At 36.5% G+C, this 121,896-nt stretch overlaps 1 protein-coding gene and 1 long non-coding RNA gene across 2 annotated transcripts; one reads left to right on the top strand and one right to left on the bottom strand.

Annotated features, from left to right (window-relative positions):
• Positions 1-3,010: 3,010 nt before the first annotated feature.
• Positions 3,011-69,978, bottom strand: SRFBP1 (serum response factor binding protein 1). Its single transcript, XM_045486820.1, has 8 exons — positions 69,804-69,978; positions 59,232-59,320; positions 58,126-58,198; positions 20,635-20,706; positions 10,424-10,505; positions 8,922-9,630; positions 7,198-7,226; positions 3,011-3,578 (listed from the first exon to the last, which is right to left on the bottom strand). The coding sequence occupies exons 1-8, from the start codon at positions 69,837-69,839 to the stop codon at positions 3,394-3,396; spliced, it is 1,275 nt and encodes a 424-aa protein (XP_045342776.1). The 5' UTR covers positions 69,840-69,978; the 3' UTR covers positions 3,011-3,393.
• Positions 69,979-70,049: 71 nt separating this feature from the next.
• LOC123602315 lies at positions 70,050-77,580 on the top strand. The gene is made up of 3 exons (XR_006714446.1): positions 70,050-70,237; positions 70,768-70,891; positions 76,635-77,580. It is a non-coding gene; the product is annotated as an uncharacterized LOC123602315 (long non-coding RNA).
• The last annotated feature ends 44,316 nt before the right edge of the window (positions 77,581-121,896 follow it).

Below are 121,896 nucleotides of genomic sequence, written 5' to 3'. Positions count from 1 at the left end.
CTCCTAGTGGATAACCACACTGGTCAAATAATGACAGTTCTCAGTGAATGTATCTTTGAAGCAGGTCCAACCCTGTTCTTCTTCCTCCAGTGGCTGCCAGGGTGCTGGTTTTCACTATGATTGTGAGCTGCTGGTTCTCAAAACTATCAAGGATCTGAGGAGTGAGAAGTTGAAAATAGGGCAAGTTAAAATGTCACAAAGATCACTGTTCCTATCAAGATGCATCCTTTCCTGAAAAATACTCCCTGGATTGCAGTCAACCTGTGGCTAACTCCATAGTTCAGAACAGGTTGATTCTGACAATATAGTTTTCTCACTGCTTTTTAGGGAGAGAATTTCGGTATGTCTTTACTCCACCATTTTTACTGACATCATTTCGGGTAACTTTCAAACTTCGTTTTGAGACCATTTGTCCTTGAGCTAAAGAAAAAAGAACTCTAAAACTATACTGAACTTTGGCTAGTAGACTTGTATTTTGCAGAGGCATCAGTTAGCAATTTTGAAACTAACTTCTGTGTATTCTAGGGTTGAGAAAATAAGTAAATATACTGTGGATAAGGAGAACCATCTTTCTCACTGTTAGATAGCAAAAGGACACAAGACAGCCTGAGTAGGCTCCGAATGACCAAATTAAGGACAATTTGAGCATCAAAATAAACAATGGATTTCTAATGCTGACCATTATATAGTATTAGGAATCAGACTGGCCATTCTACATTAAATGACTAGAAGACTGGATAAAATATATAAAACTTAGGTTTTCAGACAATGGACAAAAGGCAGTACAATATAGTAATAACTCAGAGAAAGAAAACAAACCAGTTGAGCGCTTTAGCTCATTGCATGGAGTTTCAAACTACACTGCTGAGGGAAGGAACCCTAGAATAGCCCGGTGGTCTTACTGAAGAGACAGAGTTCGGAGTTAAGCAAAATACTAGAGAAGAAGGAGATGAACAGAAAACAAGTGCTCTGGAGATCTTTGGCAGGACCCTGTCAAGCCTATGGCTTAAGACTGATCTGTGCAATGTATGAGGAATCTGCCAAGGCCAGGAAAAAATTTACCAGAAAGGAGTTTGTGAAACAACCTACAAAGGGCCAGGTGTAGTTTGTGTTCTCATCTCACCAGATATAACAAAAGGACTTGCTAAATAAAAGACAAAGCATCAGGCAGGATGCTCAGAATGGGAATGCCTCTGGAGTGGAGCCAAATGAACCCTAGGCCAAGGTTTCTCAATCTTGGCACTGCTGACATTTTGGGATGGATAATTTCTTGCTGTATACAAAGTAGAATGTTCACTAGCATCCCCGGCCTATATTCACTAGATGTAACACAAAATATCTGCAGATGTTGCGAAATGTTCCCTAAGGGTAAAACTCCCCAAAACTGAGAGCCACTGCAGACAAGATCATTAAAACAGCTATTAACGTCCCATGTGTTCAAGGAAGTAGAGAAAAACCTGAACATGATAAGAAGACAAATGAAATATTATAACAAAAACAATGGCAAAGAGAGGGGGGGAGAAGAGGAGGAAGAGGAGGAGGAGGAGGAGAGCCACGGATAAAGCAAATGTGGTAATGTTACTGTTTGGAGAACCTGGGTGAAGAATATTGTGCAGTAAAGAATTTGGCTTTGCCCAAAGACAGAATTGCCTTTGCCACTGGCTTCTTGGAGGTAATCTGAGGAATACCTGATAGAAGTCTCTTTGTTTAGGGCAGCAGCTAGCTACAATCATTTGGGCAATCAACTGATCATGCTTACATATTGCAGCCACCACAAAAATTCTGGACACCAAAACTTGAGTGAGCTTCTAACACTGGCCAAACTCTAAGCATACTGATGCCAGGATGGTAAAGTGTCCTGAGGACAACAGAAGCTTTGTGTTAGTTAGAACCCTCACAGACATGGTCCTATGCATCTCTTCCTTTGAGAGGTTCTAATTTGTACCCTTTCCCTGTAATAAACAGTAACTCTGAATAGGTTTCAGTGTGTGTGTGTGTGTGTAGGTTTCAGTTAGTTCTGGGAGTTTTGTAGCAAATTTTTGAACCTAAGGGTGTTTGGGGAACCCTTCCCCCACAACCCCCACCTCCAAACCTGCAGAAGTATCAGAAGTATTAGAAGTGACAGTGGTCTTGTGTCTTGTGTGGGCTCTTCCCTCTAACCCTGTAGCTGGGCCCTAATTCCTTGCAGTAGGATAAGAAGTCTAGGACAGACTTGGTGGTCTGGAGGACAGTACTCTCCAAGTCACAATTTGGCTAAACCTGGGTAGGCATGGACACATTTTTCTTTCACCTTTCCTGTAAGAATTTTTCATAATTTTCAATGGAAATTAATTTTAATTTTATATCATTGACATGTCAAAATAAAATTTTTAAAGCAGGGAAAGTAAATTTTGCATTCAACAGCAAAAAACAATTTTCTTCCTGTATACTCTCTTGAATTCCATTGCTTTAGTTATCTAAATTCTTAAGCTCTTGAAAATGACAGAAATGACTCTCCAGAGCTTATGAATTTCTGCTAACCAGAGGCCTTTTCCTGCCATTAACAGCAGCATGGAATTTCCTTATCTTTAGTTAGTTAACCAAGAACCTTTAATTTCTTCCAGAGAAGCCAAAGTGAAACATTTGAAAGGAGTTTCAAAATCCTGTCTTCCTTTGAAATAACAGTACTGTATAGTGAGAATAGTCCCTTCCCCTGTGAGGCATCTCATAACCTCATTCAGTTCTCTGGAAATGCTCCTTCAATCATACCTCCTTCGGGATATGTCCTTATAAATAAATTCCCATCCATGATTCCACAAAAAAAAAAAAAAATGTTTCTATAAAAGCACATTAAAGTAACTACATGTTATACATTCTTTATATAAACAAGTATTTCTATGCAGTAACATATATAACCAATTTTTTGGTCGTGTTGCTACACTTAAACACATATGTTTCCTAAAAACTAGAGATAAAATTCAGAAATCAAAAAATGGGAGCTTATTTTAAAAGTCAAAGAGATCACAAATCATTAAAAGTATAATAAAAATTAACATTTATTTTTATAATTTATTGTCTTCATACCCATAATAAAAGTTAACTTAGTTTTGCTAAGAATAACTCTTAGGAAAGATGATCTATTTTAAATAACTATAATTTCCTCATATTTTCCACTGTAAAATATGTCTCCTAAACATTCATTTTCAAGGCAAGAAACAAGAGCTACACTTGTCATATTCACTTCATGATAAGTGCACATGACCAAGACCAAGAGAGTTGTGATCTCAGAATTCTTGCACAGAGGGAAGAGTGCGGGTATATTATTAAGAAACAACTTAAGTATGTACTTGATTTGTGCACGGCTTATGTAAACATAACTTTAATAACAGGCTGGTTCACAGAAAGAAGTCCTAATCAATCATCAAATGTAATTTTTTTCCCCTGAAACACAGCAATTTTAGATTGCTGTTCTTTCCGCCTCCTGCTTGCTTCCCATGAAGGATGAAGAGGCAGCTGTGACTGCTGTTTTGTATTTTCAAGTCCTCTCTGTGCACTCTTATTAAACGGATTCTTGAGCTGAAGTTCATTTTGCCGAAAACCTGGGAGGAGAAAGCAAAAATAGTGAAAACTAAATGCCTAAAGACCATACAAGAGAAAGACATTTCATTTTCTCACATCAGCGTTTAAAGAAGGAATTTAATTTTACTTCAATGGAATATATCACAATTTAAAATCTAAGTCTAACAGGAATAGTTTGAAACTGTAATATACATATGAATAGGCAATTTCGGGACACATGCCTTCTAATATTTTAAACAGATGTTTATTGTGTATCTCCTCATGTATGTTGTGCTGTCTTATTTGCATTGAGGAAACAGTTTAAGAAAGGAAACAATGCAGACAACATGGAAGGCCAAGAAAAAAAAAAGAAAAAGAAAAAAAAAAGAAAAGAGCATCTTATATTTTCAAAGGAACATCATTAGTTTAGGATATCTGTGTATGATGTAGCCAGAAAATTCACATGTATTTACTAAAATACTCGATCTGACCATGGTGATGAGAGGAGAGATGAATTTTTAAAGGGCTACTGATTGATTCCACTGCCTTGTTATTGAACATAAAATTATTATGAGATAAGTTACTAAATTCACTCCAATTTAAGACAAAGCTCTTTTTCAATCATAAAATTATCCACCAGATACAAGGGTGGCAAGTTGCTTCTAGTCCTTACATCCTCTTAAATTATAAGATACTTAAAACTACGTTATTTTGAACAAGAAAGTAGCGTTTGTGAGAAACACATCAACCAGAAAAGACATGAATTAATGCATGTTTATAGAATGAGGGTGGGGGAAAGGGAGACAAAAATGTAACAGAGATTTTAAGTAGTACATGGGAAGTGTAATTTCTCCACTGCAACTTAGACATCATTCACTGTCAAAAGCATTCTCAAGATCTCCTTAAAAAGAAAATGTCGTAACATTACACAAACAAACACACACAGTTTGGGACAACATTTCCAAAACATTTATTGTACACAGAATTCAAAACGTCCTGCATGCTACACAAATCACATGTGGTCTAGAAATCTGATATAACACTCAGAGTGGCTCTAGTGATGAAGAACAAAGAGTTTAAATGTTAAAAGAAACTGCTTCATAAAAAATGAGATTTAAATAAGGCAGTCTTCTAAACTAATATATATTTTAGATAATTAGGTAACGTATATTTGTAGGTGTAAACACATTATAAATTAAATTCTATAAATATATAAGCTAAGCGAAAAAACAAAAGCCCTTCCACTTGGGTCTCCTCACTGGGAAAATATGGGGGGTGCCTGCAGTTTACAGTTACTCTGTGTCTGAATATAAGGGGAATGAGGCAGATGCCAAGTTGTCTGCCAGACCTACTTTTCTTTTTCTCCTGGGTGCACAGCCAGGATACATTCCCCATCCTGACCACAGCTAGATGAGGCCATGAAGCTGAGTTATAGCCAAAGACATGTGAACAAAAGGTCTGATCAGAAAAACCTCACATTCGATCCTTTAATCTCTCTCTCTCTCTCTGCTCCCGGAGAGCACAGAGAAATCCCAGAGGCACGAGATGGAAGGAGGCTGCAAAGAGCACACAGCCTGTGACGAATGAGAATTCAATCACCACGATTTGGTGGCTGCTTCTACAGCAGGCAGTCTACTACGAATAAGAGCAAAGTGCCACTCGGAAGGAGGATGCAGCCATCACAACAACATGTACATTTGGCAGTGGCTCGGCCGTTCAGTGGTAGGTGGTAAGGAAATGGATACCCGAGGCTGAAAAGTGGGCACATCTCCCATGCCAATGAAATGGGCAGAACTGTGGCCATTCTCACTGTTGCCAAGTGAGAACCTGGGAGGCAGCCTGTATGCCTATGGAGTTCTCAACACCAGGGTAGGTGGTGGGAAAGAATAAAAGAATTAGTGTACTGATGGCTCTTTGGCAACAGACTACAAAAAACAGCAGCGTCCAGGAAAGAACTGGCCAGCTCACAGACAGAAACTGAAAGCAACAGAGAATCCAGATATCTGGGAACTAACTTAAGGTTAAGAAAAGCCTTTGGACTTTGAAAGTAAGACGGGAGACTAAGATTTTAAGCAGTAAAGGCCTCTGGAGATTCAGCCCCAGAGCAAAGTTAAGAGTAGAGTATGGCCTTCTCAACCAAACCTGAGAGTCTCAACACAGCAGACACATGGAATGATGCTTGGGGTGGGGAAAAAATACCCTCAAACATAAAGAAAGCACGTTTGACAACTTGCTCTAGGAAAAAATTGGTGGTGTGGTGACTAGCTCATGGATGGACTAACGGGAAATGAAGAAGTCAGAAATCCACTAAGTTTTGGAGGGACCTGTGTTGTGAGAGAAACCCTAAGTCTGGGCTGAAAAAACTCTCTTGAATGTTAAAGACTCTGAATGGTCTCCAGGACCATATGTTTTTACCAGTCACTTGGTGCAGCCCCCAAGGAAATTATACCAAATGTCTGCTTCAGGTGTGGCCATAGAACAAAAACCTCCCAAGAAGACAGTCAGAAGCCAGGAAGAACAATGGACAAGGAAGTTCCTCCAGCTCCTTTACAATTTTTGCTCAGTAGTGGTAGACATGTTATGTGCCTCCCAATTCTCTCTTAACTGACTGGAAGTTTATATTGTGGTTACCTTGTCCCTGATCTGCCACTAAATATTTGGTTATGAGCTGGGGATGGGCAGTCTGTGTTTAAGTGGCCAGGCCACCAAACTTGGGGCAGTCCCATCCAGGAAACCGGATGGAAAGTACCGCGTCATCCAGGGGATGGATGATGCTGGGCTGGGACTCTGAGGTGGATTCCCTGGGAAGGAGAGAAGTGTGCTCTGTTTGGGGGAGGGGCAGTGAAATGGAATCTCTCACATCTGGTGAGGGAAGGATGGTCAGTGGCAGACAGTTACGTGTTTAAGAAATTCCACTTTCTTTTTTCCTCCTAACCACACAATTAGACAACGTTTCTTAGCTCCCCTGTGGGTAAATGGCACCATATAATTGAATTCTGGCTAATGAATTATGAGTGTAACTGATTCCTGCCACTTTCTGGCCTGGCCCATGAAAACCTCCTGCACAATTCTCCATGTACTTCTTCCCTTCTGCTGGCCAAACGGAAACTGCAGGAGAAAGGAGCTACAAGATGAAAGGAGCCTGATCCTTGAATTACTCCATGAAACTGTCAATTCACAGTGGACTGTGATGTGAGTGAAAAATAGATTTTCATTATTTTAAGCCAGTGAGAGTCGGGGATTATGTATAGAAGTGAGACTACCCAAATATATTTAATTTGACTTGTTATGAATTAATGTGAAAATACTTTGATTTTACTCTTAACCCAGAAAGTAACATACTTGTTACTGAATATTTAATAGTATGGTGCTAAGACATAACGTATATGATAACTCAGTTCAAGAGAAATCAAATAGAGCCAATATGTCCTGGTAAGTTTTATTTACACCTTTCCTCCTGGCACAGATAGGTAATAACAACAACAACAAAAAAACCAACTACAATTTAAAAATCACACTGATAATTAGAAAATGTTCTGTTCCCCTTTCTGTGGGTACATAATTCATTCAGACTATTAAGCAACCCGGAGTTTTTATCCTTCCATTCTGGAAAAGCATCAGTTAACTATATAGAAAGGGCAGGAAGCCAGTAATACATACCTGGGGTTTTGCTTTTTGGAGCCTGTTCTCTGTAATTTCCAAAAGAAGAAAAGACCATTAGGACTTTAAAAAGATAAATAACTTTACAAAGATAAAATAAAATAAACTAGGGATAAAACTCAAAGGACTATCGCACGCCCTCATCCCCCCAACAATCGATAAAAAAATGATAACCGCCCCCCCAAGTTTTAGCTTTATCAAAGTTTAATTTTAAATCAGTATTTACAACCAATATTACAACAGAAACGTGTGAATTTCCTTCTCACCCCACTTCCTTACAGGGACTTCTGGTCATAAAATATCCTATCTTGGTTACATATGTACTGTCTCCACTCTTGAAGACCATCCAGACAAAAAATTTCGAAAGTCTTCATAAAGCAGGAAAGAGTCACATGTAACAAAAATTAAGATTTACATTTTGTAAGAGATGGAAGGGATAACGGTATGTTATTCTCAAGTGAGAAAAGAAATGGAGCCTTGTGAGGCAGGTTTGGGACACATAAAAACGATTTTAATTAATTTTAAGATTCCAAATATGGTTGTGTGTCTTTCTACACTTACTTCCCTGGAAAATGTTAACATCACAAGTTTCTGTTCTATTAAAAATTATCCTTGACTTTACAAAAACAATTTTCTGAAGAAAACAGCTATTACTGAACAAATAAGCTAACCATGTGAAGCTATCTCCTACCAGATTAGAATTACAAATGAAATTAAACTTACTGACTTATCACAGGAGAGCTGTGGAAAGTGGTGGTGAATAGCAGGGACAGAGGCAGCAACATTACCAAATACACAGGAGTCCAGAGAAGCTCAGTGAGAGCAAGTATTTCATAAGAAAAAGACTGATGTTTAAAATAATGATGGCTCTGGGTTGTCAAAAACATAGCCCACTGTTTTTTTTTTTTTAATTTTTTTTTTTTAATGTTTATTTATTTTTGAGACAGAGACAGAGCGTGAAAGGGGAGGGGCAGAGAGAGAGGTAGACACAGAATTGGAAACAGCCTCCAGGCTCTGAGCTGTCAGCCCAGAGCCCGACACGGGGCTCGACCCACAAACTGTGAGATCGTGACCTGAGCCAAAGTCGGATGCTTAACTGACTGAGCCACCCAGGCGCCCCAAAGCCCACTGTTCTTTCCAGAAAGTTCTATTTAAAGAGTAAGATATGTGAGATGTTTTCAAAAGGTTTTCATCAAAAGCAAATTCAAAGTTTGAAGACTTTGGTCATCTAAGGGATAAACTTAAATTAGCTGGACAAATTACCTGGCTACAGGATAAATGTGGCACTGCCATTTAGGTATTTTAAAAAATTTTTATTTTAAGATGTCCCCTTTTTTTTTAAAGCTTATTTATTTATTTTGAGAGAGAGAGGACAAGCAGGGCAGAGAGAGGCAAAGAGACAGAGAATCTCAAGCAGGCTCCAACAGTCAGCACAGAGCCCAACGTGGGGCTTGAACCCAGAACCATGCGTGAGATCATGACCTGAGTTGAAATTGAGTCAGATGCTCAGCCAACTGAGTCACCCAGGCACCCTCCCATATGTGTATTTGTAAATATGATCCGAATATAACATTCAAAAGGGCCAAGTCTAAACAAAGGATGTGTTGTATAAACTACATGTATGTATGGGAGAGATTCTGTCGTAGTTAGGATGTGCAGATATTTCTTATCTTTAAAAAAATTAAGAACTAATAATTATTTTAGGATAGAAAAAATACTCTTACCTTCTGGAGATTTTAGATCCAGATAAAGAATGGAAAAACACTGACTCAAACTTCCTTGATTCTGTACTTGGCGGGTTTTTGTCTTTTCTTATATTCTGATGGGTTTCAAGTAGATCTTCTTCAGGTAACACTTTTTTGGGGGGGTTTTGTTCCTTAACTGAAGAATGGCAACTACTTTCCTTCTTTCGTGTCCGTCTGACTTTCCCAATGAAGAAGTCATCACCACTGTCACTATCCTCAGACATTGAAGACTGTTTGTAAAACCTTTCTTCTGTGCTATCATCAAAATACTCCTTTTCTTCTTCCTGTAATTCTTCTCCATCACTGTTATCACCAAGGGAGCTATTGGACCCTTTCCTTTTTTTAGTTTTACTTATTGTTTTCATTTTTGGGTCAGCAGGTGTCTTCCGCGGTTCAGACGGAACTACAGAATCCCTTTCAGAAGGCTTTGATGGAGAATCTGGAATGTCTACAGCATTGGGTCCATGTTCCATCTTGGTTATTTTTTCTTTTGAATTTCTTGGTTTCTTTGCCAATATTTTGGCTTCTTTCTCTTTTTGCTCACTGACAATAGTTCCTTCATGCTGTAACTTACTGGCATCATCATTTGAACACAAAGTGTCCTTGGAATGATTTTCTACTGAAGCATTCTTTGATGAGTTAATTTCAACAACATTTTGTCTTGCATCTTTAAAAGCTTTGACAGCAGCTGCAAAAGAAATAGCACATGACTTGTTTCAGCATTAAAACAGATAATAAAACATAACTGTTTCAGTACAGTATTTCTTCAACTATTTGGATATACTTAAGAGGACAATTGCAATTATATATGCAAATATATATATGCAAATATATATGATACATCTGAACCCACAGAAGAACTCTAGTGACTTTAAAAACCAAACTGAGAAATGCTCAGAGGTATTCAATTTAAAACTCTAAAATTAACCATCCTTTCAGGCCTTGGAATTATGAAAAATAGTGGAAACTTCAGTGAATACAAATAAGAAAAATAAAATGGCCACTTCAATTTCTTTAGCAAAATTGTGTTGATATGGTTGTGGCACATTATAAATTGTGTTTTCAGACATAAAAATAAATACCTTCTAATCTGTGACAACATTTAATTCTTTCAATGCATTTTATAATAATGAAAATTATGTGAGTAAGTGGCCACATCAAAAGTAATATTATGAATTACATTAATATTTAGCAAACCAGTTGTATTAAAATTTACCATGAATATATGTTATATATATAAATACATACATATTTATATATTAGAATTTAGGAAAAAATACAGATTTAATTTTTCATTAGACATCAGATAACTTCCATATCAGGCACCTTACCACATTTAAAAATATTTGAAGGAGATATTTATAAAAGGTCCTCAAAATGAAAAACAAAAAACATAGAATAAATAAATCAATAGCCATTTATTCAGAATCATATACCCAAGTGCATTTAGGTACATGGCTTAAAAGTCATTTAATTCATACCTTTTAGCACATCTATTTTTTTCTTCAGAAGAGGATGCACTGCTAGTCTAGCAATTGCTCTTTCAGTTGCAGTAGAATCAGGCTGCAAATTGAAATAATAAACATGGGAATAAAAGCCAGATAGTACTATTAAGAAGTGAGTAAAAGAAAATCTATCGTAATTTTTTTATTTTTTTATTTTTTTCAATATATGAAATTTATTGTCAAATTGGTTTCCATACATCACCCAGTGCTCATCCCAAAAGTATCATAATTTTTTTAAAACGAAGAGCTAGGTAACAGGAATTTGTCAGTATTCCCATTAGATAAATCACTTGTATAATCCATGATGAAGAAAAAATAAAGCTCATGGTGACAAAAATAATACTGCCCTGAACAATTAAATCATCTAATCAGGAACACCTCGGTGGCTCAGCTGGTTAAGCAGCAGACTCTTGCTTTTGGCTCAGGTCATGATCTCATGGTCTGTGAGATCGAGCCCAGGGTTAGGCTCTGTGTTGCCAGTGCAGAGCCTGTTTGGGATTCTTTCTCTCTCTGCCCCTCCTCCACTCATACTCTCTTTCTCAAAACAAATAAACTTAAAAAAATTATCATGTCATCCATTAACAAATATTCTTTGTGGTCTTAGTATATTTCCAGAACTGTGGTAGGCATCCTGTGTGATTGGGGGCGGGGGGGGGGGGGGGGGGGGGAAGCTCCTGCTTTCAAAGAGCTTAAAAAATCTAGTTAAAAATAGACTAAATAAATATGAAAGAACCAAATAACATATTAGTACTAAGCTGGGTGATTCAAAATATTGTAATGTTTGAAATTCCAGTTAACAGAGATATAGAAATTATCTGATGTTAAATATCTGTATTTTGAATGTCTCAATATCTCTACTGTACTCTCAGAATGTTCTACCAGTGCTTGGCTGATAGCCAACACTTCATAAACTTGATGATGCCTGAATGGAAGCTGATTATATATAATAGTTAATATATTTATGAATTTAGAAAAACCAATGATTTGGGATAATTTCTTTGAAAATCATCTGTAGGCTGACAACTTCCAAATTTCTAACTGCTACTCTAACTTGAGATTGAGGCTCCTGTATGAACCTCCTGCTTGACATATTAAAAGAGAATTCTTTGATATCCTTCCCAAACCTACTTCTTCAGTCTTTCCTATCTTATTATATGTAATTGCAATTTTGCTGGTTGTTCAGAACTAAAACTTTAAGAATTCTTCTATCACATTTCTCCTTCCTTCAGAGCTCACAATTATTCCTTTAGCAAATCCTATAGTTCCAAATGCAAAATAGATTCAGGGCCAGTCACTTCTCACCACTTCTGCTGTTAAGACTTGACCAATTCACCAACACCTCTCACCTGCAGCACCAATGAAATATCCTCAAACCCGGTCACCTGCTCCCCTACACCTGATTTTCCATATAGCATCACAGTGAGTTTTTAAAAGGTAACCAGATCATGGTATGTCCTTATCTCTTCTTCTTCAAGCTTTACTGCCTTCTGATGCTTAGGCTATTCCACTATAAGCTCTTCTCTACCTGGAATGGTATACTCCCAAATATATACATGGCTGATCATCTCCTATTATTCATGTATCTGCTCAAATGTTATCTGAACTAACACAACACTTGCCATAATTCTTTATTTACTTCACGTCACTTAGCACCCCATGCCAGTGCAGGTATTTTCCTATCTGTGAGGCAGGGGCTTTGTTTTCCTCATTGCTACAGACATAGTGCTTGAATCGGTAACCGGTAACGGGCTGGATTCGATAAACATCTCATAAAACAAGTGAATACATTTCACTAGTGTGTCACGTAGAGTTGTCAGTCTTAAATGGCTTTATTTTAAATTTACTCTTCATTGTTAATGGACCAATATAAAGCTTTTTTTCCCTTAGTAATACAAACTTATGAGTACATTAGTAAGTGCAAGATGATGGCAGTTTGAAGTCTACTGTGTTTGAAGGACTTATCCAGGCAATGTACAAGAATCAGTTGCATTTCTATGAAATAGCTAAAAGGAAAATAAAGAAAACAATCCTATTTACAGTATCATAAAAAATGATAAAATACTTAGGAATAAATACAACAAAGGAAGTGAAAGATCTTTACACTTAAAACTCGATAAGACTTTAATAACAAATCAAAGAGGTTGCAAATAATTGTAAAGGTATCTGTAATTATAGATTGGAAAAATTAGTATTGTTAAAATATCCACAGTTCCAAAACTACCTATAAATTCAATGCAATCCCTATAAAAATGCCAATGGCATTTGTCATAGAAATAAAAAAAAATCCTACAATTTGTATGAAACCACAAAAGACCCTGAATAGCCAGAGCAATCTTGAGAAAGAAGAACAAAGCTGGAGGCATTATGCTTCCTAATCTCAGACTATAGTACCAACTTTTAGTAATAAAATAGTATGGTATTAAAATAAAAACAGACCCATAGACTAATGGAATAGAAAGGAGAACCCAGAAATAAACATTTGCATGTACAGTAAATTGCTATTTGATGAGGGAGTCAAGAATACATGACAGGAGAAAAGACAGTCTTTTAAATAAATGGTATTAGAAAAACTGGATATTCATATGCCAAAGAATGAAACGAGACCCATATCTTACCACTCACAAAAATTAACTTAAACTGGACTAAGAAGACTGAAATGTGAGAAGTGAAACTGTAAAACTCCTAGAAGAACACGTAGGGAAAAAAATTCCATGACAGTGGTTGTCGCAATAACTTTTTTTGGATGTGATACCAACGGCACAAGCACCAAAAGCAAAAATAAACTAGTGGGGTAAGATAAAACTACAAACTTGCTGCGAAACATAAGAAACAGTCAACCAAGTGAAAAGGCAATCTACAGAATGGGAGAAAATATTTGCAAACCATATCTCAGACGAGGAGCTAAAATCCAAAATATGGAAGGAACTTATACAACTCAACAGCAAATAAATAAAACCAAATAAAACTAAAATCTGATTAAAAAATGGGCAGAGGACTTGAACAGATACTTTTCCAAGTAAGAAATGGCCAACAGGTACATGAGAGGAAGCTCAACATTACTAATCTCTGGGGAAATGCAAATCACCCAAAACCCTGATGAGAGATCATCTCATACCTGTCAGAATGGCTAGTATCAAAAAAACAAGAGCTAACAAGTGTTGGTGAGCATGAGGAGAAAAGGGAACCCTGGCACACTGCTGGTGAGAATAAAACTAGTACAGACACTAGGGAAAACAGAGGAGGCTCCTAAACAAATTAAAAATAGAAGCAAATGAAGTCAGTTATCTCAGAGAGATGCTGTTTTCACTGAAGTATTATTCATGATAGACAAGACATGGGAACAACCAGGAGTCCACTGATAAATGGAGTGAATAAAGAAAACGTGGTGTCTATATACATATATATGTAAGTATATACATATATATACACAACGGAATATTATTTAGCCATGAGAAAGAAGAAAGTTCTTCCATTTGCAACAATGTGGATGAACCTGGTAGGCATTACAATGAGTGAAATAAATCAGACAGAGAAAGACAAATACTGCATAGTAGGACTTGGAATTTAAAAATACCCAAACTCACAGAGACAAGACCAGATTGTTGGTTGCCAGAGACTGGTGTTAGTGGTGCAGGAAAAGTTGGTGGAGGGGGAGACTTCGGTCAAAGGGTACAAACCTCCAGTAAAAAGATGAATAACATCTAGAGATCTAATACTCACCAGGTGATTATACATAACTATATTATATACTTGCAAGTTTCTGAAAGAGTAAATCTTAAATGTTTTCACCACACAAAAAAATTTTAATTATATAAGGTGACAGATGTGTTAATTAATTAACCTTATTATGGTGATCTTTCACAATACATATGTGTATCAAACCATCAAGTTGTAGAACTTAAACTTACACAATGTTTGCTACATGTCAATTATATCTCAATAAAACTAGAAACAAAAAATAAAAAAAAAATTACCCAAATACTTAAAGTTACTATATCAGCATCTGTAGGCAAAAAGAAAAGAAATAGTTTCTCAAATTCTCATTCATTTAGCTGGAAATCTATTTAACAATAACACTGTCTTGTAGTTAATGCGACAAACCTACTTTGTGCACTATGATATCTGCAAATATACATTTCAACATGTCCTTATTACTTCTAATTTTTATAAATTGGAAATTTTGATAAGGTCAGCTACTTAACACCACCGCCAAATATCTTAGAGAACAAAGTACTCCTGTTATAATGAAATCTGAAAAAATGTCAAAGCTATTTAAGAATACTTTAACATCAAGCAAGAGATAATACAGTGTAGAAATTTCATGAAAATCTTGGTGAGTATGTGAAGGTGCACAAAACATTTCATTTTTCTGGCAAAATGAAATCGAACACTGAGAGGATCAGCCCCGTCATTTTTAGATCTGACACAAAAAGGACTTTGGAGGGGGTTGAAAATGCATTACCAGAATGTTTGATCTGGAAGAGTTTATTAGAGAAATGAAAAAACACAACAAACAAACACAAACAAAACAAAACAAAACAAAACAAAACAAAACAAAACAAAAGCAGAGCCAGAGATAGTCAGTGCCCTGTCTAAAGCCATGAAACTAATGGCAAATCAACAGTAGCCAGAATGCAGAAACTCCTAGAAATTTAAACTTCTTCCCTTTGCTGACCAGCAATCTTTGTAAAAAGAATGCATTGTACAGAACTCCTTAAGGTACATCTAGTCCTTCAAACTTCCTTACATTTAGTGGCCAGTTGTTTTTAATTAATTTAGATCTGTTCTTGATGGTCTGTTACTAATTTGCAAATCTGAGTAGCTTATGATTTGGGGAGTAGAATTCTAACTGGGAAAAAGGGCAAACCGAAAAACTGTTAATGGCATATACATACTTACATGCTTTATCAATACTAAGGATTTCAGTTAGACCAATAAAAAATGTGACACATGTATTTCTTAAAATATTTGATTTTAAAAAAGTCTTAGTTAAAAATATCACATTTTATAAGCGAAAACAACCATTTAAATAAACTTTATTTCTCCTAAGGAAACAATGCCAAATTAACACTTTAAACTTCTTTTGAAGTTTATTTTTAATACAGCAATTTGAATTCATTCAATGCATTTTTTGAATTCAAATTTTAACAAGAGGTAAAGAGAATACAGACCAATGATTTTACCCAATAATTAGACTAAACAGTCCTGACTTGATTTCAAGATTACCCAGCAAGTTGGGAAGAAGCTAAACTCACAGTCCAGTTTCTGAACTCAGTCTAGTATTCTCTATCAGTTTTCTTCTAAAGTATGTGAGATGACTTTTCTCTCATTCTGTGACTCCCCTCCAAGCCCCCTCCAAGCTTTCTGGAAAGGAATCAAACATAATTATGAACAAAGAGGCTTGTGAACTGAGTGGGTGCAGGTTCGTGGCGCTGGCAGTGCCCTGTGTATCCGCTGCAAGCCGCCAGGTCTCCATTCTGCTGGGGACACTGGGCGAGGTGTAAGAGCTCACAAGAACAAGCAGGGCAGAAGCTGTCATGAGACCCTTCAAATCCTTTACCCCTCCTTATTCTGTTACTGGTCACCGTTCTGCCTCACTTACGTTTTCCCTCTTTATATTTACTGTTACTTACATTTATATAAACATGCCTCAATATGTGAAAGCACGGACTTACACATTAAGGACACAAACATCCTCTTCCAAGGCTCACAATCTTGCCCTAATTTCAAAGGTTAAGACAATAATGTACAAAATAAGTGAATGTGATAAACCTCCTTGGAGAGATGAAAAATGTTATGGTGGTTTATAGAAGAAATTCAGTCATATACCTTAAATTTAAATGAACTTATTTATTGTGAAGCTTAAAATGCTAAGTATTCTCTATGAACAGATTTTACACCTGCATGAAAAAAGCCTTCACAATATTAGAGGATGTGTGAAGGAACCACAGCTTTCCTTATTTAACACTGACACAACATTTGCCATGGAAAATTCTCAGGAAACTGTGGTTTTCACACACCTCCAGTTTCTTCCATTTCAAATAAATTACATAAAAAAAGGGAAAACACCTCATCTTTTTATGGAAAAATTTTATTTTGGCATCTGGGTATTTATTATGAACACAAGCATTTGGTGTTCAATTCTGAAAGGAATTTTGAGAATGTACATGTGAATATAAACAACAGTCTAAAAATGAAAAAGCTCTCTTACATGCACTGTTCCTTCCTGTGAAATGCTGCCTAGAACAAAGGGACTCTTAACGCAGTGGTAGAAGTAGAATGCTGGTATGTTTCTGACATTAATTAGACTTAATTTCAATTCTAGGTTTTACCTAAAGATATGTGAATGTTTGTATTTATTAAAAATATCTAGGGAGGTAATATGAACCAGTCCTTTCAGCTGATTCAGAAGAACTGTGGCAACCTAAGGCTCTGAGTCCACACTTAAGGCAACGGGAGACCTTTCTAGATTTGTTCAGGTTGTACAAAACCTAGGACACCATGTTTCCAAAATGTAGTCTGACCGACAGGGGACCCATTGCAGCATTTTCTCCTAAACTTCTATTTTTTGGGCAGGACCAGGGTTTAGACCTTGGACCTGCCATCTTCTAATGACTGACTAGAGGTGTATTTTTTACCTTTCTGGGCCCCTGTGTCTCATTTGTTAAATGGAATTATTATCATCTTCCCAGAGAAAGCTAATGTATAAAAAGCATCTAATGAGTCAGGCAACTAGTAGATGTTAACAGATATTAATTTGCTTCCCCTTATCCTGTAGTTGTTTACTATAACTGTCTTTTACTCCCCAGAAGATGACATATTCCTCTAGAAAATACTCTGTGTCTCCTATTCCCTTCCTATATTCCACACTGCCCGGCTGATGGCTTTGCAAGCAACAGATGTTTTTAATTGAGAAGCTCCTGAAATTCTGGCACCAGCTGTCTGGAAATGTCAGAATTATCATCCTTCAACTCTCTAGCTTCAAAATTTCATCATATACATATTAACTGCCTACTTAACCTTTCCACCCCTTTTCTGCATTTCACTATTACGACTACACACACACACACACGCAAACCCATGTGTGTGCACATATACACACCTGAATGCTTTCCACATGAGATCACTGTTGTAAGATCAACTGAGATAAGACTGTATATGGAAGAACTGTGCAAGTTGTAAGATATTACACACATTAGTTTGCTCTGCTCTGCTCATCAGACAGCCTCAAATGTGCAGAGCTCTATGTGACAGACTTCATTTCTGTGAGGTTATCTTCCACTGAGCAGGTTTTCTATGACACACTGAAGAACAATCGGTCCTCCTCCACAACACTGCTATCTGCCTCATTTTATAGAAAATTAGCAAATTTTCATACACAAGAACCAAATCCAGTGGAAGAACATCACAAATGAAATAAAATACTAACAGAACAGGTGAAATCAAATAGCTTGGGAGGAATCTGAAATGGTTTCTTAAGCAGGGCAGTCTCCCTTGGCTTTAAATCCCTGCAGGATTCCATCAAGAACTTTGATGAAATAAAACAATTTTTCCTCCCTTCCTCTCTACCTTCCCTTCTTCCCTTCCTTTGTTTGGAGGAAGGTACTAACAGGGAAAAAATAAAACCAGGTTTCACTTGACACTTCACAGTGAGATCCTAAACTTTTTATCTGAACGGCTATTAAAAATCTCATGACTACAAATATGGTCCTATGCAAATGATTTTACTTATACAAAGTAACAATGATAAGTGAACACAGACATTTGTTTCCCCATTTTTTGGACAAAAGACATTTCACACAATGGAAAAGCTGAACAAAGGGTTGTACGTAGAAGATACTCTAAAAAACTGATGTGCTTTAAAAAAAATGTTTATTTTTTTGAGAAAACGCGCACGTGCATGAGCAGGGGTAGGCAGAGAGAGAGAGAGAGAGAGAGAGAGAGAGAGAGAGAATCTCAAGCAGGCACCGTGCTGTCAGTGCAGAGCCCGATATGGGGCTTGATCCATCAAACTATGAGATCATGACCTAGCAGAAACAAAAAATTGGACGCTTAACTTACTGAGCCACCCAGGCACTCCTAAAAAATGTACATGACACATGTACTAATATCAACTTTCCAAAGTGAAAACAATCAGGCTAGGAAGATTTAAAAAAAAAAAAAATACAAACATTGGGTTTTTTTATCGTGGGTATTTTCAAATACTGCCAAGTTTTACTGTTAAGAGTTTAAATGGAAACTTATTATTATTAGGATACTACATTGCTTTTTAGTCTCACCGTAAGTGAAACATTAATGAAATACTTCTAGAATTTAAATTTAGCATCCAGAAAGTTCGAAAAATTTATTTCAGTAAAATCTTAAAAGATTATTTTTTTAAACTCTCAAAACAAAAATACATTCTATGATATTTTTACAGTTACCACTATTCTATTTAACATGTATGTCACCATTATGCCTGAGATACAGACCAAACTACAGTTTAAAACCTTAATAGGATCATATTTTTTCCTTCTCTTCATGAATAAAATCCTATGAAAAATTACTGTAAAATTATGCTGCTACAAAATAGAGAGGCTGTTGTGAAACCACATTCAAGACTTAAGTGGTTTTTTTTTTTTTTTTTTTTGGTTAATGTTGGACAATGACAACAACAACAAACTCTCCCTCCCTTCAAACAAACAAAACTCTTTTATGTTCTTACCATCTTAAAATGCTTTAAAATTCAGGGATGCCTGGGTGGCTCAGTCCAGCTCTTGATTTTGGCTTAGGTCATGATCTCATGGTCATGGGATCAAGCCCTGTGTAGTGCTCTGTGCTGAGCATGGAGCCTGCTTGGGATTCCCTCTCCCTCTCTCTCTGTCTCTCTCTCTCTGTCCCTACCCCATCTGTGTGTGCACTCTCTCTCTCTCAAAATAAATAGACATTTTTTAAAAAAATGTTTTAAAATTTGACATGTCTCATACCAATTGTAGAGAAGTCAGTGGGCAAACTGACATTCATAGTTGGAGATTCCAACACGTGTCTCTTGGTACTCAATAAAACAAGTAGGCAGAAAATCAGTAAAGAAAGAAATCACCTGAACAACACCAACAACTAATGTGACCTACCTGACATTTTTAGGACACTGATCCCAAGAGAAAACATATCGTTTTCAAGTGCACAGGAAATATTCACCAAGATAAGCCACGTTCTGAACCATAACACAAATAAAAATCAGAGAAAATGTGCTCATGGATCATAAAGGGAACAGTAATGAAAAGATACCTAGAAGATCCCCTAATTGCTCAGAAACTAAACAATACACTTAGAATTAAACCACAGGTCAAAAATGAAGTTTCAAAGGAAAATTAAGTTCTTTGAAAAATTGAGTTCTTTGAACTCAAAGAAGACGAGAATACAACATACCAAATTTAAGGGTGCAGGTAGAGGAGTGCTTACAGGTAACTTTATAGCACTACGTGCTTCTGTTACAGAAGAGGAAAGGTCTAAAATCAGGGCCTGAAGTTTCCACATTAAGAAACTAGAAAAAGAGCAAAATGAACACAAATGCACGAAACAAGAAGCAATACGGGTTAGAACAAATGCCAATGAAAGTGAAAATAGAAAAACACAAAAACATCAATTAATCCAAAATCTGTTTTCAGGTTGGAACTCTTATATGTAGACACTACAGAGTGAGTGGAAATGAAAAAGGGGAAACAGGAAGGGAAAGAGAAAGGGGTGGGGGAATAGTACGGAGCAGAACTGGTTTGCAGTCCTAACTGTGCCACGTAACAGTAGTCTCCTTGACTCAGCTCACTTTCTGATCTTCCATTTCCTCATTTGTAAAAACAGGGGTAAAAATAATCTTTCAAAGAGCAGTAAATATGTTGAGTAAATAAATTAGTAACAAAAATTACTTGGAAAAAAATAAAAATACTCTTTGTACTCATTAGCAAGAATAAGAGACTAATTGTTGTCTCACATAAATGCCACATTTTAAGTTCAACATACCTTTGAGGACTTTGAAGGTGTGATGTTACAAGCAAAGCAGTATTCATAAATTACCATAAAATATTTTTTTAGTGGCAATATTGGAGCTCAAGTGGGGAAAAATCATCATACATTAATAGTAACTGACTGGTTGGTAAGTTTTCAAGGAAAAGGGTGACAAGAAAAAGAAAGTCAACCAATTATAGATATACCTTTTTGCAGATTTTTTCGAAGTTGATATCATCACCGAGAGCAGATTTAGTTACTATATCAGGTTTCAATTCCTATAAAAAAAATAAAGTAATTTTAGTTATGAGTCTAATTTTAAAGCATCATTCATTACTAATTATTATGAGGTACATTCCTTCCCATGTTTTGCTTTTAAGAAATTTGATATTAAATAAGTTCTTAGTTTTTAGACGAGAATAACTCCTATCATAGTAATAAATTATCATACTCTGAAAAACCACAGAAAAAGGAATTTAAGAGCTAATCCTCCTAAGATAATTACACTCAGATTCCAAGGAAGCCAGAAAATTCAGTGTGCCAAGAAATCTCTACCATAATAAAAACTCTTTAACTGAAATAAGATTAAAATAATTCAAAATGTTAATTTAAGATTTCAAGATCCAAAGAAATTACTTATTTCAATGACATTTCAGGACATTGGCAATTACATCATTTTATATCAAAATGTAAATCTTTATAGAGAAATACTTAATTTTAATTATTTATTAAAAAATCTAACCTACACAATACTTTTATATTATGCAAAGAGTTTATTTTAGAAAATTGAAAAACATAAAAGCAGAGAAAAAATAAGTAAAATTACTAGCACTGTTTATTTACATGGTTACAATTCTATTACACACTCTTCTACATGCTTCTTTAAGAGAATTTAAGTTTGATATACATTTCACTAAGTAACAAAGGGTGACTTTAGACCATACAAAAATGCAGTTTCTCTTAACAGCTTTCAAGTTATTCTATTGTGCAGGAAAAAATACAGTGAACATTTGCATATTTTTTTTTCATAATATTGTTGAGAAGACAGCTAAATAAAAAATTAGCTAGTTGGTTTTAAAACAACATTGACTGACAATGAGGTAGATGTGTGTGATATGGTAAAAATTGTGTAGGTACTATTACACGAAAATGATTTAAATTATATTTTAAATAAAAATAGAACCATAGCATTTTGTGAGCTAGCTTTATCATCTAATGACAGGGCAAATGTTTATCCTTTTTTTTTTTTCCCATTCTCTTACATCACTGTCCTTATTTGTTTAACCAAACTTTTATTATTGGACGTATTTTCTGATTTTTATCTTTTAATAAATAGGAGCAGAATGATATCCTTGTACGTACTGACTTGTGTATCTCCTGAAAAATGTCCACATATTCTATATTAAAGAGCTGTGTAAAACTATGTTTTTGGAAAGAGGAGAATGGAAAAAAAAATTAAATATTGATAATTATGATCCAATGTCATAAAGATCAGAAAGCACGGTTTCTGAGAATATTCATTCTTATTGTATATACACTAATATGACTGTACACTAATATAAATATTAAAAAAATCTATATAAACAGTATAAAAAGAAAAGACTCTTACTTTTAAGTGTGTGTGTGTGTGTGTGTGTGTGTGTGTGTGTATGTATACATAATACGTCTTTAGGAACTGATGAGTTAATATGAAAGATTAGCTTCCCCGAGGTAGTTTAAAGTCAGTAAAATTATTTACAGTACAGCTAAAAAAAAAAAAAAAAACCAAATCTTAAGATTTGCCCTGCTTTTGTCAATGGCTGGCTGTAAGTACTTTTTTCTACTCTGTAAGTGAAAAAGTCATTCTAAAGAGTGAATCAGTTAAATTTTATTGCAAATATGAACATAATGCTTCCAGAAGGGAATGATGTTGCCTAAATCTCAAACCATCCACATACTCCCTCCTAAAGAATAAATTCAACAAGGACTACAAGAACCATGCCTTCTTCATTATTAGGAGATACAGGATAACGGAAACTTCAAAACATCAAGTTGAGAAACTTAACACCAAATTCAACAGAGCACTCACTGCATCAGAATCTTGTGCACACAAAAAGCCAGGGAATACAAGATTAAGAAGACACTGGGAGAAAAAAAATGTGAGTGAAGGACATACATGAATGACGGACAAAAAGCACCACTAGAAAACAAAAACTACTACAGAGAGTCAAAATGGATACAAGACTGAGACTTGGTAATTCATAGCAATGGCTACAAGGGAGGACTTGAAATCAAGTGGTTCTGAAGGCAGGGGCCTCAAGAAGCAGGCACAGAATCAGATAAATAGGGGCTTTGTTCCTCCTTTCAGATATAATGATGAAGGTAAAGGAAGAAAGAGAGAAATTAAGGGCCCTTTGAAGACAAAAGAAAAGACAGGTAAACTAATTCCTCCTTATCAACATTCATTAAAAAAATGATATATGGTGGATCCAGATGGCTAGGATTTCAAAAAAAATTAAATTCATATAAAATTAAGGAAAGAAGAAAACAGAAAATGTAATAAAAACACTTTATTTCATAGATTCTCTCCTAAAATTATGAAACAAACAAAAACTGTAAACACCCTCCAAACTGTATTAGGGAGTCTCAAACAAGCATTTGGATTTATACAAAAAATATGCAAAATTAGAAATTAAGACACTAAGAACAGAAACAGGTAGAACAAAGAAATATATGAACAGCTGATAAAGTTTAGGAAATAAAATGAAAGAAAAGAAAACTAAAACATCTCAGAGATGGAGAACAGATTCAAAGAAAAATTCAATAAAGCATCTTGAAGAAAATCAACTGGGGCAGTTAGGTGGTGCAGCTGGTTGAGTGTCATCCAACCCTTGATTTCAGCTCAGGTCATAATCTCACAGTTTCAATGAGTTCGGGCCTCATGCTGGCTGTGAGCTGATAGCATAGTGCCTGCTTCCCCCCTCCCTCTGCGCTTTCCCTGCTTGCATGCTCTCTGTCTCTGTCAAAATAAATAAATAAACTTAAAAGCAAAAACAAAAACCAAAACCTGGGAGGCTCAGTTGGTTGAGTGCCTGACTTCAACTCAAGTCGTGATCTCACAGTTCGTAAGTTCAAGGCCTTCATCGGGCTTTCTGCTGTCTGTGCACAGTTCCCTTCGGAGCCTCTGCCCCCTCTCTCTGTGCCCCGCTCCTTCTCATGCTCTGTCTCAAAAATAAATAAACATTAAAAAAAGAAAAATAATTTTTGAAGAAAGTCAAGAAAACTACCAAGAAAATGAAAATGAGATATAGAAAATAGCAAAGGAGGATCCCACATATCTATAATTGATATCTCTGAAGATGAAAAACAAAACAATGAAAGAAACCAATACTTAAAACTGTGATTCTAAAAATCTGGGAAAACAAACAATAGAAAACTTAAAAAACAGAAAAGCTAAAATGAGTTGCAATGATCAATAATGCAACCTATCTTTGTAAAGCCATTAGACATTAAAAACAAAGAAAAAATCTTCAGAGACTGGAGGCAAAAATAACAATTTAGTTTAAGAGTAAGAAAATAAAGGTTGTTATCAAGAATAATATTCAAAGCGAGTTCAGAGAAGCATTTTCAAGGTAAGCAGGTTCAAGTCAAGGATTTTATACCTAGTCAAGCTGCTCTACAAGTATCAAGTCTACAGGAAAAAGTTTTGAACCTGCAAAAATTCAGAGAATGTTGCACACATCTGCCTCTCCAGAGGAATCTTCAAGAGGAAAAGCTTTGGCCAACAAGAGATAACTTTGGTAAAAGGACTGATGATGAGTATCTATTTGCCGAGCTATAATGAAAACAAATATGGGGGCACAGGATAAAGAATTGAAGGTAAACTTGACATAATCTAAGTAAAATGAAAATGCAGTTGAAAAAATAGGAGAGAAAGGGAGAGTAGAATAAGATCACTCATTGACTACTGTTTAGGTAATATGCAGGAGTCAAAGGACAGGGTTTAAAATGGACTGGAAAGTAAAATATTACATAAGAAAATGGGAAAGTAAGGGCATTATATAAAATATGTAAATACAAAGATAAATAAACCATGGAACAAAAATATGTATCTTTCTAAATACCACAAACTTCTTAAACATTGCAAAAAGAGACATCTAGACAAATACAACATAGAATACCCAATAATTAGAATGTACAATATTATATGACAGAGTTGAGAACACAAGGAGTATATTTTAATGTGAATTAGTTTAATGTACCTACTAGAAGGAAAAGATGTCCAGACTAGATCAAAAAGCAAAACCTATATGAGACACACAAAAATGTTATTCAAAAACGCTAAAAATAAAGGAATTTGCAAAGATACATGAGGCAAATAGAAACAATTAGAAAACAAGAGTTGAGATCATGTATCAGATAAAAAATAATTTAGATAAAGACAAAAAATGCTGGGGCGCCTGGGTAGCTCAGTCGGTTAAGTGCCTAACTTTGGCTCAGGTCATGATCTCGCGGTCCATGAGTTCGAGCCCCGCGTCGGGCTCTGTGCTGACAGCTCAGAGCCTGGAGCCTGTTTCAGATTCTGTGTCTTCCTCTCTCTCTGACCCTCATCCGTTCATGCTCTGTCTCTCTCTGTCTCAAAAATAAATAAACGTTAAAAAAAAAAATTAAAAAAAAAAATTAAAAAAAAAAAAAGAAAAAATGAAACAAGACAAACAGAAAACTACAATACATTACTAACAGAAGACTTTCACCCAACACTCTCCATTCAACAGATCTCAAAATAAGAGGAAAAAGGCATTAGAAAGTCTTAACCTAATAAGGTATATCTATCTGTCTTATGGATTTGTTATGAACATTATGCTCTTATAATACAAATTATACCTTCTCAAGCATACATGGACCATTAAACGATTGATCAAATATTAAGTCAAAGTAAAGTAAGTATTATCAAGCAAAGTATGAACAATACTCCCTGATCACAATGAAAAAGTAGGAATTAAAGAAAATCAACCTATAAACAAAAAAGCTCTCCTACCAGGAATTTTTTAAAAAACAACAAAATCCTCAAACAACTCTTGAGAAAGGGAAAATATAAACAGAAATTTCAGGGTTTCTGAAAATTAATAAGGAAACACTATATTTTGGAATTTATGGGAAGTAGTTTTTATTCTTTTTTTTTTTTAATGAAATGAGGATTCCTGAATCTTTTAAAAATTTATTTAGTTTTGAGAGAGGGCATGAGTGAAAGAGTAATAAGCAAAGGGCAAAGAGAGAGAGGGAGAGAGACAGAGAATCCCATGCAGGTTCCATTTTGTCAGCGCAGAACCTGAAGTGGGGCTCGAGTTCACTCGAAGCGAGCCTTGAAATGATGAACCGTGAGACTATGACCTGAGCCGAAGTCAGACGCTTAACCAAATGAGCCACACAGGCACTCCTAAAGTGGTTTTTATTGTTAAAACAACTATATAAATAAAAATAAGGCATGAAAATAAATGAACAAATGCTAAACTAAAAGGAACCCAAATTATCTTTGTTCAATTCTTTATCAAATGGAAAAGAAGACCCAATTAAATCATGTGATTTGTCCAAGGTCCTATAGTTTGTGGTAAGACCAATTAATTAGTGCTTCTACTAGATCACTACTTATTTTATTGCTTCTATGATGTAATCCAAAAGATCTTCACCATATTTAAAAGCATTCATGTGAAAACTAACACAAAAGTAAACCGTATTTCATGGTTTCCAATGTCATATGACCATTTGAACATCATCAGAACCTTCTACTGTGTAAGAACCTTCTAGTTTTAAATGAAGCAGTAATGATTTCTATAAGCTGTGTTTAATGTACTTTTCAACACAAAAAAATAAGTATGTTTTTTTTTTTTTTTTTTTTCAACGTTTATTTATTTTTGGGACAGAGAGAGACAGAGCATGAACGGGGGAGGGGCAGAGAGAGAGGGAGACACAGAATCGGAAACAGGCTCCAGGCTCTGAGCCATCAGCCCAGAGCCTGATGCGGGGCTCAAACCCGCAGACCGCGAGATCGTGACCTGGCTGAAGTCGGACGCTTAACCGACTGCGCCACCCAGGCGCCCCTAAGTATGTTTTTTAATAAATGTGAGGTGCTGAGCAATCCCAGTAGGTAATTTTGGCAACTTCTGTGGTCTTTCAGAACTACTACAGGGAAAATGTTATGAAGGTTCAAAATAAACACAATACACTTAAAAGAGAAGTACTGACTGAAGCTGATCTGAATTTAACAATGTTGAATATATTTAAAGAAATGTTGCCACTAAAAAAGACTGGGCATTTTTTGGGCTAATTATAAACAACAGCCATTATCAAGATCTGTGAAGGGTCTGAGAATTTACCCTCCTTGAAAGTTAACAGGTTAGCCTGGCATAGTCTGATGGATGACAGCAGTAGACACAAAACTCCTGGGCCAGAAACAAAGGACAGTTTATTACTCAAACAGCAAGAACCAGAGTACCTGCTTTTTATCTTATCCATTGTTTTGCAAAATATCAAAGGCCCCAGACACATAGTAGACAATAAACTTAACAAATGCTGCAATCAAAACTAAGGGAGATTTTTAGGAATATAACACCTTTGAAAATTGGCTATTAAGTACGGAGCATATTCTCAGAATGAAGAAGGACAACTGTTTACATTTGTATCTTTGATAGTACAACCCGCAAACACAAATTAGGGTTATAATAAACCCCTAGTTTTACAACATAAGCACCTATTATTTACACATTCTGTACTAGGTTGAATGGCTTCCCAAACATGCCTTGAAGATGGAGGAAGGGGCCATGAGGGCAGGAAGGCAAGTGGCTTGTAAAAGCTGAAGACGGCAGCAAAATGATTCCTTAGGGTCTCCAGAAGGCATACAGCCCTGCTGACATCCTTGTTTTAAGACTTCTGACTTTTAGAACTCTAGGATAAAATATCCTTCTTGTTTTAAGCCATCAAATCTGTGATAATTTGTACAGCAGCACTAGGAAACTAACAGACTTTCTATCTCCTACCAATCTTCATATTACAAAGTAATTCATTACACTGTATTATTTGGACAAGCACAATGTACCATAAATAATGCCCAGAATTAAGTATCTTAATACCAAGTTATGAAATTACCAAAGTAAATTAAGATGCACTATGGATGGCTTAACCTTTCCTTATGACAATACTCACTCTTGGAGCCAAGTTGGTTACTGCCTTAGTTTTAAATGTAACCACATGACAACATAGGGAATGCTACCTCCCAAGTTATAGTTCATACAAAACTTTTAAATCATGTTTAAATAGCAAACCTATATGGGTAGGGATGCTGTACCCAAACTAAAATTTCGGTTTAGTGCTATCGTAAGTAGGCATGGAGAAACTAATGAATCCAATGTCTTTCTAGACCATGCAAAAACACCATTAAATATTATATTATGAAGTTATCCCCCTTTCCCATATGTTTATTCACAAGAAATCAGGCACTGCCTTTAAAATAAGACTCTTCTTGATGTATTATCACAAATGGATAGATAGCACCTCAAATGTTAGTATTCTCTTCAGCATGGTAAGAGGAAATTTAACCCATAACCTTTTTGCATCCTTCTCAGAGTGTGTTGTGAAGTTTATTTGGGAAGTTCATGTTAAACTTTCAAAACTCACAAACTGTCTCTCATTGCTCTAAATTCTAGATTTATGTACATTCTGACTCAGAATATCTAATATACTTTTATTTATTTATTTATTTATTTATTTGTTTATTTATTTATTTATTTATTAAAACTGTTCATTTACTTTGAGACAGAGAGAAGGAAAGACAGTGTAAGCAGGGGAGGGGCAGAGAGAGGGAGACAAAGAATTCTAAGCAGGCACCATGCTGTGAGTGCAGAGCCCAATACAGGGCTTGAACCAAGGAATCCTGAGATCATGACCTGAGCAGAAATCAAGAGTCTGATGCACAAATGACCGAGCCATTCAAGAGTCCCCTCTAATACATTTTTAAAGTGAGAAGTTTTAAACAACATTTTCATTTTTCTTGGATTGTATGAAAAACTAAATAGGTTATAATTTGGCCATATGATTTTTAGTTAAAGAAGTAGAGAGCTCTGAAAGTACAAATGATATTTAGAGGCTTGAACAATAAAGAGATGCGACAATTCCAGCTTTCTGGCTAACTATTCAGAAGTGAAAGTACATTCTCACCAGCTTGTTGGGAACAGTTCTGCTTCAAGAACATAAGAAGGAAGCAAACTTTAACATGGCCAGGTAGTAAGCTATCTAGTCCAAACGAAATGGTTTTAGGGATTATACAAATCACTCACCGAATAAGTTATGCTTATATTAACCTCTGCCTTCCATTTTCCTGATATAAAAAAGGAATGAAAAACACAGAGTGTAAGGTTCTTCCAGGTTAAGAAAGGTGTCTTACACATCTTTGCCCCTAGATTCCAGTATAAGACATTTGTTGAAAGGACTGGACCAGAGTAAAGAAATTTAAAATGCCTATTGTTAGTGAGAAAAGAGAAAATCTAAAGGAGGTCAGTAAAATCTCTTATCAATAGAAATGGCCAATTCAGGATTTGCGAATAAAGTTTCAGTTGCACGTGTGGGCGTTTTCTTTATGAAGCAAAGGTAAGAACAAATAACTGCGAGAATGGGAGAAGGTAAAATATGACTTAGGGACTCATTGAAACCTACATATCACATTATGAATGGGTGGGAAACTACCTTAGCTAATAAGCCAGCTAAAAGATTTATATTCTTTCTGAGAAAAGATTTCATACCAACTGTAGAACTAAGATCCATTTTTACACCCAGCAACAGATATTTTACATAGCAGCTAAGTAATGTATTCCAAGGACATTTTATATGTACTTGGTGTCGAAAGGTTATCTGGTCCCTGCACGCACCACACATGAACATGGTGAAAAAAATATCCATTAGAAATTCAAAGAAAACACACCAGTTCAGGGCTTATACGATAATTTTGCACTACGACATTTCTAGTGTATGGGGTTAATTCTATATAAAATGACTAACCAGAAAGGAACACTTAGCTTTCTTTCATACAAAATAAATTCCAAAGCCTTTTTGCAGAGAAAAGTATTTCTCTTAAATTTTAAAAAGGTCCGGGCACCTGGGTAGCTCAGTTGGTTAAGCGTCCAACTTCAGCTCAGGTCATGATCTCACGGCCTGTGAGTTTGAGCTCCATTATCGGGCTCTGTGCTGACAGCTCAGAGCCTGAAGCCTGCTTCAGATTCTGTGTCTCCCTCTTTCTCTCTCCCCTTCCTCGCTCATGCTCTGTCTCTCTCTTCTCAAAAATAAATAAAAACATTAAAAACGATGAGAAAAAAATTTAAAAAGGTCTTTCTCTATTTTAGATTGAATATAATCATCTCAAATATTCTACAATTTCAAAAGAACAAAATCCATTACTCCATATGGAAATTTGATTTTGTATCAAAGTCATATGCTACTGACTTAGGGAAAAAATACCTAGATATATTTCAATTTAGGAAAACGTTTTGAACATTTCTGAGTCAAATAAGTATGGCCTAACACATTAAGTGACAAAAAAAAAAAAAAAAAGGAAAAACGTTACAAAAGACAAAAGGAAAGACAAAAAACCACACATGAAACCATTCTCAACTAGAAAACCACGGAACAGGGATAAATAATGGGAAAATGAAGATACCAGAGTTATATTGCAGGTGCTAAATACGGAATACTGCACTAAACAACTTTAAAATGAGTGCAAGAAAGACTCACACTAAATTAGACAAGCAAAACTTGAGCAATTTTACTCAACAGTACAGAAATCCTATAAAGGGTTTTCATTTAAAAAAAAAAAAAAGGTCTTTAAATTTATCACCAACACAAGAGAAACAAAAATGATCAGTAATTTACTAATCAAATACTAACTAAACTTAGCTTCTGAAACTGGGCTTAAGTAGTTTCTTTTCCTTACATTTCCTTAAAATTAAAAAAGTTTAAGTTTCCTTAAAAAAGTTTGAACATCTTGGAGTTTAGTCACTTGGGAGTTCATTCGTCAGGGGAGCAGGGCTCTGTGTTGACTTGTGCAAGACACACCTTCTTTTACTGTTAGACATTCAATCCAGCTTTCTTTTCTTTTTTTTTTCAACATTTATTTATTTTTGGGACAGAGAGAGACAGAGCATGAACGGGGGAGGGGCAGAGAGAGAGGGAGACACAGAATCGGAAACAGGCTCCAGGCTCTGAGCCATCAGCCCAGAGCCTGACGCGGGGCTCGAACTCACGGACCGTGAGATCGTGACCTGGCTGAAGTCGGACGCCCAACCGACTGCGCCATCCAGGCGCCCCAATCCAGCTTTATTTTCTAGCATCAGTATAATTTTTATTTAAGCTTTCAAATAGAATTATCCAAACCATTTTAAACATTAAATAAAGCATTAAATTCTATACAATTTATATGAGAGTAGTTAGCAATCCATTCATTAAAATACTGGAAATATAAGAGACTTAAGCTAATGAATAATTCTACCCCCATGCAGGAAAGGGCTAACTCAGCAGACCTGGGATGCTCAAACTTCATGTAACTGAGAAAGGTTTATCCTCAGGACTGGCCACTGACTAGCTCTTTGGGATGAGTTCAGAGCGCTTGGATATGTACACATAGAACCAATGTGATCAGATAGTTTATGCTAACCATGTGATTGATGGTGGTTATGTCTTTGCTCTGGGAGGCTTAAGTCTTAGCAGTTGAGGAGGACAGTCATGCAGATTAATTCATGCCTACGTGACTGGCTCCCAACAATGTGGGCACCATGACTCGTGAGGTTTCCTGGTTGGCAACTCTTTGCAAGTGTTGTCATACAACATTGCTGGGAGTGTGACCATGTGACTACACTGGGAGAGGATGCAGGCTACAAGCTTATGCCTGGTGTCTTCCGGACTTTCCCCTCAAGTGTCTTTTCCTTTTGTTGATCTTAATTGATATCCTTGAACAGTAATAATCTGTAACTGAGCATAACGGCTTCTCTTGAGTATTATGAATGCTAGTGAATCAATGAGCCTAATAAGAAATGATAATCCAAGAAAGTTTAAGAGATCCATTCAAAGAATTACAATAGGGCTAAGCCTGGAATCCCCACAGTTTGCTTTTTGCCATATCCTGTCAGTGGTGATATATTAGAAATTGTTTTCATTCTTTCCTAATCACATTCAACTAAAGTTGCTCAAGTTTCCTACATTAAAAGTAGTCATCCACTAATAAGATTCACCAGAATATTCCAGTTCCTTTATTCCATACTATGCTGCATGCTACTGCTTTGCTTATATTCAAAATAGCAAATGTAACTGGAATTAGGTAATCCCAATTTTGATTATTTGGCTATCTCCTTGTCTTTGTTCTCTCCAGAGTACTGAGTATACTGACTCAAAACTAGATAACCAGTGTAGTGTTGTCTCTCATTCAAGGGAGAAAGTATGTCTGCATCCAAACTGTTCTGTATCAGGCTGTGGGGAGGGAGACTGAGTCAAGACAAAAATAACTTGGACGCAGTAACCATGCTGACATTTTTAATTCCAAGAGGCTCTCATTAAAGTTGGGCTTTTAATTTAATAAAATACAAAATATGTTTGTATTCTCCAAAATGTGATTAAAATTGGAGTATGTTTAGCTTATGAGGGGCTAATACTGGACACAAGGAATTAAAGGGTGACAAGAGAAGTCTGAATTCTTAAAGATTTTTTTTTTTTTTTGTCTATTTGGAAATGAGGAAAGAAACGCATTTCTCTGAAATAGAGAATCTGAAATAACCCGTGAGAGCTACTGACATCCAAATCTTCATGCTTTTCCAGATGGAAATCTCATTATGGTTACCCTTCAGTGACAACAAAAAACTCTGTTCCTAAATATTGTTCTACTGTTTCCTAAATACATTTCTACCAGATGGAACTTCAATAAGGTATACTCTGTCATCATACTGCCAAAGGATTTTTTCCAAATAAAATATCTCCATCTTCCTCCTTCACCTATTCCTGTGTTCCCGACTGCAATTAATGGCATCTCCAGCCTCTGCTACTCAGATGAGACAGCTTAGAGTAATCTGACACTGTGGGCCTCTTCGTCATGCTTCTGTTATGTTCCTACCCTCCCCGCCTTTTGCTTTCTCTCCTGTAATTCTGTTGAATTTGGTCTCCTCTTTCTGACTACCCATAGGTTCAGGATTTCATTATGGATTATGTGTATTGTAACAGCCTAACTGGGTTTCCAGCCTCCAGGCCCAACAACTTCCAAGGCCCATTGTGTCAATATGCTGAATACAGAACAAAGACAAAGACCTTTAGTCTTATATTCAAACTCTTTCATTATCTGGTTTCCATGTATCTTTCCTGTATTATTATATACTATATAGTATATATAATTATACTATAGTATATATAATTATTTATATAGTATAAATATATAGTATACACTATATATACTACACAGTGTATATAATATATATAATTATTATATTATATAACAATATATAATATATACAGTAATAGTATATACAATTATATACTATGAAGGGTCTCATAGGCCATCCAGCTTTACATAACATCTACAAAAATTTTACCTCCTCCAGTGTCAGTATCTTTAGTAACTGTCTGCTTTTTCAGTTTTTATTTGTGGAATGCCTTTCTGCCATCGGTCACCTACCTTTTACACTCCCTTGGTCTCCAGTTAAATCTATCCATGTTTCAACTCTTGGTTTCTAAATGCCACTGAAATGAAGCAGGGCTTCTTAGAGAAATGGCTGATTACAGATTGGAAATATGAAATGTATAATCCCTACAACATTTTGTTATGCTAGAAAAGGAAGAACTAATCAGATTCTCTCAAAAAGAGAATCTTTCTCTCAAAAGTCACGTAGCCAGCTTAGAAGGGATACTACTGGTCAAACTTGGGTGTCAAATAAAACAATGACAGCAAGAGATCATAAACCCAGTGACCGCATAATTTGTTGTTCAAAACAGAACACATGTGGGAGTGACATGATGCTGTATTAAAAATTAAACTGAGACAGGTGGTGATTATCAGAAGAATCGTGGGGAAATCTAGCCTTTAGGGAACCATATAACTGTAACTAGTTATCTCCAAAAGCTTTTTTTTTATTTTTATTTTTTTTTTTTATTTAAAAAAAAATTTTTTTTTCAACGTTTATTTATTTTTGGGACAGAGAGAGACAGAGCATGAACGGGGGAGGGGCAGAGAGAGAGGGAGACACAGAATCGGAAGCAGGCTCCAGGCTCTGAGCCATCAGCCCAGAGCCCGACGCGGGGCTCGAACTCACGGACCGCGAGATCGTGACCTGGCTGAAGTCGGACGCTTAACCGACTGCGCCACCCAGGCGCCCTAAAAGCTCTTTATCTTAAATCCATTGCAAGTAGGCTTCTGCCCCCAATTATTCCCCTATGCATATTTTTGTGAAAGTCACCAATGGCTTCCATGTTGCTCAATCTCATGAACAGATCTCAGTACTCCTCTTACTCAGAGTATCAGTACCATCTGGCTCTTCCCCTACTTGACAATCATCAGCTTTTAACACAATTCCTCCTTCTCCTTAATTTCATTTGACTTAGAGGACCCACAGTCTAGGCTGTTCTGTCTTAGCCTCCTTTGCTAGTTCCCCTTCTCCTCTCTGTCTTAAGAGTGGACCAAGATTCTGTGCTTGGTAATTTTCTATTCACTAGTATTTAGTATTTAGTGATTTCATCCAGTCTCCTGACTTGAAATATCACATAAATGTCAACAACTCCCCAAAGTCACTATCTCTAATCCAAATCTCTTCTGCACCCCAGACTCATTTATCAAACTGCTACTTCACATCATCTCTCCTAATCCTTCCTACTTTACTCTGTTTTTTTCCATTGCACATTATCTACTAGCATGATATATAATTAACTTAATATGTTGTCTTCCCTTGGCCAACAGACACATGAAAAGATGCTCGACATCACTCACCATCAGAGAAATACAAATCAAAACTACAATATCACCTCACACCTGTCAGAATAGCTAAAATTAACAACACAGGAAACAACATGTATTGGCAAGGATGTGGAGACAGGGGAACCCTCTTACAATGCTTGTGAGAATGCAAACTGGTGCAGTCACTATGGCAAACAGTATGGAGGTTCCTCAAAAAGTTAAAAATACCTATTGTCCTTTGATCCAGTAATTGCACTACTAGGTATTTATCCAAAGAATACAAAAACACTGACTCAAAGGGATACATGCACCCTGATGTTTACAGCAGCATCAACAATAGCCAAATTATGGAAAGAGTCCAAATGTTCATCGACTGAGGAATGGATAAAGTTGTAGTATATATACACAATGGAATATTAGTCGGCCATAAAAAAGAATGAAATCTTGCCATTTGCAACAACATGAATGGAGAACAGAGTATTATTCTATGTGAAGTAAGTCAGAGAAAGACAAATACCATATGCTTTCACTCATATGTGGAATTTAAGAAACAAAGCAAGTGACCATAGGGGGAAAAAAAGAGACAAAGACTAAGACACATACCCTTAACTATAGACAACTGATGGTTATGACAGGAGAAGTGGGTGGGGGAATGGATGAAACAGGCGATGAGGATTAAGGAGGGCACTTGTTGTGAGGTGCACTGGGTATTGTATGTAAGGGTTGAATCACTAAATTCTAAACATGAAACTAATATTACACTGTGTATTAACTGGAATTTAAATAAAAACTTGGAAGAAAAAAAATACGTTGCCTTCCCCAATTCTCCCAAAAAAGAAGTTAATGAAAGATTAGGAAACTCTGTCTAAATTTCCCCCCCTCAGATGTATCACAGGAGCCTAGAAAATCACATGGCATGTGGTAAACGCTAAAAAAATACTTACTTAAGCTATACATGCTTGCTAGGTATTATGAATTGTTAAAGAAAGATCTTTGTTATCTCACTATTGGGTATATAGCACAATCCAGACCTGCCAGCAAACACTGTCCCTATTCAGGAACTATGGCAGAGAGTACACTTAATAACTATGTCTTTCATTCAAGTTTACTACTTCTTATTTTTCTAAATAAAAAAAAAAAATGGGGTGCCTGGGTGGCTCAGTCGGTTAAGCATCTGACTTTGGCTCAGGTCACGATCTCACAGTTTGTGAGTTCGAGTCCCGCGTCGGACTCTGTGCTGACAGCTCAGAGCCTGGGGCCTGCCTCAGACTCTGTCTCTCTCTCTCTTTCTGCCCCTCCCCCACTCGTACTCTGTCTCTCTCTCTCAAAAATAAATCAAACATTTAAAAAAAATAAAAAAAAAACCCACCAGTTAATTTTTACTCTTGCCCACATTGAGATGTGACTATAAATATCGAACTTAACACAGAACTTCTTGTAAGAAAACTAGAAAAATAATCTAAAAACTGTATTTCTTGGTTCTCTAAGTACTGCCTTCACAACCTTTTCAAACTAAGAATAAAGCAATATAAATTTAAATCTACATTTTATTACTTGTGAAGTCACAGTCACCTTTTAAAGGCTCAGCTTCATGCTACAGAAAGCCTTCCTTGAATCTGCAAAGCTGTATTAAATGGCCCTCCTCTGATACATCTGTGAGTGTTTTGTACATTGTACTGAAATTCTGTTCATATGTCCATCTCTCTCTTTATACACTTCTCAAGGGCAAACATATTAATTCCTATATTTGTATAAAGTAGCAGAGCATCTGGCATAAAAAAGCAGAGACCTAATGTATTACTGTTGACCTGAAATAAAGAGCCTTGGTCATAAGAATAGCCCAGATAGGACATTATAAAAGTATGCAAAATTTTCTGGCAAATTACAGGACTAAATAATATTAGGTAATTTTTTTTTTTTTTAATCCTGCAGTACTAACTAAATTAATAGGACTGATTTCAGCTTCTGGTCTAAAGTCACGACGCAACGTGGACAATGATAATGGACTGTGTAGTATAGTGGATTTCTAAGAGATCTCTGTTCAAGAACACTGTCACTGAATAGTTTTAGCATAACTTTACAAAAGGCTATTAAAGGCAACAGCTATCTTAAATATTTTCTCTAGGGGCGCGTGGGTGGCTCAGGCTCAGGCGGTTGAGCATCCGACTCTTGATTTTGGCTCAAGTCATTATCCCGGGATTGTGAGACTGAGCCCCACATTGGTCTCCATGTTGTACATCTCTCTCCTGCCTGTCCCTCTGTCCCTCTCCCCAACTCATGCTGTCTTTCTCTCTCTACAAAAAACAAGTTTTTAAAATTTAAACATTTCGTTGTCATTTATATAGAGTAAAAAACTACAGATTCAAAATCTTACAAAGCATAACAGACTCTTAAAAACTGAGAACAAACTGGGGCGCCTGGGTGGCGCAGTCGGTTAAGCGTCCGACTTCAGCCAGGTCACGATCTCGCGGTCCGTGAGTTCGAGCCCCGCGTCGGGCTCTGGGCGGATGGCTCGGAGCCTGGAGCCTGTTTCCGATTCTGTGTCTCCCTCTCTCTCTGCCCCTCCCCCGTTCATGCTCTGTCTCTCTCTGTCCCAAAAATAAATAAACGTGAAAAAAAAAAAATTAAAAAAAAAAAAAAAAAAAAAAACTGAGAACAAACTGAGGGTTGATGGGGGGTGGGAGGGAGGGGAGGGTAGGTGATGGGCATTGAAGAGGGCATCTTTTGGGATGAGCACTGGGTGTTGATTGAAACCAATTTGACAATTAATTTCATATATTAAAAAAAATTTTTTAAAAATCTTAAAAAAATATTAAAAGAGTACTATGATAGGAAGACTGATGTTGCATATTTTATTTAATCCCCACAGCAGTCATATAGGAAATATTTCCAGTTTTAAGATGAAACACACAGATGAGAGTACAAAAACGTATCAACCCAACTTGTTAAACATTTCAGGAAATGACACAAATGGCTTTAATTGTTCTTTGTTTTTTTTAATTATATTTTTCCACATCTTAAAAGTTATGAACACACTGCCAAATTTATTTTGAAATTCAAATTCTTAAACCTGAAATGAAAAATTAACTAACAACAAAGTCTAAAGCATTAACGTTAGATAAAGGATAAAAAACAGGAAACTAGAAAATTCACAAACAACTTTGATAAAGACTTATCTTCATTCTGATTAGAAAAATTTAATGGTTTGGGGTGCCTGGGTGGCTCAGTATGTTAGTCCTGCAACTCTTGATTTCAGCTCAGGTCATGATCTCACAGTGAGTTTGAGCCCCATGTTGAGCTCTGTGCTGGCTACGTGGAGCCTGCTTGGAATATTCTCTCTGTCTCTCTGTCTCTCTGTCACTCTGTCTCTCTGTCTCTCTCTGCCCTCCCCACTCATGTGGTCTCTCAAAATAAATAAATAAAAACTAAAAAAAAAAAAAATTTAATGTTCTTTGCTATAGCCTCTTTCAAAACCTATTTATAACAGATATGCATATGAATATTTAAACATATTACTGAGTTTTCTATTGTGCAGAATATCAGGCACTGTGTGAAAAGACAACCAAATACAATATTATTGTTAGTACATACCTATCAATAATTACTTTATTTATTTATTTTCCTACCAATAATTATTTTACATGTAAACAGACTAAATGCTCCAATCAAAAGACAGAGGATGAATAAATGGATAAAAAAAAAAATAACACCTACCTATAAGCTGCCTAGGAGAGACTCACTTCTGAGAGTGAAGGGATGGAAAAAGATAATCTACACAAACAGAAATGAAAAGAAAGCTGGGGGAACAAAACAGACTTTAAAACAAAGATTGGGGACTTCAACGTTTTCCATGTGTAGTATAAGACAACAATAAACAATGAGAGTTTTATTTTTTCCTTTCCCATTTGAACGCCCTTCTTTTCTTTTTCTCGTCTGTCATGGCTAGGACTTCCAGTATTGTTTAATAAAAGTGGTGAATGTGGGCATCCTTGTTGTGTTCCTGATTTTAGAGGGAAAGGTTTCAAACTTTCATCACTGGGTGTGTTGGCTGTGGATTTGTCACACATGGCCTTCATTATGTTCAAGCACGTTTCCTCTTTACCCTCTTCACTGAGAGTTTTTATTATAAGGGGATGCTGAATTTGTCAAATGCTTTTTCTGCATCTCTTGAGATAACCATAATCTTTATTCTTCATTTTACTTATGTAGTGTATCATGCTGAATGGTTTACAGATACTGAACCACCCTTTCGTCCTCTGAATAAATCCCACTTGACCATGATGTATGATCCTTTCACTGTACTGTTGAATTTAGTTTCCTAATATTTTGAATTGAGGATTTTTGCATCTTTGTTCATCAGGGACACTGTCCTGTTAAGTTTGTGTGTTTTTTTTTGTAGTGTCTTTGTCTGGTCTAGGTATCAGGGTAATGCTGGACTTGTAGAATGACTTTGGAAAAGTTCCTTTCTCTTCAATTGTTTACAATAGTTTGAGGAAAAAAGGAATTAACTCTTCTTTAAATGTTTAGAATTGTGAAGCCATCTGTTCCAGGACTTTTGTTTGTAGGGGTTTTTTTGATAACTGATTCATTTCATTACTACCAACTGGTCTGTTCAGATATTAAGTATCTTCCTGATTCAGTGTTGGAAGATTGTAGGTTTCTAGGAATCTATCCATTTCCTATAGGTTATGTAATTTGTTGGCACAGAATTATTCAAAACAGTCTTATGATCTTTGTATTTCTGTGCTATGTGCTGTAACTTCTTCTCTTTGATTTTCGATTTTATTTATTGGGGGCTATCCCTTTTTTTTGAGGACTCTTTGTAACGACTTACCCATTTTGTTTATCTTTTGAAGGAAAACACTTCTTGGGGTGCCTGGGTGGTTCAGTTGGTTAAGCATTAGACTTTGGCTCACATCATGATCTTGTGGTTCAGGAGTGTGAGGCCGGTGTCAGGGTCTGTGCTGACAGCTCTGACCCTGGAGCTTGCTTCAGATTCTGAATCCCTCCCTCTCTCTGCTCCTCCCCCATGTGCACTCTGCCTCTCACTCAAAAATAAGCAAACATTAAAAAAACAAAACAAAGAAACACCTCTTAGTTTCTTTAATCTTTTCTACTGTGTGTTTTTTTTTTTTAAGTCTCTATTTTGTTTACTTCCACTCTGATCCTTATTATTTCCTTCCTTCGACTAACTCTAGGCTTTGTTCTTTCTCTAGGTACTTTAAGTGTAAGGTTAGCTTGTTTTGAGATTTTCCTGTTTCTTGAGGTAGGCCTGTATTGCTATAAACTTCCCTCTCAGAACTGCTTTTCTTGCATCCTATAGATTTTGGAGCATTGTGTTTCTACTTCATTTGTCTGAAGGTGTATTTTGATTTTCTCTTTGGCTTCTTGGCTGACCCACTTGTTGTTTAGTAGCATGTTGTTTAGTCTCTATACATTTGTGTTTTCTCCAGTTTTCTTCTTGTATTTGATTTCTACTTTCATACTACTGTGGTTGAAAAAGATGCTTGATATGATTTTTCTTGAATTAACTGAGACTTGCTTTGTGGCCTAACATACGATCTGTACTGGAGAATGTTCAATGTGCACTTGTGAAGAATGTGAACTCTTGCTGTTTTTGGATGGAATGTTCTGATTTATCTATTAAGTCCATCTGGTCTAATGTGTCATTCTAGGCCAATGTTTCCTTATTAATTTTCCATCTGGATGATTTATTTATTGATGTAAGTGGGTTATTAAAGTCCCCTACTATTATCTTATTATTGTCAATGTCAAATTCCCCCTTTGTGTCAGTTAATATTTGCTTTATATATTTAGGTGCTCCTACGTTGGGTGCATAAATATTTACAAGTGTTCTATCTTCTTGTTAAGTTGATCCCTTCGTCATTTGGTAATACCCTTTTTTCTCTTCTTACAGTCTTTGTTTTAAAATCTATTTTGTCTGATATAAATAATGTTACTGAATGAAACCAGTAAAGTTGTAGAATACACTAATTAATATGGGCATACCTTGGAGATATTGTGGGTCTGGTTCTAGACAACTGACATAAAATTAATATCACAATAAAGGGAATCAAATGATCTATTAAGTGTCTACTAGTATGTCTAAAATACAATGTACATTCCTTATTTTAAAAAAAATGTTGCTAAAAAATGCTAACCATTATCTGAGCTTTCAGCAAGTCATATTCACTGAACACAGATCACCATAACAAATATAATAATGAAAAAGTTTGAAATATTGCAAGAATTATCAACATGTGGCACAGAGATGTGAAGTGAGAAAATGCTATTGGAAAATGGTGCCAATAAGCTTGCTCAACACAGGGTTACCACAAACCTTCAATTAGTAAAAGATGCAGTATCTGTGAAATGCAATAAAGTGAAGCACAATAAAACAAGGTAGGCCTGTATAAAAAGTCTGTTGCATTTCTACACACTAATAACAAGCTATCAGAAAGAAAAACTAACAAAACAATCCCAATTACACCAAAAGAGTAAAATATCTAAGATTAAATTCAACCAAAGAGATGAAAGACCTTCTCTGAAAACTATAAGACACTGATGAAAAAATTGGAAGATGGCACAAATGAAAGGAAAGTTATACCATGCTCATGACTGGAAGAATTAATACTGTTAAAATGTCTATACTACCCAAAGCAATTCACTGATTCAATGTAATCCTTATCCAAATACCAATCACATATTTCAGAGAACTAAAACAAATATTTCTAAAATTTGTATGGAACCACAAAAGACCCCAAGTAGCCAAAGCAATCTTGAGTAAAAACAAAAAGCAGGAGGTATCACATTTCCAGATGTCAAACAATACTACAAAGCTATAGTAATCAAAATAGTATGGTTCTGGCACAAAAAACACTCAATCAATGGAAAAAGAATAGAGAGCCCAGAAATAAACCCATGCTGTATGGTCAATTAATCTATAACAAAGTACACAAGAATGTACAATGGGAAAGAGGCAGTCTCTTCCATAAATGCTGGGAAAATTGGGCAGCTACATGCAAAAGAATGAAAATGGACCATTTCCTTCCACCATAAACAAAACAAAACAAAACCAAAACTCAAAATGCATTCAAGCCCTAAATGTTAAGATCTCAAACCCTAGAGTAAAACATAGGCAATAAGCTCTTGGACAATGGTTTTTACCAATATTTTTGGGGATCAGCCTATAGGCCAGAAAAACAAAAGCAAAGATAAAGAAACAAGGACTATAGCAAACCAAAAAGCTTTTGCTTAGCAAGGGAAATCATTAACAAAACAAAAAGGTAACCTACAAAATGGAAGAAGACACTCACAAATGACATATATGATAAGGGTTTAAAATGCAAACTATAAAGAACTCCTAAAACTCAATATTAAAAAAAAAAAAAATCAATCCTCTAATTTAAAAGCAGGTGGAGGACCTGAATAGATGTTGTTTTCCAAAGAAGACCTATAGATGGCCAATAGGTACATTAAAAAGATGCTCAAAATCATTAACCATCAGGGAAATGACAAACTACAATGAGATACTATACCATACCTGTCAGATTAGCTATTATCAAGAAAAATAAATAAATAAATAAATAAAATAACAAGTGTTGATGAGGATATGAAGAGCAGGAAACCCTCATGTACTCTTGGTGAAAATGTAAACTGGTGCAGCCACTGTGGAAAACAGTATCCTCAAAAAAAATAAAAAATAAAAAATAAATAAAAAATAGAACTACCACATGATCCAGCAATTCCCCTTCTAGCAATTCTGCTCAGAAAATGAAAACACTAATATGAAAAGTCACATGCACCCTAAGTTCACTGCAGTATCATTTACAATAACCAGATATGGAAGCAACCTAGGTATCTACTGATGGACAAATGGATAAAGGAGACGTGATGTGTATGAGACAACACGGATGGACCTACATGGTATCATGCTACGTGAAATAAGTCAGACCAAGAAGGACAAATACCATATGACTTCACTTATATGTGGAATCTAAAAAACCTGCTAAATGAACATGCAAAACAGAAACAGAATCATCAATCCTGAGAATAAACTGCTGGTTGCCACAGGGGAGGGGAGTAGTGGAAGGATGGGTGAAATAGGCGAGGGAGACTAAGAGCTATGACTTTCCGTTATACAATAAGGAAGTCACAGGGAAGAAAAGTATAACATAGGAAATATAGTCAATCAACTTGTAATAATTTTGTGTGATGACAAAAAAATAACTAGATTTACCACAGTGATCATTTTATAATGTGTACAAATGTTGAATCTCTATGTTGTATACCTGAAACGAACAGAATGTTGTATGTCAACTATACTTCAATTAAAAAAAATAGCGGCGCCTGGGTGGCTCGGTTGGTTGAGTGTCTGACTTCGGCTCAGGGCATGATCTCGCGGTCCGTGAGTTTGAGCCCCACGTCGGGCTCTGTGCTGACAGCTCAGAGCCTGGGGCCTGCTTTGGGTTCTGTGTCTCCCTCTCTCTCTGCTCCTCCTTGACTCGCACTCTGTCTCTCTCTGTCTCTCAAAAATGAATAAATGTTAAAAAAAAATTTTTTTTAATAAAAGCCAACCAAAAAGAGAATTTAATTTTCAAAGTAACATGCAAATGACCTGAATTGATAACACAAAGGAAGATACAATGCACCACACTGTTAAAAACTCCTTAGCTAAGTACTTTTGTGCATGAAGATGAAGTTAAGCAGGGCAACTTCTGGTTAGGACTGTACTTCTCAATGGTGGGAACAATAGAAAGATACAAATGGCTGTGGGACTGTTCTCAAATTGTACATATTTCCCATCCATTATGATATTATTTCCCCAGGTATGAATCTTCATGCATTTATCCCCTGCCTCCCCCAACCAAACCACTGTTTGTGAGGTTGGTGAAGGCTGTGACAATGATTCACTCTAGTTTTCTAAGAGTGTGTGTGAGGTGGTGATGACTGTTGCCTTTTCGAGGCTAGAGAGTCATAAAAACAGGAATGCACCAAGTACATGTGGGAAATATAATGGTGACTGTTATATGCAGACAGAAATAGAGATGAAAGAGAAAGCTGCTCAATATGAGAAAGGCCAAGTGACAAAAAAGCTTTTAATATCTATGAGGAATTAGACTTGGTGTGGGAGACCAGAGGAAGCTAATTTAGGCTCCTGAGCAGGAGAGTGATACAATAAAATAAATCAGTCTTACTACTGGGAAATTTTACTAGTGTCAGGTTTTCTGCTGGCAGCCAGTTAAAGAATTACTAAATGTCTACAAATAGTACTGTCTCACTTCAGTTCCAAGTTGACTTTCATGTTTAAAATTACATCTTCATATTCTCAAAATTAAACTGCATACATCTTTCTACTATAAATTATTTTCATCAAGATAGGAAAAAAATTACTGATACAAAAATAACTACAATCTCAGGGAGCAAGCGCTAAAACAATTTATATAATTCAGTATTTCTAAGACTTGCATTTCACTTAACAGTAAGTATCAAATAATTTAGCCAAATGAAACTCCAAAACCATCTTGTCATTACCTAGTCCTAGCTCTCACAGCAGAAATACATTTTAGAAAACAAGACAAAATTGCTTGTTTAACCCAAGCAATCAAAATGGGATATATCTTTTAAGACAAAAAGAAGAAAAAATCTAAACTTTTCCTAACACGTAAAATTACTCACTTCTAACATGTCCAAAGAGATAGTTAGAGATAAGGTCAAGCATTTACATCAACCTGAAGATTCTACCAAGAGCACTTTTGCATTCTAACAAGTCCGAGGAGACAGATTTTTTTGTTGTAGAGATTTTTTTCTAACAAAATGGCTGGCGTTGGGGAGAAAGGTTTACTCTTTTTCCTTTGTTTAAAAGAACATATCGTGGTCAATTTATAAGGAGTAAATGAAATACTTAGAACCACTTAATTTTTATGTCTTCTCAGGATAACGTGTTAAGAACAAAAATAATCAGTAAAAGTGAGAGGTTTATAGATAGTACGTGTTATTACTCAGTACATCAAAGAAAAAGAGGGCAAAATTACAGCGTGGTATGAACATACTGTATTCGCTTTTTTACTCCGAAAATATTTCATCTACATATGTTTGCTAGTTTTCCTTGCCCAACCATAACCAGAAACAAAGAAAACCTCAAACTCAATAGACAATTACATAGGTCTATAGCACATTCCGCCCCCCTCTTCCTTCCCCAACAGTGAATCACCTTGAGAATTCATCAAAAAGACTTAGTTAGGGAAATTACATGAGGTGATTGAGCCAGCATTTTCCTGTAATTTCGGAGTTATGACTAAGATATACAGATGTGCTAGAAGGAATATAGGAATGTATTAAAAGAGTGGTCTTTAAAAGAATGAGGGAAAATCTTTCAAACTCCCAATGAAGTCAAACTATTTGTTATTATAAAATTCCTTCAAAGTATTTTCCCTAGAATCCTCAAGTTTCTGTAATCTTTTTCAAGGGCACATGATAATGAAATCCATATTCATTTCTTAATTATGTGTTAACAGTTTAAAAAGCCTATACCAATTAATACTGGAGTCGTGTTACATTCAATGTTTTTATAATACCAAATTTGGCAAGAAATGGGAATTTTTTTCCCATTTAACCGAATCATTGTTACTAATTCACGGTCTCAAGGGAATTATTTTGGTCTTTAGCTTCCAGATAATATTTCTAAATGTTAAAATCACACACAAGACCTTTTATAGATATTGAAGCACTCTGTATCCTTAGGAAGGCCCAACTACTCTAATTAGGTCAAAATATGAACCGATCCAAATTTTTTCCCCCAAGAGGCAATGATGATATCTCATCTTTATTTTCCCTTTTCTATTAACATTGACCATTCAAACTATAATGCACAAGCACATTTCTCTACCATACCTAGTTATTCTTCATAAAATTATATATTTAATACTTTTAGGGGATTAGGTTAGTAAAGTGTTAACACATGGACTACCAGTTCTGACAGATTTGGATTGAATTCTGGTTTTATCAAGGGTGTGTGACTTTGAGCAGAGCAATTATCCCTTAAACCCCAGTTCCCACATCAGTAAAATGGAAGAGCTCAAGAGGAACCTTGGAGAGATACTGCGAAGATGAGAGATACTACATGTAGGCTGCAGCAAAGTGCCTCCTGGCGCGGGGTAGGCGCTCCACAAGTAATAATTAACATTATTATTACATTGCTTATGAGCAGCGGTGCTCTTACATCCCAAGGTGAGCTTCCTTGTGCTAGAAATAAGTAAGTCTGGGATATGAAGTTGTTGCATTGTATCCTGCTATCTATCCTTCAATTAAAGAATATTAAGGAAATAATCAATTTGTTTAATAAGTAACATTAATATTTTGTATTAAACTGTCAGCTTTCCCAGGAAACCTTCTAGCTAAAAGCAATCTCTTGCTCTTTTAAAAATTTCAAACCACCCATTGTAACTTACAGCCTGTTTTTAGACCTGTGTGTCCCAGATCCTTTCTCTGACAGGGTTAAGATTTTTGCAGAGCAGGAACAATGAATCACATGGCATAAGACCTTGTGTAAAGACATGTTAAGTAAATGTACATGAAAAAATGAAGTCAGTCATTGCTTTCTGTGTAGTTAGCTAGTCTTCAATGTCTTTTCCCTCTAAATCAATCTTCCGTGGTCCTTCAGATTGGTCTTGCCAGAAAACAAATATGATTACTTAAAAACCTTTGGCCATCCACGTTTCCTAAACAGCTTTAAAAAGTAACTTCAATTACCATTGTGATTACTATCTTCAACTGTTTGTGACTCCATTCACCCCATATTCCATCCAGGACATTAATTCACTCAAGAAGTCCTTGGCTGAATGTCTGCTTTTTGCCAATTAGTGCACTAGCACTGGGTAAGGCCTTATCCTCAAAAAAGGTGACATACAAAGAAAAAGCTGCAATTCAACTGGCAAAGTACTATAAAAGACAGAACTGAATACTCGTCCCAAATCACACCATGTACTTTTAGGCCTATATGCTTTGTACTCAATGTGCTCTCTTTACCTAGATGGCCTTTTCCAAACCAGAATCCTATCTATTCTTAGAGCTGCAACTCAGTGTCCCCCATTCAGTAAGGTCTTTCCTAAGTCCTAGAAGTAATTAAATTAACGGATCCCTTTCTGGACTTCTACAACTCTGTGGTTACAATACTGGAAGAGTATGTATCCTAAACAGACACTTATGCTTATTGCTTGTTTCCCACAGAACAGTAGGTCCCCTGACAGAAGAAATCCATTCATCTGCATACACAGTAGGAGGTTCCCAATCAAAATTTATTTAACTAACCTGAGCACGTAATACAGAATTTATTGTAAAATTTACAAATTTTATGGATCTTAAGGTAAATGATCATTAATAAACTGGGATGCTATCTTACATTGTGATGAACAGAAGAATAATTTTTATTGGTTAACTAAACCCAAACCTACAAGTTCTATTTTAATACAGAGTTTTAACAGATATCAATAATTAGAAAAGTGAATATTTCCCTCTCCTCCTTCTCACGTATATAAAATGGAACACCCTACAAAGGGTTTGGGCAGTGTTTATAAAAAAGGGGGGTAAGTAAACTATATATTTTTATTGTAATTTCTAAAGAAGCATTTTCAATTGAAACAATCACTCCCCTTAGAATTACTGTGATTTCTTAGAAGACTACACAGCTTACATAATTTAGTGGCAAGTAGAGAACACAAAATAAAATTCTTCATATTCAAGAAAAAAAGCTAAAATAATATTTTCTCTTGTGATCATAAAATAGTAATTCTTTGAGGAGCCGAGACCCTAATACCAGTTATTCTAACACGTAGGAAAGAACAAAAAGAATACAAGGTTTGCACTGCGATAGAAATCTAGCAAAGTTGGAGATGTGTTCAAGTTTAGGAGTGTAACGTTTGAATGTGATTTGTCTCCATTTAACCAAACTTCAGGTGACGTTCAGTTAAATAAAAAAGAAAATCCTATTTTGCAAGACCCATTATTTACTCTTCTTATTGTTGCTTTTCTCTAGGGCCTGTTCTCTTCCATTGTGTGTTTCCAACAAAGTATGTTGTAATATTTGCCTCTTTTCTCAAACACCACATTATTTCTTACTGGAATTATGATAGTACTATTGGTTGTCCAAATTTTTAAAATTAATAGTTGAAAAGGGCTTTGGGTACTTTCACAGTTAGTAAGAATGTTCTGCCAAGGTTGTAAGTTCAAATTTCCAGAATTACAAAACTTAAAAAATTAAATAAAAACAATACAAAAATAAGAAATATTTTTTAAAAGGTCATGGGATACTCCTTTTTTACTTCCTACCCCTAAATCCTGTTTATCCACTCAGGAGCCTTTGAACTAGGCTGATCTCGAATGAAGCAATTCCAAAATCAGTTTAAAATTAGGTGTGTAGAGTGACTCAGTAAATGATAACCACATATTCATCACTTTTGCCAACAAGAACCTCTAACTTATCCTCCGTTTTCAAGCAGAAGTAAGCAGGTTCAAAGTGAGGATGGGCACCACTTTTATTTGCCACAAATACTCTTACTTAAAAGATAAAAATAAAATCTGTTAAGGCCACCAGAGACTCGATACACTATCTTCCTATCAACACAGCTTAATAATGCAATACTGTTAAGGGTTTCAGGAATATGACTTACTCAGAAAGCTGGCTTAAAGCTGCAGAAACCACATGCCAGGAAGCAAACTGAAATTCCAATGTCATGATCTGTTTCTAAACGCTGTTCCATGAGTGTGAGGGGAGCGGTATATACTGATCTTTTAAAATACCGCTATGACTTCCTGTTTATCATTTAAAATACCACAAGTTGGGTATATAAGGCATCCTACACTGCCTTGGAAGCAATATAAATTCTGGCTTAAAAAAAATTAAATTAGATGGAAAATGGTCCAAGAGCAATGGCTAAGGTGACTGTGAAATGAAGAGCCTATTCATCTTCTGTTGCTGATATTTAACATTAAAAACGACTCTACGATTTTAGACTGTTCTCAATAATGGGTGAGTGTTCTACTTGTCTACAAAGACACAGAGCAACCTTGACATTGTAAATAATGCCAATAAAAGTAAAAAAGTATGCTTAAAATTCACTCAGTCAGCTAGCTAGGCAACATCCACTATGTACCTCACACATTAGTAGGTGTGGGAACAGAGAAAACTGAATAAAACCACCAATTTTCTTTTTTTCCTTAAGGACTGATAGTTATTTTTTTTAAATGTTCATTTATTTTTGAGAGAGAGAATGTATGAATGCACAAGTGGGGGAGGAGCAGAGAGAGGGAGAGAGAGAATACCAACCAGGCTACATGCTGTCAGTGCAGAGCCTGACGTGGGGCTCCAACTCACCAAATGTGAGATCATGAACTGAGCAGAAATCAAGAGTCAGATGCTTAACTGAGTGAGCCAGCTAGGTGCCCTAAACCACTAATTTTCTTAAGGTCTAAGTAGTAGGAATGGCATGAAAGGAGAATGTACTGCTATGCAACAGAAGAAATACATATAAGGTAAGGGGGCTGTATGGACGAGGTGGTGAATAATTCTGGGGTCAGAGTGGTGGTATGAGAGACTGTCTCTAAAAGCAAGGAACCTAAGAACTAGGTGTTAAAGAAGAGAATAAGTCTATTCAGGACAGAGAATATATAAAAAGCCTGATCAACAGCAAGGAGGCATGAAATAGACTGATACATCTGGGATTTGGCAGAGCTGGCACAAGAAGTATGGGGTACATGGAAGGGAGAGGAAGAGGAGAAGTGGAGCCAGAGTTCAGATCACACAGGGCCTTGTGTGCCACACCGGAGACTCCTGATCACATCGGCATTTTAGAGAGGTCACTGATCACAGTGAAAAATGTGGTTTGAAGGAGGTGAGACCAGATGCAGGAAGTCAAGGTGAGAAAGAATAAGCACCCAAGCTAAAAGTGGTTACATACTTAAAAGAGACAACAGATTTGACAAAGGACAAGATTTGGGAGCAGCAGGTAACTAAGGGAGAAGGGAATGCAAAAGGATTCCTAGATTTCTGGCTTAGGAAACTAGATGAACAGTGTCAAAACCAAAATCAGGAACAGAAGAGAATACCTGAATAAGAGAGTCATGGTGAGTCATAAAACGTTAGGGTCAATATTCATATACTGACATCTTTTAGACTATCTGCTCATCCACCGTCTCTTCTCTATGGTACAAGTGAAAGCTGTCTGGAGAGTCAGAGAGAAGGGGAGGGAGAACAACGGGACAAGTGGGTGAAGGGATGGAAAATGAGGAAAAGCAGAGACGAGCAAAAAATGGAGGCAAAAGGGGCAAGAAGGAAACATGTAAGAACCAGCTGAATTTCTTTTTTTTTTTTTAATGTTTATTCATTATTGAGAGACAGAGCATGACAATGGGAGGGGCAGAGAGAGGGGTGACACAGAATCTAAAGCTGGCTCCAGGCTCTGAGCAGTGAGCACAAAGCCTGATGCAGGGCTCCAATTCGCAAACCACAAGATCATGACCTGAGCTGAAGTCGGATGCTTAACTGACTGAGCCACCCAGGCACTCCACCAGCTGAGTTTCTAAGAGTTCTCTACATTCTGACTATAGAACCCCAGCAAGAAACTGCATTCTTGCCCTTAGGCTTCTTAAGAAACTCCACAATCCTAACAAAAGGCCTTTGTAGCTTAGCTCTGTGAGTCATGTACAATGTTGAATTTCAAGTGCATGCACAAATACCTAAGTGGAACTAATATAAGCGTATCTTATACGAAAGATTTGCATCAAAGAGAGATTATAGTTTCCAGAATAGTGATCGTAGTTCAACTTGCAAGCAGCTGGGTTACAGGGTGCAGTGTCAGAAGCTAAAGAAAGAACTGAAGGGGAGGGGCATCTGGGTGGCTCAGTTGGTTAAGCATCTGACTTCTACTCAGGACATGGTCTTATGGCTCATGGGTTCCTGCCCCTTGTCAGGCTCTGTGCTAACAGCTCAGAGCCTGGAGCCTGCTTCAGATTCTGTGTCTTCCTCTCTCTTTGCCGCTCCCCTGCTTGTGCGTGTGCGCGCTCTCTCTCTCTCTCTCGTAAAAATAAACATTTTAAAAAATTAAAAAAAAAAAGAAAGAAAGAACTGAAGGGGAGCGCCAATATACAGATAAGAGTTAATGCTACTCAAAGAAACGGAGGAACAGGGAAGAGCGAAACTCAGTGGCTACCAGGGGAATGTGAACTGAGGAGGTCAAGGTCACAGTGGCTATACTAGTAGGAACAAAGATGTTATTCTAATAAGGGGAAAAGAAGATACTGAGAGACAGTTAAAGGAGGATGATGGGTGTTCAGGCACAGACTAAACAAGTTTATTAGCTGAGGAACAAACAGAAAGAGGGAGAGTTTGAAGCTATTGGTGAAAAAAGGCGTAAGTAATAAAAGAGACAAAAGGGACATAGCAAATTAAGAGGGATGGGTCTTGAATAGAAAGTGGAAAAAAACAAAACAAAAAACAACAAAAACAACTTTCCCCTCAAGACCAATGAGAACAAACTATCAGTCTGGGGTTAGTTTCTGAAGAAACAAAGACCTATAATAAATTTTAGAAACACCACATGTCACTTTTTAAATACCAAAGTACAAGAAGATTGTATCTAAAACAATCATTACCATCACAAAAAAATTAGATGTTAAAAGGGTAAATGTCTAGAAAGGCCTTATTCTACCAAAAATATAAAATAAGGAATTGCTGATTTAGTGAAATAGGTATTTAAGGGGTGTAAGCAGTATCATGACAACATGTCAAAACATGTCAACTGCTGCTCTGTAATTAAAAAAGAAATTCCAATTATTACACTACTTCAAAATCTAAATACTATCTCAGTATGAAGCTATAAAGGCACTCTTGCTCATGCCTGAAAGAGACAGGAAAATAAAAGTTGCGAGTAAGCAAATTCATATAAAAGAAAAGAATGTGGGAGCAAGAAATGACTTTTTGAAGGCTTAATCCATTTGATCTTCTTCATTTGATGGTTGCAAAACGGAAGCCTAGAGAGAGGTCCAAGTTCATCACATGAATTATAGTTGAACTCTACAACTTAGATCTCCATTTTTTAGTTATCAATTTATCCTTACTTTTTTTTCTTTTGGCCTGAGGACAGGGGTGGAAAAACTCTTACTACGTTCTAACAAAAAAATAGGCAGAAGCATCGAAAGAAAAAACCTACTCAGCTCAGCAGGATAAGACTGCTTGTTCATGACTGATGTCCTCTCCAGCAACAGATGCTTTTCAGATTTACCTTAGTGCAAGAGCCACTGAATCTGACTTCGTTCAGTCTCCCTATTCACCTATTTTATGAGCTATCTATTCAATAAAGTGTCCACCAGAACAGATACTACCAGGAGCTACAGTAAAAAAGAAAAGCAAACAAGGGAAAAAGAAGCAAAAATATGATGGGACAAGTAAGAATAAAGGAGAAAAATTAAACAGTCCCGCAGGTGGAACTGTTCTCATTGGTGCCTGGATGGCGAAACTGTTTTGGAGAAGAGTGTTACTTCTCTCCCTTTTATGAACGAATACCATGCTGAGTTTTTATTGGGGATCTTTAAAGTTAACCTAAAGGTTTCAAGAAATCATTTATTACTTGATTTCCTTAATGCACTACAGAAAAATAACCTAATAAAAAGTACAGATTTATGAAAGTTACTTTTAAGTCACAGTATGGATTGTTGCAGACCCCGGAGCCATAAAAGATCATAAGGCACACATGTTCAAGGAATCTGGGAAGTAAATGAGAAAGAGAAACACTATACCTCTTCCATGCTTGGACCAATGTCTGCAGCTTCTAGGTTTCAGAACTGAAGAAAAACAGGGCTTTGAAACAAATTCAGCCTTCAGAGTTGTCAGACATCTTTTTATAGGTACAAAACAGGATGGGGACAGGGAGGAGGAAAGGCATACTCAGGATCGCAGGAGTAAGAACAAAACCCATTTTGTTGCGATCAACATGGTTCTGCAAAGTAGGCTAGGCTGCAGAAGAACTATAACTTAAAAAACTCAATAATCATCATCAAATAATGGAGTTTGCACACTGAAAATGATGCTGCTAACTTTGAAAACACAACCACTACCACTGCTAACAAAGACACCTAGATGATCACTCCCTTCTTGAACGAGCCTTTTGGTTTCCCAGATACCAAACTCTCTTGGTTCTTTCTCCTCCCATGGCTATCCTTTCTCAGTCTCTTTGACTTATTCTTCCTCATCTCTCTAAGATGTAAATCTACATTGTCTTGGAGTGCTCAGGTCTCTTTCCTTAGCTAGTTACAGTTACTTCCAGCTTTGGATACCTTCATTTCTGGGTAGGAGACTAAGATACTAACAGATCATACAGTTAACTCCCTTGTCCCTCACTTCCCCCAGCAACAGCCATAAAGCTTGGACATGCTAGAAACAACCCTGCCTGAAGGTAATAGGGAGTAAATGAAAGCAGAAATACGGATAGGGAGTGGAAGCTGACTAAGCTAACGTAAAGATGGGAAGCTTTACAACTAAATACATTCTCTTCAAAGTATACTCTTCAGAGTACGGTTCAAGGCTAACTGTAGTCTGCATGGTTAGGGTTCAAGAGCAGTGGCAGGGGAACATGTGGAAGAGGCAGTTTCAAGCAGGTCACTGAAGCAGAAAAGACCTGAACTGAGGCTGGAGCTGCTATCTAAGAAACAAAGTTTGTGGATAAAGCCTAACCAAAAAAATTAACTGCTAATACAACCACTCTTTGCAGAAAACCAATCAAACCCAGAATCTCTACTATCTGACCTCTATTACGTCCAGGGTAAAATCTTCATATGAAGAACCAAAAAACAGAAACACCTGCATTCTCCAGAAGCAAAAATGGCTATTACCAATAACCTCAATGATACATACCTGCATATATTTGTAAAAATTCCCCTCAGTGAATTACAATTTTATCAGAGAAAAAAATCTCAGCAGAGAAACAGAAACTAAAAAACCGTTGACTGATTCAGCCACAGAACATCTATCACTGGGTGAAAGACTACAAGATATTCATATTGTCTCAAACTTGTAACTTCACAAATTTACTTAATAATTGCAAACAGAAAAAGGTGCCTTTAAAATGGAGAAAGTGAGACAACATGCAAACCAAATGATTAGAACTCAACATCACCAATAAACATGGATATGACACAATGTAGCATTATTCTTATTATACTGCACAATCACAATTTTTCTATAGGTTTGAAACATTCTCCAAACAGGTGGAGGGAAGCACAAACAAAGCAAGCCAAAAGACTGTTACAAATCCGGGGAGAATTAAAGCAGTTGTCCTGGGATCCATTCACTTTATCAGAAAGAAACTCTAAGAAAAGTAGGTAAAGGAGTTTAATGTACTTGTTAATAATAATATACTGCTAACTGGTCCTCCTGGTAAACAGATTAGTGATTTTTGTTAAGAAGAAAATCTTTACATGAGGAATGCTCTTAGTAGGATGTCCCTTGTTAAGGATGCTTACAGTAAACAAACTCAAAAATCTACACACTTATGAGGCATGGCCCACTGGAGAAAATCACTTAAACTATACAACCCTGGGGAATAGAACGGACAAGTTTCAAAATCTATATGCTCTTTGCTATGAGGTAATAACTACACTTCCTCATTTAAAGACCTCATCTATTCTGGGCCAGAAAGTGCCTGCCTGACGTAGAAAGGACGGACATGGGGAATCACCCAGAGTTCCACATATCTCTCCTTGTTCCAGATATGTGCCTTCTGACTGCATATCCTTGCAACTATTAGTAAAGTTGGATGGTTGGTAAGATCTTTAATATGTGTCTGATTGATTCTTTGTAATGGCTTATAAGCAAAAGATGAAACCATCAAAAATAATTATGATCTAAGATGAATTTAAATAAAAACTACAATGTTAGTAGAATAAGTGAACTGTTCTATTGATTTGATAAAAATAGTTAACACAGTATACTTACAGGAAACATAAGGCATCTTTTATCCTATGGCAAAATTTCTTTTTAAGCATTCACAGAAGAAAACTTTAACTAAAACCTAAGTATACGACATTTCTCCACCAATTTTTAAAAAGCAAATATAACCAGAAATATCACAAAATTTTAACACATGAAAATATATGATGATAAGCCTGCAATTGAGTGGGTGTATGTAGCCCAGAACTCTTCTCAACATGTCCTTTGAAATAGGAATATGCCTAATTTACAGGGTTGCGGTGAAATTCAAATGATATGACATAAATATTATCATAATCTACACCATTTTTCCTACCTGTGGTCCACAATGACAGCCACTTAGAAACAGGCTATGAAGGAGCATGAGACAAGGCGATCCTAACAGCTGATGCCAGCTCAAAGGCTGCTTTGAGTAAGAGCCCTGAACGTGTAAAAAATAGGGGATGAAACAAAATTAGAAAGTTTTAAAACAGAGAAGTAAGGGCAGCAGGCCGGATAAGGTCTCCTAGAACGTGCAAGTTCTCAGTGTCCAGGAATACTTGGCACAGGGAAGAGTAACAGCCTCAGCGAGGAACAAGTAAGAAAAGACACGCAGATACAGGTAACTGAACATATTTAGCTGGGAGGAATCAAGGAAACGGAAAACATGTTGCAAGTCTTTGGGCCTTAATCCTCTAGAAGACAGCTACCATGTTTATTATATTATCTCATCTGGGAGAGCAGAATCTAGATGTATTTCAGGAAATTCTTATCTTACTGAGGCAGCACCATCAAGTAGCTACCTCCATTCACTTCAAAATAGTTAGGAAGCCCATCCCCTAATAGCTGTGTGACCTTGGTCAACCTGCTTAATTTCTCTAAGCCTCAATTTTGTATTCTGTAAGACTGAGACAATAATCACGTCAACTTCATTAAATCATGAATATAAAAAACACAATACAGTACCTGGCACATACTAAATGCTCAGTAAAAGCCAGTCATTACCTTTATTACTTAAGAAGGAATTCCTTGAGCATTTTGGTTGGCTGCATGTTATGTCTTAATTTTACTATCTCCTTCTCTGGCTAGCTAACAAGAATCTGTAAAAGTTAATAAGCTACTTTAACTTCCAAAGAAAAAGGAACTGTTTCAGAAGACCATACTTACATCAAAGTTTTAAAAGTATGAATACTATTAGCAAAGACAGCAAAGACCTGGTATTCATACATTACAGTCTATAAAATTAGAACCTATGATTTTAAAGTAACATAAAGATCAGGCCTTTTTTTTTTTTTCTTGGCCAGAAAACGCAAACTCCCATTTCTAAAAATATCTCAGGTTTTCTTCTTGAGGAAGTCAGCTTGCAACAAAATACCCTATTATCATAGAAGGCAAGTATAGGACGATATGTCATGAACAAGTCTATAAAAATGTAGTGGTATAGGAGCTAAAGAAAAAATTCATCTGGAAAAACAATTATGTAGAGGTTTTTCTCCAAATTTAATTGAGACTGTAAGTTTTCTGTTTTGTAACTATTTCTTTGATACTCCCATGTAGATGATGAACATTTCCTTAAGAAATCACAGATGACCTTTCAATTTTCAAAAGTCCTCTACGATTTGCTTCTTTTAGAAAAGTACACTGATTGTGTAAAAGAATCCGGAGGGAGAAATAAAATTTCAAATGTAAGGAAAGCATACGGTCTTTCTAGTACACTTTTTAGTCTGTTTTTTAAATTTAAATGTAATCCAGTTTTTAAGCAGCATTATGAAAGAAGTTGATGTCAGAGTAACCAATCTAGACCACTAGAACCAAGAATTCAAAGAATATATACACTATTAATTTTACAAATACAAAGAACATACAGGTGATAACTTTTAGCTTTCTATCAGGCAACAATTCCATAGTGGTCTTATATAATCTAGGAAAACAAACAAACACACAAGGTCATGACACAGCAATTCTGTAAACCTATAAATTTTAATTATCACTGGGCCTGATTTCCTATTGCTGATGAGGTTTAAGAATAACAGAAAACAGGGGCGCCTGGGTGGCGCAGTCGGTTGGGCGTCCGACTTCAGCCAGGTCACGATCTCGCGGTCCGTGAGTTCGAGCCCCGCGTCAGGCTCTGGGCTGATGGCTCAGAGCCTGGAGCCTGTTTCCGATTCTGTGTCTCCCTCTCTCTCTGCCCCTCCCCCGTTCATGCTCTGTCTCTCTCTGTCCCAAAAATAAATAAACGTTGAAAAAAAAAAAAAAAATTAAAAAAAAAAAAAAAAAGAATAACAGAAAACAACTTTCACATGCAGACCAAATAGGCCTTTTCTTTTTAATTAACTAAACTAAATTTATCATTGAGAGCTACAGAAGGGAAAATTAATGAATATATTTTAATCTCAAACTTCATACACCACATATAGGCTTATTGTATACAAAACATCCTTTCCAGGGTAAAATAAAATCAGCAGTTATACAGTAGTTCAAAGCATCTCAATAATCTAGGACTGCAAAAATGACTATTTGGAAGAAATTACAGGGAAAAATTTAGGTAAGGAATGTAATTTAGTAAGGACCTTGGTTAGGAGAAAGTGAAAGAGAAAAAGGGATAAATCATAATTTCCTATCTCAGTGTTACACTCAAAACAAAAATCTCCAAAGATTTTATTTCTCATAGGAATTTCACAGAAAAAAAAAAAGGTCTATGGAAAGGCCTACGTGATGTGTAATCCATAGTCAGACAAACAATAATTAGGAGTCACATACAGAATATTTTGACTGAATGTCTTGATAAAACGGGGATTAAAACTATGAGAAAGGAAAGATGTATCAAATGAATTCCATGATTTTTGTAGACCTGTGAACATAAATAAAATTACCCCATAAAAAACATAATTCACATTAAGGGAGAATCATGTCCTACCTTTATTTCTAGTCAGATTAACTGTGATAACTTTGTTATAAAACACTTTACAATCCCTTCAAAAGGAAAAAAATGGTGAGAAGCTTTGATGACCTCACTCAATTAGAATACTGTTAGAGAAATCTCTTGCTCTTTTATCTATCTCAGAACTTGGAAGATATACCAAAACGTAATAGTCAAACATACATGCAAAATGACCCTGCAATTAAGTTAATTGCTGGTACCAAATGTTGTTTTTAAGTTCTGCAATAAAACAGTCTCCCAGACATTTAATAGTATGTCATTTGGTAAATGAAAGTTTCCACAAAGTAAGAGCAGTGAGAAGACCTAAAAATTATGCTAGTGAAGAGTCTGGCTGAAAGAAACAAAAATACGGATCATTTTGGTCCAACACTAATTTTATTTCAAGTTACTACAGAGCTGAATAAAATGCTGACACCACCACACAAAAATTTATTGAATTGGCAATAGGCAAAGCATGATGTCAGCCACCGACATCAGCATCCGCATTACCGAACAGCATAAACGCTTTAATTCTAGAACTTAACGTGGACTTGATGTGTGTAGTTTGGGTAAAAATAAAAACCTTAGGCATGAGGCATTATTAAACATAGATGAGTTTAGTTTGGCAGAGTTTCGATGCAAATTATTCTAATGCTCTAACAACTTCAGTAAAAAACATGGAAAAATGTAAGCTTAAACATACAATTTTCTAAATGTGCTACATTCTTCAGCAAACAGACCCATAAAAATAAGTCTCAAACAGCAATAACATTCAAATAACAACACACACACACACACACACACACACACATGGCAGGCTGAGAGGAGACATGGAAACACACATGTATATTCACACTCACACAAGGCCTGACCTTCATTGCATGAATTTCTTCAAGCAATCGTTGTGCCCGTCTCTGGTTTTTTAAGAGTGCATCTTCAGTACCCCTGTAAAAATTACATGAAAATGTACAGCCAGGAAAAGCATTTATTTTAGACTCACATCATAATAAGTCTTCATTTTTTCTAGAAGAGCACAAAAAGTCTTTAAATAACAAGCACTATTATCCTGCATTGTCCTGCACATCCACTGCCTAACACATACCCCCATTCCATCAACAAACCCAAGTTTTTGGCAAATTATAAGCATTATCTGGCATTATATTAATGACTATTACTACTGAGAGACAGTATGCCTTTTAACTCCTTAAAGGAAAGGCGAAATAATATTTTTTAATCAAATGATTAACAGCACACTGCATTTAACATAACATAGGCTAATGAGCTACCATTAAAGTCTGGATACAATTTTATTCAACAAAATTTTATTCTCTGCAATTAAAGGAATACAGAAAGAGAAATACCTGATTATCAGAGAAAAAGGTTATTTATGATAGAAAGAACAAGAAATTAAGCAGGAGCAAAATATCTGAAGACTATTTATGTTTAATGAGTAAAAACTGCAAGTAACACATTTACTTTAATATTAGTGACAATGAGGTTTCAAAATATTAAAAAATTGATGGAAAACAATGCTTTGATAAAGACTTCCACAAGGTTCTAAAGATTTCAACTTACGTAGCAATTCAATGGATACAGTGCTATAAAATTTTTATTACTGATTCAAGGTATTACCAGATTTATTAAACGACATCAAACATCTTAAAATAACTTCTAATAACATAAAACACGTAAGTAACTCTGAAGGACTTTCACTCTGCAAAGGCTTCCAAAATGAGAGCTCTGCAAGAACAGCAGAATTCATCATGTATCTTAAACAAACGTGGCCCAGACCACGTGAGGATGTGCTGACATAGCACACTGTATCCCACTCAGACCCCCTCTTCGTATAAAAAAAAGTGCTGCATGAGTAAGATACTTAATTATTCCTCCAGGTCCCACCCTCAGATTTTGTAAATATTGAATAAAAACAACTTCTGACATTTCATTAGTCATAGGACCATGACTTCAAATGACTAACTTTTTTGACTTGAGTCTGCCAACGCTTCTGACAAGTTTTCGGATAACCAGCACTCGGATTCTCTTCACGTCTTTTCTCATCTTCACAACCTTTGAGGAATGAAACCAAAATTAGAAAGGTATTCTCTTCATTCAAGGAGAAACACACTTTATTATGAATCTTAATATTAGAGATTAAGTCTAGTCACTCTAACTGAATTTTTAAGCACAGTTACATTTAGATGAAATCCAACTTGTTCCATCAACACTGAAGCAATAAATCAACATTCTAAAAACGTGTCTGAGCACTTAAGAGAAATGAGTTACAATTTTTTAAAAAGTCACAGCATTCTTGGTGATTAGTATTTTAAAAAAAAATTTTTTTTTCCAACGTTTATTTATTTTTGGGACAGAGAGAGACAGAGCATGAACGGGGGAGGGGCAGAGAGAGAGGGAGACACAGAATCGGAAACAGGCTCCAGGCTCTGAACCATCAGCCCAGAGCCTGACGCGGGGCTCGAACTCCCAGACTGCGAGATCGTGACCTGGCTGAAGTCGGACGCTTAACCGACTGTGCCACCCAGGCGCCCTCGGTGATTAGTATTTTAATACTGCACTTGTGTTTTGAGCTCCCTGAGATGGGAGAGCGTCATATTCATCTTGGTACCCTTGGGTTTAAAACAGAGCTTCACCTATAATGTAGGAATTTAATTTATTGAGTGTTCATATTACCAAAAACAAATGTGTGAAAGTGGTAACATTTTCCTTATTTATGCAGCATCCCTTGCATTTGTTTCCAGTAACAAATTTCAAGCATAACTTTAAAAGAGATGTGAAAAACACAAGGGGCATGCGCACACGCATGCACACTGACAGATGCTTTAAATCATCCTATTAGAGAGGAGTGTTGAACTCTAAGAATGAAACAACAGAAAGATCAGCCAAGAAATGGATATATTCTAATAATGAAGAACTACATGTTATAACAGTACTTAGTACAACACGATGCTATCATTCTGAGTTTGTATTTCGTCTATCATTATTAGGAGTCATATATCATTCCTTATAATGCCCTTCTTCCCTTCTCCACTTTAAGAACTAAATAAAATTCAGTTCAGATAAAATCTTTCCTGAGAAAATTTCCAATGACTTCTTCAGATAGAGATAACCCGTCTGACGTTTGCATCCCTAGTAAACTTGGTAGGCAGCATCCATTTCAGTGAACTGTCTCTATTTATTCACATGGCCATCTTTTTTTTTTTTTTTTAATTTTAACGTTTATTTATTTTTGAAAGAGAGAGAGAAACAGAGCACAAGTGGGGAAGGGGCAGAGAGAGAATGAGACGCAGAATCCAAAGCAGGCTCCAGGCTCTGAGCTGTCAGCACAGAGGACGCGGGGCTCAAAGTCATGAACTGTGAGATCATGACCTGGGCCGAAGTCGGATGCTTAACCGACTGAGCCACCCTGGCGCCCCAAGTGGCCATCATTTTCAATGCTCTGGGCACTCCCAAGAGGACAGGGGCCTTGTGGGACTTACATGATGCTTTCTGGGCCTTGAAAGAATGCCTGGAACATAAAATCCCTCAAATTCTCCTTACTGAAATAACAATATCAACATGATCCTGTCTCTTTAAGGCTCTTGCATTTGGCTATTCTCTTACCCTCAATACAACTCACCTGCTTATTCCTTGAAAATACTGGCAACCAACTTAACAATTTATTTCCGCCCTAACATTTTCCACCATTCCAGGTGACGTAGATGTCCATGTTACAACCTAGCCATTATTATATCCTTACTTCTTCATTTCCTCTTTATGACCTAAACTATTCTATCTCAACACCCATTAATTCAAATACTCCACACTAAGACCACCATGTCTATTAACTTCCTTTTTCAAGTCTAACCACTACAACCATTTTTGACTTCCTTGTAACCACCAGTTCACTGACCCCTATACTTTCTCTCATATGATTAGTCCTCTTCTTTTAAACTTTCCTTTTATTCAAGTCATATGCATCATCAACACTTGTGAATACCTGAAACTCCCCTATCCCTCCTTTTAGCAATCCCTCTAGTTAATCCTGGATGAAAACAATATCCTGAGTTCTTTATCACAGCACCCCAATAGCTGGGAAATACATTCTATCTACTTTAAATTCATCACAACTAAACTGAAATGGGCCCAATACTCTTAACTCCTATCCTACGATTTTTGATTAATTCCTTCCACAATGACTATTTTAAACCTTTGCTCTCTAAAACAAGAGACCTTCCTCTTCCTCTCTCTTTTCCAATTTCCTAGAGAAGACGAACATCAGATGGGATCCATCATCTTTCTACCACCTACCACCATGAATGCAAATTATCCTCTATTCATAAAGTTACAATGTAAGAAATTCCCCTACACAGCATCTGATGGTAATGTTCTAGTTGTGTTTTGGATCTCATCTTTTCTGCCTTCTTAGAACCTTTACTATAGACTGTCCCTTTACTCTAACTCTGTCAATCTCTTACATGGATGTTTCCATGAATTGTTTTGTTTCTATTAATTTTTATTCAAGCTTGACTCATTTTCACTAGAGACAAGACAGACAAAACATCCTCACTATGAAGATCACTAGGAGTACCTTCTCTCTACAAATGCCTCAGAGCCAAGCTTTCAGACAGGTTCGAACTCCCTATCTCCACTTCTGAATATCATATAATTTCAGTTGGATTTCCATCCCCATTATTCCACTAAGAGCTGTCACAAAAGACACCGATGATTTTTAAAAGTCCCTCAAATCCAACGGAAATGTTTCAGGCTTCATTTCACTTGAAGTCTCAGAAGCATTTGACACTGTTGACCACTTTCTCCTTCTTGGAACACTCTCCCCTTGCTTTCCATAACAGAATACTCTCCTGGGTTTCCTCCATCATCTCTAGCCACTCCACCTTGGTCTTCTTTGAAGGCTCATCCACTTTAAACCAGTCATAAAGTTCAAAGGACAATCCTAAACCAATTCTTCTTTTCACAATATACTTGTTAGCCCTAAGCGATCTTACCTATGTATATTGTAATTTGCCAACTAAACAATGGTGACTCAATAATTTCTGCCTTCAGCTCAGATTTCTTTTAGCTCCAGACCTAAGTGTTCAACTCTCTACTTGACAGTTCCTTTTAAGCATGCTTAAACTCATCTACAACTTACATTTAAACTCATGTTCTTCACCCCCAAATGGATTATTTTTGTTGTTTCATATTTCATGGAAAAGAACAATCCTTTTGTTCAATTATAAACCCCGGGCTCATTATAAGTAGTTCTCTTTTCTAAATTCCTCACAATGAATCTGTTACCAAGTTGGGTTAATTTTATCTCCTAATTATATCTCAAACTGTACTGCTTTTCCCCCTATCTTGACCTCCTAGCTCTCCTGGCTGAGTTACTGCTAACTGGTTTCTCTACATCCATTCTTGCCTCTCTCCAATCAGTTATCCACAACTTAGAAAACATTTTTTTAACACAGAGATCTGATGACAGACCTTTACTTTATTCTCTTCGGTGGTTTCCAATTTATCTTAGGATGGCACACGGGCTTGCTTTTATTCCTTGGTCCTCACCATGCTCCCACCTATTACCAAGCCTTTACACTTGCTGTTTCCTCTGGTAGGCATGCTCTTTCTTACCCTTCTGATTTTGGCTCAACTGTCATTTCTCAGCAAAATCTTTTCTGGCTTTCTTAAGTGGGTCAAAATACGCCTATATAAACACTTAAAGAGTGCTACTAGAACTTATCATGACCATTATTTTAAGTTTAATATTTTACTTGTAATCCAATTACAATCTAATGTGTCTTCTTCCCAGTAGGTTATAAATTCCATAAGGATCAAGTGTCTGGTTTTAGTCAACATTATGTCTTAACACCTAACATAGTGATGGTATAGTGTAAGTTTTCAATAAACATGTATTAAATAAATGACCAGAAAGTCTACAATACTCACTTGTTCATTCACTGTTTCATATGTATAATATATTAACAAAGTGCAGAGTAATCAGGTTTTTTTCCCACTAGATATGCTAACCTCTTTGGAATTTATTTTGATGTTAGATTGAGAAAAAAAAAATTACTTGTACAAATAAAAAGCCATTTAGACCAAGTTTAAGTGAGAAAAGCTTACATTTCATACACAGCAAAGTGGGAGTTTAGGATACATTTTTTTTGAAAGTCCTTTATAAATCGATAGTGAGTGACAAATTATCCATTAAAATATATTAACAACTGTTTCTAATTGCTGCACCCTGAAGTTGCATGAAGTGATTATATGCTCTTTTGCTATCTGCTGTGAGCCAAATGTAACTAAGAAACTACAGTAAGCAGAGTTGGTCCTCAGTTATGTTCCGATCATGGGAAAGCTAGATTCCAATTTTAAAACTCCAATTTAAGAAGTACTATGTTTGTCATTACGGCATTAGGGAATTCTAAATGAAAAGGGAATGCTTTACGTATGTAGCTTCATGTCAAAACCAAAAAATGCTTCTCTAACGTATTGACTTTTCCAGGATTTCTGTGCAAGCTATAAAAATATGTCATTACTATATTAGAAAACTAAGTACATTCATTTTATGTAACAATGGAATTATAATTTTATTTTCCTCACAACTGCTTGCCTCAAGCACTTCACTTTCTTCAAGCACTTAACTTTATTTTTGCAAAAGTGACAAACAGGTACCATGAGCCTCTTAGTTACAAATGCAAAATTCATTTGCACCTAGGAATTATGAAGTTGGTTGACGAAAACCCACAAGTCAACAAATAGTCCTAAAACATTCAATACTGTCAGAAGGCCAATGCACTACTTAAGGGCAATGTTCTTGGGTTTCCCAACCCAAAGCAAACAGAACTATCACTGTTAGAAATGTGAAATAAGTATGATACTGTCTGGGAGGGAAGGAAGGAAAGAGAAGTAAAGACAGCAAGGAGAAAACAGAGGCATAATAATGGAAATGAAATGTGTTGACAAAGAAGAAATAAAAAGGAGAAAAAGTAAAAGGAAAGAGCTTGAAGAAAGAAACTGAAAGACAAATCTGTAGGTCATGACCAGCAAGACTGCCAAATCCAAGCTGAGGGCTTCCAAGCAGCAAAAGAATGTATTTAATTTGTAAGAGCAGAAGAAAAGGACACACACACACACACACACACACACACACATATCTGATGCATATGCTCAAAGTGAGGTGTCAGTGAGAACTTAGGCACACGGATGCTCTCAGTTAACCTGGTAAAATCTTAACACATTAACGTAACTTGGGTCAACTCTTGGGTAGACAGTACAAAAATAAGATCATAACTAAATTAAGTGGAAAGCTAATACACCTGCTTGAGGAAAGACATGTGGGCACATGGGGAACAATCAACATAAACATAGGAAAGGGAGCCACAAAGAGCAAAAGCTAGCAGTGTCTAATTCAAGGAGATTCCAAAGAAGATTTCCCAGTTCAGAGACGAGTAATCCAATTTGTACTGGAATAACTGAATTATGGGGACACATGTATCAGAGCCCAACAATGAACTGTGTGCAGCCAGTGGAGGTCAGCAGTGAAAGAATCTTTTGCAATGTAAGCATTACTGTCCTACATTAGATACACTTAATAAACTAGCTTTCTCACTTATACAGACTCTTATAAGCTATGGTTAATGTGAATTTGCTTTTGAAAGAGTGAGCTATACTTTTGGGGTGACAAGGATACCAAGTTTCTGATATATAAAGCTGAGAGCAAACTACGGTCCCAAGATAAAAGTAAATACTACTCTGAATTGACCCTTGTTAGCTATCTGAGAACCAGACTACTAGCCAGCGTCTTTTGGTAATTCATTGACTTTGTCATGCATTTAAATTAACCTATAACAAAATCCCATAGTTATTAGAAAACAATTGCTCCTTAGACCTTGTATGGCTCTAGGGGAGCTTGCAGTGCTAAGAAAAATCTGAGCATACGTGTGTTTCATTACCCATCTATCAGACCGCGACACACACACATAATCATGGCACATCATGTCCATGAGGCTGTTAGGAAATAGGCACTCTCACGTGCTATTGATAGAGGACTACAAACTGGTGTACTCCTTCTGGAGGGAACTCTGGCAACACCTGATAAAAATGCTATTTCTAGGAAATCTATCCAGAGGATACATCTCCAACAATAGGAAATGGCTACGCACAGGACCGTTCACAGCAGCCTTCCTATAAAATGCTACATTAGACATAAAATAATGCATACAAATAAAGCACAAACAATGTGGTATTCTAAACGCAGGACATATGCAAGTATAATTAGGAGTAAACTCTAAAAGTGATGAAAAGTAATTTTTAGAACAATACATGCGGTATGACACTGCATTAATACAGTAACACACGTAAAGTATAAAAACATACAACATAAACACTGTGGGTACACGTAACATAATACATGCTGGTAAATATGTTACTAAATTAAACATATAGATAATAAAATAACACTGAAAGAATAATAATTACTTCTGGAACAGAGAAGGTGAGTGGAATTAAGTATTAGAATATGGCAAAACATTGACACTTGCTAAACACAAGAATGAGATTATAGGAACATTTGTTATGTCATTTTCCATATGACTGAACAATTTCATATTTGATACAATTAATTATGATATGATAACTCATTATTAGTTATTATGGTATTAATTATACAGAGGACTTCTAATTTGGCCGCTTGGATAATTTACTGTTGAATTATACTTTTTTATTTTTGACGAGCAACAATTTAAAAATTCTAGAATACTTGGTGATTATAACTTAATCATTGAGCATATGCTGCCACCTAGCACAACTTCTCAGAATAGTTTAACAACAGAACAGAAAACAGTTCCTTCTTTTGGACAGACCCTCATTTACTATTTCAGTAAAAAATATTAAAAAGGACTACACACTCAATTATGAAATAGAAGCTTTGCAACTTCAAAAGCACATACATACAAACACGGTTCTTGACATTTTTATCTTTTACAATACATGGAGACAAATCACTTTGTTCTCTGGCAATTCTGTTTCACGTTTAGGATCTAAGAGGAGGTAGAAAGCAATTTTCTAATGAGCTTCTTGGTAATGTGCTATCAGAAACAAAATAATGTCTGTTTCACATAAAGGCCCTTGGCCCCCCTATGGAATTAAAGTTCATAATGAGATTGTTTCACCTCCTAATTCTGATTGTGCATGTCACTGCTGCCTAAAGAAAGAGATGACTGGAGCAAATCCAGCACTAGTTTTGCAAATTGTGTACTTACTACATGCTAGGGCATTGTTGTTTCCAATTGTGCATCCTTTCTCTAGTTCAATGGAGAGGGAGAAAAAAAAAGTCTACAGTTAGGAGATTTCCATCGTTCATGTGAACATGAAGTACCTGAGGTTGAGCTATCCATACTGTCCTCTGCCCAACACCATTTACTCATTGTTAACTGTACAAACTAGGTACTATGCTTAAAGTCAGGGAAGCTGCTATAAGAAGTCAGTAAGATAGTCTCACTTTGAACTCCACATAAAGTACAGGTCAAAATAAAACATGTAATAAATAATCATAAAGTGAAGTATAAAGTGATTTTTTAAAAGAAAAATAGAGGTAAAATTAAAAAGGGAAGATTTTACATACTTAAAAAGAATAAACATTATTTTAAGAACTGAGAATCAGGAAGTCGTCTATAAATGTCAGCTTTTCTCCTTGGAAAATTTTTGAAAAAAATAAAAACATTAAGGGTGGAAGACAATGAAAGTCAGTACAGTAGGTGCCTGTGCAGGCAGGCTTTTTATTTACACAAAAGATATTTTGGAAAATTAAACATGCTATAAAATTAGATGGCCACATAATTTATTAAAAGAAAAAGCCTTAAAAATTTTGCACAGATAATGAGTATCAATATCACAAAAATAATACCAGAGATTTATAAACATTTGAGAATCTGGGGTGTGTGCGTGGCTCAGTCAGTTAACCGTCTGACTCTTGGTTTTGGCTTAGGTTATGATCCCACAGTTCATGGGATTCATTTCTGTGTCAGGCTCCAGGCTGACAGCATCGAGCCTGTTTGGGATTCTCTCTGCCCCTCTCTGTCATTCCCCTGCTCGCACATTCTCTCTCTCAAAATAAGTAAAGTTAAAAAAAAGAGAGAGAGAGAATCTGTTGAAACCTGTGGACTCCCCCCACCCCCAAGAGACACACATATAAACACCAATTTACACATAATTTCAGGCAGTTATTGGATCCCTGAATTCCTAAATCTCAGTTAGGGAGAGCTAATCTAAGTTATTAAGAATCATAAAAATGATGGCTCGAGTTACTCACTGAACAGATGGGTAGTGAAGATATGATGGTGAGCAAAAAGCTTCCAGATAAATGGAGGAAATAAGAAACCTCTCTCACCTTCACACACATATACCCTAAGCAACTATTATAAGAGCTATAAAGTGAATGGAGTTACAAACGCTTATAGAAGGGATAAAAGGATAAAGTCAAACTCAGTTTTCCTGAGAAAATAACAAGTAAAGTAGAAATATGAAATGGACTAATGAGAAGAAAAGGAGTTTTGGGTACAAGGGAGAATACGCGCAAAGGAGGAGTAAGAGTGCAACGCTTCCTAGTAGAGGAAGGCCAGTGAGGCTGAAGTGGGGTGTGGGGTGGGAGGCAGTGGTGTACTAGAAGGAGGAGAGGGGACTGGTCTTGTTTAGGCAGGTTTTTACCAAAAGCAACAGGAAGCCATCAAATAGGCTGTAAGCAAGGGAGTCATGGGATTAGATTTCTATTTTGAAGCGAGCACTCACTCTACCTGAACTATGGAGATCAGACTAGAGGGAGAGAAGAATCAAGGAAAATAGTTGGAAGGCTAGTAAGCAGTTCTGGTCAGAGATATAACTTGGACTGGGATGGGACGGTAACGAAAAAGTAATGGATTAAGATAGTGAACTCTTTTTCTGATACATTTCTTCCTTGGAGGAGTTATTTCATTTCTTTTACCAATTTTCTATGAGACGGTTTCTCCTAACTACTATTTAAAAGTAATGACATTAGCCATTTATCTGTCATATTTGATATATATATATATATATATATATATATTTTGTAATTGGCTGTCTTTCTTAAATTTCAGGATATTTCTCATTTTTATATGGACAACTCTATGCTTGTTTTTCCCTTTGTAAATTTTTCCTCCCATTTATTTTAAATTATAATGTATGTTTACAAATATATGCTAAGATGTTCAGGATTTCCCCCTTCATTGTATCTGTACTCCACTGCCAAGTGAAATCTAGACTCATTAACCTGGAAGTAGGGCAGTATATATTTTAGTTTAATTTCCTACTTCATCCACACGTTCTCATCAATGGAGAGTTACCTAGCCCTATACTACCCAAGGGGGTCCCTACTACAATCTCTTTTTGGTTTACACCAGTCCTTTTGCCTGGAATGCCTTTTTCCCTTCAGTGAATCACTGACTGCAATGCCAGTCTAAGATCCTTAAAGACAAAGAATAATCACTTCATTTAGCCTTCTTTGGAAACTTTTCTGCACTACTTGTCTTTCTGGGCATTATTCTATACCACAGGCAGGTGCTGCTTACCCTTTCCTATCTGAGTTGCAACCTACAGGTTGCCTGAAAATAGAAAGTATGTCTACACACAACTGTGCAAGGTGAACAGTAGATCATGCTCATAGCAAACACAGAGCCACTGAATACAGGATAAAAAACCTCCTTTGCATTAGCTGGGAGGTCCTCATTTGATTCTTGCTTCTCCAGCTTACTTTAAATCTTCAGATGTCTTATGATTCCTTAAATAGAACCAGAAACTGGAAAGAGGATAGCGCTAGAAATGGTAGCCTAGTGACACAGACACGATACGTTAGCAGTGATAAGAGCAAATACCTGGTTTCAGACTGAATTTAAGAGAGAACAAGAGAAGGGGAGTTAGCGAAAGCAAGTATAAACAACTTTTTAAAAATTTTGCTGTAAATGAAAGGAGAGAAATGGAACAGTAGTTGCAATAAGAAACATGGTATTGAGTGTACCTCCTTACAAACGACACGATCTCACTGTAGATCAGCAATCTCTTAGTATAAGCTATAGTTCTTAACCTCCCGCCTTCACTTTCAGCACCCGATAAAAGGCAGGTAACGCTTAATGAGAGTTTATTAGCTGTCCAGCACCGTGCAAACACTTCCCATATTCCAATTAATTGCTCACGACATCCTTGCGAAGAAAGTAGGATCAAGAGCTTCGTTTTACAAACGCGGACAGTTACCATAAAGATTAAATGATACTCCCAACGTCTCAGAGATAAAAATTCATGGGGCCCAAGGGCAAGAGACAGGTCTCTTGCTTCAGCCACCTCGGAACCGTGAAGGCAAGTTACTGTGACCAGGCTCCGAGTTCCGGTAAACCTGCCTGGGCCCATCCAGCGGCTCCTTCAGCCGCACTCCTTACCCTCGCCCCCAGGAGACCACGCGCCTGTCAGAAAGACCCAAAGACCCGTTCGTGGGGGGAGGGAGGGTACTAAAGGGCAGTCCCACAAGTTCCCAGACCTCGGCGCCTACCTCGTTATTGAGGTTTAGACTCCCCTGTTGAGCCATGGTGGGTTCAAGAAGCGCTGCGACCAGCACGTGAACTCTGCGAATCAAATCGCTGTTGCGTCGCCACGCCCCTCTACGGCACGCTCTGTGGCCCAAAACTCACCGACCAACCTTCCGCGACGATGCTTGAGGAGAAGGGAGATTGACTCTTTCAGGGACAGAACGGAAGTGAGTGAGAACGACTTCCGGAGTGAAGTGCTACGCGCCGGAACTGCACGTTCCTATGGAAACCGAGCCTGCGCAGGTGGTTCAGAGGAGGCTCGAACTGTTGGCAAATTTGGAAGTTTTTTAAGATGCTTATTTATTTTATTATATTTGTTGGTAGACTTGGCTCGGCTGTTAAAGACCTTGTTTTTGTGTCCCAGTGGGGGGTGAAAAGACGTTTTGTGAAAGGAACAGTTGAGTGACCAATTTTTGCACCGAATTTTTTTTTATCTGGGGTTTGTGAACATTCTTGCGCTTCTCACAAGGAGCCCTAATTAGATGCAGCTCTCCCCAACGCCCCCCAGCCCCCCAGGCTCATACTATAGCTGAAGCGTGGACCTATTTTTTTCTGCACACTGTAATAAGGTTTGAATTTAGATAACGAACGTTTAAATAGATTTAATACTAATATAATAATAGTAATAACTTTAAGTAGATTTAAATAGATTTTTCCCTTTAGAAAAGGAAACAAATAATTGAACATTTGAGGAAAACTTTAAAAGCACGTTTGCAACTGCCCAAGGGAATGACTGTTTTTGAAGTATTTGCCTGCAGGTTGAAGAGACATTAAGGAGTAAATCTGAATTAGATAATCTTTGAATTAATACTTAACACCTGGTAGTATTGATCATTAAAATGGGTCAGAGGCTGGGGCAAAAGCTTTACATGAATTATCTCCAAAATACAGACATGCGATGAGATAGGAACTATTCTTATTTTACAGATGTGGAAACTGACTTCGGAGGAGCCAAGTGTCTTACCCATAGTTTCCTAGCTGGGGCCAACCACTGCCACAGGACTGAGGGAATGGTTACATAAATCTGCGGAGCCCAGTGCAAAATGAAAATGTAAGACCCCTCATTGAAAAAGTAGGAAAAAGGTGTTTTTTTTTGTTGTTTTTTTTTTTTCATTTCTTGCATGGTGTTTCTTGACCTGTCTTTTGTTTTTATTTGGTATGTAATGTAGTGTTCTGTGAAGCACAGGCATATTGGTGAATCTAGTGCAGACCTTTACAGGTGCCTGGGACCTGTACCCCAGGACTCAGGGTAGGATGCCTGTTTTGTAACAAGATGGCAGCAGTTGCTGAGCAAAGGCAGGAAAGTGGGAAGCCAGAGAACCCAACTGGAATATGTGGGAGGCAAGACGAAAAATGACCCAGGACTAAACCCTTGAGATATGTTTCATTGTCACACTGGACTTCACTTACAAAACTCAAATTCACAGATAAAATTGACAATTTCAAGACTGATGAAAGAACATTTAAGCTAGGCCTCCTTAGGCGCCTCTGTCCAAAAAAGACAGCTGTGTCCAGAGTCCGTGCTCTTAACTGATGATTCTGTATTCAAATTACATTAACTCAGACTTGTATTGTGGTTTTTTTTTCTTTTTTTAGTTTATTGTGTGATTTGGGCACAAATCATTGATGGTTGACTTCCTCTTTGAATAATGTTGCACAAAGGTAGTTTTGCCATTAATAAGCCATACACTAAATTGTAATTGTCTCCTTAGTCATCTGTTTCTCTTTATTAAAGCTGAACTCCTAGAATGTAATGGCTTCTTCAACCTAGGTAGGTAGTAGGCACTCCATACATAAGTACATAGGAAAGGGCATCTTAAAGATAACTGTAGAGCTTTATGGAAAATATGTATTTTAACTTGGGACAAGGTGTTTTTATGATTCCATAATAATTCAGAAAATTTATTCTTAATATGAAGTTTGTCTGTAGTTCTTAAAGGCCCTGTAGTGTTTTCTCTGGATGACTCCTCTTGTCCAACACTTCAATCTTCTCAGGTTCTCAGAAAACAACCTTCTAAGGTTTGTTTTCTACCTTTTCTTGGCCTAGGCTCTCTCCTTTGCCTTTCCATATGCCAGGTCTGCTTTCTCAATGGCTACTTTTCAAGACTGGATTAAGTTCCATCCGTCCTTTTAAAGAATCCTTTCTGTAACTCCCAACAGAAGTTAATTTTTTTTCATCAGCACCTCATTTTTTATATTACTTACAATAGTCTGACTTGAAATTTCTTCTGTAAAAACTATTCTCATACATTATAAGCTTTTAGCAACCTTAGATGCTCATTTTAAACTACTAGTAGTTTTCCATTGTCCCTGATACATCGCTAACAAGTCAAACCATTTCCCCCTTTTGATGGTACAATCTCAAAAATTATCTTGATTCTTTGCAAAGATGATTCTACTAACCTGCTCTTTTAAGCTACATGCATTTCCTCTAGTAATAACAATGTATTTGTATTAATCAGGGTACGAGTTTCTCTGGAAAGCAACACATGAAAACACCTCTTCCTTTTATTCCTGAAGTGTTGACCTGGATAAGTTAAATGCTGCCAGATACATGAAAGAACAATTCTATTATCATTAAAAGCAACTACCGTGAGACCTCTTGCCTCTTTATTACAGTGTTCCAATTAGTGGAAGTAAGGATCCAACAACATGTTCAATGGGAATCAAGTTTTCCATTTTTAGGTTTCTCAAGAGTTTGTCAAATCACACTACTTTTGTCTATGTGGGTTGCCATAACAAAATAACACATATGGGGTGGCTCAAACAACAGAAATTATTTTCTTAGAGTTAGGAGGGTACAAGTCCAAGATCAAGGTGGCATCATGTTTGTTTCTGGTTGAAGTTCTCTTCTTGGCTTGCAGTGGCCGCTTCTTGTTTTGTCCTCATGTGGCCATTCGAGTGGACACACCTGGAGAGAGACTTGTGGTATTTCTTGCTTTTCTTTTAAGAATACCAATTCTGTTGGATTCAGGCTCTACCTTTATGACTTCATTTCATCTTAGTTACCTCCCTAAAGACTTTATCTTTAAACCAACATTTTGGGGATTTTAGCTTCAATGTATAGGTTGGAGTAGGGGTAGAGGACACAATTGAGGCCACTTTCTTTGAGAAAAGAAAATTACCTAAAAAATAATCTCTTCCAGGGCACCTGGGTGACTCAGTCAGTTAGGCATCTGATGCTTGATTTTGGCTCAGGTCATGATCTCAGGATAGTGGGATTGAGCCCTGTATCTGGCTCTGCTCTGAGCAGTAGCCTGCTTGAGATTCTCTCTCTCTCTCTTTCTCTCTCTCTCTCTCTCTGCTCCTGTCCCTGACTCATGCTTTCTCTAAAGACTTTTAAAAAAAATTTTAAAGCAGTCTTTTCCTTATCTAACGTGCCCATTGATCTCTGTTTCTATCATTAGATATTGGGTAACAATTGATATTAGGACATTTGCTAAGTGAAATAAGCCAGACACAGAAGGACAAATACAACATTAAATATGTACATTATGAATTGAAAGCAGTCATATTCAAAGAAGAAAGGACTGGAATGGCGTTTGCAAGGGGTTGGAGTGAGGGAAATGTGGATGGACAGGTATTAGTCAAAGGGTACAGAATTTCATTATATAAGATGAATAAGTCCTAGAGATATCTATGAAGCATAATGTCTGTAGTTAACAATATCATATACTTAAGAATTGCTATGAGGATAGTTCTTATGCTGAATGTTTTTATCCTCAAAAAAAAAATAAGCATTGGGGCACCTGGGTGGCGCAATCGGTTAAGCGTCCGACTTCAGCCAGGTCACGGTCTCGCGGTCCGTGAGTTCGAGCCCCGCGTCAGGCTCTGGGCTGATGGCTCAGAGCCTGGAGCCTGTTTCCGATTCTGTGACTCCCTCTCTCTCTGCCCCTCCCCCGTTCATGCTCTGTCTCTCTCTGTCCCAAAAATAAATAAAAACGTTGAAAAAAAAATTAAAAAAAAAAAAGCATTAAAGAGGGCAGGATAAACTTTTGGAGATGATGAATATGCTAATGGAATAGAGTGTGGTTATGGCTTCATGGTATATACTGTGCTTACCTCCAAAGTTATTGAGTGTGTTAATTATGTACAGTTTTTTGTAGATTAATCTTACCTTAGTGAAGTGCTTTAAAAAAAGAAAGTTATGGACTGGTACTAACAAGGTGATTGTAATGCTCCACCTTTCTCTTACTTGAATGAGTGGGTAAAAGAGAAGTTTTGGGGAATCCTTTCACTTTTTAAGAATGTGGTGTAATTTATAATCTTTATAATCTGATGATTTTGTACTCAAATTACATTTGAACAGTTAGTAATTCACTCACAGCAGATTGTAGTATAGCTGGGTGTTTCAGTGCCAACTGTTAACTACTGCATTAAGTTTTTGGTTTTATGGCTCTGCACTTTGAGTTCTCTATCCCTGGATGGCAGTGTTGTTCTCCAAATTTGACATTACAATTGAAATTTGGAAAGGTAGGGGCACCTGGGTGGCTCAGTCAGTTAAATGTATCAGACTTTGGCTCAGGTTTTGGGCTCTATGTTGGCAGTGTGCGGCCTGCTTGGGATTCTTGCTCCCTCCTATCTCTCTGCCCCTCCCTTGCTCATGCTTTCTCTCTCTTAAAATAAATAAGTAAAACCTTTAAAAATTTTGGAAATGTATAGAAAGCAATCTAAGTAAATGGCTTATGACAACATTTTTTAAATTAGAAAGAAAACAGTTGAATCTATCAGATTTTGTATTTCTTTAATGACTAAGATTAACTGCTCAGTTTTTAATTTTTGATTTGAAGTGAATTGCCAACAACAACCAGCCCTCTAGGTGAACTGCTAATGGGTTTTTTTAAGATTCAACTTTATGTGTATGTATATATAAATATACACACACACACACACACACACACACACACACAAACACTGAAGAGCGTAATTGGTTAGTATATAGAAGGCAGGTAATTCGCAAGTTCCTAGGCCAATATGTTTACTAAATTAATCCTCTAACAGATTGCTTTTTGCCTAGATTTTATTTTAATTTTTATGGAGAGTTTTGAATAGATTTGTTATTATATCTGTGGGAAATCTAAAGAAAAGTTTGTATTTTAGGAATTTTAGATACTAAAATTTGAAAAAAACTGGTTAATGTTACATAATCAAATTTTACAAAATCTCAGGGAATGAGCTGACACTGAGTTAGCAATTTAGTATTTTGGCTAAGAGGTTTAGCTCTGGAGTCAGACTATCTGACAACAAAGTTTAATTCCATTTTTTAATAACTGTATGCCCTTGGGCAAGTTATGTAAGCTCTCTGTGACGAGTTTCCCTTATAAAAATGAGAATGATAATCAGCCTCATAGGATTGTTGTGATGATTAAGCAAAAACACAGTGTAGTTTCTTAATGAATATTTACCTCTCAATAATTTAAACTGCTATTATTTTCCATTATCTCATTTCATCTTGACAGAAACTTTGTAAGATAGGCATAGTACATAAGAGGGAGTCGTGTCTTATGAATAACAAATATTCCTGAGGTCAGAGAGGTAATAAGAGGGCAATCCAAGTCTCTTGACATAAAATCATTGGTGGCAGTTTTATAACAACTCCATGACATGAATGTATAAACTACATTTATAATTTATGACTACCATGCCATTCTTTCCCATTCATCTAATTATTTATTGATTGTTTAGTAATTAAAGACTGAATACACTTTATAAACTATAAATCCCTTCCTATATATGATTTGTTTTTTTTAATTAGTTGCCAGTTAACCCAAGATCAGCTCAAGATTATGCAACAAAGCCTATAATGATTTAAGTTGAGAAAACATTATTAAAGCCCTGTATATTCACTTTAAATTTATGGCTGTGATTCATTTTAATCTACATTGTGGAGCATCTATTGTGCAAACCGGTGTACTGGTTTCAATAGGAGATAAATGATTAAGTCGTTGTGCTCTCCATGTTTACCATGGACTTACGGAATAATGACTTTAATAATTCCAATGCCAACACCAACTATATTGAGTGCCATATAAAGACTATTACAGGGAAGTGAGAGAACAATTTGATTAGAAGACTTCCTAGAGGAGATAGGTTTTGAGCTCTATTTTGAAAGAAGGGTGGCCCTTAAATAGGCAGCTATAGAATAGGGAGAGAATTCTCAGCAAAGGAAATTAGTCATATAAAAGCAAGGTGGCAAAAGACATTGTATTTCATGAAGTAATACAAAGGATTTGTCACTTTATTAAAGTTTTTAAAAACATTGTTAGGCATAGAAATTAAAACCTTTTAAATTTCTTAAGTGTATTTCTCCAACACACCCTTAAAATGATAGTTCTCTTAAAGTTACTGAAATTTGTAAAAAGTGAAGCAAAATCTTTTAAGTCAAAAATTATACTTTATGAATCTTAATAGACTGGGAGAAGCAGGTCTCGAAATACCTGAGGATTTATACATTTGTAAGTGACTGAGTAATATTTAAAGGATATTTTGCCGTAGTTATATTTAAACAATGAGATGGAAATTTGGGACAGAATAAAGTGAATGGTGTAAAAGCCTGTTCAGAGAAAACATTTTTTATTTGTAGCAGATATTTCGGTCACTTGTCCATTGAGGCCGACATAGTGATAAAGTGTATAGGCTGGGGAGTTGCCTTTAGCTGGTCATTTAGCCTCTCTTTGAAGGAATACCAGTTTTGTTTCTGGTGAGGATTAGGGTTAGAGAAAGAAGCTCTGTTATTTTCCCCAACTCCTACTCAAGATTCTCTAAAGTGCTGTCTCTGCTTCTTCACTTTTCAGCTGTTCCTCAAAGCCCTGCTGTTTGATTCCCTGTTACCACTCCACTGAAACTGTGTTTGTCACTGTTACCAGTGACCTCCCAGGTGCTCACTATACTTTTGATTGTTCACAGTATGAGATATCACCCCTTTCTGTTGCCGGGATTGAGTCACCTGAATGTGTTGGCTGAGCCAGTGACCCCCTTCCTCTTTGTCTTCTCACATTTATCATTGTCTAAGCTAGAAGCCTTGCCAAATAGATGGACTATGTAGAGGTTGCTTCATGCTAGACTTTTTCATACCTTACCTTGGTCATGTGAATACTATTGATTCAAGAGAGAATTACCCAGCCCCACTGGTGATAGTGCTGGACTTGAGATCTGCCTGTGTTCATGTCTGTAACAACTACTTTAGACCGCAGGGAAGTTCCAAGCAAGGGCCAGGGTATGGGAGAGGTCAGCTCTGGATGCAAGAAATGAGGGAAGGGGCAAGAATTTTTCTGGAGAAAATTTAAAATTATTTACAATTCTGACTAAAGTCAACCTGCTTCTATTATCACCATGCACTAGAAATGCTAAAAAAAAAAAAAAAAAAAGTGATAAAACTCTCCTCACTGAACAAATATTTTGTCTGTTCTAAATAATTACCACAGTTTTACTATTAAGTGTAAAAAAATGTAGACGTAAGCTTCAAAATTACCACACTTTTATTAACTTTAATAAACATATCTTATATGAAAGTAAGTTGGAGAACTGCCAGGTATGTAATTGGCCTCTGATACACATAGTCTCAGATACCTATTCGGTAGTAAGTTTGTGATTGTTTGGAATCAGCTGAGCACACTTTTCAACACAGCTGATTTGCAGTCTCTGTGATACTATATATTCCCACATTTAATAGCTGTTTGGAGTAAATGATAGAATAATAGCTGTGAATTTTGTAGTTCTCTATTTTTTTTCTGATGTGAAGTTTTATTTATTTATTTTTTTTAATTTTTTTTTTTCAACGTTTATTTATTTTTGGGACAGAGAGAGACAGAGCATGAACGGGGGAGGGGCAGAGAGAGAGGGAGACACAGAATTGGAAACAGGCTCCAGGCTCTGAGCCATCAGTCCAGAGCCTGACGCGGGGCTCGAACTCACGGGCCGCGAGATCATGACCTGGCTGAAGTCGGACGCTTAACCGACTGTGCCACCCAGGCGCCCCTCTGATGTGAAGTTTTAGATGAGGTGTATCAGATTAAAAAATTTGCAGAAAGCTGGAATCATCCTTGAATGTTGTACCTTGAAATGCCAAGCTTTAAAATCATTTCTTGAAGAGAGGCATACAGGAAATGTGGAAAGTGATATGAACCATGCAACACCAACAAGTGAAAAAAGGTAAGAGAACGGACATTCACTAGAAAAAAGAATCAAATTTCAGAGAAGAACGGGAGAAGAAACAACAGAAGATGCTCGTATTACATTGCCATTAGCAGAGCAGAATAGCAATAGGTGAATGCCTCAAGGGTTTTCACTAAAAATGGACGCTTGCTTTGAAACAGTGGATTAAATAAGTTTCGTTATCCTTCAGCCAGTTTCTCTGATTTTTGAAGAAGAAAAAAATGTGTAGTTGTAACCAGTATTATGATAAACCAGAAGTTTATGATGAATTTTAATGTGGAAATATTTTAGTGGAAATATTTTTAACTGGAACCATTTAGCATACATCCTGAAGAAACAGAGACACAGATAATATTACAGTTTCTGGAATTTATTGTGAATGAGATTATAATGATTCACTGCCAAATATTTTCTAAGGTTTAAGACTTAGAGTAGTAGCATATAGGTACATGTCGCTTCTTGTGAAAGAAACATCAACATTAAAATTAACTGAAAGTGTTCTCGAGCTATAAATGAAGAGAAATGGACAAATATGGCTATATTATCTATTAAACATGAATATATGAAGATCAATTTTGTTTAAAGTTTTTGATAAATATGCAGAGAAGTTCAAGCTTGAAAATAAAAATGATAATATTATCATTGAATGCTCTGACAGACCAATATCTAGTAATAAATTTTCAGGTTTGTAGTATATTAATGTAGTTAAAAAGTATGGTTTCAGTTGAGGAATGAGCATAATTCTGACATGAATATTGATTGGTATTTTTATTTACATTAGTGAGTAGATGAAAGCGAAAGTAGTGAAGATATATGCTGAAACTTCATTTGTTCATAAATGACAAGAGCACTTCTCACTGAATTGGTTATAGTTTTTGATTACAGGAAGAACATTGCACTATCCACAGTGAATGACGTAGACAAAGCAAACTTTTAAACTTAATCTGTGTTGTTAAAATTTTCTCCTTCGTTGTCATAAGGTTAGGGTCAATCAATAAAACAGTTAAGCGAGCCCTGATTTGTGGTATTTGCTCTTATTCAAAGTGTAAGTGCTCCCCCAGTGTTACCTCTTTCAAGCTGCTAAGGAGATGTCCCTGAGTGGGGTGGAGATCAGAAGAGATTTGCAGTAACACACTATTTTATGGAATCCACCATGAAGATCAATCAGTCATAAGCTCAGGAATATAGGTGATAGTATGATGTAGTAAAAAAATTAGGAATGTTATCCATTTTTTATTTTTGGGTCTCTTTTGCCTTTGTTTCTAATATAATTTATTAAAGTTTATATAAATTGACTGTTAATGATGCCTGTGTTTTACAACAGATTATATTCTTGTTTTTTTCCTTTTTGGTATATTTTTACTCATTGAGGGAGCTCATCTACCCTGAATATTTCAACTTTCTTTTGAAACATTTCCCAAATTACATTTGGCATAAAACTTCACATTGATAGATCTGGCTAGGAAAATGGTTCTCTAATGAAATACATTTAGAATTTGTATGATTCATAATATAAAGTAACATTCATAATGTAAAGTAAATCCTATGATAATTCTAATGTAAAGAACCCTCTCAATCATGTTTAAATTAGTTCTTTCCAGTCTCATTGGAACATAAGTCATATCGTGTTGTAGTTATTAAATCTACCGAAACTTTGTATACTACTTTGGGAAATATTGTCATAAAAGTTGTAAGTCCCCAATATGCGTATATATCTGATCCTTCTTTTTATCTGAACTCTAAAACTCAATATCCAACTGTCTCATACACCCAGAATTTCTTCAAGATTGTATATTCAGTATTAGGCTCATTGCTATGTCAGTGATCTCAAGTCAAAGGCCAGTGAAGCACACTTATGGTTTGAAAAGTTGGGACTATTACTTGTTGCAATGTGGAAGAATGTACAACATAGTGAAGTGTAGGATGTCTCACTGAGGGGATGTTAGAACTTACAGGATTTGGATTTAGTCTGAGTAATTTTGGAGAAGATCTAAGGAAGCAAGGAATAGCTGTATATTGGGTATTTTCAGAAAGCAGAGGGAAAATCTATGATTAGGTATCTCAATAAATTTTATGTATTGGAAGGGAGTGAGGATAAAACTGCATTTGGTAAATAAGTAGTAGTCACTCATTTTGGCTGAGGGAGGGGAATATTTGGTATTTTGTAGGTTTCATGATGATTATCTTTTTGTCTTAGTTATGGTCTCAGCGTTGCTTTGTTTGATGTTCATGTTTGGTGAGATTGTTAGCATCCATGAGCGGATCATAGCTTCGCTGTAAATATGAGATGGATGTGTAGTAACACTTAATCCAACCTGTGAGTTTCAGAGCAGGTCACCTTATCAGGAGCTGCTTTTTTACTTCTCTGATTTTTTTTTTTTTTTTTTTACAGTACCTCTTTGTTCTGTCTTATTTACTGGCACAGTCTCAGTCATCTAAACAAGAAACATTTGGTTAACTATAATCTCTTATATTCTTATCCCTGATATTTTAGTAGATTATTAGCCACCCATCTCTCAGAAGTATCTGTGAGATGTCTTTCCAATTCATTCCTGCTCCCGTTGTGTCACTGTTACATTGAGGCCCTCTTCTCACCTGAACTCTTGTAATTGCCAACAAACCTGTCTTCCTGATTTTAGTTTTACAGCCAAGCATAAATGGGGCGCCTGGGTGGCGCAGTCGGTTAAGCGTCCGACTTCAGCCAGGTCACGATCTCGCGGTCCGTGAGTTCGAGCCCCGCGTCGGGCTCTGGGCTGATGGCTCAGAGCCTGGAGCCTGTTTCCGATTCTGTGTCTCCCTCTTTCTCTGCCCCTCCCCCGTTCATGCTCTGTCTCTCTCTGTCCCAAAAATAAATAAACGTTGAAAAAAAAAATTAAAAAAAAAAAAAAAAAAAAAAAAAAAAAATACAGCCAAGCATAAGCATGTCACTTGCTATTATCAGTGTTCTTTCCAAAACAAAAATAAGATTATGTAGGGGCGCCTGGGTGGCTCAGTCAGTTGAGTGTCCAGCTTCAGCTCAGGTCACGATCTCACGGTCCGTGAGTTCAAGCCCTGCGTCGGGCTGTGTGCTGTCAGTTCGGAGCCTGGAGCCTGCTTTGGATTCTGTGTCTCCCTCTCTCTCTGCCCCTCCCCCACTCACGCTCTGTCTCTCTATCAAAAAATGAATAAACGTTAAAAACATTAAAAAAAAAAAGATTATGTAGTTCCTCTACTTTATAACCTTTAATGGCTCATTTTGTTTATACATTTTGTTATGCATAGTATAAGCACCTAGCTTCCATTTAAGGTCCTTGACAATGTGATACATCTTAACTTTACCATCTCACTTCATACCAGTCCTAACAGTCGTGCTGTATGATCTATGTCCCAAAATTTATTCAGTAAACTTTTGTTGAAAGTCTTTATTGTGTGCTTTCACTGGATCTGTTATCTTTTTTAAATAACTTTCAAAATTATATGGCCAATAGTGTGCTTGTTTAGTATCTGTCTCCTTACTAAACTCTAAGCTCAGTGTCAGCAGGTGTCAGGGGTAGTTAGGCTACCTATTTTACTCTCTAGCATCTAGCAAAATACCCAGGCTATTAATAAAGACTGTTGTGTGATTTTTGTCCCCCAGAGTTATGTAGCAGTGCAGGCTGAGACTGAGTACCTGGTTGTATTCAGAATATTTTAAACAGAAAAGAGTCAGACTTTCTGAATACCCAAGACTATTATTAATAGTAAAAGATGAATAAAAAGTTGCATCAGTGTGACCATAATGGCAGATTGAGCAATGGATTAAATGAATCCTCGGGGTGCCTGGGTGGCTCAGTCAGATGAGCGTCTGACTTCTTGATTTTGGTTTAGGCCATGATCCCAGGGTTGTGTGATTGAGCCCTGCATTAGGCTCAGTGCTGGGCATGGAATTTGCTTAAGATTCTCTCTCTCTCTCTCTCTCTCTCTCTCTCTCTCTCTCTCTCTCTTTCTCTCTCTCTCTCTCTCTCTCTCTCTCTCTCATTTCCTCTGCCCTTCTCCCTCGCTCACATGCTCTCTCTCTCAAAAAAAAAAAAACACACATACACATAAAATCCTTAAAAAAATGTAGAATTTAGGTAATACAGAATGACTGTAGGTTAAACTGGCTTTTTGACTCAATGTTGCATAGATCCTGAATATAAGAATTCTAAATTGATGTACTGCATGAGATCTTTTCAAGGTTGAGCAAGCTAAAATTTGATGAATAACTAGATTTTGCCAAGACAATATTTAGCTAGATTTAAGATCCATGTAATGGAAATAAAAACGTTTCTATATCTAGTACAGTTGACCCTTGATAACATGGTAGGTGTAGGGACACCAACCCCTACACATTCAAAATCCACTTATGAAATTGATCCCCAGAAACTTACCTACTAATAGCCTGTTGACCGGACGGCTTACTAATAATAGCTGGTTAACACATATTTGTACATTATGTGTATTATATACTGTATTTCTAGAATAAAGTAAATGAGAGAAAATTTTCAGAAAATCATTGGGGAAAAAAATTACTTTTATAGCACTGTGCTGTATTTATTGAATAAAATCTGTGTGTAAGTATACCCTCCCATTGTAAACCATGTTGTTCAAGGGTCAGTTGTACTAGTATTAAAACTTATTAGCTCTCTGGCCCTGGGTTAGTCATTTCATTTTCCTGAATCTCAGGATCCTTACCTGTAGAACTAGGGTAGTGGGTGGATGCTCTATGTAGACTATCTTAATTCCGTCAGATAAAAGGTGTCCCTGTACACCAAATGCTTTTGAAGTACATCCCACACATCTTGCATGAAGTGGAATACCCTCATTTTGTTCTAATTAATCTAAAGGAATTATATATCCAGGGTAATTTAAGGTGTTTCCTACTTGTCACTTCTTCTATTTAAAAGCATAAATCTTATCCAGTGAAAGATCAAAGTAGGTCTTTGAGGGGTTCAGCATGCATAGACTTAGCTCCTGGGCCACTAACCTCTTTATTCACTATTGCATTCCCCCGTACCATATCTTTAGTTGGTCTTACTTTTTTTCATGCTTGGAAATATTGATTGCTGAGCTTCTAGTTTCAGTCTAGTTAGCTTTCTAGTTCCCAGTCTCTAGATTGGTAATTCTATAATTGTGGCAGAGATTGAGAGTTCCTTCCATTACCTGTTTTCCTCATCTGATACTGCAAAACAATCATTGATTGATTTTAAGGTAGGACAGCTAAAAATATACTTAGCCATCCAGAATACAGACTCTGTTTTAGCCTTCTTTACCAATATCTCTGGCCAAAAGGATATAAATGTAAGTTGTAGGTACACTTTATGTTGAAGTGAATGTACCTCCTATTCTTCCTCCTTACCACTGGCTGGACTATTGACATAATGGCAGGGCTCCAGCAGTATTTAAAAATATACAGATGAAGGCTACATACATAATGGTGAGCTCAAAATTTGGAATAATATAGGTCCCTAACTACTTCATTGAATGGTTATACCAAATCTGGACTTTTCCTTGAGTGAAAGAAATAAAAAACAAAACTTAGGTGTTTGAGCCCCTGTAAATTTGGGTTTTATAACAATAAGGTGAACCTGATTTTGTCTGATGTAATGATAATGGTAAATGCTTATTTATTTTGAAAGGAAGAGAGTGCATGTGCATGCACACAAGCAGGGGAGGGGCAGAGAGAGGGAGAGAGAGAAAATCCCAAGCAGGCTCTGAGCTGCCAGCACAGAGCCCAATGTGGGGCTTCATCCCACAAACCTGTGAGATCATGACCTGAGCTGAAATCAAGAGTCAGAAGCTTACCGGCTGAGCCACCCAGGTGCCCAGATAATCATATTTTTAAAAATTCTGTTCACTTATCTACTCATGTATTACTTTCCTTCCCAGTCATTTTTCTTGTTGTTTAGTATATATCTGTCCTATAAAAATGCTTATATTTTTGTGTTCTACAGCTGGAGGGTATCCTAGGTTTTGATTAAGCAAAGTGTTGTTTCAAACTATTAAAGATCAGGTTAGAAAAACACCATAAATAGATCTATATTCATTTGTTTGCTTTCTTTCAGGGATTACAGCCCTGTGCTGCCTGTTACCTAATATATGAAAGTTATATATAAGTTACATATGAAATTCCATATATTTTATTCAGTTTTCAAGTTGTTTACAACAGAGAGTAATCCCAGACCCTATTATTCTCTCAAGGTTGAGAGATGAATGTCCTCCCTGCCTTTTTTTTTTTTTTTTTTTTTTGGTGTTCTCAATGTCAGTATTAATTATACTTCTTCTGCACAACAGGATGTATTTTATGAGTATTTGCATTTTAAAATTATTTTATTGTCTTATTTTAAGAACTAAAATAATTCCTAGATACCATGGTGTCATGGTATTTAATTTGTCCTCTAACCCTTATGTTTCTTATGATTTGGTACTTAGATCTGGAGGCTGAACGGGACTCTAACTCTTGAAAATAAAAACACTTCATCAGTAAGATTGTGTACTTCCATTCGAAGACATGGGTATTTGACTCCTCTGTGAAATTAGTACCTATTTTGATCATTATCTAGCTCTATTAATTTCTTAATGGTTCAAAAATGGTGATAATTTAAGTGCATTATTTGGTATTTATTTAGGCGGTATCCTGCTTCTATAAAGAGAAACTTTTCCTTCTCAACTATTTTGTTATCTTAGGATATGATCGTGTAGAAGAGGTGGGATAAATACTTGATAGCCTTTATCAGTTTTAAAAATGAATTGGTTTGCTAGCATAATAAAAAAGTTGACTAAGGAGTTTTCTGTTTTTTGTTTGTTTTAATACCCTTTTAGAAAGTAAGCACCAACCTTGGGGGGAAAAAAATCTACCTATCTGGGTTCTTAATCCTGCTCTGTTGACCAGGTGGTCAGGGAATAAGTAAGGGTAGGTCATGTGATATAAGAAGGTACATGTAAGCTGCTCAGCAACTTTCTTTCTCTTTTCCTAGGTACAGTCAGACAAATTGAAATGTTACTGCTCCTTGATGGTTTTTCCTTTCTTTCTTCCTTCCTTCCTTCCTTCCTTCCTTCCTTCCTTCCTTCCTTCCTTCCTTCCTTCCTTCCTATCTTTCCTAGCAGAAAAAGTAACAGGAACGAAAATCCTAAGGAAAAAATAGGGTTTTTTCGCAGAGGGCTGCGAGTTATCTTGAAGTGGAGATTCACAGACCAGTCAGGTTGCTAGGAGAGGCTGCAGTTAGGCTGCAGTTTGATCAGACATATTAATTGCCCAGAGTGAACTAGTATAGAAAGACTCAGAGAGGGAGAACCAACTGTATTTTAAGACACTGAAAAGTTCAAAACAAAACAGGAAAACCAAGTTCTTTTACTAAATTCTGGAAGTAATTGCTGGGCTGAAAACTGGAGGCAAAGGAAAGAACGTTAGAGACAATAGGCTGTAGGATTCAGAGAGATCAAGATCAATTGTAAACTCAAAGGGCCTAAGATAATTGCTTTAAAAGAGTTGGAGAATCCAAAGGTTATTTTCATTGAGCCATTTACACAAGACTTGAACAGAAAGATGTGAAAGGAAGAAATTCTTAAAATACTGAAGTGCTCAGTGTTTAATTTATTCTGGGGTGACCTAATTTGTTTCAGATTTTGGGGATGTGGTTGATTATATATGTTTGATTATATGCTGATTTAAATTCTGTATATATCTTTATTAGAATAGAACCCAGTTTTAAATGGAGTTGTTCCAGTTTTGCTATTTGGATGATAAAAAGACCATTAATTCTAGGTGCACCTGGGTGGCTCAGTCAGTTGAGCATCCGACTTCGGCTCAGGTCATGATCTCACACCTTGTGAGTTCAAGCCCTGCGTCAGGCTCTGTGCTGACAGCTTGGAGCCTGCTTCTGATTCTGTGTCTCCCTCTCTCTCTGCCCCTAACCCACTCGCATTCTGTCTCTGTCTCTCTCAAAAATAAATAAACATTAAAAAATTTTTTTTTAAAAGGCCGTTAATTCTAATAGTGGTTAAATTAAACAATCGTGAACAATACCTCTTGTCAGAAATGTTAGATGGAAGGATAGCAACTGCTTGTCAGCATCATCAGCCTGCCATGTTAAAAACTACCTTCTCTATTTTCAAAGTAGAGATTCAGCAGTACCACTGCAGGGCTACAACCAGACTCTAAACACTACAATTCTTCCAGTTGCCTGAGTTTTATTATATTGGTTGTAGCTAAGCAGAATTATATCTTACTTAGCATATGTGCAATCATCAATGTAAGAAATACTAATAAATAAATGAAAGAAACCTCCCCCACCCTCAGGTTGCAAATGTAAGAGCGGCCAAAAGAGCAGTAGTGTAAATAGTGTGCCATGTCAGTGGAGACAGATCAGCAAGGTTGAATGGGTAGAACAAAAGTATGTAATCAGAAATCATGAAAAAGTCTGAAAAGAAGTTGTATTTCATGGGAGAACTCCAAATGTTTCTTACTCCTTCTAGTATGTCAAATCCAAGTAATGACAGAGTAGTTTAAGAAATGTCAGTTTTGGTTATAATTTTGACAGTGTACTAGATTATCTATCTAGTCTAGAATACTGTTATTTAAACAGAAATGGGAAAAATGGACTCATGAATTTGGAAGAATGATGAATCACCCATGTTTAATAATTTTATGTCAAAAAAGAAGTGTAAAGCTATGGTTTTAGAAATGAATTTCACCTTATGAAGATTTTTGCAAGGCAGTTTCCACAGCAAAGACATGGCCTTTCTGTTTCAGATAAATGTGACAATTTTTTTCACTTTTCAGGAAGTGGACTTTAAATTTTCATGTTATCATTTTTAACACAAGAAATCTTCATCATATTTTTAAATATAGGAATTAATTACAATGTATGGTTGTATATTCTTTTTTTTTTTTTTTTCAACGTTTATTTATTTTTGGGACAGAGAGAGACAGAGCATGAACGGGGGAGGGGCAGAGAGAGAGGGAGACACAGAATCGGAAACAGGCTCCAGGCTCTGAGCCATCAGCCCAGAGCCCGACACGGGGCTCGAACTCACGGACCACGAGATCGTGACCTGGCTGAAGTCGGACGCTCAACCGACTGTGCCACCCAGGCGCCCCTGCCCCGGTATATTCTTAATAAAAACTGATTTCTACTTGGATCTACTATCAAAGATATTTTATGCCTTCAGAATATTGGAACTTGTTGCCAAAAAATTTTTTAAATGCATGTATGAAATGATGCTAAACTTTTAATTGAAGAGACAGATTTTCCAATGGTCATACGTATTTAATGTATTTACTAAAGTTTAAGTCCATTTTTCATTGGCTTTGCACTGAGGTTTTCAGAATAGCACCATTCTGGTGTGACAGCCAAAAAATTAGGTCATCACTGCTTGTGGGATAAAGGAAATGTGTGAATTTCTAGGTTGATACAAGCAAAGGTATTGGAATAACATTAAACTTTCTTTGATTCAACTCTGCAGCCATTCTAAGTGAAGACCATGCTTCCCATTTTGTTGCCTCCATAATATATCAAGATCTAATAGTAATAGGCTCATAATTAAAATGTTATGGCTCTTAAAAGTATTACTAAACTGGAGTGCCGGGGTGGCTTAGTCAGTTAAGTGACTGACTTTTGGTTTCAGCTCAGGTCATGATTTCACAGTTCATGAGCTTGAGTCCCACATCAGACTGTACATCTGGTGGTATGGAGACTACTTGGTATTCTCTCTCTCCCTCTCTCTCCGCCCCTCTGCTCCTCACGCTGTCTCTGTATCTCTCAAATGAATAAAGACTTATAAAAAGGCATTACTAAATCAAAAATGTTCAGATCAGAACTACACTTTTTTACCTATTTCCTTATTTTAACTTATTGAATGTTATATTTTTCAAGTGAAAATCTCTCATAATAATTAATCCTATAAGTCTCCCTTGTTTTTCATGCTTCTCTCATACTGATTTGTGTTCTTTGATTGTAATGTTTGGGCTAGCAGTGGACAGGCAGCAAATGATCAATTCAGTATTTTAGTTCAGTGTTGAAAACTGCTAAAAGCTATTTACCAATCCTTGTTCACTTTCTGATTCTGTAACCCAAATGTTACTATACACATTCACATTTGCATTCAAGCTCATGTTACAAAAGCAATTTATTATACTTTCCCTAATCAAAGCCTTCTCGCTTCCTTTAAATCCCCCCAATATCCATTACTTGCTGTGTATTACTGGCTCCATGATCATCCCAGATACCTGAGTCTGTCATGAATTTTTCCCATTATCTTGCTTTTTGCATAAATTGCTGTAGCTTTTTTTTTTTCCCCCTGAAGCTGGGTCGTTTTTCCTAAAGACATCTCCTATCTCTCCATGCTTCTCCATCCCTACTGCCACATTTATAGCTGAGGCATTAATCATTTATCACCTGCTCTAGGAACAATCCTCTTAGCTGGACTTTTTGTTTCTAGAGTGACATCATCCAATTCAGGCCATACTGTGTCCAAGGTAATCTTTGTTACAAGGTTATACATTCTTCAATGGTTCCACACCTCTTACAGGATAAGTTTTAAACCCCACGTGGCATATAACACCCTGCTTCTGTGTATAGCTTCAACCATTAGAACTCTCACCTTTGCACTTTATACACCACAAGTGTTCAACTGCCTGTAATCCCTGAAACATTCTACTGTTAAGAGCCTCTGAGCATTTGCTCAGTCTATTCCCACTGCTTGGAAATCCCTTCCCTGCCTGTTTACCTGATAAATATCTACTCTTTCTGCATGCTTTTGGCAAGATATCCCCGACTCTTATTCCCCTTCCATCTTTCAGAACTTCATCACCTGGTTGGTCTCTGAGACCCATCACACTTTTGATTCCTGTGTATTTTGTCCCCCACCAGAAGATCTGGACTCATCCTTATTTGGACTCATGGCTCATTTGACTTAATTTTTTACCCCTATTCCCAATTTCATTTTCTAAATTCTGCTAGCATACCCTCTGGAACTTGTGATTTGTCCTTATCAAAATATCCTTCAAACTCTTTTTTTTTTAATTTTTTAATGTCTGTTTTTCAGAGGACAAGACAGAGTGGGAGCAGGGGAGGGATAGAGAGAGGGGGATACATGGAATCCAAAGCAGGCTCCAGGCTCTGAGCTGTCAGCACAGAGCCCGACACAGGGCTCGAGCTCATGAACCATGAGATCATGACCTGAGCCGAAGTTGGATGCTCAACCGACTGAGCCATCCAGGCGCCCCTTCAAATTCATTTTTTTAATTTTTTTTATTGTCTCTTTATTTTTGAGAGCGATAGAGACAGAATGCGAGTGGGTTGGGGCAGAGAGAGAGGGAGACACAGAATCTGAAGCAGGCTCCAGGGTCTGAGCTGTCAGCACAGAGCCCGATGCAGGGCTCAAACTCACAAACTGCGAGATCATGACCTGAGCCGAAGTCAGACGCTCAACTGACTGAGCCACCCAGGTGCCCCCAAACTCTTTATTAAACATTTCCTTTACCTTTGTCCTCTAGCCAGGACTTGGTTGTACCCTACACTATTTTTCATGTAACTTTCTCAAGTAGTGGCTAATTTTTCTCCTCTGGACCTTGTGCCCCTGAGCCTGAAATTGGAATGAATTCCCTTATTGTTCCTTTCTCTTGTATCTAGAACATTGACCCTCTCTCCCTCCTAAAAGCATCTAGCACTGAAGCTTCCCATCAGACTGTGTCACTCATTATTGGCCAATTTCCCATTCCTTGAAGGTTTAAACAGTAGTTAACTATACCTTTCTGTAGTACAACAAATAAAAAATTTTGATGATTTCAGTATCTACAAAGATTTAAGTAAATGAATTTTCCAGTTCCATGTCCTGGTTTCTCAATTCCTTGATTTTCATTTATTTACCCTATTTTCACCCTAAAACAGCCAACCTCCCTCATGTTTTTACTCTAAACTAGCCATAACTAGCAACTGCACTCCTTCCTCTATAATTTCACTTGTAAGCATCCTGTTTTCTTTTCCTTTCCAGCATTTTGTTATAGAAAGTTCAAACATACAAAAACGTTGAAATAATTTTACAGTAAATGCCTGCATAATCACTACCTAGATCATATCATTAATATGTTACTATATTTGTTATAGAACATACCTGTGTGTTTTGCTTTCCATCCCTCTATCCATTCTTAATTCATCTTCTTTTAGAAGGTATTTTAGGTGTATTTAATTCTTCTTTTAGGTGTATTTTAATTTTTTTAAATGTTTATTTTTGAGAGAGAGAGACAGAGACAGTATGAGTGGAGGAGAGGCAGAGAGAGAGGGAGACACAGAATCTGAAGCAGGCTCCAGGCTCTGAGCTGTCAGCTCAGAGCCCAACACGGGGCTGAAACTCATGAACTGTGAGATCATGACCTGAGGCAAAGTCAGACACTTAACCGACTGAGCCACCCAGGTGCCCCTTAAGGGTATTTTAAAGTAAATTATAGACATCAGTATACTTCCTGTTTAATATCTCATTATGAACACCATTAACTACAGTTTAATATTTGTTACAATAATAGTAATTCTCTCTGACACTCATGAATAATCTGCGTTCTACTTTGCCACTGGACTCTGATCTCCTTGAGGGCATACACATGATCCACTTATATTTGTATCTGTAGTGGCTAGCTCAGGAGTGTTTTGTAGGTGGTAAATAAATGCTAGTTGAATGAATGAAGGTTTCTTCTACAGTAACACTAATCCAGTAATGAAGATAATAGAATAAATTCCACTGGATCTCTCAAGTCCAGAATTAAGTTCCCTTAACAAATCAGGCAAGGATGTCAGGACGCAGACTGAGTTTATAGACAAGTCGGGCTTTTCCTTAGCATGTTTTTCTTACATTTCACTATGTTCTAAAGAAACGACAAAACTGAAATTTGGTGCCAGAAAGGCATGCTTATACTTGTAGCAATATTTATTTTCTATTATGGCTAAGTAAAGGCTAATACTTTTTATTATTAGGTTAGTATGCCTAGAATAATTATGATGATAGTCTCTCAAAATAGAATTACTTACAGAGTATGCTTTATCTACAAGCTTGTTTAAGCAAAACTATATGGTATATAGCAGAAAGAGACCGCTAAGAATAAAATATTCATGTCAAATCTTGTTTGGTTACATGGATCAGGCATTTAATAAACTGGACACAACCTGACTTGGCTTTTAGACATCTGTGTTGATTTTCCATGGTTGCCTCTAGTAGAAGTTATATTGATGTCATGATGTTAATAAGGAAATTAGGACTGTGTAATATACTGTCCTCCCAGCAATGTAATTGGATAATTTATCCCTCCTGGTATGAGAATCAGTCAGCCTACTTACTGAACAGATGCAGAGGAAGAGAAATGGGTGAGATACTCTGACAGAATGACACCATCCACAATGCTAAACAAGAAGCATGCATTGTGAATGCAAACCTTACATAATAGAATAACACCTTTTAAAACACAAGTGTGATCATAAAACCATCTGCTTCATAATCAGTTTGCAGAGTACATCTGGTATTGCTATATTGGCTCACCAAATTATTGCTAGATGCATTTTAAAACATAAAAGGAATACAGATAGTCTATAGGTTGAAAGACTAAATGTCCAGATGGCTTCCTTAGTACCTTTCTAATTTCATCATTGTACTTCTTAATTAAGCTCTCTTAGTAAGCATGTAACTGTTACCATTAAAAACACATATTGATTAAATGAGTGTTTGAAGGACTCAGATAAGTGGTGTTTTCAATTTAGTTGTGTAAGTTGAGTCTGTTTTTATTTCTCTTTAATTACTCCTTCCTATTAAAATAAAAGAAAATGCAACATCAGAAGAGTTCTTATCCCAGTGGTAATACCATACATGATTATATTGTTAGAGGAAATAGCAAAGCTTAAAATGATGGATTAATGTAGAGCACACAGTTGGTTCTGACTTTGAACAAATTTAAAAACGTAGTTAAAAAGGTAGCCTAAACTCAGAAGATGCCCTTAACTTTTATTGTCATTGACATCAGATAAATTTGTTACTACATCCTCTGTAACAGTTATGCTTGAGTTGGAAATAATTATTTTCTGGTTGATCAGTATTTCACAGGCAAAGTTCTTTATTTTGGAGAAAAACTGCAAGGAATTGATGCATGTTAAAAGATTATTTTAAAAACCATGTGGATTACTGTTTTCATTATGATCCTTTACCATTTCCTTAGTTTGGATTTTAGGATTCTCATTTGCATTTGTGTCTGTCTCCTGTCAGTATTGTTTTTTCAAAAACATTTATTTTTAGGGGCACCTGGGTGCCTCCGTCGGTTAAGCGTCTGACTTCGGCTTAGGTCACAGTCTTGTGGTCTCTGGGTTTGAGCCCTGCAGCAGGTTCTGTGCTATCATGACAGCTCAGAGCCTGGAGCCTGCTTCAGATTGCGGGTCTCCCTTTCTCTCTGCCCCTCCCCTACTCATGTTCTGTCTGTCTCACTTTCTCTCTCCCTCAAAAAATAAACAAACATTTAAAAAATTTAAAAAACGATTGTATTTAAATATAGTATCTACATTCAACGTGGGGCTCGAACTCACTACTCCAAGATCAGGAGTCCCATGCTCCACCAACTGAGCCAGCCATGCACCTGTCTCCTGTCAATACTGGTATTTTTTGTACAATTCTATTCTTTGTGCTGTCCTGAGGGGATAGGAAAGAGTGTTTTTAATAGAATGTTGTAACAACTCTTAAAGTCAATATATTTAATTTCTTATCCAGTGTTGAGGACAATGTGGGAGAAAGGCCACTGCTTTTAATAGTTTAATATTCTAGTGTTCTAGTAATTTTTAGAGAAATTTAGTGATATGCATTAAAATGCAAACTGTTTATACCCTCTGATTTGGCAATCTTATTTTGAGGATTATGGGTACACTTAAATGTACACATACATTTACAGAACACTCATATCATTTGAGAATATTCATCATACTCTCATTTGCAAATTGTGAAAAATTGGAAACAAGAAATTGTTGCCTAATAAGGGGCCAATTAAACATATTGTGTCCCATCTATGCCCTTGTTTTGTCAAAAGGAATCCCAAACTATTAAATGTTGTAAATGCCTAAAAACAGACAGAAACACAAAACAAATTAAAAAAAAAAAAAAACATTGATAAAGTGTGTGTATGTTTTTAAAAAATCTAATTTGTTTTCTTTGGGCTTGGATCATGGGAGACTTCTTTCTATGTTACAAAGTTCTATTATACTTAAATATTTTATAACCAGCATGCATTAGTCTTGTAAACTGACAAATAGTAAAGATAATGAACAATTTTAGTAGTTGCAATGGATACTCGGAATCATTTTAATTCCTTTATTCCCCCTCCTCCCTATATGCGACAGTTGTTAACCCTGTTAACCCTTCATACTACTTCTGAAATCTTTCCCACCTTTTGCTATCTTAAAATCCAACCCTTCCCATAACTGTTATTTTTTCAATGTCTATTTTTTTCAGTATTATTATTCTTACTGTGATTTCCAATTTACATTTCTTTTTGAAAATTTATTTTGGGTTCAGAATAATTTGTTTCCTGTACAAAACTGACAGATACAATTTGGGTGGTCTTTGGTTTTTGTTTTTGTTTTTTGAGAGACAGAGAGACAGCACAAGGGTGGGAGGGGCAGAGAGAGAGGAAGACACAGATTCTGAAGCAAGTCAAGCTCTGAGCTGTCAGCACAGAGCCCGACAGGAGACTCAAAGTGGTGGACTCAAACTCGTGAACCGTGAGATCTTGACCTGAGTCGAGGTCGGATGCTTAACCAACAGAGCCACCCAGGTTCCCCAGTGGTGATCTTAATTTTAGACACTTTTGCAACATAGTTATTCTAGCACATCCTAAGCTTTTTCTCCCCCTTGTCCTAGAATTCTATCCTATGAAAACTGTGAAATTGATATGTCATACAATTAAATGCCATTAGATTGATAATACACACTATATCTGAGAAGGCAGAGTTTTTTAAAAGGTAATTGACCCCGAAAAACTTTGAAATAAAAACAGTTCAGGATTTAAGTAGTATATACACTTACAGACTTCTTGTCTCTAAGTAAATTTCAATTGAATGCACCACACTTGCCACAGACAATAGAGGCTTTGACATCTGAAGCTTTACCAATGAGCATTCTGTAGTTCTTTAACGAAAAGTATGGAACAAATGCAATTAGAATTAGAGCTTTTAAAAGTCAGAATGGATTTTGGTGATGTAAGAATACTGACTTTTAGTTTTAGGTCATGTCTGAACTAATAGGTAAAGTAATAAGTACAGAGTATTATTTCAGAAACTTTGAAGATAAACACTTGAAGTAGAAGTTAGTTATATAACTAGTCCAAGTTAGGTGATAGAGAAGAAAATGAGGAGAGAAAAATTAGCAGTATTAAAATTTCCTAATTATTCATAGTGAGTGGCAGTGGTAGTCAAAGGCAACTTTCTATAAAAGTATGGGACCAAATATATTTTATAAAGTTGTACTTATATTGGTAAGTATATAACTAAAAGTAAATGATTAAACTTGTAAATTATTCCTATAGATTACTGTAAGTTCCAAAATATTCCTATAGATTCCAATAAATTCCAAATTATGATGACAAAACCAAAATAGCTTGATTTCAAAAATAAAGCATCCTTAGAAAGAATTACTAAAGGATTGTTCCAGTAAAATAAAAATGAATGAGCTCTTAGTGAAATTCAAAAATCAGCAGGGAGAAAATAAATTAGGAAGCTTTGCTAACTCTAAGTATAGAATCTTTAAAATGCTTAAAAACAATATGAAAAGAAAATTCCAAACCATATCAACATGGGACATTGAGCAACAGAAGCAAGTAGAGAGAAGGAATACGATATAGCATATTAATGTTCTGTTAAAGTGGAGAATATTGATGAACTCTAGATGCTATTAAAAATAAGTGCAAGTGATGGCAATTTCCTAATGACTAGAAGAAAACAGAGTGTATAATGTAAAACCAATAGGGGAAAAAAGAACAAAAAGACATAAGACCCCCCCCTCCCCAACAAAAAGCACAAAAGAAGAAAAAACAAAAAGTGCAGTAAAAATTAAAATATAAAATGATACAGTAAGAAGTACAAACATAGCAGTAACCACAATGAATGTGAATATGTTAAATATACTTATTAAAAAAATAGGAGCTCAAATTAATTTAAAACCATTTAAATCCAGGTAAATCCAGTAAGAGACATTTATACACATGTTCATTACAACACTAAATAAGCAGAGGAACATAGAGGACTGTTTCCCCATCATAAGAACAGTTCATCATGAAGAACAAAAATTTGCTTGGAATTTATCACACAATTTGAAAAATATAAAATCTACAATCATAGTGGGAACTATTTTTAAAAATATTTAATTTTTTAAAAAAAGTTTATTTTTGAGAGAGAGATAACATGCATGCATGAGTGAGCAGGGGAAGGGGAAAGAGAGGGAGAGAGAGAGAATCTCAAGTAGGCTCCACACTGTCAGTGCAGAGCCTGACATAGGGCTCAAACTCAGAACTGTGAGATAATGACCTGAGCTGAACCCAAGAGTCATACACTTAGCCACCCAGCTGCCCCCATACTGGAACTTTTAATATTTATCACTTGGAAAAATAGCTTAAAAGATTAAAATAAATTAAGATTGTTGAAAATTACAACTTTAATTTTTTTTTCAACGTTTATTTATTTTCGGGACAGAGAGAGACAGAGCATGAACGGGGGAGGGGCAGAGAGAGAGGGAGACACACAGAATCGGAAACAGGCTCCAGGCTCTGAGCCATCAGCCCAGAGCCCGACGCGGGGCTCGAACTCACGGACCGCGAGATCGTGACCTGGCTGAAGTCGGACGCTTAACCGACTGCGCCACCCAGGCGTCCCTGAAAATTACAACTTTAAATGCTAGGGTTGGGGCGCCTGGGTGGTGCAGTCGGTTAAGCGTCCGACTTCAGCCAGGTCACGATCTCGCGGTCCGTGAGTTCGAGCCCCGCGTCGGGCTCTGGGCTAATGGCTCAGAGCCTGGAGCCTGTTTCCGATTCTGTGTGTCTCCCTCTCTCTCTGCCCCTCCCCCGTTCATGCTCTGTCTCTCTCTGTCCCGAAAATAAATAAACGTTGAAAAAAAATTAAAAAAAAAAAAAATGCTAGGGTTGATCTAATAGAATTGCATGAATTTCCTATTCTCAAAATATAGAATATGTATTTTTTCAAACATGTAAAAATAGTCTTCAAATAATTTATGTTTAACCTTGGAAGAAATCTTAACAAACAGGAAGAATTGTTTTCCTGCAGATCACATTTCCTGATCACAATACAGTGCAATTAGATATCAATAATCAGGAAAGTACACGACTAGAAGATAAAAACACAATTCTAAATGATGTTTGTGTCCAAGGGGAAATGGAGATGGCTATTATGAGGTGTTCATAACTGAACAAATATGTGTGTATCACATATCCCAATTTGTGGTTGTGGCTAAAGCAGAGCACTCAAAAATTTTAGGACTTAAATACATGATAAAACTAATGAAATAGTGAAAGTAAATGAAATGAACTTTAAGAAGACTAAAAATAAAATATACCTCCATCGAGTTCAGTACTGAAATTAATAGAAAAGAAGGCAGAAATATTAAAAATAAAACATAAAAAAATCTCAGAAGATTTTATCAGTGAAACTAATATTCTTTTGAAACTAATAATAAAAAGAACCTTTGGTAAATGCCATCATGAAGAAAGCAGAAAGCACACATAACTTCAGCTTGTTATTACTTGCAGTGCTACCAGGTAGTGGTACAAAGGTGATGACAGACTTTATGAAAAAAAATTAAGACATCTAGAGACAGTGACAATTTTCTAGGGCCATATAGAAAACCAAAATTAACCAAGAAAAAGTAAAATGAGTAGACACATGAATTGTGTGTGTTGGAGAGTTCATCAAACTGGAAAAACATGAGGGCAAATGCAAAAATCAAAAACATAATTTTCTACATGTCTTTATCTCATTAATCAATTTATTTACCTCAACAATAACCACTTACAAAATGTTCAGTGGACATGTGCCTGGGTGGCTCAGTAGGTTAAGCGTTAGAGTCTTGATTTTGGTTCAGGTCATGATCTCACAATTCGTGGGATTGAGCCTTGTCTTTGTTTCTGTGCAGACAGCGCGGAGCCTGCTTGGGATTCTCTCCCTCCCTCTCTCTCTGCCCCTCCTCTGCATGCCCTCTCTCTCTCTCTCTCTCTCTGTCTCACAAAATGCATAAATAAACTTTAGAAAAAAATAATTTAAAAAAAACGTTGCGTGGAAAAAGCAAGTTGAAGTATTATTTCGACAGTGTGATACAATTTATGTAACCACTCCCTTCAATTAAAAGATAATACTTTTTTTTTTATTACCGCTAGACACGTATATAGGTAAATATGATACACAAGGAGTTACCTGGATGGTTTCATGGCAAACTCACTGGGGTGTTTATACTATTATAGGAAAGAGGACTAGGATGGTGGGTGGTAGTCAAATTTTAAACATTATCAATAAGACTATGAGTAGAGTCTAATTGGTAAGATGAAAGCAGAGGTCTTATTTGTAATTAAAAACAATTTTATGAGATTACCTTTCTCTTACTTTTACAATTAAATATTAAGTTAAAACATAAATATTCAAAACATAAATATTAAAAATTAATAATACCCTGTTGTAAGGATATTTTACTAGGAGAATGTAATGGAATGTTGAGTCCCACATTGCATTTTGCCTGTGACAGTGTGGGGCTCCTCATATTATAAGTAGGACAAACTGGGCAAACTGGGACATACGGTCACCAGAGTTATGTGAATATGCAGCTCCAAAAGCTGGCTGGCAGGTCAGTCGCGTAAGATGACAATAGGTATCAATGATATAGCCTAAATAAATAGCTTCAAGCTGAGGAATAATCGGTTTTGGAGAAAAAGAGTCATAGTATAGGGACCAGGTATTCTTCATTTTTATGACCAGTCCCCTATACTTGTTTTGCTCTTAAACATGAAATGTTGAAGTTGAGAACTCTCAGCAAGTAGTTGGAAGTACTTTTGGGTATGTGCTCACCCCACCGACAGTAGAACCTTGGTTTATTTTTATGCAGTCTATTTGAATTATACCCAGAACATGTTGGATCTTCATGAATGAATCAAGGATCTTTATCTCTGAACTCACACCTGAACTCACCATTTCAGTTTTAAATTGTTCATTCAAAAATAATTTTTGAGTTTCCACTGTGTTTACATCACTCACTTTTTTAGAAGTTTTGACAGGAGATATTGTCATTACACTCAAGTAAAAATTCTTTAATAGTGACATGAGAAGACTTTGTTAAAAAGGTGATTTGTCAGTTGGCTAAGATTTTGGACACTTGGTCATTGAGGAAATCCAAAATAAGAAAGAGACCAAAGTGGGATTTCAAGAAAGAGGAGATGGGAGGAGAAATTAATACGAATTTAGTACTTTTTACTAAGCACTACTATGCTAGGCACTATCCACATGTACTTTATTTACCCCCCACAGCAGCTATGTGAGGTTAAGTCATCTAAATTCATCGTTTCCCAAATATATATTCTTTTTTCTTGTAGTTCTAAATTCACGTTTATAGTTGGGATGTTGTAGTAGTACAATTAACCTAAAATATAGAGGTCCTTAGAACAAAGAAATGGTAGCAAAGACTGACAATTTTTGTTAAAAGCAATTTTTGATGCCTTTCTCATCAAGCTAAAGAACTTGAATTTTGGTCTAGAGATTTTGTAGTCACATTAGTAACATATTCTACTGTTGTTAAGGTAATAAGCAATTGGAGTCCATAAGGGAAAGCTAGAGAGTAGAAGGAAGGGTTAAAGGATCTCATTAAGGTACTAAAATGTCCGGTAGCAATATTTCTTTGACGTTTCATATGTATCCTTAGGAACTCATCAAATATGTCCTATGAAGCTTTATGGCTCAAGGACATCTCTCCACTTTTTCAGAAAACAAAAGACTGTGATAAATTGCGTGGGAAGAAGATAATTTGACAGTCTTTTTCTGCTAAAGGTTAGTTGTGAAAGATTAACTACATGCTTTATTTATTCATTATGTATATCTTTCTCATTTTCAGAAATGAAAGGACTTTAACTTGTTATAGGATTAAGGAGTAGACACGTTAGAAAAAAATATATTATTTTGAAATCAGCAGGTTGTGTTAAACAAATTTAATCACAGCAGTAACAACCTTATATTGTTAGAATTTCTATTTCCCAGGAAGATTAATTGCTGTTGGGGTATTGGACACCACCAGTGTGCCATATATATACTTTGGAATACTACGTAGAGGACAGAGAGTGAATTTAGATTGTAAATAGGGAGTAAAAAACAAAAGATTAATTGAACACCATCCTTTTAAATTCTAAGTTATGGTCACATTTGACGCTATCACCTTTCTTGGGTAAATCTATATGAAGCTAACACCTGAATGTTTGGTAGAAGAGAATGATTGAAGGGAATAAATGATACAAACAATATAACAAGAGATACAAAACCAGAGAGGCCCTGTAAGGACCATTGATCACGATAGTCCTGAACAATATAATATTATAAACAACTGGATTTAGTCAGAAAGAAACAAAAAAAGAAACTGAGAAAGAGGGAAGTAAGGAAGGAAGAAAAGAAGGGAGGGAGGGAGAGAGTGAGGAAGGAAAGAAGGAAGGAAGGAAGGGAGGAAGGGAGGAAGGGAGAAAGGAAAGAAAAGGCAGATTGAAAGAACCATGTGAAAAGGAGGAAAAAAATGTTTATCAATAAAATATCAGAGTGGTAAGAATGAGTACTTGATTCAAGCCCTACTTTTATAAATTGAAGGCATATAGAATTATTGTCTACAGTCTCTTCCACTTGCTCCTCCTCTGGTGGAGACCAGAGAGGGTTTTGTGATGGTGCTTGCTGTGTGTACATGTTGTGTATCTCTACAGTTAGCCTTGATGACTTTGCCAATCCCTTTGCTGTACTGAAGCTGTATACATTAATCTCGATGGACATACGTTTGATTAATCTTACAAGCTGACTAGAGTTCCTGAGGCTCAGCTCCCCCGCCCCCCGGCTACTGTCTGTGATAATTTTTATGACAAACCCTTTAAATAATTTTTTTACATTTATTTATTTATTTTTGAGAGACAGAGACAGACAGAGTACAAGTTGGGGAGGGGCAGAGAGAAAGAGGGAGACACAGAATACGATGCAGGCTCCAGGCTCTGAGCCGTCAGCACAGAGCCCAACGTGGGGCTCAAACTCACAAACCATGGGATTATGACCTGAGCCGAAGTGGGACGCATAACTGATGGAGTCACCCAGCTGCCCTGATAAAGCCTTTCAAAGTATAATTTGTTATTTTTGGATTACCTCCATGAAATCGTTTTCAGTCAGCACTGACTATTATCAGGAGCTGTAATTCTCAGTGCACATCATCCTATAATATTTCTGACTTTTTTTTTTTAACATATCATTTACATAGAGTACATTATATGAATTTTACATTTGGAATCACATATGTCTTTTATGCTTCTGAATTACCATGCTATTGACTTTTTCAGAAAGTATTGAAGCACTTGTATCTTGAATACTCTAATACTGTCTATTTTAAATTTGTATTTATAGTTTGGCATTATCTTCTAAAAAGAAGAGTGCAAAGTGGAAGCTTATGTCCTAAATAGAAATAAAGGCCATATATCATATATTATTTAAAGAATTTTATTTTTAAAAATTAACTGTAGGGGTGCCTGGGTGGCTCAGCTGGTTAAGCATTCGACTCTTGGTTTTGGCTCAGGTCATGATCTCATGGTTTGTAAGATTGAGCCCACTTTGGATACTGAGCTGATAGCGCGAACACTGCTTGGGATTCTCTCTCTCTCTCTCTCTCTCTCTCCCTCTCTCTCCCTCTCTCCCTCTCTCCCTCTCTCCCTCTCTCCTTCTCTCCTTCACCCCCTCTCCCCCTCCCCAACTCGCACACATGCATGCGCTTTCTCAAAATGGATAAACTTAAAAAAAAAAGCTTTAATTGTATTTAATTTCCCCTACAAAATAAAACACACATTTCACACAATTTGAGAGAGTGGTCAAAATTTAAAACTTTATCTAATCTGACTTTTACAAATACAACATTGTTCTCCCTTTCCTTTGCACCTGTTAAATGGAACCTGCTTTTTGTCACATTCTTACTATAATGCAGTGTCAGGAATGGAATCTACTTTACTCTTAGTTTTGCTTTATTTTACATGGTACCTAATATTTGTGGCTCAAATAAATTTCTAGAAAGGCTTTTAAGGAGCACTTACAAATCTTTTCAGGCCCTTGGTATTTATTGTCCTTTACAGAGTAAAGCACATATCTGAGTGGGAGAAAATCTATAAATATTATACATTATTTAAAATGCAGCACATTTATTTCTTGGCTTGGTTTGTAAAAGTAAATGCTTGTAATGTCACATTGAATAAAACATTAGCTTCGAGATATGCCTGAAGATATTACCCACTAATATGGAACCAAATTATTCTCGTTTTTAACTTCAGTAACAACTATGAATTAGGTATGGTAATTTAAGATGTCCTGATTTTGATGCTTCTTTTGAGACTATAGCCAACCTTCAACTATTTTTCAATTATATTACTGTTTTTCGAAATTAAGTCATTCTTACAGAATTTTCGTAAGTTTTGCATTGTCCTTATGCCATGCCCACCTATTATTTACCTCCTTATTGTCTGTTAAAATGACCTAAAACAAAACTTATGTATTGTTTTACCTTGTCCTTACAATACTATCACAATTTTGATGTATTAGTAATATGTTTTTATATTAAAATGTAGTAAGTACATTACATCAGAATTAAAAATGTGGGAGCGCCTGGATGGCTCAGTCAGTTAAGCATCCAACTTCAGCTCGGGTCATGATCTTGCAGTTTCTGAGTTCAAGCCCCGCATCAGGCTCTGTGCTGTCAGCTTGGAGCCTGGAGCCTGCTTTGGATTCTGTGTCTTTCTCTCTGTCCCTTTCCAGCTCGTTCTCTGTCTCTCTGTCTCTCAAAAACAAATAAACATAAAAAAATTTTTTTTAAATGTGTACTAACCGAACCATATCAAGTATTCAGTGTTAAGTTCCCCACATTTGGGGAGCAACTGTGTTATATTATACATTTTTATGTTATGAGGGAATGAGGTTCCTTTGGTCACATCTCTAACTTCTAACTGTAGTGCCATATAGGTCTACTAGTGTTTGGCAATTATGGGGCTATAAAATCTGGTAAAAGGATCAACCATTTGGAATCATGGGTTTCAGTGTATGGAAGTCTTAGACAAATATAGTTAAACTACCATATTTTTTTATTTTTTGTATTTTTTAAAAAATACTGACTTTTGAGAGAGAAAGAGAGACAGAGAAAGAACCAAGCAAGGGAGGATCAGGGAGAGAAGGGAGCGAGAATCCCAAGCAGACTCCATGCTGTCAGCGCAGAGCCCAAAGTGGGGCTTAAACTCACAAACTGTTAAGATCATGACCTGAGCTGAGATCAAGAGTCCAAAGTTCAACCAACTTGAACCACCAGGGTACCCCTAGATGAACTACTTTAAGTTTCTGTTTTTTAAAAAAATGGTGTTTTACATTAAAATATAAAATAAGAAACTATGATCTGGATAAATGAAGAACAGTCCCACAAAAATGAGTACTTTCTTTGAATAAATCCTGAATGCACAATCTTATCTGCTATTTATTTGTGTGCAGAAACAATCTGGAAAAAAAAAATGGAGATAAAGCTTCTCAAAAGGAAAAAAATGGCCATCTAGGATTTTGATAAGTAAATAGCAGATTCTCTTGGGGTTTTCATGAAGTCCTTATTTTCATGGTGTTTCTTAAATGTTCATTTCTGTGTGTATGGGTATGTGTAGATATTGTACAAATAACTGAGGTTGAATTATCGGATAGGTTCTAGATAACTAGCTTGATAGATTTTGAAAGTCCTCAGGAGGATCAGTGAAAATGCTTTCAATGTAAAGCTGCCTAAAAAAAGTCAGTACATTAGAGAATCAAAGGAAGCCCATTGGAAATGTTGTGTACAATTTAAGAGATTTAGGACGTGTTGGACATCATGACATTTAGAAATTACTATGCTGAACCATGTAATGTTTAATATTTGAAACTAAAGTTTTTGCTGAGATTTGACCTCAGGGGTATGAGATTCTCTTTTCTGCTCTTTTTTTAAAATTTTTTTTTTCAACGTTTATTTATTTTTGGGACAGAGAGAGACACAGCATGAACGGGGGAGGGGCAGAGAGAGAGGGAGACACAGAATCAGAAACAGGCTCCAGGCTCTGAGCCATCAGCCCAGAGCCCGACGCGGGGCTCGAACTCACGGACCGCGAGATCGTGACCTGGCTGAAGTCGGACGCTTAACCGACTGCGCCACCCAGGCGCCCCTCTTTTCTGCTCTTAATAATCTATTAGTGTCTATAATTTAGACATTTAATGTTTAATGATTATTATACGTGTTTTAGCAAAGCATCTATTTCTTTTTTTATTTACTTTTTAAAATTTACATCCAAGATACTTAGCATATAGTGCCAAAAAACACTTTTTATTTTTATTTTTTAAAATCTTTATTTATTTATTTATTTATTTATTTATTTATTTATTTATTTATTTATTTTTACTTCAAAATATATATGTAAATTTTATTTTTTATTTTTTTTCAATATATGAAGTTTATTGTCAAATTGGTTTCCATACAACACCCAGTGCTCATCCCAAAAGGTGCCCTCCTCAATACCCATCACCCACCCTCCCCTCCCTCCCACCCCCCATCAACCCTCAGTTTGTTCTCAGTTTTTAAGAGTCTCTTATGCTTTGGCTCTCTTCCACTCTAACCTCTTTTTTTTTTTTTTTTCCTTCCCCTCCCCCATGGGTTTCTGTTAAGTTTCTCAGGATCCACATAAGAGTGAAACCATATGGTATCTGTCTTTCTCAATATGGCTTATTTCACTTAGCATAACACTCTCCAGTTCCATCCATGTTGCTACAAAGGGCCATATTTCATTCTTTCTCATTGCCACATAGTACTCCATTGTGTATATAAACCACAATTTTTTTATCCATTCATCCGTTGATGGACATTTAGGCTCTTTCCATAATTTGACTATTGTTGAGAGTGCTGCTATAAGCATTGGGGTACAAGTGCCCCTATGCATCAGTACTCCTGTATCCCTTGGGTAAATTCCTAGCAGTGCTATTGCTGGGTCATAGGGTAGGTCTACTTTTAGTTTTTTGAGGAACCTCCACACTGTTTTCCAGAGTGGCTGCACCAATTTGCATTCCCACCAACAGTGCAAGAGGGTTCCCGTTTCTCCACATCCTCTCCAGCGTCTATAGTCTCCTGATTTGTTCATTTTAGCCACTCTGACTGGCGTGAGGTGATATCTGAGTGTGGTTTTGATTTGTATTTCCCTGATGAGGAGCGACGTTGAGCATCTTTTCATGTGCCTGTTGGCCATCCGGATGTCTTCTTCAGAGAAGTGTCTATTCATGTTTTCTGCCCATTTCTTCACTGGGTTATTTGTTTTTCAGGTGTGGATTTTGGTGAGCTCCTTATAGATTTTGGATACTAGCCCTTTGTCCGATATGTCATTTGCAAATATCTTTTCCCATTCTGTTGGTTGCCTTTTAGTTTTGTTGGTTGTTTCCTTTGCTGTGCAGAAGCTTTTTATCTTCATGAGGTCCCAATAGTTCATTTTTGCTTTTAATTCCCTTGCCTTTGGAGATGCGTCAAGTAAGAAATTGCTGTGGCTGAGGTCAGAGAGGTCTTTTCCTGCTTTCTCCTCTAGGGTTTTGATGGTTTCCTGTCTCACATTCAGGTCCTTCATCCATTTTGAGTTTATTTTTGTGAATTGTATGAGAAAGTGGTGTAGTTTCATTCTTCTGCATGTTGCTGTCCAGTTCTCCCAGCACCATTTGTTAAAGAGACTGTCCTTTTTCCATTGGATATTCTTTCCTGCTTTGTCAAAGATGAGTTGGCCATACTTTTGTGAGTCCAGTTCTGGAGTCTCTATTCTATTCCATTGGTCTATGTGTCTGTTTTTGTGCCAATACCATGATGTCTTGATGATGACAGCTTTGTAGTAGAGGCTAAAGTCTGGGATTGTGATGCCTCCTGCTTTGGTCTTCTTCTTCAATATTACATTGGCTATTCGGGGCCTTTTGTGGTTCCATATGAATTTTAGGATTGCTTGTTCTAGCTTTGAGAAGAATGCTGGTGTAATTTTTATTGGGATTGCATTGAATGTGTAGATTGCTTTGGGAAGTTTTGACATTTTATCAATATTTATTCTTCCATTACATGAGCACAGAATGTTTTTCCATTTCTTTATATCTTCTTCAATTTCCTTCTTAAGCTTTCTATAGTTTTCAGCATACAGATCTTTTACATCTTTGGTTAGGTTTATTCCTAGGTATTTTATGCTTCTGGTGCAATTGTGAATGGGATCAGTTTCTTTATTTGCCTTTCTGTTGCTTCATTATTAGTGTATGAGAATGCAACTGACTTCTGTAGATTAATTTTGTAGCCTGTGACTTTGCTGAATTCATGTATCAGTTCTAGTAGACTTTTGGTGGAGTCTGTTGGGTTTTCCACGTATAGTATCATGTCATCTGCAAAAAGTGAAAGCTTGACTTCATCTGTGCCAATTTTGATGCCTTTGGTTTCCTTTTGTTGTCTGATTGCTGATCCTAGAATCCGACACTATTTAAACAAGAGCAGTGAGAGTGGACATACCTGTTGTGTTCCTGATCTCAGGGGGAAAGCTCTCAGTTTTTCCCCATTGAGGATGATATTAGCTGTGGGCTTTTCATAAATCGCTTTTATGATGTTTAAGTATGTTCCTTCTATCCCGAGTTTCCCGAGGTTTTTTATTAAGAAAGAAGGCTGAATTCTGTCAAATGCTTTATCTGCATCGATTGACAGGATCATATGGTTCTTTTCTTTTATTAATGTGATGTATCACATTGATTGATTTGCGAATGTTGAACCAGGCCTGCAGCCCAGGAATGAATCCCACTTGATCGTGGTGAATAATTCTTTTTATATGCTGTTGAATTCAATTTGCTAGTATCTTATTGAGAATTTTGCATCCATATTCATCAGGGATATTGGCCTGTAGTTCTCTTTTTTTGCTGGGTCCTGTCTGGTTTAGGAATCAAGGTAATGCTGGCTTCATAGAATGAGTCTGGAAGTTTTCCTTCCCTTTCTATTTTTGGAACAGCTTGAGAAGGATAGGTATACCTCTGCTTTAAATGTCTGGTAGAATTCCCCAGGGAAGCCATCTGGTTCTGGACTCTTATTTGTTGGGAGATTTTTGATAACTGATTCAATTTCTTTGCTGGTTATGGGTCTTTTCAAGTTTTCTATTTCTTCCTGTTTGAGTTTTGTAAGTGGGTGGGTGCTTAGGAATTTGTCCATTTCTTCCAGGTTGTCTAGTTTGTTTTGCATATAATTTTTCATAGTATTCTCTGATAATTGCTTGTATTTTTGAGGGATTGATTGAAATAATTGCATTTTTATTCACAATTTTATCTATTTGGTTCATCTCCCTTTTGTTTTTGAGAAGCCTGGCTAAAAGTTTATCAATTTTGTTTCTTTTTTGAAAAAACCAACTCTTGGTTTCGTTGATCTGCTCTACAATTTTTTTTAGATTCTATATTGTTTATTTCTGCTCTGATCTTTATTATTTCTCTTCTGCTGGGTTTGGGGTGTCTTTGCTGTTCTGCTTCTGGTTCCTTTAGGTGTGCTGTTAGATTTTGTATTTGGGATTTTTCTTATTTCGTGAGATAGGCCTGGATTGCAATGTATTTTCCTCTCAGGAAAATATATGCCTTCGCTGCATCCCCAAGCATTTGGATTGTTATATTTTCATTTTCATTTGTTTCCATATATTTTTTAAATTCTTCTCTAATTTTCTGGTTGACCCATTCATTCTTTAGTAGGGTGTTCTTTAACCTCCATGCTTTTGGAGGTTTTCCAGAGTTTTTCCTGTGATTGATCTCAAGTTTCATAGCATTGTGGTCTGAAAGTGTGCATGGTATGATCTCAATTCTTTTATACTTATTAAGGGCTGTTTTGTGACCCAGTATGTGATCTGTCTTGGAGAATGTTCCATGTGCATTCGAGAAGAAAGTATATTCTGTTGCTTTGGGATACAGACTTCTAAATATATCTGTCAAGTCCATCTGATCCAATGTATCATTCAGGGCCATTGTTTCTTTACTGATTCTCTGTCTAGATAATCTATTAATTGTTGTGAGTAGAGTATTAAATTCCCCTGCAATTACCACATTGTTATCAATAAGGTTACTTATGTTTGTGATTAATTGTTTTATACATTTGGGTGCATCAAATTTGGTGCATAGACATTTATAATTGTTAGCTCTTCCTGATGCATAGACCCTGTGATTATTATATAATGCCCTTCTTCATCTCTTGTTACAGCCTTTAATTTAAAGTCTAGTTTGTCTGATATTAGTATGGCTACTCCAGCTTTCTTTTGGCTTCCAGTAGCATGATAGATAGTTTTCCATCCCCTCACTTTCAATCTGAAGGTGTCCTCAGGTCTAAAATGAGTCTCTTGTAGACAGCAAATAGATGGGTCTTGTTTTTTTATCCATTCTGATACCTTGTGTCTTTTGGTTGGAGCATTTAGTCCATTTACATTCAGTGTTATTGTTGAAAGATATGGGTTTAGAGTCATTGTGATATCTGTAGGTTTCATGCTTGTAGTGGTGTCTCTGGTACTTTGTGGTCCTTGCAACATTCCACTCACAAAATCTCCCTTAGGATGTCTTGTAGGGCTGGTTTAGTGGTGATGAATTCCTTCAGCTTTTGTTTGTTTGGGAAAACCTTTATCTCTCCTTCTATTCTGAATGACAGACTTGATGAATAAAGGATTCTCGGCTGCATATTTTTTCTGTTCATCACTTTGAAGATTTCCTGCCATTCCTTTCTGGCCTGCCAAGTTGCAGTAGATAGGTCTGCTCCTACCCTTATGTGTCTACCTGTGTATGTTAAGGCCCGTTTATCCCTAGCTGCTTTCAGAATTCACTCTTTATCCTTGTATTTTGCTAGTTCCACTATGATATGTCATGCAGAAGATTGATTCAAGTTACATCTCAAGGGAGTTTTCTGTGCCTCTTGGATTTCAATGCCTTTTTCCTTCCCCAGATCAGGGAAGTTCTTAGCTATGATTTGTTCAAGTACACCTTCAGCCCCTTTCTGTCTCTCTTTTTCTTCTGGAATTCCTATGATACGGATATTGTTTCATTTGAATGCATCACTTAGTTCTCTAATTCTCCCCTTATACTCCTGGATTTTTTTATCTCTCTTTTTCTCAGCTTCCTCTTTTTCCATAATTTTATCTTCTAATTCACCTATTCTCTTCTCTGCCTCTTCAATCCGAGCTGTGGTTGCCTCCATTTTATTTTGCACCTCATTTATAACATTTTTTAGCTCCTCATAACTATTTCTTAGTCCCTTGATCTCTGTAGCAATAGATTCTTTGCTGTCCTCTATGCTTTTTTCAAGCTCAGCAATTAATTTTATGACTATTATTTTAAATTCTTTTTGCATTATATTGCTTAAATTGTTTTTCATCAATTCGTTATCTGTTGCTGCTTCCTAGAGTTTCTTTTGAAGAGAATTCTTCTGTTTTGTCATTTTGGGTAGTCCTTGTGGTGGCTCCAAATGGTGGGCACTTCCCCTGTGCTATCGGGAATAACTTGTGTTGGTGGCCGGGGCCGCAGTCAGACCTGATATCTGCCCGCAGCCCACCACTGGGGCCACAGTCAGACTGGTGTGTACATTATCTTCCCCTCTCCCAGGGGAAGGACTCACTGTGGAATGGTGTGGCCCTTGTCTGGGCTACTTACGCACTGCCAGGCTTGTGGTGCTGCTTTGATGAGATCTGGCGTATTAGCTGATGAATCCACAAGGTGCACAGGGGTGGGAAGGGCAGGCTTAGCTTGCTTCACCATCAGTGGTCCCTTGCGGGAGGGGCTCTGCAGCACTGGGAGGGAGGGAGGGAGGCAGGCCTGTCAGAGGGATGGATCCACAGAAGCCCAGTGTTGGGCCTTTGCACGGTGCCAGCAAGTTCGGTGACAGGAACTGGTTCCCTTTGGAATTTCGGCTGGGGGATGGGAGAGGGAGATGGTGCTTGCCAGCGCCTTTGTTCCCCTGCTGAGCTGAGCTCTGTCTTCTGAGGCTCAACAACTCTCCCTCCTGGTGTCCTCTCACCCTCCCCACTCTCCCAGTGCAGAGCTGTTGACTTTTAACGTTCCAGATGGTAAGTCTCACTGGTTGTCAGAACTCATGGAGTCTGGCCCCTCCACTTTTGCAAGCCAGACTTTGGGGGCTCTGCCTTGATGGGCGGGCTGTCCCTCCACTGCCCCGGGAGTATAATGCACCGCCTCTTGGCCCTTCCTACCCTCTTCCTTTGGCCTCTTGTCTACGCTTGGCTCCAGAGAGTCCATTCTACTAGTCTTCTGGCAGTTTTCTGGGTTGTTTAGGCCGATGTGGGTGGAATCTAAGCGATTAGCAGGACAAGGCGAGCCCAGCATCATCCTACGCCGCCATCTTCCATAAAGCATCTATTACTATAGAATAAGCTGAGATTGAATAGAAAAATTTGCTCTGATCTTTGGTACAGGATGTTTATGAATCTGGTGTAAATTGCTGATGGTAATACTCTGAAAGGGTCAAGATTTAACAGTAATTTTGCTCAATAAAGCAATCATCTTTCTGCATTTTAGGAATTTCATTTTCCTGTTTATTGTCTAACTTAAAATTAATATTTTATCAACAATAGTCATTAAAATGAGATTTTGAGTGGTATCATCGTGTTTTTTATTCAAGCAGTCTAAATTTTTGGCTAAGCATGAGTTCAGGAATCAGATCTGGGAAGGGCTTAAATTCTTCTGGTAACCAGACCAAGAAACCCTTCCTAAGCCTCAGTTTTCTCATCTATAAAATGAAGATCATAAGAGTACCTCTTGAATTCGATTCTCGTGGAGCTGAAATGTGATAATTTCCATAAAGTTCTTGGCATAATGCTAGGGACAGAGTAAGCACTCCACAAAACCTATTACTTTAAATGATAATATAATAATAAATAGTGAAAATGAATGTAAACCAAAACCAATGACATGATTTAAGAGTGTAAAATTTGTATAAGTAATTAAAGAGAGGTTCCTAGTTAAGATGATCTTTACCATATTGAAAATTTACCAGCAGTGGGTCTAAACCATTCAGTTTTCAGGGAAATAGAATCTTCCTTGTTGGGGGCCGGAGGTCCCCAGCGCTGTGAAAGCCAAATGGTGACGATGCAGTTTGTGTAACTTACTAACATTCTTTGTTGATTATTTAGAAGAGGTAAAAGTGAGCTTTTTATTTTTAAATGGAGGGCTACAAGTTTTTCAGATGACAACCCAGTGGCATTTTGTTCTATAGGGGTCAGGTAAATTCTGTTTATTTTTAAGTTGAGGGCTACAAGTTTTTTCAGATGACAACCCAATGGCATTTTGTTCTGTAGTGGTCATTTAAATTGTGTTCTAAGTTAATGATGGCTCACTGCACCCCTACTGTTCATTCTTGACCTTTTCTTTTGACATAATGTGTACAGTCAGATTTGCTGCCTTTTTACCTCTCCTAAAATTTATAGTTGCCCTGAGTGTCCCACATGTTAGAGAAAAATGGTATTTAATCCCTAAATCAATTCATTTTTTCTGATACATTTTAAGAAACAAATATGAAGAAATGAGAATTACCACAAATATGGATAGTATACAAGGTCAGGGAAAAAATTGTGATTGAATACTTTTTTGCATCAACTACTTTTTATAGGTTTTTTGATGCATCTATACTATTATTCAGCTCCTCCAGAGAAACTGAATGATTGTAAGAAATAAACTTTTTGACTGTGCGTCTTCTCCCTTTTTTTCTCCTTATGTATTACTCTTTTGGGCATTTATAAACAATCTACTGAACTTTTAGAACAGTGGTCATCATAAAGGAAAACTGCAATTTTGAGAATCTAAATTTCATCTATATAAAAGATGAAATTTAGATTCTCAAAATTACAGTTTTCCTTTTTTTCCCCATTTATAACAATTAAAAATAATTGTCAAAAATAAAATAGCATCTTGTCAACATGCTTTGGTTTCTAGATATTTGTGTTTTTGAGCTAATAGAAACAATGCAGTTTGGGCTTAGACCATGAAGCATTTGTAGTTGTAAAATATAAATGAAAAACAAACATAAATATGAATGGTATGCCTTATTTGTTACAGTAAAATTTTGCCATTAACAAATATTTGAAATCTCCCTAATGATTTCTTTTTAGGCTTAAAATAAGATATACTTGATTTCACTACACTGATAGTAAAGAAAACTTGAAATGAAATTGTATTAAAATATGTTTTGAAATGAGCTTAGTGATATTATTAACACTGGCATTTTTTTTCTTATGTAATATTAAATACTATCTTATCAGGAAAATTAGGAGATTTTCTATATAATAATATATATTTATATCATGAAAAACATGTACTTCCTAAACTGCTTTTATATTACATTCTTATACATTATTCATTTATTATTCAAAACTCAATTATAAAAACTGCTGTGACAATGATGATGTTCACTTTCTCCTTTAACTTCTGAAATCATTAAAAGAAGCATTTATAGTGACTTGACTATAAATAGCATAATTGTGTTTATATAAATACCTGCGTTGCAATTAAGCTGATCTATGGACCATAAAAACAATAGATCCCACCGTGTAGTCCTCTTTTAGCAGGAAAGGATGTCGCTAGATTTCTTTCCTTCACGTACAGTTTGTATTTTAATGAGATTAAGCATTATTCCGAAGGTTTTTATATCTGTAGAATAATATTTACCAAATATGCCATTTGGTTGTCATAAACACCAGTATTAGAACAGAATCTTTTTTTATTCATCTGTCCATCCATTCATTAGTTCACTTATTGAGCTCTTAATATGCACAGGGCTATATTAAGTAATAAGAGTAGCATTAGGAATAAGACACAACCTGTACAAAGAACTCTTAGGCCAAGAGAAGAGATGGATAGATCAGCAAGAACAGTAATGACATAGTGTGATGAGAGTTATGGGAGAGACACGCCCAGGATGCTATAGGAGCACAGAGAGGGTACACTAGAGCAGTTTGGATGCTTCTAGGAAGAGGTAATGATTGAGTATATGCTGATAAATAAAAAGTCGGGCAGTTAACAGGAGGCAAGAATTCTTTTGTTTTTTCTTTCCCTTCCCTTCCTTCCTTTCTTCCTTCTTTCCTTTTCTTTCTTTCTTTCTTTCTTTCTTTCTTTCTTTCTTTCTTTCTTTCTTTCTTTTCTTTCTTTCTTTCTTCTGCACAAAGTAAATTTGATTTGCAGCAAATAAGGAGATCATGAAGAAAGAACATTTCTAACATGTACAAAAGTATGAAGATAAGAGAGAGCATGATATGGTCAAAGAAAAAAAAGTTCTTTCTCAAAGTATAGGTGTGGATAGATGGATAAACATGGCAGCTGAAGTTTGGAAGGAATAAATAACTTGATCAAGGACATAAAGCTAGTTAATGACAGAGAGAGAGGATTATAACAAAGTTTTAAAATTTTTATTTATTTAAAAATGTTAATTCTAGTATAGTTAGTATACAGTGTTCTATTAATTTCAGGTGTACAATACAGTAATTCAGGAGTTCCATATATCAGTCAGTGCTCATCAAGGTAAGTGTACTCTTAATCCCTTTCACCTCTTTCTTCCATCCTCCCACCGACTTCCCCTTTGATAACCATCTGTTTGTTCTCTGTAGTTAAGAGTCTGTTTTTGCTTTGTCTCTCTTTTCTCCCCTTTGTTCATTTGTTATGTTTCTTAAATACCACATATGAGTGAAATCATATAGTATTTGTCTTTCTGTGACTGGCTTATTTTGCTTAGCATTATACTCTCTAGATCCACCCATGTTGTGGCAAATGGCAAGATTTCATTCTTGTTTTATGGTAAATGATAACCCTGTGTCTCTGTGTGTTGTGTGTGTGCATGCATATACACACACACAACACATACACATATGCCACATATATATCACATCTTCTTTATATGTTCATCTACCGATGGACACTTGGGCTACTTCCATAATTTGGCTATTGTAAATAATGCTGCATTAAACATAGGAGTGCATATATCACTTTGAATTAGTATTTTTTTATTCTTTTGGTAAATACCCATTTCTGCAATTACTGGATCATATGGTAGTTGTATTTTTAATTTTTTGAGGAACGTCCATACTGTCTTCCAGAGTAGCTGTACCAGTTTGCATTCCCACCAACAGTATAAGAGGGTTCCTTTTACTCCACATTCTCACCAACACTTGTTGTTTCTTCAGTTTTTAATTTTAGCCATTTTGATGGGTGTGAAGTGATATCTCATTGTGGTTTTGATTTGCATTTCCCTGATGATGAGTGATGTTAAACATCTTTTCATGTGTCTTTTGGCCATCTGTATGTCTTTTTTGGAGAAATGTCTGTTATGTCTTCTGCCCATTTTAATTGGATTATTTGATTTTTTTTTTTTTTTTAATGTTGAGTTGTGTAAATTCTTTACATATTTTGGACACGAATGCTTTCTTGGATATGTCATTTGCAACTATCTTTTCCCATTAACTGGGTTGTCTTTTAATTTTGGTGGCTGTTTTCTTTTGTTTTGTTTTTTTTTGTTTTTTGCTATGCACAAGCTTTTTGTTTTGAAGTAGTCCCAATAGTTTAGTTTTGCCTTTGTTTCCCTTGCCTCAGGAGACATATCCAGTAAGATGTTGTTATGGCCAATGTCTGTGAAATTACTGCCTGAGCTCTCTTCTAGGATTTTTATGGTTTAGGTCTTACATTTATGTCCTTAATCCATTTCAAGTTTATTTTTGTATATGGTATATAAAGTGGTCCAGTTTTCCCAACACTATTTGTTGAGGAGACTTTTTCCCACTGCATATTCTTGCCTCCTTGGTTGAAGATTCATTGACCATACCGTTGCCTTTTGCTTTGTTTTGATAATTAAATATCTCAGGCAAGGAGTTTTTATTTCATTTTCTATTGTGGATTTCAAATCCCACAGCTCCAAGGAGTGTAGTGATTTCCCTGATGTACAGTATGCTTATCACATCTTTGTTCAAATTTGGAGACCACTTCCTTTAGACTCTTCTTACCACAATCCATTTTTAAGTGAAATATAACCTACCTAAGACCAAGCCTTAACTCTGCTGAGTGTCTAACAAAAATTTGGATTGGAAAGGTGAAATAAGGGTGGACTATAAGTAAAGGTAAAGCTAACTGGTGTTTGAAGCTCTGAGAAAGAACAAGCTAGGTCACAGAGGTTTTGCACGCATTAAAGTGATTTCTGTATAGTGTGCTTCAGCAAAAAGGACTTAGAATATATTAATCAAGTTGTTGATAATGGCAGTACTCCTGACAGAATCCATACTACCGATTAAATTAATATTCATTGTTCCATGGTTCTCGCTTTAGACCTCAACAGACCTAGTGAATTATTAGAGAATTTGGAATAATCAGTGCTGCTATGTAGCCTACTTGATAGCCTTAAGGAGGAAATTTGGTAAGTAATACAGATAGTTTGATAGAGACTTAGGTGTGAACTAGAGTAGGACATAAAAAGTGTCTTCAAATTCAAGTCACATTAATTTATATCATGAATGCTCCTGAGTGATATTTCTAATTTTAATATAAATTAATTTACTAAACCATTACTGAGTGATACTTATATACCAGATGCTTTTAGGACTCTGGAGATACAAAGATAAAAAACATTTTCTGACTTAAAGGAATTTACTGTAGAGTGAAGGATGCTTGCGGTACTAATAATTACCTTTCTAAAGGTCATTCTCCAAATAACTGCAAAAGTGACTTGTCCCTCTCTTTACAATAAACTCTATGAATTTTAAAAACTCTTTGTGGGTGCCTGGGTGGCTCAGGTGGTTAAGCATCTGACTCTTGGTTTTTTGCTCAGGTCATGATCTCATAGTTTGTGAGTTTGAGCCCTGCATCTGGCTCTGCACTGACAGCGGGGAGCCTGCTTGGGTTTCTCTCTCTCTCTCTCTCTCTGCCCCTCCTCCACTCTTTCTCTCTATCTCTCTGAAAGTAAATAAACTTCAAAAAAACCCTCTTTGTGTATTGACATATGAAATATATTCAAACATATTTGTTGACTCTACTATGTATGCCAGGTATTTTATAAGATGTTAGAAACACCACATGAATAAGATTTAGTTCTTGCTTTCAAGGAATGTTTAGTTGTGTGTGATACATTATAGAGCCAAATGCATGCCAACTTTAAAATTTATTAATAAGTTAATCTGGAGCTAGTCAGAAAAAGGAAGAAAATACTATGTACAGTCTTGCTTTTCTTTTCTCTCTCCTTCTCTAAACTCTTGAGTGCTATTTTAGTTTTTTTCTTTGATGTTTGTGTGAATGTGGATTAGTTTTGTTTAGATGAATGCATCAGTTAGGATTCTAGGTGACCAGTAGAAACTGAATTTGGTTAAATTTTAAAAAAAGAAAAGGAATTTATAGGAAGGATAATGTATTACTCATGATACAGGATAGTAAGTTCAACAACAGGTTTCCAGGAAAGAAGAGAAACCTACTAGAGTTCCATTGATCTCAGTAACAAGGGCTCGTAGTCATGTTCCTTGTAAGTAACTCAGTTCTATCCATTTGATACCTTTATATATCTCCATCTCATAGTCACAATCCTGGGAGGGAGAATCTGATTTCACTAATGTGAGTCATGTGCCCGTATGTTGGATAAGGGACAAAGCAGCAGCATGATTCATTCTTCTACTTCAACCATGTGGAACAGAGGAGTGGTCTTCCAAGGCATGAATGGGATGCTATTACTAAAGTTAGGACAAAAGATGCTGGGTAGGTAAGAGCCTTGATTCTCAAAGTTGAGAAGTTCATGGCACCTTTTAAATGAAAACAAAAATGATCATATCCCTCAATGTAGTTTAAAATTATTTTTCTTCTTCTTTATTTTCAATATTTTTAAGGGTTCAAGATTTTTGGCTTATTGTTGGGTATACTAGTCCTTTTTATGAGGTTGTTGAATGGAGAAGAGTAAAAAAATAATGACTGATTTTTGTGTCTTGATTTAAAACAACATAAAAAATTACATGTTGATGGTACAGTAATACTGTGTTCCTGTTTTCCTTCCTAGTGGTGCTGTCAATTGGTAGCTGGTGGTGGAGGGTGGTTCCTCATAATCTCCATCTAGCCTTTCCCCCCATAATCTCCAAAATAATCTTTTCAATCAATGCAAACAGAATGAAAAGAGAACAGAAATTTTTATTTAAAAACATTGTTTTACTATGACAGATGATGTTGTTTGCTAAAACTGAATCAGTGCTCAAAATATAAATATGAAACCGGCTGCCACAAGGCAGGTTCTTTTAAGTTTGGCCTATCTTTTACCTTCCCTTTGCTTGCTCAGGGGTAATTCAAAAGTCCCTTCACTTGTCTTCATGGAAACAGTTATATAACCATTGTTTCAAGAGTGTTTATTGATATACATCGAACATTCGTGCAGAGTGAAAATATTATTTTTATATTTACCTCATATCTGTGCTTTTTGTCATTAGCTTCAGCAAATTGGTGAACTGTTGGGTTCCGATATGGTAGGAAAGACAGATACATGGGTACTGAAATGATGAAGCTACACTCAAGTACTGACAGATATCCAGAATGTGCTTATGTATAAAATCTTAGATTGTTAGTAAAATAAACACATGAAATTTAAAAAAAAAAGTATCTTCAGGGACGCCTAGGTGGCTTAGTCAGTTAAGCATCTGACTTTGGCTCAGGTCATGATCCTCCAATTCATTAGTTCAAGCCCTGCATCAACTCTCCACTGACATTGCAGAGCCTGCTTGGGATTCTCTCTCTCTGTCCCTCCCCCATTTGCATGCTCTCTCTCTCAAAATAAATAAACTTTAAAAAAGTATCTTCATTGTAACTCACATGCCCTAATTGGAAAACACTGCTCTGGGCAGTCTGATTGTAATGAAGGATGGCAGGAGCAGAAATATAATCAGCATGGGCGGGACACGGACTCCATCTCTGCCTGCTTCTCTCTCCCTCATTTTGGTTCAGCTTTTGTTAGCAGATGCAAACAGCTTTGGTTAAGTTTCCTTTTTCTCTTACACAGGTTTTTATTAGGTGAGTAGGAATGAGAGAAACCATATATTTTACAGGATGACTTACTCTATGATATTTCTTGATGCAGATTGGGAAAGCACTTCTCCGAATAAATGGGTAGACTGATTCATTTGTAAGAGAAGGTCGTTGTCTGCAGTAAATCCTGTTTCATATGCTGAGGGGACTTGAACAACTATTGCTAATAAAAATTATTTTAAATTTGAACTTTGCATAAATTAGCATTTTTTACTCAAAGTAATAGAGCACCTGTTTCCTCAGTAAATATACTACCCCCTTTGCAAGATTGTTGACTGTGGAAGAATGAAAAATGGTTACATCTGGAGAAAATGAAGTCATTTATCTTGAAGAAATATCTGCACACCCATATTTATTGCAGCATGATTCACAATAGTCAAGATATTGATACAACCTACATGAACGGATAGACTATAAGTACACACACACACACACACACACACACACACACAGGAATATTAGTATGCCATAAAAAGAAGAAAGATCTTTTATCCTTTGTGACAATATGGGTGAACTTGGAAGGCATTCTGCTAAGTAAAATAAGCTAGACAGAGAAAGATAAATAGTAGATTGTGTGTGTAATCTAAAAACAAACAAACAAACAAACAAACAACCCCCCTCCCGCCCCCAAAACCTCCTGCTGATTTCATAGAAAAACCGAGAATAGAATGGTGGTTGCCAGGGAGCTAAATGGGAAGATGTAGATTAAAGAGTACAAAGTTCCAGTTATAAGGATAATAAGTTCTGAAGATCTAATGTACAGCATGGTAACTAGTTTAAAACACAGTATTGTATACTTAAAAGTTGCTGAGAGTAGATCTTAAACATTCTTACCACACAAAAATAAAAAAAGATATGTGAGGTGATGGATGTGTTCATTATCTTGATCTTGGTAATCATTCTGCAATGTATATGTACATCAAATCATCACATTGTCCACTTTAAATTTTTTTTAATGTTTATTTTTTAGAGAGAGAGAGAGACCGACAGAGTGCGAGCAGGGGAGGGTCAGAGAAGGAGACACAGAATCCGAAGCAGGCTCCAGGCTCTGAGCTGTCAGCACAGAGCCTGACATGGGGCTCAAACTCACTAATGATGAGATCATGACCTGAGCCAAAGTTAGATGCTTAACCTTTGAGCCACCCAGGCACCCCTCACAAGGTCTACTTCAAGTATCTATGATTATATTTATCAGTTATTCCTCAATTAAGTTTGGAAAGAGAAAGGAAAATGATTGCCTAATTTTTGTTTCTAAAGCAACATGAAAAATTGTAACTATAGTAATACTAGGTTTTATTTGACCTGGCCAGTGGTGCCATCAGTTGTTAGTGTGGGAATATGTTCCCCATAATCTACATTAGCTTCCATCCAGGCCACTCCAAGTGGACATAGAATTTTAATAGAAGTAGCACATTTATTATGAAATTACACCTTAAAGACAAGTCCTCCAGTGATACTATATAGCTATAACTATATTGCTCAATTTCTTGATAGAAATTCTAGAGCTGCTGTGGAAATGCTAGAGCTGCTGACACATTCACTCTCAAGAAAAGGTGGTTGAATGGTTTTGACATGGGGAGACTCACGGACGTAGCAAATATTTCATGTTGCTCAAACAATTGGCCTTTTAGCACACTGATGTTTCTGTACGCAGTTGTTGAATATGCATACATGAGAAAAAGTTTAAAAGACTTTGAGAGGAATTTGTGTCATACAGATGTGAAATAAATTCTTCTTGTAGTGTAAACATGGTAAACATAAAAATGAATCTATTTAAAGTGATTAAAGGGTCAAGGTTTAAGACCTCTTAAATGGCAGAAAGGATAAACTTTATTTATTCTCCTTTAGACAAGACTTTATACAATCGGAAGTCAGAGCCAATAATCCCAATTTTCCAAAGGTCAATTTTTACTTGTAGGTTTTACAAACAAACAAACAAAAAGCCTCCCGCTAAACCCCCCAAAACAAAGCCTTCATTTAATTATTTTTCGACTCAACTACGTTAAACATTTACTGAACACTGCAAAGATTTGTGCAAGGTGCTGTCAGGGAGACAAAGGGTGAATAAAGCCTGAAGGCTGCAGATAAGATGCATACACACATCATCATGACACATTGCTGCAGTGCACACACAGTCTGAGAGCAATTCTAGGACAGGGACAGAAAATTGCACATAGGTGGCAAGAGGGCATGATCACTACATCCCCCGGTGCTGGGAGTACAGAATTAAAAACAGATATCACTCTTTGCTTTCAGGTCACTCACTGTCTTGTAGCAGAAACAGAATAACTCAAGTAATTATGCAAATATTTAATTAATGATACGTGCTATAAGAATTACACGGAGAAACAGATGTCAGAAGTGTATAAAACTGAGGTCCTAACCTCTTATGTGTTGTCAATAAAACCTTTCTTGAGGAGATGGAATTTGAGATCTGAAGGAGGCCTTATGAAACTGGCAAGGGATTTGCTTCCAACATTGTCGAGGAGGCTAACCATAGGGAAAGACGCCTTTTGGGCAGTGGATTTGGTGGAGTTGGCAAGAGAAGGAGGGGTTTGCAGGGCAGATCCAAGAGAGCCATCTAATTGTTGGATCCTAGGATTATTTGAAGGGAGAGCAGTGGGGAAAAGTATGGGAGAAATCGGGTTAGATCAGAGTGTGGACTTGAATGCCTTCCTTGAATACTTACCAAGGCACTTGGCCTAAAGGAGGCTTTCAGGAATTATTTAAGCCACTTGAGCAGGGGATATAACCAAAAGCAGGCCACAGGAAGAGGACTCTCTCAGGAATTTGCACAATGCCTTTGTGCAGGAAGGAATCAGCATTAGAGAAGCTGGGTAAAGGCTGTTACTGGAACTGAGAGCAGTCTGAGCGAGAACAACTCCGGTGGTAAAACGGAAGGAGGGATAGGGTTAGATGGAAGGGTGAATGAAGTAGCAAAAGTGACGTCATGACTTTGCATCCGGATGGTTGTTTGGGGCCAATGTCAAATGTCAAAATTAGAGGACATGCTAAAAAAGAGTAAATTTTTACTCTTTTTATGAACTTAACTAGTGATTTATGAGCTTAAACTAGTGATTTATGTGATCACTAGTTTATGTGATTTATGAACTTAATGAATGTGATTTGTGAACTTAAACTAGTAACTGCTTATTTTTAAGGAAAATAGTAACATCTAATAGGCAGAAATGATGGGTAAATTCATGTGACAAATCTTTCATACAAATACAGAAAAAAAAATTATGTTTTTTTCTGTTATTGCCCTTATTTGAAAGGAATAGGAATTTTTTTAGTCTAGAAATCATATTCATTTTTTAACTTCTCTCCCTCCCACCCCACCCCCCCACCCCTTGTTTCTCACTACTGATAATACTTTACCACTGTTGAAAAGTAGGGAAGAAACATGCAAGGAAGGCTGTATTGTAATTTCTGCCATGTAGCCAGCATTCTAATGGCTACCCTCCAGGGAGATGCTTGGCAGCTGGTTCAATAGTGTGAATCAAAGGGCCCGGCTGGAGCCAGGTAACTTGACTATACCTTTAATGAGACGTTTTCATGCACATTTACAGTGGCTTCTTTATTCTCTTTCCAGAAGCTTGATTTGTAACCCCAATCAATTTCCCAGTGTTTATCTAATTAATTTAAAAAGAAGAAAAGATCAACTAATCCTATTCCTGCCTAGAATAATTGAAATAATTCCAATTCTTTTTTTTTTTTAATTTTTTTTTCAACGTTTATTTATTTTTGGGACAGAGAGAGACAGAGCGTGAACGGGGGAGGGGCAGCGAGAGAGGGAGACACAGAATCGGAAACAGGCTCCAGGCTCTGAGCCATCAGCCCAGAGCCCGACGCGGGGCTCGAACTCACGGACCGCGAGATCGTGACCTGGCTGAAGTCGGACGCTCAACCGACTGCGCCACCCAGGCGCCCCAATTCCAATTCTTTAAAAAAAAAAAAACAACAACTTATTTTTCACGTATACAATCTACAAAGAATGTCTTGCTAGTCCACAATTGATTTTTATTTGTTCATTCTTAGCAGTCTTATTCTGCCCACTGTACAGTATGGACAGAGTGAATATCTTCACTCAATCTGAGTTCACATTTTATCTTTAATAGAAGTTGCTTAGTGAATCGCCTCTTAGTTGCTGGATGGGAGAAAGCTGGTCCAGAAAGTAGACTTGATTCTGATCATTTGGGGATGGGCAGAATGTTTGAAGGGGAGGAAAGTTGGATCTTTTCTCCTTTCCAGCATATGTCTTTGTCTCCTGGAAGAATAAATGACGATAGTTTTACCTTGAAGCAGCTTCTGGAACTCACTTGGGGTAGATGTATGAGGCCAAATAATCAGAGATGCTCTCTTGGGTACTGAAGAGTGGTGGTGATGGTGGTGGTGGTTCTTCTTCTTCTTCTTCTTCTTCTTCTTCTTCTTCTTCTTCTTCTTTTTAGTATAATTGATCACAATTTACACTAATTTCAGGTGTACAAATAGTACTTTCACAAGTATATACATTATGCAGTGCAAGTGTAGTTACCATCTGTCACCATACAGTGCTACTATCATTGACTGTACTCCC

Source organism: Leopardus geoffroyi, chromosome A1, assembly GCF_018350155.1.
Source record: "Leopardus geoffroyi isolate Oge1 chromosome A1, O.geoffroyi_Oge1_pat1.0, whole genome shotgun sequence".
NCBI lineage: Eukaryota > Metazoa > Chordata > Mammalia > Carnivora > Felidae > Leopardus > Leopardus geoffroyi.
The sequence above is the reverse complement of the archived record's forward strand: the minus strand, read 5'-3'. Positions and strand labels throughout refer to the sequence as shown.

What these genes read in the sequence shown, in the direction of transcription:
- SRFBP1 (XM_045486820.1), bottom strand. Translation starts at nt 69,839, where the DNA reads ATGGCTCAACAGGGGAGTCTAAACCTCAATAACGAG. An exon ending in GTCTAAACCTCAATAACGAG is followed by an intron (nt 59,321 to 69,803) that starts GTAGGCGCCGAG and finishes CATTCCTCAAAG; the next exon opens with GTTGTGAAGATGAGAAAAGA. An exon ending in AAGAAATTCATGCAATGAAG is followed by an intron (nt 20,707 to 58,125) that starts GTCAGGCCTTGT and finishes TTTTTTTTATAG; the next exon opens with GAATTGAAACCTGATATAGT.